We start from the raw sequence: 144,179 nt of genomic DNA, 5'->3' as shown, positions 1-144,179 counted from the left end.
CGTATGTCAGTGTATGGATGTGCCAAGTTTGCCTAAGCATGTTATACACTTCTGTTTAAGAAAGTAATTTCAGGAAGACTCTTAGTTTGACATAGAACCTTGACCATAACGAAGGCTGGAAAGAATGGAAAGTTATACTTCCGTGAGTCCTCATTACATTTTGTACAGATTTCTCTGTTGCTATTATCTCACTGTGTCATCAAAGTTTTTTTTACAAAGCTGTCTTTCTTTCTGGAATAGAATTTCTCAAGAGCAGAACTCATGTTTGCTAAATAAATAAATTGTAACATATTATTTATCCCAGGATGAAGAGATGATGTCTCTGGAGGGTCTTTGAGGACAGAGACCTTAAATTCTCTGTACTCCTGCACATAGTGTTTATCTGAGATTTACTGACTTGACTTGAATGAGGTTGGCAAAAAATTGCCCTCAAGGTATTTTCTTTGCAGATAGACCACTTTACAGTGTCATTCTTTCCCATTTTTAATTAGATCTAAAGAGAAATTCTTTTAATTCAAATTTGTTCTGTAGGGAATATAAGAGGATTTTAAATATGAGAGGATTTTACTGAGATTCAAAAATATCAATATTAGAAATGGATAAAATGCATACGTAAATCACAAAGTTGTATTGCTAAAGTTGCTTTTAAAACTAGGGGTGCTTTGGGAGGTGAGGGGAAGTCTAAGAGGGAAAAGGGGGGATAAATAGTGATGGAAGGAGACAACTTTGGGTGATGAACACACAGTACAATATGCAGATGATGCGTTATAGAATTGTACACCTAAAACATATAATTTATTAATTTATGTCATTCCAATAAATTTAATACAAATAAACAGTTGTAAAAAAATTGTGTGTTTTCACACTCATCTGTTAAAAGAAAAATGAGTAAAAACCAACTGCACAGAAGCATTTTAAGTGTTAAGTGAAGGTATCTATGTAGAGCATCGAGCTGGTGCTTACTCAATTTCATTCTTTCACTTAAGCATATATTCCCTGAGCTTCTACTATGTGCTGGATAGATGGTGTTTTAGGCACTGGTGGGAGACAGTAAACCAAAGAGATTAAATTCTGCCCTCATGAAGCTTACATGGGCGTAGGGGATGGAATGGCAGGCAGGGAGACTGATGAATAATCAAATGAAAAGTGCTGTGAAAAAAAGCAAAGCAGGGACAGGAGACCAGAAGACCAGAAGGTGCTGGTTTAGATAGAACAGTCACTGAGAGCCTTGCTGAGCGGTGATATGTGAGCGAAGAGCCGATGAAGTGAGAGAGTGCACCATGAGGATATGCGGGCAGGAGTGGGGGAAAGAGTCTCAGACAGACAGAACAGACAAAGAGTCTCAGCCAAGTCCCAGGAAAGAGAAGGGCCCCCTACGTGGGAATATGCCTGGCACGATAAATGCCAAGAAGTCCCCTTCCCACCTCTGCTCCCACACCTCAGCCCTTTGGTTTTCCTGATGATGGTTCCCATGGTCCTATTGATTTAAGGTGCATAAATATTGGCCACACCTGTGTAAACAGATGTAGGGACATCACTGACAAAGAGCTGGTCCTTGGAATGTGTCTCAAAGGATATAAAGAAAAGCAGCCAAGATGAAGTTCTCTGTGGCAAGGGCATTCCAGCTTTACAGCTGTTAGATTTACCATGTCGTGAGGCTGCCTGGGCTTCCAGACTAGACCACAGGACCCTGCTTAATATCTAACGTAGATGGAACATGGGGCATTGGTAATGGAATACAGCGGAAAACAGCCCTGTTACCAGTACAGCACAATGTTCTGAATTCTATTTCAGTTCTGACATTTTATAATTCTATGATGTATGAAAGGAGCAAAGGGGAAATTCATTACCTGTACTATGGGTTGAATGGGCCTTTGTGGGTTGACTTGGAGACCCGACAAACACTGGGAACATTCTCTGTACAGGAAAATGAGTTCTGGGCTTCACATGCTGCACTCACAGACGCTCTGAACACAGACCATTCGTGAATTGGAGATTTCCTGTGGTGGATGAGAGCATCCCCTGCGGCCTTGGGAAGGAAGAGATTAAAGACCGAAGCAAGGAACTGCTGTAGCGGGAGCATTACGGGGGGAAACACTAGTCATGACAAAGAGCCCAGACAGCGTCCCTGGAGAGCCACGTTGCAGCACGGCGTGGCTAGCTGCTGAAACAGGAGGCAGGCAAACCGCGGTTTGTAGAGTCCCCTGCAAAGCGTTCTGTGGAAAGCAACTGACGAAGTTCTGTAAAGATGAAGTCTAAAAATGTTAATCTGCTTTTCTCTTTTCATTTGCGGTACACATGCCCTTCTCTCTGTGCAGCCTGAGGCATCATCTGTCTCAAGGATTAGCATTGTTGCAGCAGGAATCGAAGTGGAAAAAAATATTTTGGGTACTAGTTTTAATTATTTGAAACAGGACTTTGTCTCAGAACGCTAAGGTTAAAAACCACGCTTAATTCACAGAGTTGTTCCAAATTCTTTTATTTCCTTCTCTGAAATATGAAAAAGCCATATAGGATGAACAATATTCATACAGGAAATGAAAAAGAGGTGAGAGAAAAGTCTTTCTACACAAGGAAGTTTAGCAAAGAGAAAGGAGAAAGAAGCTGGTTGAGTAGGTTAGAGAGTAAGCTCCTTCATACTCCCTTTGGTATTAAGAAGCTTGCACCATGAATGTGAATCAGCTCACTGCTTTTTCATCAAGAAAATCTTATTAAAAACCTTTAAAAAGCTGCCTAAATTACCACACTGTGCTTAATGATATAATAAAAACTGATGCTCTGGCGGATGTGGCTCAGTGGACTGAGCGCCAGCCTGTGAACCGAAGGGTCACCAGTTCGCGTCCCAGTCAGGGCACATGCCTGGGTTGTGGGCCAGGTCCCTGGTTGGGGGCATGTGAGAGGCAGCCAGCTGATGTTTCTCTCACACATCAATGTTTCTCTCCCTCTCTTTCTCCCTCCCTTCCCCTCTCACTGAAAATAAATAAACATAATCTTAAAAAAAAAAAACAAACAGCTGAATGTCATCAAGGCCAATATGTTCAATTCAAATCATTCTTCCTATTATGTATGTATTAATATGGGTGCTGATCTGTAATAATAGTTGTTTCTTTTTTAACATTTTATTTATTTACTTTTAGAGAGATGGGGAAGGAGGGAAAAAAAGAGGGAGAGAAACATTGATGTGTGAGAGAAACATCGACTGGGTGCCTCTCACATGCCCTCAACCGGGGACTAAACCTGCAACCCAGGCATGTGCGTACTGGGAACCAAACCAGCAATTTTTCAGTTTGCAGGACGATACCCAGCCGACTGAGCCGCACCAGGTGGGGTAGCAGCTGTTTCTTGATGAGGTATAAGCGCTATTGAGGGGAAAAGTTCTACCAAGTCAACAATGTCTGAACTCATAGTGTTTCTGCAAGTTAAGAAACCAGTTTAGTCCCAGCTTTTGTAGATGTGAACTGGACAGCCAGACTTGCTTATTTGTTTGATGTCTTCAATATTTTAAATTATCGTAACGCTTCATATAAGGAAGGAAGGCAGCATGCTCTTCAATGATTGGTAAGATCAAAGGGCAACCACACACACAAAAGTTAGGAGCTTGGAAGCCCAGTTTCCACATGTTGTGGTGACGATAGTGATAGATGAGGTAGCTAATGATCTTCCTGTAGCACACCAGAGAAAAGTGCACAACACACTTGAGCATTTGATAGAAGGTTTTGAATTTTTCTGTTGAGAGAATATTTGCACATAGGAAGTCCATGGATATGAAATCTGTTTCTTTCACTAAAAGGTTATTTAAGCCCTGGCTGATGCGGCTCAGTTGGTTGGAGCGTCACGTCATACACCAAAAGGGTATGGGTTAGATCTCCGGTTGGGGTGCGTACGGGAGGCAACCAATGAATGTTTCTCCCTCTCATTGATGTCTCTCTCTCTCTCCTTTCCTCTCTCTCTAAAATAAATAAACATGTTTTTATTTTTTTTAAAGATTATTTATTCTATTGTAATGGGGGAAGAAGATACTAAAACGTCTACTTTTAAACTAAAGTTTAGTAATATTAATACTCAAGGCATCAGTAGAAGGCTCCATAATGCATAAATAGTATCCATATACTGGGGATTTGAGCTCCAACAGTTTTTGCTGATTGGGATACACAGTAAAGTTTGGAGTCTGCTGGGTTAGGTGATAGAAGTATTCAGATGTCTTAGCCTGCTGCAATTAAACATTTGATTTCTTTACTTCCCCCTTGTACTTATTCCTTATGATAATGTCCTGCCACATCTATATGGCTGTGTGCAAGGTGAATATTGATGATACAGACTTTGAATATTTCCAGGCCTGTAACCACGATTTCTTATGCTAAAGTAATAAAATTATTATTATGATTTAGTTTGCTATGTAGCCTAATTACAAGGAAAATGAATAGTCCAGCCCACTTTTCTCATTGAGAACGTAATTGACATTTTGTTGGTTAGTTCAGTCTCCTGAAGTTAGACTCTATCCCGAGCTGATCTCCCAGGGCCTGAGGAGTCTGAGACCTTCCCTACGGGGATCCTGGAATGAGGTGACTTGTGCGGGAGGCACCCCACAAAGCCCCACCGAGGGCCTTCTTTTTACCAGGGCCAGAGTTTTACCCTTCCATGGTGGTCTCCATCCCATCCTACCCCCTCCTCACAGTTCAGCTTTAATCCCTTTTATATGTTATCATTGGCATCAGGTTTGCTTCTAAGCAAAGCTAGAAAACGACTGCATTACCTGACTGCCACCATTTGTATCTGTTCCCCAGGCTGAGTCCTCTGGGATCACCTAATTTTACCTGTAAATCCATAGACACGTCTCTTCCCAGACGAGCCTTCCTTTACCGGGTCCCAGCTGCCCGTCTCGCTACAGTATGAGGGCTCCCTGCTGTGTGTGACCGTGCAGGACCACTCCCCGCCTCTCAGCTCAGCTCTTCAAGAATTCCCGGACTCCCTCAGGCAGCGCCTTTGTCCACTTCTGCCCGTGGCCTCCTTAAAGCCAGAGGTTCTCTGGTCCTCTGCAGCTTCTGTGGAGCCGAGCCCCTTCTACACAGTAGCTGCTTCATGAAGTTTTGTTGATGTGAATTACTGATGAAGGAACAGAAGAAAGTGTGAGGAAATCAAATTCAAGGAACCAGTAACAAGACTTTAATGGATGAAATAAAGGCTTGTCCCATCATAGCATGTGTTTTATGGTTGCCATAGTAACCAGGTGGCTCTTCTGGCCTCACAATTTGAAGCCCAGATAATTGAGGACAATAGCTGGAGAGAATGTAGTGAAAAGGCCATTCCTGGTAAAGAGCGACCTTGGCCCAATTAGTCAAGTTCCTCATCTATGAGGCCAGGTGTCTCCATCCCAGGGCTGGTATTCAGCTTGTGTGTCCCCAGGAAACCCTGCAGGGGTTAATACATTGATAACAGTTAAAATATTGATAAAGAGTTACTGGCCCACCTCCTCTAAGGCTCCCCCCTCCAACCTCCTCCTCCCTACCCTCGCTGTCCAGACAGCTTCTGCTCCTCCCTGTTCCCATTGGATCTCCCCATGATCTGGCACCTAAAGAGCTAATGCCTGACTCAGCAGGGATTGTCCAGATCCAATCCAACCCTGTGGCCTTAATAAATTACTAATGTTCCCATCCTAATCAGGCTCCTACCAAATGTAGCAATCCAGCATCCCTGAGCCCACAAAACAAAACAAAATAAAATTAGGGAGACCCTCAGGGGACTGGATTTGATCAGGGGGATAAAGGTTTGCTTATACCTGAATGAGCCCGGCTGTCCCAATTACATCTCAGTCTGTATGCATTCTGAGGGTTGCCCAGGAACGGCCTGGAGAGAAGGAAGAGGCACAATCCATACGGACAGCTTTGGGGCCTGCACCTCTGGAGAGGCAAACAGGTCAGTTCCGAACAGCATGCGGCTCAGTGGGACTTCTCCTTCTAAGGGAAGAGTTCAAGAGGATTGCGTGGATTTATTAAGTTGACCCAGGCTGTGGCCAACGCATCACACACCCAAGGCCATTGTTGAAGGTAAAAGAAAGTTTTTATGAAAAATTGAGCTGGAGGAAGGGATTGGAGGCTCACAGCCACAGAAACGCGCCTGAAGACTCAGAGAATTGACTGGATCCACTTTGCGTTCCTTTCACATCTTATCTGATGCTCGTATCAATGGCTGAATCCTGGCTTAATATCTCAATATTGTAAAATGATTTTCAGTCTTCCCAGAAGCTTACCATAAACAATCACAATGCCATGCTGGGAAGTAATTAATTTTACTCCTTTTACAAAGAAACTCAGGGAGGTTCAATAACTTGCCCTTACCCCTTTGGAAGCCAGGCCCTCAGACATGGAGTCTAACATCTATTACATCATGTTGCCACTTAAAGTCCTTTGAATAAAGACAGTGCCCTCTTTTGTATGACTTAGTAGGGAGCAACCCAGTGAAGCTTAGTGATGTGTGTTCATTTCTGAAGCAAGTAGGTGGCAGCATGTTAGGTTAGGCAGAGGCTGAAAAGAAATATATCTTGGGAGCTTACGGCCTTGTCAGTAAAACAACACATATACACAGGAACCTCTTAAAGAAAAATAGGAGAATCCATCTTATTTTTGTCATGGGAATTTAACTGGTTTCTCTACATAGGAAATATCAGATGAGTACTATTCATTGCAGTGTTGCCTTTTCAACAACAAGAGAAATAAATAAAAAACCCAGCAGTGGAAGGTTTACTTTTTGGATGTCCCCATAAGCAAGGAGAAAGAAAAGGATGACAGACTTAGTCAGTGAGGAAGAAGAATTTCCCAGGATTGGGGAGAATGCAGAAGAAAGAAGAGCGACCTACTCTGTAACATCGGGAGAGGCATAAAATCCAGGTCTGCTGAACCCCTGAGGGAAGGAGCATTGAGGGGCAGCCTTTACACATCCTTGTCTTGTCCTCACCTGTCTGGCTTTTCCTGCATGGATTTTCCTTTTGGAGAAAGAGACTAAATAACTTTTCATGACTTTATGATCTTTTTACCTGCCATATGTGTAAGGAGACGAAGACATTTATGAAAGACATTTTTATTGTTTCAGTGCCTGGTAGGTGAATTGCTCTTCACAGGACTCCCATCCTTGTTGGGAAGATACCCAACAGGGCCTCGCAGAGCAGCTTTGCCTCTGGGAAGCGGGGGAGGGGAGTGTCAGGGTGCTGATGCGAAAGCCTTGGGAAGAAGGAAAGGCACACAGTGCGAGGAGATGGGATGGGCTCTCCGCTCCTTGTGGAGGGACATGGGGTGGAGTTAGGAGGTGGGGGAGAGAAGAGAGGGAAGCGAGGGTGCAGGTGGCAGAATGTGGCATCGCATGATCACCCACAGCAACTCTGTGACATTACTAACTTCTAGAAATGCTCAACATGACGAGTTACGGAGACCTCGAAGGACCTGAATTTCCAGGTTGAGGGGAAGGACGACACAGAAGCATGTGTGAAGTCAGGAGCCCGGCCCAGTTCTGGTTCTGTTAGAGGACTTCCTAATCCCCAAAGGGCAGGGAGGCCTTGGCTGAAACCTGGGCTCCATAGTTAATGACTTTAAGACATTTTTAATATCCGAACCAGAACAAGGTGCTTGGCTTCCTAGTTTTTATATTTTGGGGTCATACCAGGTATCTTTTTGGTCTTCTTCAACTCAAGACCCCATGATTCTTTCTATGCTCTAAATTAGTTTCTGAAAATCTGGTTTGAGGCCACTCTCCAGGTGGCCTGTGGTTGCCCAAATGTAAGAAGTGAGTTTTCTTTGAAGGGCATTTTCTGTTAGAGATTTGGAGTCTCCATAAAGGGTACAGAAATAGGTATTTGAAAATTATAGCCAGAAAGATGGTCACGTCCTAGACCAAGTACTTCAAATGGTGTGGTGGGGGGACCGGGGCTGGGGGTGTTGTGCTATGTGGTTGCAGTAGAAGCTTTGAGGTACTAAGTGGCCCAAGGGATTCTCCTTCACTGTGGTTCACAGTCTAAAATCTCATTTGGGATAAAGTTAAACCACTTACATGACACCGAGAAATCAAACTACTTTGAGAATCTTTAAAATCAAGTATTTGTAGCTTATATTTCAACTGACAAGATACCCTGACTCTAAACCTTTGCAATTTCATTTCTGACTATAATGAAAGGTTATCTTGGCCATGTTGCCCTCATACCCAGTTTTGTTTCTAGTAACATAAATCACTACTCAGCTTTGAAATTCAGTGCTGAGTCCTATTTATAGGCGGCGGTTAGGGAAGAGATCGTCTAGGAAATCCATTCCCAGAAACGGTCTTTTGAAAACCTTCGTTAATCGTTATCATTGTAACTATTTTCTAACTTCAATATTTTAAAATGCTGTTCTATTCATTGTTTCAAAACCATGGCAAGAATGCAGATCATTCAGAAAATAAGAATTGGGTGGCACTATAGTTTTATTTAATCTCTCCAAGTCATTAAAAAACAAAACAAAACAAACAAACAGATGTAGCTACTAGGACCTTAAAAGAAAAACACTAAGCGCATCTTTAACAAAACTGTTTGAAAAGGAATTCCCACAACCCCAGAATACAGATCAGTGGGCCAAAACACAATACAGCAGCAGGCATGAGAGAGAAAGGAAAATCCAAAAAGATCTTATGAGCCGGAGAATCAACAAATTACCAGCAAAACTCTGCCCTGAAAGGAGAGGACCATACACGCTGTGAGAACCTCCATGAGCAAACTGAAGGACATCCAGTGAGAAAGGCTCCAATGTGGAGGGCAAGGTGGCCGGATGGACTGTGTCGTGGTCGGGGGCTGTGGTTCAGACTTGCACTCTCTCCGCAACCTCCAGAGGGAGTCCAGCACTGCTCACACTTTGATGTTAGCCAAGAGAAATCCATTCTGGACTTCTGAACTCCAGAACCAGAGGCTAATAAATTTGCTTGTTTTAAGCCTCTGAGACTGTAGTGATTTGTTAACCATAGTAATAGGCAACTAATACATTTCCCAGAATCCCCTTTCCTGTATGTCCAGGTTAGAGGTGACCACAAGGACACGGACAAGGTTTGGGAGGCAGGAGTGAGTGAAGCGGAGCCATTCCTCTTGGAGGGCCGCTGTGATGAGATAAGGTGCCCTGCAGTGTCCTCACCCTCCTCTGCTCCACGTCCAGCTCTTCCAGACTGCAGGCCCCGCACACCTGCCAGATGCTCGGCCGGGGCCCACAGAGGTCACAGCTACACCGAGGCCGGAGGTCCTGGAGACCCCCCGACACGCTCCCCTCATCACCTCTCTCCAGGGCTGGACACTCAGCTTCTCCGAATCCATTGCATCCGTGAACCCATCCTCTGACACCAGAGCCTTGAGAAGGTTAGTTAGGACACGTCAGTGTTTCTCAGAGTGATCATGATGCCACATATTTTGCAATGAGCGGGAGTTTCTCGGGTCCCATGAGCTGAATAGCACTTGATATTGGCTAATTCTTAAATTTTGACCGAACTAAGCTACATGCTGATATCTCCCTGTGGCTTTCATCAGCATTTTCCTGATAACTCATGAGGCTGTGTATTTTAATATTTTTAGTAGTCTACTGGATTTCTTTGTTTGTGAAGTGACTTTTGCCCACATTTTCTAAGTTGCCTACCTTTTTCTTATTGATTCATGGTTCTTTATATACTCTGTATATGTGTCCTTTATCAAGTATATTTATTGTAAATATCTTATCCCAGTATGAGGCCTCCTTTTCACTTTGTTGAAAAAGTTTCTGATTTCGATGTGATCAAGTTTATCAGTCTTTTCTAGTGCTTATTGTGCCTAAACGAAAACCTAGCAATCCTACTCCTAGATATATGCACTAGAAAAACCCATGCAAAACTCCCCATGTACAGGAATGTTCATAGAAGCATTGTTCCTAAGAGGAACAAACAAACCAGCCAACCTAGAAGCTCCCTAAATGTTCCTAAGAGAGGAGATAAATCCACGTAAGCACATCCAGGGTACTGTTCATACGAGGTAATGAACTACAAACAGGTAAGTGCACATGGATTTTTGTCACAAACATACTGTTAACTAAAAAGAAAAAAAAATTTACTAAAAATTCAAAATCAGTTCCAGTCAAATAATACGTTATTGAGGGATAAAAACCAGAGGTGTTAAACGTTAGAGAAAAGGAAGGGGACAGTTCCCACAAACCTCTGGATTGCTGTCCCCTCTCAGGAGGAGAGGACATGAGATGAGAGGGGCACACAAGGGGCTTCTGAAGTGCTGGCCACGTTCTACTCTTTAACCTCAGAGGGATTTGCCTCTCTTCATGGTCCTCTTTGACATGACATGCTTGAACTACTCATTGTTATGTGACGTATTTTCCCAATAAAACGTTTTAACATATGGTTGTCCTCCTAACAATCGTGTCTGTCATCCTGGATTAAGGGAGCTGAGTCAATACTGAATTCTTCTAAATACGTTAGGAGAACAGTTCCCAAAAGCCAGCTCTCAGCACCCTGTGGGCTTGTAGGAAAACAACAGACTGCCAGCCCCACCCAGACCACAGAATCAGAAAGTCCACGGTGGGGCTGAGGAACGGGTGTCATTTTGCCCAGGTAATTTTCTACCCAGATACGTCAGTCCTCTCCACAGCACCCAAGTCCTCCGCAGTGAACCTCCGTAACGGTGTCAGCGGCTCCCTACTGCCCTCTTGTGGTCAGTGTTTCCACACACTCCGCAGAATAAACCAGCAAGATGAGCAAGGGAGCAGCTGCCGTCCCAGCCTAAGTGGTCTGTCTGGTTTGGTGACAGTTCTGAGAGCTTGTCAGCAGAGCTGGGCTAGATGCCAAAACACAGCACCCAGAAACCACTAGTTTGTCTTGTATTCCTAATCCAAGTCCTAAATCCTCTACCGTGGCTAATTTGCCTGAAACTTATCAGCGGTCCTGCGGAAAGGGGTGATTGGGCTCACGGACCCATAGTCCCCATCTCTTTGCTCCAGGCCCTGCTGCTGCTTGGTCCCTGCCTACAGTGATGTTCTGACACTGGATCCTACCTCCTCACCTGGACCCTCCCCACTTCCCCCCACACTCCTCCCGGCAGTACCTGGTCTCCTTTCCTGCCTGAACAAACTGTGGTCAAACTAGGCCACATGACCCTATCCTGCCTGCTAAGAGGACAAGGATCAAAAGCTGTAGAGCAATGCAGCCCTGAGGCAGATGGCTAGTCTAAAGCTGCCTTCACCGTGCTCAGTGCCCGTTGCTTCCTGGCCCCTGTCCTCCTTCTCCTCTTTTTTGATTGGTCAGAGTTTCTGGTTCCTGACATTGAGCTTGGAATGGAAAGTTTCACTCTGAAAAATCAAAGGTGGAGCCTAGACCAGACCCTAAGGGCAGAATTCCAAGTGTATAGAGTCCACACTCTCTTCACCCCGCCTCTGTCCCAGCACAGACCCTGTGAGGGTCCTGAATTTAGCCCCTGTTATTGCATATGGCCACTGACCCCTCTTCAGTGAATAAGTCCCCGCTTCCTCCCCGGGAGGTCATGCCCTTCTCAGTGGAAAGAATAAAAGGTAATGACTAAAAATATAAATTTAGAATAAGAGTTGGATTGGAATCTCTGCTTGCTTATATGCTAAGTGATCTTGGGACATTATCTTAACATCTCTAAACCTCAGTTTCTCCACTTGGAAAATGGGGATAATACTACTCAACTTAAAGTTTGTTGTGATTATCAAAAGAGACAGAGCTTAAAAATGCTTATCACACTTCATATAAATGGAAGTACTTAATTATTATTATTTGCTATTATTTATCGTGAATTCCAGACCTTTTAGGACACGAAGAATTCTATCTCAGGAGTGGACTCACTGCCCAAAGGCTCCTTTGAGAACACCCCGGTCCCCAGAACTCTCCAGGAGTGTCCAACCCCGCCCGTGGCCCATGCGCCACATGCAGCCCAGGGTGGCTATGAATTCAGCCCAAGAAAATTGTAAATTTACTTAAAACCTTTTTTTTGCTCATCAGTTTTCATTAGTGTTTGTATTTAATGTGTGGCCCAAAACAACTCTACTTCCTCCAGTGCTGCCTAGAGACCCCGAAAGGTTGGACACCCCTGCTTGATGATGCTCCAGTTTGACTCCACCCTGACCCTCTCTCCCAAACTCCATCAGGACGCCGGCCCAGCAGCTGGAATCCCACCCTCCGGCCCAGGGCTCACACCGCCCTCCCCGTCATTTGAGGACAGTGAACCTCCTTTCTTGTCCTTTACTCTCCTGCCGGCTCTGTCCCTCTCCTCCCTGGCCTGCCTCTCATTTACACTCTCAGCCTGTCAAGAATGAGATACTGTTCTGCCCACATCTGTCTACTGACACTCAGAGTCTGGGGACTGAGGCTCCCGGTTCAGAGAACACTCTTTTCCAATTAGGTGTCACCTAATTACATGCTCCTAATGTAAGGGTTGAATCCCTCCAAAAATCCTTCAGAGCACCCCAGGAAAACAAAATAAAAGACAAAACCAAACAAACATGATGTGCTTGATACTGCTCTGCTGTGAAGGCTTCCGTGCACACATTCCACACCCTAGCAGGCGTCTGCTCCTGCCCCCCAGCCTGCTTTGTTTACTCGACATATTCTTCCTCCTGCCCTCCCACATCTAGTGTCTTTAGTCAGTAACATATTGGGGATGAAAAGCAGGTTCTATGGAAAGTAACCTCACAGGGTGATCTGATCATAAATTCCTAACGGGGCAGGTCGTGGTGGGTAGGCACTCCTCCGACAGGTAACTTCTTCAGTAAACACTTATCTTGGCCTTAAGTAAACCCTGTTCATTGTTTCTGCTTATTTAGGTTGACACATCTTTGAAATGCCCCTTTCAGACCCCTCCTTCTAATGATGTGACCACCCTTTCGATCCCCTTCTTCTAAAGCTTGACCATCCTCAAGAAGGCACACAACCTTAACCAGCCTGCAGTCCAACCCTGCCTCGCTTTCTCCCACCTTCACGTCATCTTCCTCACATTCCCTCCTCAATCTCAAATGCAGAAAATAAACTGCAAATTGATATTTTCTGGATGATCTGAGATCTTGCTCCCCGGCAATTGTCTTCAGTTTTGGCTCAAATAAACTCATAAACATTCTCTACATGTTTGGCCGTTGTTAGGTTGACACATTTAGTCATGAAATAGACTCTTTGTTCAGAATTAGACATCAGGGAAAATAAAAACTTCACAGTAACCAGAAGACCTGAGTTATGGACCCACTACGCACGCGCTCACTGGCTCTGTGACCTTGTTAAGTTAGTTTTCTCTCTCAGAGTTCCTCATCTGCCACGGGAGAGGCCACCGTCAAGCTTGTCGGTGCCCAGGAAGAGCACATCCGCCCTTTCTGCAGCGCTGTCCTTCTGAGAAGCTCCAGACATCCAGGCAATGTGTCCATTTGCTTTGTCCTTCAATACAGCTTCAAGGCTAGGTCCTCGACTCATCTATGACAAAGACCCTGTAAATTGACTTGCTAGAGGTCACGAAGTAAATCAAATTAGAGCTCAAAACAGCAACCCAGGTCCCCTCCCAGCTTTCCTCCCTCAAGACAGCTGAAAATGACCCCCCCCACACCTTCCCCAGAAAAATTCTTGACAGATTTACATTCATGTAAAACTTTTTAATTTAAATGTGAACTTTCAAAAGGATGTGTGTTTAAACATGCAGACTCCCATTATTCAAAACTCTTCTTTTAACCTGCATGAAACCTTCATGAGAGAACATTTAGAAGTTGCAGTAAGATGGTATCGATGAGCTTTTTCTTGCGCTATGTTTTACAAACAAGGACGTTTCGTTTCTGTATCTTTTTTTTTTTTTTTAACCTACCCTTTGTTGTTGGCTTGGACTTTTTTTTTGAAACTTGAGTTTCTAAACGCGGCCCCCTCGCTGCTCAATGCCTGGTGGTGCTGATTGGACCAGGCATACTTAGTTTTCTTCAGTCCTTCGTTTGAGAGGCTGGATGCTTCATAGGCAAAGCCACTGGCACGGAAACCCACGCTGGCTCAGTCCTGAGTGTGGAATCCCTGAAGAGCAGCCAGGCTCCCTGGAGGGAAAATCACTGAAAGCAAACATTTTTTTTTCCCCCCAAGGCAACATTATCTTATCTCTGACTTTGTCCTTTTATCTAAGAAGAGCGGGTCAAATTCTCCCTGGTTTCCCAGAGCAGCACTTGCATTGTTGGGGGCAGGGCTGATTTCTTATTTTCTTTCCTCTAATGTAATCTCAATTTTCATGCAACTATGTGAAAGGAAATGAAGGATTTCGTAATAGATTATGGTCAAGAAGTCTCTTTTTAGATAGTTGTGCTTAATTGTGTTACATTATTTTTATGAAAAGACCTGTCTGCCTCAGAAAGTTCTGCTACTTCACCCAGGTGGGAAAGCAGGCCAGAGACGGAGAGAGGAGGGAGGGGAAGCAGAAATGCCCAGAGAGCCAGAGACCAGAGAAAGCAGATGGTTGCGCCATAAAAGAAACAACATACTCAACCTTGAAACTAAAGGTCCTGGAAATGACTGCAGTCACCGGCAGCTGAAGCCAGAGGGTGAATCCAAAGGCAGGGGTGGAGGTGGGAGTCGGGGGTCAAGGGAAGAGAGCGGGAACGGAGCGTGACCACACAGGTGGGGTACCAGGGCCACAGGAGCCCCCTCAAGAGCTTAGCTTGCCCTCGGGGCAGAGGAGAGCAGGTGAACTGAGCAGCAGGGGGAAGAGTCCCAGGGTTAAAATCTGGAAGTAACTGACTTACCTTGAATAGGCAATTTTGATTTCCACTGCATTGCTAATCAGGTCTAAAGGTTCAACCACTAAATTCAGTCACAGATTCATAAAAAAGTAACATTTGTGCTTATTTGAATTTTATGACTCAAAGGCTTATCTGCCATACTCGTGATACTTTGTTTTATTGAAGGATGTTTTTATAGTGGATCTTTGTAAGGTATTTTTACCCATCCCCCCAAAAAGTTAAGGCCACTGTCAGCATGCCTGGTGCATCTAATCAAATCTAACGCAGAGGTGTCATAGGTTAATTTAGCTTTGATAATGTTGAGGGGTTTTTTTCTTAGTATCAAATAACAGAATGGACCCATGTTCCTAATATGTAGTGCTTTCGTCAGAGTTTCTCATACTTGAGTAACATATGAATCTGTTTTAAAGAAAAATAAGCAGAATCCCTATGTTGACTTATCTGTTATAATGCTTCCTAAATAGGTACCAACATAAAATAGGTATATAGAATCCTATGTTTGATGTCCCTTTTTAACAATAAAGGAAAGAACATAAATATAAACAATACCCACATAACTCAAGGTAACAATATTAATTTAATGATAATTGATGCTGTTTGACTGAAACTAAATCGCTCCTCAGACACTTCCGTTCGGTGTTCAGCATGCTGATCCTACCACGTGGCCTGGGGCCACTCAACCCTTCTGCTCCGTTTCTTTGTTTGGCTAACACACAAAAAGGTGCATTCAAAGTTCATCATCATGGTAACCCACATGGATTAAGGAACCCCCAGGTTCATGGAGTCTGAAGCCCAGAAGCACTTGCTTTGTATTATAAAACCGGGAGAGGAACCCTATCTTCACTTACGGTTTACCCTAGTGCCACGCAAGGAAATTCACACTGTATCTCCTCCCGCCATCAGATCTCTTATCAGAACTTCCCATTGAGACTTCTCAATGGGAAGTGAATAAAAATGTGTTCTGAGTGCAACTCAGGTTTGGAACCAAGATTTTATAATTTAGTGAAAAACAAAAACAAAAACTTATGCATTTATCCACCTGTGTACACTTACTAACTGAGTTTAACTGAGTGATTTCACTCTAGTGTGAATATATTATTAACCTATTATTTCTCTTGGACATTTACAGTTTAACCCATTTATTTATAAATATAGATTGAAAAGTCTGTGTAAAGGCAGTTCAGGCATCAGTAATTTTTCCTGGAGGCTGTGAGGAAGAAGAGGAAGAAGAAGGGGAGAAAAGTCAAAACTGTGACTCAGAAGGTCTACAAGTAGATCTGACAATGTCCTAGTGGCGTGTCTGGATCTAGAAGTTTATATCAATCAAATCTCTTTCACAGAAGATGGAGCTGGTCTAGTCAAGTGCTGGGCTTCTTCCCAGAAGTCTTTCGAGGCTGAGAGGAACCCATCGATGACTCCTGAGACCTGGAGCCAGCCCCTCCCTCTTGGCAGCAGGAATTCAGCAAGTCTACAGCTTCGGTCCCTCTCCACCCTCTCCCCACCAATATCCTTCCTGTGAAAGTACTTGTGGGGTCCTCTGCTCCATGCACTACGTAATCCCTGTTCTTTACATAAGAATCTCAGGCATGTTCCTGGCCAATTTGACAAATTGTTGGAGCCAGTGTATTACAGTAGAGCAACCCCCTGTATTACTTAGGCCCCTGCTTGTGATGTTGCTGGCAACATAACACGTTGCTGGCACACATTCTCCTTTGTAGTGTAGGCATTACTCCTTAAAGAGCAAAAGCATGGTAGCAAGAGAGCTAGCTCAGGCTCCCGATCTGCCTCCTGTTCCCTGATGTTCCCTAGAGTTACTCTTACGAGAGAGGAACCATCTGGGCCTGAATTATTCTGATTTGGAGTCACAGGACAGATCAGATAAAAGACTTACGCATTTTCCTGGCTATTTAGATATTGTGAACAGACATGTGATTGGTGGGTAGCCTCTGTGCTAAGCTCTGTGACCCGCACCACCTACATTCTCATTCTTTACCTTTTTCTACCTCCTACCGCAACTCTTACTGAATTATTCCCTTGTGTGATTTCCTTCAATGATTTAACCGATGATCAGAAGGTCAGTCTAGTAAGTGCCTAAAACCAGAGTGTTCAGGAAAAACAAATGGTATTGAAAGGCATTTTCCCTTTGAGTTGGAATCTTGAGAATGGTTCCTCAGCAACTTCTATAATGAATGTGGGCCTTCCTTATCTTTCCTGGTTATTGCATAGTTCAAAGCTGCCAAGCTTTATCATTCCTATATTCCTGAGATATACTTCAAGAGACTCTTCTCTTTTTCTGAGAATAGTTGTTATAAATTGAAGCAATACTTTGAAAAGTAAATTTCTAATTCCTCAAGTGTTTTGAATGTGCAAACTTGCCAATTTCCCTTGCCAGTTATTCCAAACTTAACACTTGAAAGTTTAAATGATTGCTCTATTTGGGTACAACTGTGACAGGTTTCCCCCCAAGCTGTGCTAATAAAGGTCGCAAGCACACCCCTTCAACCCCAGCCCACTCCCCCTACCCTAGCCCACCTCATCCCTGCCCCGCACAAGGCCTCTAGCTTTATTCGTAGAACTCTGGAAGTACTCCTTTAGATGCCATCTGAAGGTATTTGTAAATCAGCGTGACTTCCCTAAGGTACTTCTAACTCTAAGTCGATGAACTTACAAACATACTTCCAAACCTTATAGCAAAGGTAGGAATAAACTGCGTTTTGCAGAAAAGCAGTAGAGTTGAAATAATCAGAAGGTAACTTGAAATCAATGCTAGATGAAGATAATGAACATGTTTTATAATTTTTGGAGATGTTTTATAAAAATCTTGGCATCACTATAGGCATCTAGTTTTTTGTTAGTCACTTAATAAGAACAGGCAGTGCCCTGGCCAGGTGGCCTGGTTGGTTGGAGCGTCATCCCATACACCAAAAGGCTGCAGGTTCTGTCCCCGGTAAGGGCACATACCTAAGTTGCGGGTTTGATCCCCAGTCAGGGAGTGTACAGGGAATGTACAAGGAACGATAGATGTTTCTCTTTCACATCTATGTTTCTCTCTCTCCCTCCTTTCCTCTTTCTCTAGAATCAATAAATATATCCTCAGGTGAGGATTTTAAAGAAGGGTAGCATTTTTATTCTTTAATATTTTTAAGTTTTTTCTTCCTACTAAGAATAAATAGTGCACCAAAAAAGAAACTTAAAACAAACTTTTAATTTTGTACATTCAAAACTCATTAGCACTATTTTACTTAAGACTCAGAAAGACAGCAATGCAAGAATTAGGAAAGATCATTAAGAGCTAAGATACGGCAGTAGAGACCAAGGTTAAGATCATCCACACCCTCATATTCCCAATTACTTTGTATAGATAGGTATGAAAGTTGAATAGTAAAGAAGGCTAATACAATAAAAAAAATTGATTCATTTGAGTTATGATGTTGGAGGAGAACTCTCCAGATACCCTGGACCACCAGAAAGATGAATAAGTGGTCATAGAACAAATTAAGCCTGAAACATCACTGGAGGCAAAAATGACAAAACTGAAGCTGCCCTCTTTTGCTTCAGTTTGAAAAGGTTTGTTGTTTTGGTTTTTTTTTTTTTTTTTGAAAAGACAATAGTGCTGGGAAAAAATAGGAGGCAGCAAAAAAAAACAGGAAGCCCAAACGTGAGATGGATCGTCTCCATCAAAGAAGCCACAGACAGGACTCTACAGGAGCTGAGCAGGGCTGCTGAGGACAGGACATGGTGGACACCGCTCACTCACAGGCTGCCAGGAGTCAGTGTGGTCTCAGTGACATGCAACACACACATCCTACCTTTCTCTGCACTCACTGCCTGAGCTTCAGCTCGCTATCCCTGCTCGGGCAACAGGCAGCAGAAACGTGCACTAGCAACTAGTGGATCTAGAACAGCAAGAAGCTCTCAATTGCAAACGAAGCGCACTGAGTTTCTATTTACTGAGTGACCTGGATACATCACACTTTCTCTCTAAGAGGCTGTTTCCTCATCTGCAAAATGGAAATGGAAATACGTGCTCTGCCATCTCAGAGGTTGGGATGACAATCGCACACAAACACATGAAAGTTTTTTGAATACCCCAAAGTGCCCCCTGAATGCAAAGTGTGATGTCTGATAAAGGAGGCAGAAAGCATTCTCAGGCTTCTTTCATCAAATCTTTGGTTGTGTCCACTGGATAGTCACAATCTCAGAATTAACTGGTGGAAGAACAGTAATTTGGCAAGCAGAGACAATTGTGACACAATGGATTAATCTAGATGGTGACAATAAACCTGTTAGCCAACCACTGAAGAGCCGGTGCTGCTCACTGGATGATCACCTCATTTCAGGCCATGAGGCCTTTCTAGAACATGTGGGCTCTGAGAGCTGCCAACCAGGACCCAGAGCAGGGAGTGGCTCTGCTGGAAGAGATTGAAGAAGCAGGCCGTTTCTTCTAATGTTGAGAGAAAGGGAACCATTTTTTTACAGCTCTCTCTTTAGCAGGAGAAATCAGAAGGCGAATCCCTAATGAAGTACCCAGTTTCCAGAAATGGAATTTCGTTTGGTTTTTTGGGCCTGGTTGTTGAACTCCTTTTTACATAAAAGACCAAAAATGAATAAAGAACAGATTCAGCAGTAGTTCTTCTAAAAAAAAGCTTCCTGATCTCATTTTTACTTTAAAAATTCAGCAGTAGATCCTCACCTGCATTGTTACATGCAATGTTTCTCAAAGGGTGGTCCATACGATGTCATTTCAAGATAACATTTTGAAATGCAAATTCCTGGGCCCCATCTCAGAACTAAGAACCTCACAGGTGTGGCGGTCACAGAATCTACGTAATCCGCAAGAAACCTGGCAGATTTATGTGCATGTAAATATCCCCGTCTTTCAGTTTGCTGTCTTAATTACAAATGTTACCTAAAAGATTTAGTGGGCCTTGCAAAGCAGAAACTGGTGACACTAAAACACTTTAACGTATATTTATATTTAGAAAGAATTCCAAAGAGTGGATAGTAAATTCTGATAAGAAAAGTAGCTTGATAAACAGGCTGGCTTGAGGCAAAATTTACATCTCCAACGTGGAGTCAAAGGTTTCCACTGAATTTTGGAAACTTCACTTTTCTATGCCCAGCCTCCCTACATTTAATTCCATGTTTTATGACTTATGGTACTTTATCCCCTATAAACAACTTTTCCTGCATTAGCCAAATTAAATTAAAAAAAATTAAAAAGCAATCACATAGGCATATGTGCAAACTTGCCAAACCATCTAGTTGAAAATGGAAGATTTCAGATATCTGGATATTTTAATTTATCCATCAATTTACTCATTCATTTAAGATATAAATTACTGAATATCAAATACTGAGGATAAAAAAATGAATGAGACATAGCCCATGTTTTTCAGAAAAATTATTCAAAATGTAGGAATTAAAAATTTACAGCATATTCTTTCAATGTCGGAGCATTGCTTAACAAGCCTATTGAAGCATTATTTAATTCTCAGAAAATATACTTGTGTTTGACTTTGAGATTTCCTATTAACTAAGAGCTAGGATTCTACGAAGTTGCATGTTAACTTAAAGATCTCCCAACGACTGGTGGGTAGGGGCCACGGAGGCTGCTGAACACCTATGATGGTGAATTCCCCCTCCCGCAAAAAACTCTCTAGTCCAAAAAGTCGATAGTACTGAGGTTGAGAAACTGTTCTACAGAGATTAAAAGACACTCTTTTGGGACAATGAGGAGACCTTGGTCCTCTCTGGGTAAAGTAGTGTCAGTGCCGTTTTAGTGGTTTCTGTGGTGGAGTAATAGAGAGAGGGAAGTCAGGAAGTGAAGGCTGCAAGGGAAAACTTTTAAAGTTTGTGATAGTGAAGAGTGTGCGATCAGGGGGTAGTAACACGAGAGGGGAGGCAGGGTTACAGGAAGAACGATTGGTGGTACCAAAGTATTTCAAAGTATCCGGGTGAACTGAACTTCGCATTTTCATTTAGACGATGGATGCCTTTGAAGCCATCACCTAAGCTGCAGTATATTATTTTAATGAAAGATCTTTACAGATCCCACATCTTAAAAACATGGGAAAATAATGATACCAAATTATGGTCATAGCTGTGTAATCAAAAATCTTATTGCCTTTCAGTATGTAAATATCTAAATATCATTAATAGTCTGTCATTAATTTAATTACAGGCCCCCGTTCAGACCTCTGTGTGCCATGAGTGGACTGGCCAGTCATTCCGTCCAGAGGAAAAGTCCTTCTTAACACCTTTCTGATTGAGAAATGGGAGGTTTCCATTGCTAAGAGAGAATGAATGTCATTACTGTCAGAAGTGTCTTTTTTAAGGAGCATTGGAAAAGTTGTTTTTCCTCAGATAAAAAAGTCAAAGAGCTCTGTGGCTGAATTGGTAGTTCTTTTACAAACTTCATGTATTTAATAGTTCATGTATTGTAAAAACATTTTGTCTAACTGACAAACATTCGACTTTATTTTTCATCTGCCACAAACCACAAAACTGACCTTGACTTGTGAAGTTGATAGATATATGGTCAAGAATATCCTTGAACATCTCGCACAAGATGAAGAAAGAATGCAGGAGGGAGGGGCAAAGTTACTCTTCGCTCTCAATCTCTGGATTTTCCATTTTAGAGTGTATCCAAGACTGCGCTTTGACCAAGCAAGTTCTGAAGAAACTATTCCTATCCTGAAGCATCACGAAAAAACTGCTTATAATCATTGAGCGAGGTTAGTATCAACTAGGCAAGATATATGCCTTTCTAAAAATGATTGTTTCTTCACTTAACAAAAACTTAATTTTTCCAAAAAGGCAGAAAGTTTCTAATAAGAATTCTGTATTTTAGTGAGGTACTTACATGTTTTTTAAATAAATTGATTCAACATTGCACTGTTAAGTAGCATTATATAAATATTGTCACTAACTTTTCTTTCATGCATAGCTTTTGAAATACTGTTTCTGATTTCTTCGGTACAGGCATATTGGGTCAACTATTTTCTCGTATTTAAATAATTAATAATTTATTGCACTGATCACTTAGTCTTATGGAAATATTTAATAAACTTTTCCTCGTGCCTTTTTCAAAGAAAGTGTTTTTGCCTTGGAAGGTCCAGCATAGTCATAGTTATTTTTCAGAAATTTGCTGGGTGATATTTTTGTTAAAGAAAATTTTTAAAAATGGTTATATTAGCCCTGGCTGGAGTGGCTCAGTGGATTGAGTGCCAGCCTGCAAACCAAAGAGATGCTGGTTCAACACACAGTCAAAGCACATGCCTGGGTTGCAGGCCGGGTTACCAGCTGGGGATGCACAAGAAGCAACCACACATTGATGTTTCTTTCCCTCTCTTTTTCCCTCCCTTCCCCTCTCTCTAAAAATAAATTTAAAAGATCTTAAGAAATGTTTATATTAGACATAGTATTATTTTTCCTCTTTCCCTAGACTGTATTCCTAGCCTAATCTGAATACGATAGACCCCCAATAATTTTAAACCTGTGGCTTAGAGACAATGGTCACTGCCACAAAAAAGCCCTCCACAGGCGAACGCTCCAGTCTGCGGGTTCGGCCCCTCCTGCAAGAGGAGCAGTGAAGGTGAACCGTAAATAACTGAAGTGGGAGACGGAGATGGAACGGGGCCACGTGAGGAGCTGTACCGTGCTTATGAAAGGTGCTATGAAGAGTCCTCTACAAACATGCTGTCACAGACAGTAAAGCCTGGCTCCCAGGGAGTGGTTGAGAGCATTTCTAAAATTGTGTGGCCAGAGACAAGTTTCTTCACCTCTCTAAGCCTCAGTCTCCTCGCCTGTACCTTTCTTTTTTTTTTACCTCAGTGGACTGTTGGGAAGATAAATTAAGATAACTCATGTAAAGAATGAAGCAGGGACTGAATATAAGGCTCAATCATGGTTTTTGCTAAAGCTGCTACTGTTTGCTCTCCCTCCAGTTCACAGGAGACCTTGCAGCTTCAGTCATACCTGGCTGGCTTCCTCCCCCCTGCTCTTTGCCTGTACAGGCACACTTGGATTTCTCCTTTCTCTCCGACTCCTTCTCTTACTGTGTTCTTAATTTTAAAGTAATTTCTTCAGTTATTTAGCAGTAAAATTCTTCTTTAATCCCATTTGAAAAAAAGATATGTTTTGCTGTTTTGAGGTGGGAGTTGGAGATGACCTGGTACTCTTAATTATATTTACAGGTCAGTCCTCAATTTACTAATGACACAGTTCAGGTTGTAAATTAGAAGATGTGATGCAATATAAGCTGTAATATCTGACTATCACCAATTTCTGAACATTAAAGTAAAATTCAGATATAATTTCTAGAATGAAAAGAATGTATCTTCTCAGGAATGAAGGCAAAACTCTTGACTGCCTTCTAAACAGTTCAATTTCTTTTAATGGTCTATTGACAAAGTTGGTAAGTGATAAAAGGATCTGCAAATAATTACACAACAAGGAACTGTAAGAGTAGTTAACCATGGAGTATTTTGGTAATTATTATAGAGCTAAAACTAACTTTGTCATTTAATTGCCTCCTGGAAATAAAACCACTTGGATTATATCCAAGAAACAGAACAAACAAAAAAAAAATCCCAAACCCTTGACATACACTATTACTGTTATATGAAGGACTGCAATTCTTAAGAAGATTTTATTTATTTTTAGAGAGTGGGGGAGGGTGAAAGAGAGGGAGAGAAACATCAATGTGAGAGAGAAACATAGTAAGTACGCACCCTGACTGGGGACTCAACCCACAACCCAGGCACACGCCCTGACCAGGAATTGAACCAGCGACCCTTCTCTTTGCAGTATGACACCCAACCAACTGAGCCACACCGGTCAGGGCAAGGACCGAAAATTTCGTAATGCTCTTCTCTTGAGTGTACATATTACCTTCACAGAAATGTTTTCAAATATTCAATGCAGAGTACGTGCAGTGCCAGACACTGAGGGCACAAAGATAGACTTCCCTGCCTTCAGATGTTCATCACCTCATGGACGCAATGGTCACTGCCTAAGCAGTAGTAGTACAGTGTGCATGACAGAGACGCACTGAAGACAGCAGAGAGGAGTTTAATATTCATTTAAATGTTTTATCTTCCACAAAAATTTTGACTGGACATGGATGAATACTTCTTTTGGGGAGGAGGAACATGTGTAGAGTAGGTTCTCAAGGCAAGCAGTGTAGACTGGATGAAGTGGCAAAGAACAGAGTATTCGGGCAAAGAGAACAACCTGTAAAAGACACAGTGACTAGAAAACAGGTGGTTTATGGAAAGATTTTAGTTTGGCTATGGCTGAAGTATGGGATGATGGCTGGTGGAATGGTAGGGAAAGCTACAATAGGTGGGGACAAATTGCGAAGGGCCTTTAGGCCACTGGTGCCAGATGATTGTAAATGCTGTGCTAGTTGTGATGAATTAAAGTATCTTATTTTGGGCTGCTATAACAAATTACCAACTAGGCAGCTTAAATAACATTTATTTCTCACTATCCTGGATGCTGGAAATCTCAGATCATAGTGACATTACGGCTGGGTTCTGGTGAGGCTCCTCCTCTGGGTTGCAGACAGCTGGCTTATTGTATCCTCACATGGTATCGGAGAGAGCGAGCCCTGGTCCCTTGCTTTTCTTTTAAGGACATGACAGTAATCCCATTCATGCAGGCTCCAACCTCATGACCTAGTCATTTCCCAAAGGCCCCACTTGCAAATAGCATCTCATTGGGGATTAGGCTTAAACATGAATTTTGGGGGAGCACATACATTCAGTTCATGGCAGACAGCCACTTTGAGATTCATAGCGGTTTTTTGGTTTTTTTCCTTCAGAAGTTCTTTTAAGACTACACTCCTATTAAAGGTGCAGGGGAGTCATTTCTTTCTTTTTTTTTTTATGTAATCCTTACAACAGTGCCTGGTAAATGTAACTCCCCTCTTTGCAACTTAGCTTTAACTTCACCAAAGATCAATGGCTACCATTACCTGAGTTTCTCTCAGATAATTTTAGTGATCGGAGAACAGAATCAAAGGTATTGGAGACCAGGGAGAGGAACCAGTGTTGCAGAGGGATACAGGAAGAGTCCAGCTATTTTGTCCTACTTCCTGAACTTGAAGAACAAGTTAGTACCAGCTCACCAGCTACCATCTTCCTCTTGGAGCAGAGAGTAGGCCCTGTTCTCAGCCCACACCCCATATTCATATTGAGGGCTTCTGTGCTGTGTGCTGGGAGGGTGGCAATGAACAGTTCAGTGGGCTCCTTCTGGGAAAGCTTAAATCCGAAGGTGCTTTGAGCTTAAGTATTGGAGAAACAGTGAAGTTCCTTTTGTAACCAAATCCTGTTTTGTTTTGTTTTAAACTAGTATCATTATGCACGACAGGTGTGCATTATATTGTATTCTAATTAAATAAGGCAAATTTTAGCATTACATTGTAGTATCTTGCAAACCATAATACAATAGCATTGAAAGTGGTTCTTAGAAGTTAGTGATTTACTAGTTTCAGATCTTCCAGGTTAAGGTCTGTGTCTTCCAAAACATAGCTTATTTTTAATAAAATGACTGGCTAGGTTTATTTATTCTTGAATGCAGCAGCTCAAAGCTCAAAACCACCTTACAATCTAACAGATCCTACAGCATTCCCACCAGTAAGGAGTTTTTTTATAGATTGTAAAATTAGTCTTACAGTTTTTTATGGAAGAGGTTTTTCTTTTTTTGATAGAGGAGTGTACCCATTTTCAATTCCATTCAGTACATTGCTGAGGAATTTAATAATCAAGACTAAGATCTCTGCAAGCCTATATTTAAAGTTCCAAGTAAGGAATATACAGAAGGGTATGAGTGTGCAAGTTGTCAGAAATTTATTCGGCAGAATTTTATTTTCATTATACAAACCACAAAAAGTGAAGTTTAAATCTCAAGTGTTAAGCATCCGAGAGATGGTGGTTTTCACCTGAAGACAACTGACAATGGTTGGGGGACAAATAGGTTGTGCTCATTAAAAGGGCACATGAGTTAAAATGAAGTCAGGAAAACGTGGCTGTGGCCATTACGAATTAGTTGGAGACATCAGCGTTTGCCCTTGGCCACGCAGAGGTTGTGCCTAGCGAAGGGCACAAAAGGGTAATACTAGAGAAGAGGATGGGTTTGGGGAGCGGCAGCGATCGGAAGGATCGCTCTAGGAGGCGGAAAGCCCGCGCCAAGCCTCCCAAGGGGCCGACCGTGGGTGGCCCTGAGCCAGAGCGCAGGGGGGACGGGCTCCAAGGGAAAGAAGCATCCGGGCTACAAAGTCCAGTACGGCCCGAGGGGCCAGGCAGAGCGCAGTTATCTCCCTCTGTATAAGGTGCGCTGGGCATCCGCCCCAGGTGGGTTAACACCCGGCGCGAAGAGGCGGGACCCGAAGGGCGAGGGGCCGCGGGCTCCTCCCCCGGCGACTCTGCTATCTAGGGCAGGACGCGGCGGCCGTGGCGCCGGACCTCGGGACCTGCGGGCTGCGGGACTGCCGTCCGCTGGCCGCTTCCCTCCCAGCTTCCCCTCCCGCAGGTTCCCGGTCCCCGGTCCCGTCTCCGACCGCAGAGAAAGGGGTGCGACGAACACAGGTACGAGCAGAAGTGGGCAGTGGGCGGCTCATCTGGCGCAGACCGGACGCGGCCGGGGTTGTGCAGAGGGCTGAAGCAGCACTTCCGGTGGCGGGGACTGCACTTCCGGGTCGCGCGAACCTCCTTTGGCTGCTTTGTGTTCGATCTCCCGGTGGCGGTAGGGGTTCCTCGGAAGCTACGGCCCCGCGGGTCGCGGCGTGCGTGGAGAGTGGGCAGTGTGCTGCGTCGGCCCGGCGGATCCCTGCAAACCCCGATGAGTTTCTGCCGGAGACACTTGGCTCACCTCGCGCTCGGCTCCCTGGATGTTACCCTTCAGCCGCCACCAAACGTTTTCCCTTTTTTTGCTCAAAACAAACTTGGATTTTCTACTTTTACACAAAACGAAGGGCGGATTCGGTGCGACAAACATTTGCAAATAAGCCAAATATCAGAGAGTCCTCAATTAAAAGGAAATTATAAAATAAGAAAAATTATGAAAACCTAATGAAATGCGAGTATTGGAATTCACTTGAAAAGTTAAAGTTACCACCTTATCCAGGTCGTTCTGGGGAATCTGATCACTAATTCCAGGTCTCAGAGGCATTCCTTAGGAAATTTAAACCTCAGTCTTGGCTACAACCTATGACGTTCCTTTCTCTTGTCGCAAAGTTTTTCATACATCCCGTCACTTTATCAGTTTCATATTTTATGTATTGCCCCCTAAGAATCTGCTGATGAGTTAAATGAATATATGCTAGATATTGCTGAAAACTTTGATTAACTTAGTAAAGCATAGTTTTTATTAAAAAGTACTTTAGACTATAAAAATTAGTTTTCTGAAGTTAATATTTCAATACTTTCTACAAAGAAATTTTAATGTAGAAATTTCTTTTAACATTTTGATGATTTATTCCCGTAGAATTCTTGACTCTCATCTCTGAATAACCTTTTATTATTATTACACATTCATTTTAGATGCCAAAAATTTTTATTAAAATGTCTGTCATTTTCCATTGTTATTACTAGTATGTTACAAACTGGAACTTGTAACAGGAATAATACTTAACATCTGATTATCTAGTCAATAAATTTTTTTAAAATGACTGTTTTTATACTAAAGTGCAGGTGTGTACTACTAATTTGATAATTAAACATAAAAGTTATATAAATGATGTAATATAACCTTTGAAATTATACTGCAGGCAAGCAAGTGTTCTGATTTATTAATTTTCTGCATTAGTATTTTTGATGTGGCATTTTCAAATTATTTGCTTAGAAGCACATTTATTTTATACTAATACAAAATGTAAACATAGCTTTAGCTATTAGTCTCTAATTGTGGTTACTAAAAACCAGTACCTGCTCCATTGATTCTAGTCTCTTTTCCAGTTGATTATCATAGTTCCAAAGTCATATCTCAGCTCTGAACATCTCTTACGCAGTCAACATTCTCCTTCCTGTCCTTGTGTTCTGAGTCCACATCATGCAGCAGTGCATCCAGTAGTTACCAAGGGTGACAGTTCTCACTTCCTACTCAGATTACCCCTGAGTAAAAGACCTGACATGCCTCAGTTTGCTTATCTGCAAAATAGAGGTAGTTTGGGAATGGCCTGCATAATGCCTAAGGAGGTCAAACAAAATTCGATACTCTTTTCCACCTGTTTAAACCTGCTACAATCTCAGGGATAAGATCTTCCTAGGTATAGTTTGACCCGTTTATTTAGTTATTAAATGAAAGAAATTTAAACTAGACTATGTTATTTAATGTAAAGTTCAAGGAAGGCCCAGCAGGAGTGAGCCAAGAAAGCGATCAGAAAAGGAACTTTTCATAGACCTCAACATCAGCATGTGAACATCCTACATTAGTCTTGTTACTCCCCCCAAAAGAGCCAAGCTAATCAAGCTTGATGCATGATTATTAGATGTATGCCTATGTAAGAAAGGGGCATATAGTGGCTTTTTCTTATACTATTACCTTTTTGCAATAGTCTTTCAACAAAATTTAGTTTTATGATATAATTATTTTGTGGAAATAACATTTAACAACTAATGACAATGACCTGCAACTTTAGCTGAAGTTACAAATTGGTCTGAATCTACTCCTGGCAAGTCTCCTGGATGGGATGGGAATGGAGAAATGATTAGACTTTCAGTTCACAGTTCCACCAATAAGGTAAACATACTTTTTGCTTAAAAAAAATAGTTCTAAGCAAGCTGTACTTGAGGTCAGGCAAGCTAGATTAAACACATGGACTTTCTACTGAAACTCTTGGCTTCAGAAGAGTTTCTTAACTCTCCTGGATATAATATTGACCAATATCTGAGGCAGTTTCTAGAAGGTTATTATTTTAAAATTATCAGTCCTCTTTTACACTTAGACCTGTAATGAAATAGGGTATCCGAATAGAATACTTCCTATGTTCAATGCATATAGTCTGACATATTAGGAATGTAAAGAGAGACATCCTTTTAGGCAGACTTCTTAGAAATAGAGTCTTGCTTCTTACTTTTTCCTAGGGCATCACTGGAAACATCACATTTACAATAGTGCCCATAAGTAGCAATAGTGCTTTGCTTAATTATGGGGGATCATAAGATATAAACCATAAGAAGGCAAATTCAGTATGCAACTGCATTCAGAATTTGCGTCTTTCCAATACTCCTTCCCCCATTCTCTCAGCTGTTTGTTTCCTATTTTATCTGGAACAGTGAAGCAATCAAAGAGAACTTTCATAAGACCCCACTACCATATCTCCCCACCCTCCTGAATCTGCTTACATGGTCTGCCTTTCCTTTAATTACTGTGAATGAATCATTTGTTTCCATCAAAGGTCAACCTCTGTACTTGTGCACTAGAGAACATTCATCACCTTTGCCTTCTCCTGTTTAGTACTTTAGCAATTCTTTAATCTTTCTTTTACTTCATTCGTCTTCCTGTTTTTTAAGAAAAATTGGATCTTTTCCATTAGCCAACAGAACATTGTTATATCTCCATCTTTTGGTACCATTTTCCTACAGCCTTTTTTAAAAATTAATTTTGAGAGAGAGAGAGAAAAAACAGATTTGTCGTTCCACTCATTTATCCATTTGTTGGTTGCTTCTTGTATGTGCCCTGTCTGAGAGTGAACCTACAGCCTTGGCATATGGAACAGTGATCTAACCAGCTGAGCCAGTGGCCAGGGTTCAAGTTTGTTTTCCTTTTCCTTCTCTTTGAAGAATCTCTGTTACCATTTCTTATAGTGCATGTCTGCTGACAATGAATTCTCTTAACTTCTCTTTGTCTGCAAAAGTATTTTGTCCTCATTTTTGAAAGCTATTTCACTAGGCATAGAAATGTAAATTGATAGTTTCTTTCAGTACTGTAAAGATGTCACTCCATTGTTCTTGCTTGAATAGTTTCTGAGGTGACATCTCTGAGACAGTGGCTGCTGTAATCTTACCTTTTTTTTTTTTTTTATCTGTATATAACAAGTCTTTTTTCCCTCCACTGGCTACTTTTAAGATTTCTTCTTTATCACTTGCTTTCAGCATTTTTTTAATGTTGTGCCTTGCTTTGGTTTTTTTTTACTTATTCTGCTTGGATTGTGTCGCTGACCTTCTTGGATCTCTGGGTTTATAGATTTTGTACAATTTGGGAAGTCTTTAGTCATTTTTCCTTCAAACCTCTCCTCTCCCTTCCCTGTGACTTTAACTATATATATTTAAAATTGCTTGATATTGCCCCAAAAGCCTTGCTTGGGTTTTGTTTTGCTTTGCTTTTAATCTGTGTGCTTCATTTTGTATGGTGTCTTAATCTATTCAGGCTGCTATAACAAAATACCATGGACTGGGTGGTTTATAAACAACCGAGATTTATTACTCACAGTTCTGGAGGCTAAGAAATCCAAGAATAAAGCACAGGCAGATTCAGTGTCTTGGGAAGGCCTCCCTCCTGATTCATAAATGGCAGCTGCTATAACCTCACATGGTGGAACAGACAGGGGATCTCTTCCAGTCTCTTCTATAAGGTCCCTAATCCCATTCATGAGAGCTCTGCTTCCTAAAGGCCCTATCTCCTAATTCCGTCACCTTGTAAATTAGGAATTTTGGGGGGGACACAAACATTTAGTCAATAGCAGGTGGTTTCTATTGCTATATCTTTAGGTTCAGTGACTTTTATTTTCCAACAGTGTCATTTTTTTCTGCTATTAACGTCATTCAGTAAAATTTATTTGAAGATATTTTATTTCTTGTCTTTAGAAGTTCTGTTTGGTTCTGTTCAATACTTTCTATCTTCATCATGTTTATGTGTTCTTTTAACATATTTTAAATATTTATATGAAATAGTGAACATATTTTTAACAGTAATTTTAACATTTTTCTGCTTTTTTTACATGTCTAGTAATTTTTGATTGGTGATCAACATTATGACTTTCATGTTGTTGAGTTCTGGATTTTTTCTTATTCTTTTAAATTAAGACTATTGGGCTTTCTCTTTCCCTTGAAGGCAGTTAAATTACTTGTGAATAGGTTTGATCCTTCAGAAGCTCATTTTAAAGCTCTTTCAGGGCAAGACTAAGTAGTCTTAACTCTAGGGTCAATTTAGCCTCATCACCAAGAGTTACCAAGCCATTACCCTTCTGAGTTCTTTACTAAAAGCCTCTTGTATTTCGTAAGCACTGTACATTCTGGCTCCTGGGAATTTGAGCTCCTCTTAATTCTGTGTAATCTTTAGGAATGGTTAAGCTTATAGCTAGCTCCCTGGTGGTTGTTCTTTCCCTGGAAATTGCATGTGCTGACAGGTATTCAGTTAAACATTCAAGGCGTCTCCTTTACGTATTCCGGGACGCTTTCTCTACATACCTCCATCTTCAGTCCTATGCCATACAAATTGTAGGTGCTTCCATTTTTCTGGCTCTGATCTCTGTTCGGCTCAGCGAGACTACCAGGCTCTGTTTGGTTTTCCCCTTCCTGTGCCATGGTCCAAATGTTGCCTCCAATCGTAAACCTGGGGAGATTAAAGAATTCACCTCCTTTGCTTCCTTTTTCTTGGGGATCATAGGTGGTAGCACTGTAATAATCTCCTTGAGAAAGTGTCAGGAAAAACAAACCAAAAATTTCACAAATTTAATTTCCTTTAAAAGACAGTTTACCATTATTTGTACATTTCTTCCAGGTTGCTAACAAAATTTAATACAGGTGTTTACCTTTTTACAGAATAGATGAAATTGATGGGAAAACAATTTCAAAACTTCAAAACCTGTTAAAAAGCTTAATATATTTTACTTTAATAACTTGTTAATCATAGTTCTAAATACTTATTGCCATTTTAAAGTCTCAGAAGGAAAAGGGGCTTTATATTATTTTTTTTTAATGGCTTTCTGTCTTTAAGAACAGAGATAAACAATTAAACTAGTGAGGATGGGATATATTAAAGAAAGATTACGTACATTTAGTCAAAGTAGCTGAGGTTATATGGCGGGCCTTATAAGGTGGGCTAGAGTTTGGACTTTGAATGCAGAAAGGTGAAATTTCAGGAGAACCACAATCAAAGAAATGACTTTATGTCAACTTTTTTTAAAAGTGAAAACTTGAAAGAAAGGAAAACATGAAGACATTAGGCAGAAATAGAAATGTATGGAGCAGAAGAATTCGGGTCATAGGGAGAAAGGAGATGAGGCTGCACATATGTTAGCATTTCTACTTTCCATGTTGAAAAAAACAGAGATGGGGATTGGGTCACAAACTTGCCAAAGCTCTCTAATACATTTTGTTTCTCAAAGCTCTGGGGTATTAAAATGTTTATCACTCTAAATATAAATACCAGTGTGGACTATGTGCAGAGAGAGCTTCATTTTAGCCTTTCTTAAAGATTAGGTAAGACTGAGAAATCAACACACTAGTATACAAATAAAAAGTTCAGACACAGTTAAGCCTTCATAATTTGAATTCTTTTTTTAAAAAAAGATTTTATTTATTTACTTTTAGAGAGAGGGTAAGAGAGAGAGGAAGAGAAACATCAATGTGTGGTTGCCTCTCACATGTCCCCTACTGGGGACCTGGCTCACAACCCTGGCACGTGCCCTGACTGGGAGTTGAACTGCTGACCCTTTGGTTTGCAGGCCAGCACTCAATCCACTGAGCCACACTAGCCAGGGCTGAATTCTTAAATTGTTTTTTCAGAAATTTATAATGATGCTTTTATGTTTGTTTATTATACCTTTAAAAAGATATAGTAAAATGTAAATAAGTCAGTCATGTAGGATACAGACTCTGAATTAAAGTTGATACTTTACAATGATTTAAGTAATATCCTTAAAGTAAATATCCATCTGGCCATATACATTATAAAGATAATATATTTTAGTTTATAATTTATGATTTATCAAGTTGCTCTGTGTGTGTGTGTGTATGCGATGATGTAGACTTGGCTTTCATTGATTGAAAAAGCTCTAATATTTTCATTTTGGGCAAAGACAGAAACAACATTTATTTATATTTATGCTTTTTAATTTTAGAAACAAAAACCAAGAAAACAGAGATAAACAATCTCTGGCATAAACAATGCCTCATTCCACAAACAAAGAACTGATATTTGGCATCATGGTGGGAACTACTGGAATCAGCTTGCTTCTTTTGTGGTACCATAAGGTTCGTAAACCAAGGACAGCAATGAATTTACCTAAATTTCTTTCTCTGGGTAATGCATTTGATTCAGTGACTTTGCAAGATGAAATGCATAATAGCCAAGGAACAGCAGCAATCTTTCAAGGAAGGCAACTTCAGATATTGGAGAAGTTAAATGAATTACTGACAAATATGGAAGAACTCAAAGAGGAAATCAGAATTCTTAAAGAAGCCATTCCAAAGCTGGAGGAATATGTACATGGTGAACTTGGAAGAAAGACAACTGCTCATAGGATTAGTCCTCAGCACAGAGCTAGGAAAAGGCGGCCTGCCACAGCTCAGAGTTCAGGAACAAGTAATAGTTCAGAGGAAGCAGAAAGTGAAGGAGGGTAAGTTTCCTTAAGGTGTGTCCCATGTTGAATTGATTATTTTATTAGTGCTATTATTTAGGTATTTTCATTATGCATTCCCAGTTGTATACAAGGGTGGGCAAAAGCAGGTTAATAATAATAAATGAATAATACAAGGATAAACTCCGTTTCACGTACTCACAGTTGTAAACCTACTTTTGCCCACCCCTGTATTCTGCTACAAACAAGACGTAAAGAAGTGATTATTTTGGCTTATATTACAGTTAAAACCATATTTAATAAGAGGTCAATATTTAAAAAGCTAGTATGGACTGCATTGACAAAAAAGAAGATAAGCAACTTACTAGTGCTAGGTGGCATCATGTGGAGTATTAAAGAAGACAGTACTCATTTGCCAAAATTTGTAGCCTATTTTCATATGTGGCCACTGTGTGACTTGTTCTGTAAGACTGGCCCAATGAGTGCAGTCCAGTAGAACCTTGTGTGATGATGGAAAAGATCTAAAGTTGTGCTGTGCTATGTAGTGTCCCCTGGAAGTATAGCTAGTATAACTGAGGAACTGATTTTTAAATTGTATCAAAGTGTAATTAGGTTTAAATAGCCACAGGGGAGTAGGGGGCTCCTGGATTGGACAGTGTAGACCTAAAAAGATTTGAAAATGTACAAGTGATCCACTGAATCCTAAAACCAAGAACATACATAATATTCTCTTAGAGGAAAAACAAATGATTTATGAATAAAGAAATTGTGTGTGACTAGTGTTTTTGAGGAATAAAATAGGCAAGTAAGTAAAGAAGCACTAGTGAGTATGACAGAGCCTGCAATTCTTTAGGGCAGGGACCCCATGTTGTCATTGTTGTATTCCTGACATCTACTGTTGCTGGAGCACATCTGTACTTGACCTAAAATATGTACATTTTTGTTTCTGTTGTATTTAAAAATGCTTGCAGTTTGTTATTGGGTCAGTTCAAACCCTTGACCATGTACCGTTTATTTATATTTACTAGACTGCATTTAGTAATGGCTCTCTAGTGAATTAATCAATCTTCTTTCTTTCAAAAGGAACTAATAGAAAATAGGGAAAGGCTAGAGATAGCCTATTAAATTGTTTGATGATCCTCAAGAAGTACTCTTTCTACCTTTCAAGTCACACAAGGATAACCATGGTTTCTGAGTAGCAAACTACCAACAGCGACCTATATGGATAGAGCTGAATATTATAGTGAAAAATATAACAAAAACAAGTTAACCTGGCGCTAATTTAGTGATGAACATTGCCGTTACTTTGCATAATTGGGTATATGTGGTAAGCTGTTTATACAAGTAGCTATAATTAAGGCAATAGATTAAATAATTTATATTCACTACACTCAGATCAGTTAAAGACATAAAAATACATTACTCTATAACCAAATTCAGCTCACTAGCTCTGTTTTGGATAATATGGGAAAACTTGAATTTGTCGATCCAAATTAACTCAGTCAATTCTAGTTCAGAACTAGTCTTTTTCGGTTAAAGACTCAGTCGAATTCAGGATTCTCCTCTTTTCCCTCTTCCCCCTCCTCCTCAGGTACAATCTAGGTTCCTTGGGGTCTTATCATCGAGGAACCAAGAGAAGGGATATTCAGTCCTGATATCATTTGTTGTCCTTCCTGGACCCCAGCTCACGTGGGAGTCTTCTGTGACGTATCTGAAAGCCCCTTGTAACTTTTACTCAGAGGTTATTCGTTCCCCAGATGTCCTAGAACAGACCAACTCAAAGAGTGGTTTCTGGAGCAGACTCACCAATATCCCATCTAGTGTGGGAGCTTAATAGAAATGTATATTCTCGGATTCACCCTAGACCTAGTAAATCAAACCTCAGGTAGTAATGCCCAGGAAACTGCATTTTAACATGTTCTTCTGGTGACCCTGATGTGCCTTAAAGTTTGAGAAGCTTTGTTCTGGAAGATTTTCTAAACTTCCACTGATGTATTATGATGGAATTGTAGTTTCATTAGCAGCAGTTATGGTTACAAGTAAACAAGATGTTCATGGGGTATAGTGAGATATATCATGATGGAGTATTGGTCTCAGTGGGAATAGGGTAGCTGAGGTTTGAAGAAAAAGGAGGTTTAGGGGACCATGGGACATGATGAACCCAGAAGGTGCCTAGGATCATGGAAATGAGAATAAGAATTGGGAGTAGATTGAAGGAACAGTTGCAGATGCAGGTCATTATGAGGGGTTAATAATTTGGGGGGAGGGCTAGATCTAATTATGGTTTTATTAAAAATAAGCAATGAGGGGCAATTTGAGGATAGAGATTTAAATAAATACTCTATCCATAAAAATATTAAACAACTTCATATTACACATACTAGTATGTGATTTCCTTTCAAATGTCTAGGCAGATCTGGATGATTCTTCCTCATCCCCCAAATATATACACCCAAACACTTTTTTTAAAAAGTTGATAATCATAGATTTATTTCAGTGGTGCAAGAGTGGAATGATCTGACCTCGTTTATTGCCTCCTTGGGGCAGTAATATTTGTCAGCATTGAGGTCTGCTCATAACTTCCTTTCCTTTGGGGTAGCTCAGTGGGCTGGTGCTTTTCCTAGAGGTGGGTCTGTTCAGCAACAAGCTGGCCTGATAGTGGAAAGAGAAGCTTCTTATAGAAACTTTCTATGCATTATATAATCTGCAAAAGATGTCCTTTTGGAAAAGGTACTTAATATGCAAAAGATGTCCTTTTGGAAAAGGTACTTAATATGCAAAAGATGTCCTTTTGGAAAAGGTACTTATGGATCGTAGTGTAACTTAGGAACCACCAACAACCATCTCATAACACAGGGAAAACAATAAAAGTCGGCCACAGTGAGAGCCGTATTCCCTGGGCTTCTACTCTCTTACACACCTTGCTAGGTGTCCCAAAAAAAGGCCCTGAGCACTTTTTTGTGTGTGATTTTTATAAAAAATTGAGACTTTAGACTGAATTCTCATGAATTCTCCCAGGAGCTTCTGTTCTTCCTCTCGAAAGATGACCTCTGAAAGTGGTTTGCTATTCACTTGACCTAGCAAACCCCACAAAGTCATGCAAATCAAGAGGTTCAAATCTTCACGTTCATTTTGAGAACACTTGTGAAACTTGCCAGGCCATCAAGGGTATGCATATTTGAAAAGCCACCAAGTATCTGAAAGATGTCACTTTAAAGAAGCAATGTGTCCCATTCTATCATTAAAATGGTGGAGCTGGTAGGTGTGGCCTGGCCAGACAGTGGGGCTGGACACAGGGTCGGTGGCCCCAAAAGAGTGCTGAGTTTTTACTGCATGTGCTAAAAAATGAAGGGAGTAGTGCTGGCCTGATGGGTTTAGGTGTGGATTCTCTAGTCATTGAGCACATCCAGGTGAACAAAGCTTCCAAGGTGCAGAGTAGAACTTACCCCACACATGAGCTCTCCCTGATGCACTGAGATGATCCTAAAGAGCAGATTGTCCCTAAACCAGAAGAGAAGGTTGCACAGAAGAAAAAGATATCTCAGAAGAAACTAAAGAAACAAAATCTTATGGGCTCAGAGTAAATTCAGAATAAAATAAATACTAATAAAAGTAAAAAAAAAAAATTGAGGCTTTACTTTTTTAGAGCAGTTTTAGATTCACAGAAAAATTGAAAAGATACAAAGATTTCCCATATAATCCCTAGCCCCACACATGTATCGCTTCCCAATTATCCAGTACCAGAGTAGTGTGTTTGTTACAATTAAGGAACATACATTGAGACATCATAATCATTCAAAGTCCATAGTTCACATTATGATCCACTTTTGGTGTTGTTTATTCTACGGATTTGCACAATTGTTTAATAACACAAGTCCATCATTATGGTATCATTTAGAGCATTTTCACTGCCCAAAAACATCCTCTGTGCATGGCCTAGTCATCCCTCTCTCTTCCCAACCCTGGCAACTGAACTGTTTTCTGTCTCCATAGTTTCACCTTTTTCAGAATATCACATAGTTGGAATCATATAGCACGTAACCTTTTCAGATTGACTTCTTCACTTCATAATATGCATTTAAGTCTCCTCCATATCTTTTTATGGCTTAACAATTCATTTCCTTTTTGCGCTGAGTCATGTTCCATTGTCTGGATGCACCACAGTTTATCCATTCACCTGCTGAAGGACATCATGGTTGCTTCCAAATTTTCGCAAAAATGAAGACAGCTGCTATAAACATTCGTGTGCAGATTTTTGAGTGGACATAAGTTTTCAATTCATTTGGGTAAATACCAAGGAGCATGATTGCTGGACTGATGGTAAGAGTATGTATAGTTTTGTAATAAACCTCTAAAGTGTCTTCCAAAGCAGCTGTCTTCATCTCTGAGGTGAACCATTTTGCATTCCTACCAACAATGAATGAGCGCTCCTGTTGCTCCACATCAAATCATCACCAGCACTTCGATGTTGTCAGTGTTCTGTATTTTGACCATTCTTCTAGATATGTAGTGGTACCTCATTGTTGACATGATGTAGAATATCTTTCATATGCTTATTTGCCATCTGTATATCTTCTCTGGCGAGGTGTCCATTAAAATCTTTGGCCCATTTTTAAATCATGTTGTTCATTTTCTTATTGTTGAGTTTTGAGGGTTCTATGTATATTTTGGATGAGTCCATTTTCAGATATGTGTTTTGCAGATATTTTCCCCCAGTCTGTGGCTTTTCATTCTCTTGACATTGTCTTTCGCAGAACAGAAGCTTATCAATTCTTTCTTTCATGAATCGTGCCTTTGGGACTTTGGTGTTGCTTCTAAAATGTCATTGTCACACCCAGATGGATTTAGGTTTTCTTCAATGTTATCTTCTAGGAGTTTTATAGTTTTGCATTTTATATTTAGGTCTATTTTGAGTTGATCCATTTTGAGTTGATTTTTGTGAAGGATATAAAACCTACATGACCATCCTTTGTCATGGCCATTTCTCAGGGTTGTGATCCATTTTGAGTTGATTTTTGTGAAGGGTATAAAACCTACATGACCATCCTTTGTCATGGCCATTTCTTAGGGTTGTGGCAAGAAACCTTGAGGAATGAGAAAATGTTTTTCTCCAAGACCAACAGCAGATTTAGCAGATTTACTTACTGCTTGCTATAAAAATGGTGGATTCCCCAAGCTCAGTGTTCCTTTCTTTGTAACACAACTCACTGCACGTAAGAGTTTCTGGGCCCTCTGCATTGCTCTGTGGGACTTGGGGTCAAGGAGAACCAACACAACTATGCTTGCGCTCACACTGCTTGATTTGCTGTGAGTAATAAAGTCCTTGGTCTCTGACTCAAGAACAGTATGTCTTCAGCATTCATGCAATAATAACTGATTAATTTACTAGATGTTTATAGGATAAAATCAATTTATATGCCAACAATTGTATGGTGAGAATTAGAGAGCTTTAGATCTCTGAAAAGGAATTTGTTCAAGGGTTTCCCAAAGAAGGTCGTTAGGAATAGAACAAAAACAAGAAGTGGTAGGAGGGTATTTAGGATACTGAGTCCTAAAAAGAAATATACTTGAGAGGGGTTTCATGTATGTAAGTGGCTATACACATACACCCATTATGTGGACAGTGCTTCAAGTTGGTTTGGAAAAGGAGAGGACAGTGGTTTTTTTCCTAATGTGCTGATCTTGCCTTTAAATGTGTATAACTTGTTTCAGGAGGTTATAAACAGTAGCTCAGCAGATCTCCATAGTCTGTGCATGTGGCTCATGCAATCCAATGGGACAATCTACTGCCAAGATAGAGGAGACTTCTTTCATTAGGGGGCAATAACATTTGCCATTTAGGCTTTTTTACCTTCTCAATATATCTTTGCATCAAATTTTTTAACAGTCGCTTTTCCATATTAATGGATGGTATAAACATCTGAGATAAAGCATGTTCAAGTGAAAGAAGAATGAGTTAGTAGACCAGCGGTATTGAGGGCAGCTAGTGAAAGAGACGGTCCCAAGTAAAGGATTGGGCAAATATCATTTATGTCATGGCCTTCGTTTTATAGTTGCTTCCAACTATAGTTTATTGTATAGTTTATAGTATAGTTTTATAGTTCGTTTTATAATCTTTTGCTGTTGTCTCATCCGTTGATTTCTTGGCTGATTCCTTAAACATAATGAGTTAGAACACACATTCTACAGTCACATGAGTGGAGCTTTTCAGAATGGCGAGCCATAGCTCAATTTTATTCTAACTGATGTCATTAGATTCTAGAGTCTTCTGTCATCACATTCTGTGTTATTGCCATGTTAATTCCACATGCCAACTTCATCATTCAGTCTTCTGACCTGTTCCACCCACACAGGGCACTTTATGGCTTGAAGGTGATGGCTTAGAAAGGAAAGGAGAGATTTATTTTTTATTAAAATATGGGAGAATGTTTAAGGTAAGCCTTTAAAAAGAAAAAAAATTATCTGTATGTTTCACGTGCTAAAGGGCATTGATATATTTATAAACCAAGTTTTAATACTTCCTGTAGTTTCCCACAATAACTCAGTATCTAGAATATCTGGATAATGTGAATATTTATCTGAAATACTCTTCAGAGAGGCTCTGTTTCATATGATAAATGTTTTAAAATGCATGAGTCAACAGGGTATAAACTATTCTACTTAACTCCTTCGAATGGTGTAGTTTACTAGCCTCAAAAAGATATTATTAGTTTTAAAACAGCAAGTTTTACCTTTTCCTTCAGGGGCTACTTTAGTCCTGGTGCTCTCTCATGTGTTTCGCCAGATCTTTCTTTCCTCCTGCTTCCCTGAGTCTTTCAGTTTGTCTTCCCAAGGTTTAATGGACTGGGCAGGTATTTAATTAGACTATCTTTTATTTACACTTAGGCATTCTTTTGGGTACCTCTGTTTTTTCATAATGATAAAGTGAATATTATTCCTCAAGAGGCTTGGTAGGTTTTCACCTCTGCTCCCTCATTTGACACTTTCCCCCCCGTCATTTGACACTTTTCTTACTCCAGCTGCTGGAGAGAGGACCAGAGCTTCCAATCAAATTGTCCTGCCGATCAAGTTACTTCAGACTCCCTGCACCATGGAGCCGCTTCTGTAACTCAACCAGCTGTATCTCTTGATCGTGGAACAAGCTGTCCTAACCTACGAAGAGTCAGTTTACCTCGAAGAAGTGAAAATGTGCCTTCTCCATTAAATACATCTATTTATTCATCTGTCTGTGGAAGAAGACCTTCTCTATTGGTTAAGCTTCAGAAAAGCACTGCTTCCCTTCACAGTAAACAGAGTAGAGTTAACTTTGATACTCTAGAAAAAAGGAACCTTGGTGATTCAAAATCTACCTCAGAGCATTTTCATTTTAAATCCCGAAGACTTTCCTCTGCCCCTAAATTAAGTGTAATTTCCTGTTGTGAAAATGCTATTTGTTTTGATCATCATCAAAGTTGTGACAACATATTTAATCCAAGTGAAACTGAAATACTTTATAAAAACTCAAGTATTACTGATACTGAAAAGTATATGCACTGTTGTTCTCCTGACTATAACATTAAACATTTTATGAATTTTGAAACACAAGTTGATTCCTCAGACAGCCAGAACTCTGTTGCTAGAGACAACTATCAACAAAACACAGCAGCAACCTTCCTTTCTCTTCCAACTCTCATTTCCTGTTCTTATCAAGCTGCTGATATTCAAGAAAGAAGCCAATTAAGGAAAGAATCCCTTCATTCTCGTTCTCAAAGTCATAGTACAAATCAGTCTCCAGCTATGATTCAACAGCATCCATTGATTTTATTGATTATGCTATTACTGTTGTCCCAGTGTTTCCCCGCCTTGCTGCCTCCCCTCAGCCCTCCCCACTCCCTCCGGCAATCCCTGTACCATTGTCCATGTCCATGGGTGATGTATATAAGTTGTTTGGCTCCTCTGTTTCCTATGTGTACTTTACATTTGCATGACTATTCTGTCACTACCAGTTTGTACTTCTTAATCTGTTCACCTTTTTTCACACATTCCCCCAATCCCTTTCCCATCTGGTAACCATCAAAACACTCTCTATATCTATGATTCTGTTTTTGTTCTGCTTGCTTGCTTATTTTTTTTTTAGATTCAATTGTTGATAGATATGTGTTTATTGCCATTTTATTGTTCATATTTTTGATAATCTTTTTCTTAAGTAGTTCACTTTAACATTTCATATAATAATAATTTGGTGATGATGAACTCCTTTAGTTTTTTCTTATCTGGGAATCTCTTTATCTGCCCTTCAATTCTAAATGATAGCTTTGCTGGGTAGAATAATATTGGTTGTAGGTCATTGCTTTTCATCACTTTGAATATTTCTTGCCAGTCCCTTCTAGCTTGCAATGTTTCTTTTGAGAAATCAGCTGACAGTCTTATAGGAGCTCCCTTGTACATAACTGCTTTCCTCTTGCTGCTTTTAAGATTCTCTTTGTCTTTAACCTTTGACATTTTAGTTATGATGGATCTTGATGTGGGCCTCTTTGGATTCATCTTGTTTGGGACTCACTATGCTTCCTGGACTTGTTTGACTATTTCTTTCACCAAGTTAGGGGAGTTTTCTGTCATCTTTTTTTTTCAGATAGATTTCCAGTTTCTTTTTGTCTCTCTTCCCCTTCCAGCACCCCCTTGATGCAAATGTTGGAACTCTTAAAGTTGTCCTAGAGGTACCTTCCACTATTCTCATATTTTGGAATCTTTTTTCCCCTTGCTGTTCTGATTGTGCGTTTTGCTTTCTTATATTCCAAATCACTTAGTTGATTGTTGGCTCCATCCACTCTACTGTTGATTCTCTGTAAATTGTTCTTCATTTCAGTTAATGTACCCTTCATTTCTAATTGGTTCTTTTTTATTGTTTCCATGTCCTTTTTTATGCTGTTGAAGTTTTCTCTGAGTTCATCACTCTTCCCCTAAGTTCACTGAGCATCGTTATAACCAGTATTTTGGACTCTGCACCTAGTAGATTGCTTGTTTCCATTTTGTTTAGTTATTTTTCTGAAATTTTGTTCTGTTACTCCATTTGGGCCATGTTTTATTTGTTTTTTTCTTCAAAGATTGTATCTATTTATTTTTAGAGAGAGGGGAAGGGAAGGAGAAAGAGAGGGAGAGAAACAACAATGTGCAAGAGAAATATCAATCAGTTGGCCCTTGCATGCTCCCAACCTGGGGACCTCGCCCTGACTGGGAATCAAACCTGCGACGTTTCTGTTTTCAGGCCAGCACTCAGTCCACTGAGGCACACCTGCCAGGGCTCATTTGGGCTATGTTTTTTGTTTTTGTTTTTAATAGATTTTATTTTATTTTTTAGGGGGAGGGGAAAGGAAGGAGAAAGAGAAGGAGAGAAACATCAGTGTGCAAAAGAAACATCGATTTGGTTGCCACTCACACACTCCCCCACCCAGGGACCTGGCTTACAACCCAGGCATGTGTCCTCACTGGGAATTAAACCAACGATCTTTTCATCCCCAGGCCAGCATTCAGTCCACTGAGCCAGGGTTGCCAGGCTAAAATTTTTATTTTTAAGAGTGAATATTTTTTCACCTTTTTTTCATTATATTATACAAAGTTTATAAGCATACTTATCAGAATAACTAATGAATGGACAGTGTATATAGGCAATTAAAAATACTTAAGTTAAAATATAATTAGTCTTTTTAGAGGAAGGCATTATTTTCAATTAATTGTCATAATTAAATGTCTTCTAAGTTTGTCATTGGGCTAAGATGTTACTTTTGTGTTTTACTATTTTTTTCCTCCCAGCACTATTTGTTGAAGAGACTGTTTTTTTTCCTCCATTGAATAGTCTTGTCAAAAATCACTTGACCATATACCTTAGGATTTACTTCTAGGCTCTCTATTCTATTCCAATGGTGTATATATGTCTGATTTTATGCCAGTACACACTGCTTTCATTACTGTAGTTTTGTAAGAAGTTTTTAAAACAGGAAGTGTGAGACCTCTCACTTTATTCTTCTTTTTCAAGATTGTTTTGGCTACTCAGGATCTTCTATATGAATTTTAGGATGGATTTTTCTGTCTTTACAAAAGACATTGTTGAGATTTTGAGAAAGATTGCACTGAATCTATAGATCACATGGGTAATATTGACATCTTGACAATATTAAGTCTTCAAAACCATGACATGAGATTTCCATTTGTGTCTTCTTTAATTTCATTCATCAATATGTTTTAGTTTTCAGTGTACAAATCTTTCACCTCTTTGGTTAAGTTTATTTCTATATACTTTATTCTTTTGATGGTATTTAAGAGTTGTTTTCTTTATTTCCTTTTCAGGACACTCATTGTTAATATATAAAAACACAACTGAGTTTTGCAAGTTATTTTGTATCCTGCAACTTTGCTGAATTTATTAATCTTGATTTTTTTGTGAAATCTTTAGGGTTTTCTACAAACAAGATCATATCATCTGCTAAGAGATAATTTTACTTCTTCCTTTCCAATTTAGGTGCCTTCTATTTCTTGCTCTGGCTGGACTGTGTTGAAAAGAAGTAGCAATAACAGGCACTCTTGTTCCTGATTTTAGAGGAGAAATTTTCAGTCTTTTGCCATTAAGTATGATGTTAGCTGTGGGGTTTTCTTATATGGTTATTATCGTGTTGAGGTAGTTACTACATTCTATTCCTAGTTTGTCCTACATTTTCATCATCAAAGGGTATTGAATTTTGTCCAAAGTTTTCTTTTTTTATACCAATTGAATTAGTTCCCCCACCCCGATTCTATTATTGTGGTTTATTACATTGATTGATTTTCATGTATTAACTAATCCTTACATTCCCAGAATAAATCCCATTTGGTCATGGCATATAATCATTTTAATGTGCTTTCAAGTCTTTTTTGCTAGTGTTTTATTGGGGATTTTTGCATCAATATTTATCAAGAATATTGTTCTAGTTTTCTTAAAGTGTATTTGTATGGCTTTGGTGTCAGGGTCATGATGGCTTCATATAATGAGTTAGGAAATGTTCTTTCTCTTTAACTTTTTGGAGGAACTTGAGTAATACTCATTTTAATTTTTTAAATGTTTGTGCAATTCACCAGCAAAGACATGGGCCTGGGCTTTTCTTTGTAGTTGAGTGGTTTTTGATTAGTGATTCCATCTCCTTACTCGTTATAAATCTGTCCAGATTTTCTATTTCTTCCTGATTCAGACTTGGTAGGTTGTATATTTTTAGGAACTTGTCCATTTCCTCTAGGTTATCCAGTTTATTTGTATACTATCCTTCATAGCACTCTCATAATCCTTTTTACTTCAGTAAAATTTATAATGATATTCTCTCACTTCTGATTTTAGTTATTTCATTCTTCTTTTTTCTTAGTCTTATTAAAGGTTTGTCAATTTTGTTCATCTTTTGGAAGAGCCAACTTTTGGTTTGTTAATTTTCTCTATTGTTTTTTAATTCTCTATTGTGTTTATATCTGTTTTAATCTTTACTATTCCCTGACTTCTGCCAGCTTTGGGTTTAGTTCGCTTCCCTCCCCACCAGTTCACCTGATGTGAATTTAGGTTGTTGATTTGAGACCTTTATTTTCAATGTATGCATTTATAGCTATAAATTTCCCCCTTTTCACTGCTTTTGCTGCATCTCCTAACTTTTGGTATATAGTATATCTGTCCTCTTTTGATTCAATATATTTTCTAATTTCCCTTGTGATTTCTTCTTTGACCCTTTGGTTGTTTAAAGAGTGTGTTGTTTAAATTTTACATATTTGTAGATTTTCTAGTGTTCCTTCTGTTGTTGATTTCTAATTTTATTTCACTGAAATAAGAAGAGATACTTTGTAAGATTTTAATCTTTTAAAAATCATTAAGATGTGTTGTGACATAACATATATATCCTGGAGAATATTATATGTGCACTTGAGAAGAGTGTGTATTCTACTATTGTTGAGTGGAGTATTCCGGATATGTCTGTTAGGTCAAATTGGTCCATAGTTATATTCAGTTCTTCTATTTTCTGTTGATCTTTTGTCTAGTTGTTTTATCCATTATTGAAAGTGAGGTATTGAAGTCTCCTAGTAGTATTACATAGCTGTCTGTTTCCCCCTTTGGTTGTCAATATTTGCTTCATATATTTAGGAACTTTAATGTTTAGTGAATATATGTTTATTATTGTTACATGTTCTTGGCAAACTGAGTCTTTTATAATTATAAAATGTCCTTATTTGACTCTTTTAAGTTTTTAAGTTAAAGTTCTTTTTCCCTGATGTTAGTATAGCCAGCACGTTTCCTTCTAGTTATTATTTACGTGGAATACCTTAAAAAAGGATAAAAAAAAAATCCTTTTACTTTCAACCCAATCTGTCCTTAGTTCAGGAGTGTCTTATAGACAACATAGAGTTGATCCTGATTTTTTTATACATTCTACCAACCTGCATATTTTGATTGGGGAATTTAATCCATTTACTTTTAAAGTAATTACTAATAGGGAAGGACTTACTATTGCCATTTGTTATTACTTTTCTATGTGTCTTACATAGTTTTTTTGTCCTTCATTCCCTCCCTTATTTTGTGTTTACTTGATTTCTAAATGTATAAATTAGTTAAACTTATTTTTTTTTGCTTTATATAAATGAAACAATATGCTATGTACTCTTCTGTCTAGCTTCTCTCAGTTTACATTATTATGGAATATTCATCCATTTTGTTGTGTATAGTTGTAGATTGTTTGTTCTCATTACTAAGTGTTTCTCTATTGTGTAAATATACCACAATATTGAAGCTTTCTAATAGTCATTTGATAGTTTACAGTTATGGAATATTATGATTGGCTAAACATTTTTATTGGGTATATACCTAGGAGTGAAATTGCTGGATCCATATAGTACACATATCCAGCTTTAGGATGTATTGCCAAATATATTTCCAAAGCTATGGTACCAATTTATACTTCCATCAGCCATATAGGAGAGCCTCGTTTTCCCTATATCCTCACTAACACTTAGGATTTTGTCTTTTTCATTTTAGTCATTCTGGTAAGCTTATAGTTAGACGTATATTTTTTAATTTTTTTAATATTTAGTTTTTCTCCACTACTTTTTAGTGGTGATTTCTAATTCATTTGCATTGTGAACAGAAGATATGGTCTACAGGACAGATTGTTATCTTTTGTGGCTTGCTTTGTGACCTTGTGTACATGGCAATTTTCCTAAATATTCCATATGTGCTAGAGAAGAAAGTGTTCTCTAGATGTCCAGTGTCTAGTTCTGTGTATGTTGGTTAGATTCGAGCTTGTTAATTTTGGTGTGTAAATTGTATCCTTACTATTTTTTTCATATATTTTATCAATTACTTAGACTGTTATGTTAAAAATCTCCCATTCTGATTAGTGGATTTAATTTCTCTTTGTGTATTTTTTGATTTATGCTTTTAATATATTTGAATCTTGTGTTTTTAGATGCATGGAAGTATTGCTTTATGTCTGTCTTTAAGTTCATTGCTTTATTCCCTAAAGAATATTATGTCTGACATTAATATCGTTACTTTGTTTTCTTCTTTTTTAAACATTTTATTTATTTATTTTTAGAGTGAGGGGAAAGAAGGGAGAAAGGGAGGGAGAGACACCAATGTGCGAGAGAAACATCAATTGGTTGCCTCTCTCACGCTCCCAAATGGGGACCTGGCCCACAGCTCAGGCATGTGCCCTGACTGGGAATCGAATTGGCAACCTTTCATTCCTCAGGCCAGCACTCAGTCCACTGAGCCACACCAGCCATGGCTACTTTCTTTTTATTATAATTTTATTATATCACTGGTGCATAGAATTGAATGAAAAATTATCTTTATCTCATGCAGACCCTGATTGTTGCTTCATGCATATGTCACTTTTACTCATTTACTTATTTAGTTTTAAATAATGTAATAAGTGTCCATGAAACCACCTCCTAAAATAAAAAAATGGACCTAAACAATAATCCTCATGAAACCATTTGTCTCCCCTACCCACCCTTAATCATGAATCTATAATCTATATTGTTCATTCCTTGCTTTCCTTTTTATATCATTTTATTACATGTGTGTATTTCTTAAAAAGCACTTAAATTTCATTGTTTTTATAGAAGGGGGTCATACTGTATATAATTTTAGGAGCATATTTTTCTACTTAATATAAGTTTGTTAAGACTCCTGTGTATTTTGCATGTGCACATCACTGCATTTCTTTCATTTTTGACTGTTGTTTAATATTCATCCCCTCTCTTGTTGGGCATTGAGGTTGTTTCCTGGTGTTTGCTGTTGTGAAAATACTGTTGTCTCTATCCTCATACAGATCTCCTTTTGTACATATGTAGGAGACTTGGGTTGCTGGACCCTAGGTATGTGAAAGTTCAATATTGAAAAACAATGCTGAGGTGCTTTCCCAGTTGGTTTTACCAATTTACATGCACACTGGACCCTGTGGATAAACTTCCTCTCCAGCATTTGGTGTTATCAGACTTTTAAAATTTTGTGAACGAAAAGGTGTAAAACAGTGGCTCTTTGTGGTCTTTGTTTGCATTTCCATCACTAGTGAATGTTTGACTTCTTTTCTTGGCTGTATGTATTTCTTGGTTCTGTGAAATATCTCTTTATTGGCTATATGTATTTTCTCACTTGAGAAAGCCTATTTATATTTTTGAACATATTTCTATGGAATTGACTATGTTTTTGTTACTAAATTTGGGAAGTATTTATGTATTCTTAATCCTAATGTTCTCCAGTAAGTTGTGTTACAAAATACCTGTTTCTAGTTTTTAAATTGTTTTTGTATTTTTGAAAGTATCTATTGATTAGCAGCAGTTTCTTAGTACTGATTAATCATTTGTAATTAATAATTCTTATAGTTAATGCTTTTTTATCTAGTTAAAAAAATTTTTTACACAGAAGAACAGATATTCACCTATGTTCTCTACTTAGAGTTTAGAAAATTATTTTAATTCTTTATACCATCTAGAGTTATTTTCAAATAGTATCAGTAGAGATTCAATGTCATCTTTTTTCATAGAGATATCCGCTTCTTTCAGCCCAGTTCATGAGTGGCGTGAGATCTGACACACCAGCTCTGTTACACCAACTCTGTCATGTACCACATTTCCATATACGAGGGGAGACCCCCCCAAAACGGAATTTATTTGTAAAACATTGTGTATTAATTCTTATATGCTTAAACTTAAGTCATCTTCAAAGTACTTTCCATTCGATGCACACACCTACTGAGATGTTTTTTCCACTGCTCAAAATAGTTTTTGAACTTACTGATTTGGACACTGTTAGTGCTTCTGCTCTTTTTTGTTTTACCTCTTCCACATCAGCAGGACATTTCCTTTTGAGGACTTTTTTCATTAGGGGAAACAAAAAAAGAAGTCTCTTGGGGTGAGATAGGTTGAATAGGGAGAGTGGGGCATGGGGGTCAGGGCATTTTTGGTCAAAGATGGCTGAGCACTCAGCGCAGTGTGGACGGCTGCGCTTGTAAATCACCTGTCGTGAAATGGGCAAATGTGTTAAAGGAACCTTCAAAAAATTTCCCTGAAGCTGAACACAGCCTCTCACACACGGCCTCTGACACACTGACACAGATGGGCTCCCAGAGCACTCACCTAGTAGGGGAAGCCTGTCCTACAAGGGGCCTGCCCTCCAGAAGGTAATTCTGGGGTTTTTGGGGTCCCCCCTCATATGTATGGATTTGTTTCTGGGCTCTGTTCTATTCCATCACTCATCCATTTATTCTTGTACCAGTATACACTGTCTTTAATTAATTATTGTAGCTTTATAAATGGTCCTCATTTCTGGTGAGCTCAATCTTTCCCTGTTCTCTTTCTTCAAAAGTCCTCGAACTATTCTAGGCTCTTTACTTTTCCATATTGCTTTTAGAGTCATCTTATTAAATTCCATGAAAATTCCTGTTAGGTTTATAAACTTGGGATTACATTGAATCTGTCGATTAAGCTGGAGATAATTTACATATTTATAATATTTGGTGTTTCTAACCATGAACATGATATATTTTTTCATGCATAATAGATCCTTTTACAAACATCTTTTAATGTATCTTTTATAATGTTCTCCACTGAATTTTCTGCATATTTTTTATTAGATTTGTGTCTAGGTGTTTGATATTCTCAGATCATTGTAAATTAAATATTTTATTTAATTATGATTTTTAGGTTTTTTGTGGCTAATACATAAAAATGAAACTGACTTTTATATCTCAATCTTACACGTAGGCAACTTGCTAAGCTCTCCTCTTGGTCCCATAACTTGCAGATTTTTTAATGTTTTCTATTAAATAATCATATCATCTGTAATAAAAGAGGGTTACATTACATTTGAACAAGTATGTGAAACAGGCAAGCAATTAAAGAGGTGGCTGTACAGGGAAGAACATACCAGGGAGAAGGAACAACAAATACAAAGCTGTAAAAGCAGGAACACGACTGATGAGTTCAGGGACTGAGAAGGAAGCCAGAGTGCCTGGAGGGCAGTGGGCCGGGAGGAGGGTGGTAGGTGGGGTCAGGGGCTCTGGATTAGATTATGTAGGGCCTGGTAGACCACTCCAAGGATTTAGATTTTCATTCTGATTTGGACATCCGTTAGAGGTTTTGAGCAAAGGGCGACATCATTTGCATCAGGTTTTTCAAAGACCAGTCTGGCTACTGTGTAGAGAAGAAACCGTCAGGGTTAAGGACTAAAGGAGGGAGATGCAATTATACTAACCCAGGAGAGATGGTGGTGGTTTAGACCAGGGAAGTACTAGGTGGAGGTGGTGATAAAGTGACTATATTCTGGGTCTATTTTGAAGATGGAACCAAAAGGAATTTCTAACAGACTGGATATTGCCTCGGAGAGAAAAAGATGAGTCAAGGATGAGTCTAAGTGTTTTGATTGGGCAACTGGAAGAATGAAGTTTCCGTTAATAATGTTGTTGAAGAAGTTGAATATCATTTCATATAGTGTCTTCTTTATAAGGGCTTTGAAATGAATTTATTTTGTATTGGAAATAGTTGCACTGCTCTCAAAAACTTGTTTCATTTGTATCTTTGTTAGTATTTGCCAGGGACTGTGACTACATTGGCTGCTGGAAGATACATTTGTGTCTCTTGTAGTAAAGGTATAGATATTTAAAGTATATGTATTTTTTTTTAATTTACCTCACTCGCATTTGGCCTTGTTTTTATCTGTTTTCACCACTTCTAATTAGTTCTCTTATATGTAATACATTCTTACATACCTCCTTAAAATCTTTTTAGAACAGGACAAGTTTTGAATAAATGAAAACATTGTTTTTTGTATGCCACCAAAAAAAAAAAAAGAAAGAAAGAAAAGAAAATGTGGAAGGTAGCACGCATTTTTGAAAACTAAGAACATCATCTGGAACTATAAATATAGATGTATGCATGTGTGTGTGTGTATTTGGGTGCCTGCTGAGCATTCAACAACATTTGGTGCATATCCTCTGTGTGTCAAGTGCTGTTATGGGCACTTGATACATCACTTGATAAAACAAAAACTCCTAAGTGTCAGGGAGCATGCAGTCTGGTGGGGGTGATACTGGGGGAAAAAAAGCACATGTAATAAATTAATAAATTAGATAGTATAGTAGAAGATGATACTTATTACAGGAAAGAGATGCCACGCAGGAGAAGGGAGGTTGGCCGTGAAGGGAATGTGGAGGGTGGAGGGCGCAGTATTCATCTGAGTGGTCTGGGTGGGCCACATGGAGATGACGACACTGGAGCTGAGACTTGAAAGAGGTGAGGATATGAGTCAATGCTTTTCTGAGGGAAGAGTAGGGGTGTGAGTAGCACGTTTAGGGAACAGCCAGGCGGCCAGTGTGGAGTTTGAGTGAGGACAGTGGTAGGAACCGGGGAGGCGGGGCGGGCTGGGAGATGACATCATAGGGCCTTGGGGCCTGTGGTGAGGACTTGAGCTTTTTCTCTCAGTAAAAAAGGCACCATTGCAGAGTTTCAGCGTAAAGGAGGAATGAATTTTAAATGATCACTTTGGCTACTATAGTGTAACTTTCAAGAGAGTTGATGACTATTTCTGCAATTTTAGGTATATTACAGCTAATACTGACACAGAAGAACAGAGTTTCCCAGTCCCTAAAGCACTTAACACACACACTGAGGAATTAAATTTAGATGTCCTTCTGCAGAAGGCAGATGACTTACGTATGGACGAGTCCAGCAAGATGGAGAGTTTTGAACTACTTTGCGACCACAAAGAAAAGGTAAGAGATACATGATAATAATATGTTTGTACAGTTTTAATTTTTGATTTAACCTCTCCAATTGATATTATGACCATAACAATTGTGTCACAGATTACAGAAGCTAAATGACTGATGCCAAATTGTCCTGTAATATGACTAAAAATTTTGTAAAGGATTTATAGGACTTTATTGGGCTCTAAGATTATAAAAATGAGAACTAGAGATATGAGTATTCAGATTTACAATATATTGCCACCTACAATACGTCCTTTTTGCCCAATTTTTTGAGGGAAAAATAAGGATGTGCATTATACATGGGCATAATGATTATATACCGTGGGTATAATAATGCACATAATAATCTAGTATAATGTGCACAAAAACGCGGGAACACATGTATAGCAAAATATAGGGTACTTTGATTTTTATTCACTTGTTATATTTAATAAATATTTTATAACAAATAATAAGACATTGCTATTCTTGGGGAGAAAAAATTATATTTTAAGTTTTCTAACTTAGAGTTATTAATATAACAATTATTAATGTAAATATTTTAATCTACTTCTATCAGTGGTTATTCTTCAGTGTTTAATGTTGGGATGAATTGGGAAAGCCCATTCCTGCCATTGTCACAATCACTACCACTACCAGCAACACCACCTCCACCAACACCAATACCAGCCACCACCACCACCACCACCACCACCACCACCAACACCAATACCAGCCATCGCCACCACCACCACCACCACCACCAACACCAATACCAGCCATCGCCACCACCACCACCACCACCACCACCAACACCAATACCAGCCATCGCCACCACCACCACCAACACCAACACCAATACCAGCCATTGCCACCACCACCACCACCACCACCACCAACACCAATACCAGCCATCGCCACCACCACCACCAACACCAATACCAGCCATCGCCACCACCACCACCACCACCACCAACACCAATACCAGCCATCGCCACCACCACCACCACCACCACCAACACCAATACCAGCCACCGCCACCACCACCACCAACACCACCAACACCAATACCAGCCATCGCCACCACCACCACCACCACCACCACCAACACCAATACCAGCCATCGCCACCACCACCACCACCACCACCAACACCAACACCAGCCACCACCACCACCACCACCAACACCAACACCAACACCAATACCAGCCATCGCCACCACCAACACCAACACCAATACCAGCCATTGCCACCACCACCACCACCACCACCACCAACACCAATACCAGCCATCGCCACCACCACCAACCACCACCACCAACACCAACACCAACACCACCGCCACCACCACCACCACCACCACCACCAACACCAACACCAGCCACCACCACCACCACCAACAACAACAACACCAACACCAATACCAGCCACCACCACCACCACCACCAACACCAACACCAGCCATCGCCACCACCACCACCACCACCACCAACACCAACACCAGCCATCGCCACCACCACCACCACCACCACCAACACCAACACCAGCCATCGCCACCACCACCACCACCAACACCAACACCAACACCAGCCATCGCCACCACCACCACCACCACCACCAACACCAATACCAGCCATCACCACCAACACCAACATCAAAAATAAGGATTTGTGATATCCCGAAGAGCAATAAATCTCTTTCTTTCCTACAAACAACTCTAGCCTTTGAGGATCTAGCAACTCTAAACACATTGTCTCGAAGTTTTTAAATCTCCAGGATTATATTTAGGTAATTTAGGTTAAAAAAATGGCTGCTCTTTTGAGTCTATGTGATCTGTAATAACTTACCAGTTTATTATCTGAAATGCTCTTGCAAGCTTTGTACTGACAGTAGATAAATTATAAAGTAAATAAGAAGAGGGCACTACCACCCAGGAGAATGTATGGATTCTGGCACCTGTCAATTCTGTTTTCTACATAGGTGTGGAGCTAATGTGTGGGTAGTATTAATTGGTTTTAAGTTCCAAATGTAATGCTATAATAAGTCACATTTTGTAGCCATGAATATTTTATTTTAAAATGTTATATGAACAGGAATAGATTCAGTCATCTCTAAATACCATCTTACCTACCTAATTTTTTAAAGTTGCTGTGGAAAACATTTATAGTTTGGTCAAGACACTGAATTAATCTGATGTGCAATTCTACCTTTTCAGTTTAGAGATGAAATAGAGTTCATTTGGAGGTTTGCTCGTGCTTATGGAGACATGTATGAGCTATCTACAAATACACAAGAAAAGAAACATTATGCTAATATTGGTAAGTATTTTATAAAGATTGATTTTCCTCAGGTGGCAATTACCGCCTATAATAAAACACTAATGAATTTTAATTAAAGCTAAATTATCTTAGCTAAAACCAATATGTTTAACCTATTTCTGTATATCCTGGTACTGAAAAATACATATAATCTAAGGACAGAAAGGTTTTTTAGGACTAAGTATATGTTCTTTAAAAATATTTGAGTATATTAGAATAAGCAACTGAAAAACTCAAACTTTAGCTTTTAATGTTTATATAATAAAGCCACAAAAAGATGAGACATGAAGTGCTAATGTTCAAAAAGCAATAATAGGCAGAAGACACTTAACCTCAAAAATAGTCTTTCACCACAATTAAGATAACCCTCCTACTTCCTATAATGTAGAATTCCAAGTACCACAAAGAAGTAACTATTCAGACCTTAATGTTTTTTTCAATGATCTTGATAAACAAGATTAACCTTGAGTTGATTATTGTCCTAGCTGAGTGATGAGAAGGTAATGGTTTACTATACTGTCCTCTATACTCTTTTGCTTATTTTTTAAATTTTCCATAATAACAACAACATAAGAAAAACAGCCAGAATGTCAAGTTGTTTATTCATAGATATCTCACCTTGACTCACTGAATAGCGAAACTTTCGTGCAAAAAGTTCCTTAACTGCCATCTACGTGAGCATCAGGGTAGTGATTTGACTAAAAACTTCTTTAATTCTTCTTTTATTCCAAAGTCCTCTCTTTTCCAAGCTTTCCTTGTCTAAGACAACATGAAGAAGAAATAGCAGGGAGGTAATGATACTTCAGGTCTCCTTCCAGTCTCTTTCTCTGTCCTTTTTATTTCCAAAAATGAAATATTTCCAAACTTCTGTAGTTACATTTCTTCCACCGGTAGATTTCCTTGCCAGTTGATCTCTGCACTATAATTCTCTCTCGGTGGCAGGAGGATGGAATCCTTCTCTTGTTCTTAACATGTTCATCAGTTTGTGGAGCAGTTTTTCCACAGCAAGCCATTTTGCACGCCATAGACAAAATGGAATTCTAAGAAGAGATATATTAACTTAAAGGCAAATAAAAATTTAACCAAAGAGAACAAACTGATTTTTTATATCTACTAAGAAAATCAAAGTATGTCAATGTAAACTGTTCCAAGATTCATCATTTTTTTCTTTTTTTAATAAATACATTTTTTAAAAAAAATTTTATTGTATTTTTTCCATTACCATTTAGCCCCCTTATACCCCACTCCCCTCTGTAGTTACCACACTGTCGTCCATGTCCATGAGTCCTTTTTCCCTTTGCTTGAACCCTCCACCCTACCCACCATAGCTTTCATCCTACTCTCTATGAGTCTGTCTCTATTTTTCTTGTTAATTCGTTTGTTCATTAGATTTGACATATGAGTGAAATCATATGGTATTTGTCTTTCTCTGGCTTTTTTCACTTAGCATAATGTTCTCCAGGTCTATCCATGCTGTTGCAAACGGTAAAAATTTTTTTTTATGGGCCGAATAGTATTCCATTATGTAAACGTCCCATAGTTGTTTTATGTACTCATCTACTGATGGGCACTCGGGCTGCTTGCATATCTTGGCGATTGTAAATAACACTGTGATGAATATGGGGGTGCTTATGTTCTTTCAAATTAGTGTTTTGGATTTCTTCAAATGAATTCTCAGAAGTAGGATCACTGGGTAAAAAGGCAGATCCATTTTGAATTTTTTGAGATATCTCCATACTGCTTTCCACAGTGGCTGCACCAGTCTGCATTCCCACCAATGGTGCAAAAAGGTTACCCTTTCTCCATATCTTTACTAGCACTTGTTTTTTGAGTTAATAATGATAGCCATTCTGACAGGTGTGAGGTGATAATCTCACTGTGATTTTAATTCGCATTTCTCTGATAATTAGTAATGTTGAGCATCTTTTCATATGTCTGTCGGCCATCTGTATGTCCTCTTTGGAGAAGTGTCTATTCAGGTCCTTTGCCCAATTTTTAATTCGATTGTTTGGTTTTTTGGTGTTGAGTTTTGTAAGCTTCTTTATAAATTTTGGGTATTAACTGCTTGTCAAGTGTATCAGTGAATATCTTCTCCCATTCTGTGGGTTGTCTTTTTATTCTGTTGATGGTTTCCTTTGCTGTGAAAAACTTTTAAATTTGATGTAGTCCCACTTGTTTATTTTTTCTTTTGTTTCCCTTGCCTGGGGAGATATATCAGGTAAAATATTGTTACAAGCAGTGTCCAAGATTTTACTGCCTAAGTTTTATTCTAGGATTTTTATGGTTTCAAGTCTAACATTTAAGTCTTTAATTCATTTTTAATTTATTCTTGTGTGTGGTATAAAATGTGGTTTCGTTTCATTTTTCTGCACATATCTGTCCAATTTTCCCAACATAATTTATTGAATTAAACTATCTTTAGTCCATTATAGGTACTTACTTCTTCTGTTGAATATTGGCTATAAAGGTGTGGGTTTATTTCTGGGCTCTCTCTGTTCTGTTCCATTGATGTATGTGTCTGTTTTTATGCCAGTACCATGCTGTTTTGATTACTATGGTCTTATGGTATAGTTTGATATTAGGTAGTGTGATTCCTCCAACTTGGTTCTTCTTTCTCAGGATTGCTGTTGTTATGTGGGTCCTTCTGTGGTTCCATATAAATTTTTGAAATAATTGTTCTAGTTCTGTGAAATATGTCATTGGAATCTCAGTAGGAATTGGGTTGAATCTATAGATTGTTTTGGGTAGCATGGACATTTTAATGATGTTATTTCTTCCTATCCATGAACACTGTATGTGCTTCCACTTATTTGTATCTTCTTATCTTCTTCTATTTCTTTCTTCAGTTCTTAGAGTTTCCCTAGTGTAGGTCTTTTACATCCTTGGTTAAGTTTATTCCTAGGTATTTTATTCTTTTTGAAGCAATTGTGAATGGGATTTTTTTTCTTAATTTCCCTTTCTGTTAGTCCACTATTGACGTATAAAAATGCAACTGATTTGTGGATATTAATTTTTTATCCTGCTATTTTGCTGAATTCATTTGCTGAGTTCTAGTAATTTCTTGGTAGAATCTTTGGGGTTCTCTGTGTACACTGTCATGCCATTTGCAAGTAAAGGCAGTTTTACTTCCTCCTTTCCAATTTGGATGCCTTTTATTTTTCCTTCTTGTCTGATTGCTATGGCTAGGACTTCCAGTACTATGTTGGATAAGAGAGGTGAAAGCAGACATCCCTGCTTTGTTCCCAATCTTAAGGGGAAAGCTTATAGTTTTTGCCCTTTGAGTATTATGCTGGCAGTAGGTTTGTCATATATGGCCTTTATTATGTTTAGATATGTTCCCTCTATTTCCACTTTGCTGAGAGTTTTTATCGTAAATGGGTGCTGGATTTTGTCAAATGCTTTTTCTGCATTTACTGATATGATCATGTGGTTTTTATCCTTCATTTTGTTTATGTGGTAAGTCACATTTATTGATTTGTGAATGCTGTACCAACCTTGCATTCCTGGAATAAATCCTACCCTGGGCATTAGGTCTCCTTCTGTATTTTGAGGTAGAAATACTGTAGCAAAATAGACGTATTCTTTAACTGCAGAGGAGCTTATGGCTTTGTGGGAGAGGCAGTATTATTCAAATAATCATACATATAAAAAACAAACTGAAAAATGTTAATAAAGAAGGAGGCAGGTGTGAAGAGAGTGTATAACAGGAAGATATAATTGTAGGGGGGCATTGGTGCAGGGAAGTCTTTCCTATGGAAGTAATGGTTTCACATAGGTAAAAATATTTAGGATCTAGATTTTTAAATTGAGTGGGAGTTTAAATGAGTTCAGGTATGAGCTGGTAGAAATGGAAAAAGAAATAGGCTGGAGGAAATTTAGGGACAAGAATGGAGTGTAGAATAGACTAGGATATATTCAAAACAAGAAAAAATTCTATTGTATCAAAGAAAAAGGAGTGAAGCCTCAGATGTGTTCATTTAGATATTGAAATAAATTAAAAAGAATTACTTTTCTCATCCATTTAGGAAGTACTTATTTAAAAATTACTGTGTCCAGGAACAATGTTAAAATGAAGGGTGAAGGGAAGGAGAAGAGGGAGAGAAGGAAGGATGTAAATATGACTAAGACAGTGCAACACTAAGGAACTCACTATATAGAACACTATGGAGACAGCCAGTTACAACTTAGTGTACAGGTCTAAGTGCTTGGTAAGGACAGCAAATAGACTAGAACTGAGACCAGCCATTGAAAAGTGCTGAGCGTCACTTCCCATGATAATCTATTGAAATTGTTATCCAAGGGAAGATTTAGTTACTGGAGAATGCAGAATTCTTTCATGAAACTCAAATTGGCATATGCCATTATACAATACATGATTGATCATAACTTGTGTTACATATGAATTGTGAATCTTATATCTAAAGGATGTTATTATAATTTCCAGAATGAAATGATTGAGACAAATGCCTCAAATAGGTCACCATATACAATTCTGTAATGGAAATATCTTTCCTTCCAGCCCTCAACTGTATAAATGAGGCTGTGAAACCAGGCTGTATACTACCCAGATCCCTTTACTATTCTCTCCTGTATTGCAGGCTTGTGGTAGTGTAATAAAAGCTCTTTTTGTTCATTTTAGAACATAGCTACAATGTTGATTTGGTTGTACTGTTTGCACGTTAAAAAGCACTTATGCTTTTCAATCACTTATTTATAAATTACCGACTCTTTTAATATATATGTCCACAATGTAATATCAGTTATTATTAAAATACTTCACTTTTGAATTTTTTTCCAGTTTATGGAGCTTTCTACAGCAAGTACTTCTCTTAGTGGATAGGACTATAAAGTACCACTTTAACAAATTAACAAATAAGAGAATAACTCTTATAAAGATTTATAAAGATGATCTCAACTACTTAGAGGAGCATTTTCTTTCCAAGGCAAAAAAAAAAAAAAGAAAGAAAGAAAGGAACAAAGAAAAAAGAAATGATATAAAATAAAACAGCCACATTTTGAGAAAATTTTAAGAATGTGGTTCATTTTTGTTGCATTTAGATTTCTCAAGCCAATAAACAAATCTCTATTCAAAGTAATTATTGCATGATTAAAAGTTATTCTAAATGAAATAAAATGATTTGGGAGACTAATTTATGTACTTAGCCTGTTCTTTATTGTGAATAATTAGATGAGAACTTCTCTGGGCAACTTTCCCTTACTCTGTTCTCTGCTGTGCTCTCTCTCTCTTATTTTTTTTTACCTTGCTTTTAATTTTTGCATGTAATTTGTTTGTTTATATACCTGCTACCTACTGAACTGTGAGCCCTAGGAATTCAAGAACTGTGTCTTATTTGACTTTTTATTCCAACAAGCACACATAATATGACACTTAGAAAGTGCTCAACAAATGTTAGTTAATTACAAAATAACTTCTATTAGTGTTTTTAAATACTATTTGAATGACTTTTCTTGCACTTGGGGCAACCACTTAGTCCAGTGGGTCTCAGACTTGAGCATACACAATAATCACTAGTGACCTGTTAGAACACATTGCTGAGTCGTAGGGGTTATGATCAAGTAAGTCTCCTATGTGGCCAAAAGTTTGCCTTCTAACAGGTTTCCAAGTGATGTTTTTGGTCTTGGGACCATACTTTAGATATCACCACTTTACTTCAACAACCTACCCTTTACCAACTCACATGGAGGAACTAAGTGTAAGTACATTTATCTTTCAGGAAAGACACTAGGTGAAAAAGCTATCACTAGAGCACCCACGAATGGACATTGTCATCTGTGGTAAGTACATAGGATTTATGCGGTCTTTCAAAATTCTAATATACCTCTATAAATTACAATGATATTTCAACATATTATTGACCATTTAACCTGTCACATTCACTGAAAAATATATTTAGTAGGTAACAGTAACTGTTCTTGTTTTGCTTATTCTCATGTATTTTTTAGTATGTATATTTTAAATATATTTAAGGTAAACTTTCACTGAAGATTTTATAAGTGAATCTACCAAGTTCGGTGGCTTTGAATTTGATGAATTCTAATTAAAACTAATTTAAATAACATTTTATTTGAAAACAAATACTAAAATGATACTGTGTTTTTAACTGAAATGTAGAAAGAATGCTTCACAGAATAAAAGCACATCATCCATTTCTTATACCTTGATAAGCCAAGGTATGCAAATTCTGCAGGTCAAAGAAAAGGCATTTATAAGATAAGAAAGCTCAAACAAAGGATATTTAAATAGGAGGATGGATATGGGTGAATAATATCCTTAGGGCAAAAAAATTTTTTCTTATGTTTTATTTTGAATCCTGCATAAGTATAGAATTATGAAGCACAAATAAGAAGAAATATATTTTTAATCAGTATTCCTTTTACTTGTAGTTGCATTTTTGCAACATTTTTTAATTTCTTAGGGTTTTTTTCCCCCCTCCCTAGTAATACAGGTACTTTAGGTGCTGGGAAGATACAGTAATAAATTAATTTATAAGACTTCTCTCAGATCTAGATTTCCAGAAATCTGTCCTTCTTCGAGGTTATTTTATTCTTCTGGGGCACCCTGAGGCTAAATCTCTCTCAGAATGGTTCCCTTTCCACAGGTGCGCATTTGTCCCCCAGGAAGTTCATTGTTGCCCCACCAACTGTGGAAATGCGCACAGCTTTCCCTCAGCAGACCTGTTTCTTTGCTCTGCCACGAAGCAGCGGGAGCTCCATCCACATACTCTTATCTCAAAACTTCCCTGGACAGGAGTCAACTTTTTTTTATGTTCCCTAAACTCCAAGGGACATGCAAAATAAGAAGAGGTCTTTTGAAGCTGCCCTCACTTAGCTTACTATGAGATGTAAGCCTACCCTCTGCCCTCTCCCATAAGAGGGTGAGGGGGGAGCCCACAGTACCCTAACACTTCTCCTCATAGAAATCTCCCTCCATGTCTCTTTCACACACAGTGAATTCTTTGCCTTTTCTTACGTAGCCTGGAGAGAGATGAAGGGTTGAGCCTGGGAGAACCTGTGAATCATATTCTTAGCATGTCATACATGGATAGTAGAGCGTCTTGCTTTAGGAACCGGAGGACATAATAGATCAAGTATTGTTCTGTGCCCTGGGTATCTCTGCCAATCTCTAGGAGAAAGGTAATTTTGCAGTCAACATCCTGGTACATTTCTTTACCATAATGCCCCCAGTATATGAGGGTCTTGGCTATTATTTCTATAGCCAATTTTACCTTTCTTACCTAATTTGTATAATAATAATATTAATAAATGAACATATATATGCATTAGGTTCTTATGTTCTTCTACTATTAACAGTAATAGTAATGAATTTATACCGAGGCAGCCATACTCTCTCCATCTCCTTCGATGTTGGAGGTGTTTGGAGTTGGTTAGCTAGGTGTAGTTCCAGAAAGAACACCCAGGTTCTGCTCTTAACTAAGTTGTTCCTCCTGTTTCTCCTCTTCCTCTTTCTTTTCCTCCTCTGGGTTGCTTTTCCTTTGCTCTCCTTTTCCTTTGCCCTTACTGCATCTGCATCCAGGAAGAATCTCTTAAAAATGTCCATTGGATGTTAATTCTCAATTTGAGGGCATTAATCAGTGTGAGCTTCCAAACTTCCGTACAGGAAAATGTTGACTTTTCTCTGAGGGCTTCATAAGTACCATGAAATCCATCTTGTGAGGACAGATTATGATTAGCTCTTCCTGAGTGGGTTGCCCAGTCTCTCGTCTACTAATCTGGCTTCTTCTCATTTGTTCATCTTTTTCACATTTTTTCTTGTGAACTAATTGTTATTTTTTTAACCATGGGATTTAACTCCGAAGTTAAATCTTACTAACACACACCTACGGTCATGATCCAATTTGGTTTCACATATTTCTTATTGGTATCAGCTTTTATAATAAAAATACTAAAATCTAATCAGTTGATAAAAATGTAACAAATTCTAATGTCAATTTTGTCTAAATTCTTGGAATGTAGTGTAATGTAGCTACTGAGTCTAAGAGTTCACATTCATATGACTAGCAGAGGTTTACGGTGATGAAAAAAAGGGAAATTGAAACTTGAGAAGCAATGGGTAAAATTTAGGTTTACTGATTCCATTATTAATTAAAGTAAAATATAGTGAAAAGGTCTTATTCTGCTTATCTTTGTTAATATGTTTAGACATTTTCATATTTATTCCGTGTAAATGACAAACTATGGCCTGCAGACCAAATCCATCTCCTTCCTTTTGTAAGTAGAGTTCTGTTGGAGCACAGCCTTGCCCTGCATTTGTGCCTAGCGATGAATTTGAATAGTTTCAGCAGAGACTCTGTGCCCCCAAAGCCTAATATTTCTGCCTGTTGGCCCTGCAGCAAAAGTTTGCCGACCCATGGTTTACAGGGTTGTGTGATGGTTTGTTAGCCTTCATTTTGAAATAAAAGATGCAATCTTTAGCAATAATTGTTTTGAAAGATTAACATCAAGGGAATAATTGAAAAACAGCATTATTTTAAAGACTTGGTTTTCATCTTCATCTTTTCCAGAGTGAAACTGCTTTGTAACTTGAAAGCTACATAAGCTTTCTGTTCTGGAATCAAGAGACTAAAACCACCAATGGATTTGCAGTTTGTTAGCCAAATTGGCCTGACCTTAATTATAAATAATGTCTTACATATTTTGTGCTCTACTGTTCACAAATTATAACCATATGCCTCATAGCATGTGATTCACAGAACAACTTCTTTTCATTTTATAGGTCGGGTAAGCAAGGCTATGTGTGTGTGGTGTGATGTGAAGACTAGTAACCAGTGTTCACACAGTACAAAGGCAGATCTTACATTCTTAAATACCCAATATTCTATTGCATTATCCTTCCTTTGCTTTCTCCCAGTATAAATAGCATTCATGCTTGATCAGAAGTGCTGCAGGAAAACTAATCGAGTTATTTTAATAGTTGTTGAAACAAGAACGTTTGTTGATTATTAAGGACATATTCAATATCACTGCCAGTAAAGTACAGAATTTCTGTCAAAATGCATGTGGTTAGAATGACCTCTAGATGGAGGTAATAGACTATATTGTGAATTAACTTTCTTCAGAGTTCCCATCAATGTAAGAGTTTAGGAAATAAAATTTTAAACTACAGTTTAAAAGATGAACACTGTAAAAAACCAAAGCGCACACCCAGAGACATAGGTGGAATTGCTTGCCAGAAAAGAAGTGGTGATCCTTTGGGAAAGAAGGCTCAGGCGGACTTTGCATTTACGATATGTAGGAAGGTAAATACTATTTTAGACTTTGAAGAAGCAGACTTCAAAAGGATTATGAAAAACATAAGACTCTAGTGACACATTATAAGGGAAAAGTGTACCTATTTCATATAATGATATCCGTAAATCATGGGGGTTTTTTTCTCAGAGTAACTTGGAGAGAATGTAGTGAGAGCACTGTAAAGGCCTAGACACGGGCATCCTTCTCACTTTCAGAAACAGAAGACTGATTGCATCACTTTAGACCAGTGAACGTAGAATCTTTCCCTTTGATTCCAGCATTGATAGTTGGGTGGTTCTGTGAATCTCTAGATAAGGACATTCAAGTAGACCCAACACAGATTTTTCTAAAAATGTCACAGGATTTTTTTTTTTTTTTTTTTTTAAATTTCTTTGCTAGTAGATAGAGTAGGGAACCAGAGCTGGTATATCTGGATTTAAGCAAGGCATTAAGGTGAGCTCACTCTAAAAATTCTTGTGAACAAGCCGTAGAAATGTGGGAAGCTTCTGGGCTATCCATGTAGACAGCAGGGTTTGGGCCTCAGTTATCCAACAGAGTGACCACTCTGTTATCCAACAGGTTGAACATCACTGTCAATCTGGAGACAATGCTAGAGTTCCAGGTCTATGTCTTAGGCATTTTGTCAGTGGGTGAAGATAGAGAAGGTGTGCTTCTAAAAGTTACAAAATAACACAAACTAAAATGAGCAGGGTGTATGATGGATGACAGTAATAACTTAGAAGATTTTCACATATGAAGCAGCCCAAGTGTCCATCATTTAATGAGTGGATGAAGCAACTATGGGACATTTACACAATGAAATACTACTTGGCTCTAAAAAAGAAGAAAATTTTACCTTTTTCAAGAGCATGGCAGACTTGGAGAACATTACGCTAAGTGAAATAAGCCAGTCAGAGAAAGACAAAAACCATATGATTTTACTCACATGTGGAATCTAATTAACGAACTGAACTAACAAGCCAAATGGAGACCAACTCCAAGAGCAGGATGACAGCTCAGGGGGTGGGGAGGTTAGAGGTTAGAGGGGCTGAGCAAAAAAGGAAAAAGGACGCATTGGCATGGACCACAGTGTGGTGATTGCAGGGAGGGGGATAAATGGTATTGAAAAAAATATAATAAAAATAAATTTTAAAAAAGAGATATGAACAAGGGTGTTAATTAATAGGGAGAAATATAAAAGGCAGGATGGAGAAAAAGTGTCAAAATTTAAGAACATTAGATAAAAACAGGTACAAATTTGAATGAAGTAGAGTTTAATTTATTAATATTGATTCATTGTGAAAATGATGTATCAATATTGTATGTCAGTATTGGTGCAGTTGTGATAAATATACTATAGTATAGATAAATATAAATAGAGAAGTAAAATATAAATATACTAGAGAATATACATTCTGAAACTCTTTGAGAGGGATGACAGAACCGAATGGCAGAAAGCATTTCGAAGGAACATGGGGAGCCTGGAGGTGACAATAGTAGTTGTCAGAAGTGAGCTCAAGAGTCTTTTTCCTGTAATCTTTTCTTAAATTCTCTGGGCTGCAGAGATGTACGTGAAGTGCAGTCTGATTTTACAATTTGTGAGTAGTAAGTATCTCCTTATCTAGTTAAGTTCTTGGTCACTTGTAGTAGGTTGATTCACTCTTGCTTCTGTCACAGATTCCATTGATTATGTAGAAACTGAAATTTAAGAGATCAAAAAGTCATACTAGAAAAGTAGCCATCTCATTGGTTGTGCATTAAGTCATATGAATTATGTGATCTTTTGCATCCAGAAATGGTCTTACCATTCCAAAAGAAGAAAATTGTTTACTTCTTATTTATACTTGAGAGTTATGCTTACCCACAGAAACAATAGAGATATATACCACCCCAAGTTACCTTTTCCATTTCAGTTATGACAATGCAAGTAAAAATGAACACCTGCTTTTGAAATACTTGGGTAAATGAATATTTTGCCTAAGACAGAAACACTCTGAAATGAAAAGTAATGCATCCCCAATGTTTAGAGTGAGCAAATTGTTGAACAAATATCACACCCAATTTATAGTCAAATAATTATTTATGTAAATTTTGTATTCTCAGTGGAAAAAAGCAAATAATCCATGGGCTGCTCTATTCTAGTAATGCAGGTTTCCAAGGAAGTGTTGAAGGACATGGGGAATTCCTTGAAAAAGTGTATTCTAAAATTACCTTTGACTCTGTTCAGTTTCAGTTATTATATTTATTTTTATTTTGAAATTACATTAGAAGAGGCCATGAAATTTTTATTTTTATTAAAGAAACAAGGATTTATTGATATATATTTTTCAACTTAATACTATACAATTAGATTATTTCTGAGAGCCTCTTTGTGACTTTATTGATAGTGATCGTAGCAGCTAACATTTCTTGACACTCACTGTGTGCCAGGCAGTATTCTAAGCAATTACATGTTTTATGTATTCACCCTCACTGCATCCATATGAGATAGATGGTGTTAGCATCTCCAGTTATAGATGAGGAAACTGGCCTCACGTTAATGTCAAATATTCATTATTTTCAGGGCTTTTGCATCTTCATGAATACTTTTGTTAAATACTAATGAATGCTTCAGAAACATTTTTAAACTGTTGTATTTGGTGGTATTTGAATAAAGTTCACACAATATCCACCGGTTTTATCTTTTTCAGGTACGCAGTTTTGTGTGGCTATGTATCTGAGTTTGAGGGCTTACAAAACAAAATCAACTATGGATATCGGTTCAAGGTATTTCTTGATATAAAAAATGTTTTAATGTAGCCATATGTTCCATTAATAGGCCTAAATCAAGTTATTCAACAAATTAATCTCTAAGAATTTATCTTTTTTCTTTAAATGAAATGGCATTCTTCAAATAGTACAATGTCAAAAGGAATCAGACTATTTGGGCGATTAAAGATTATTATTATTCTAGATCCTGAAAGAAGTCACATAATTGATGAATGTTATTTTTTCAAAGATAGAGGATTAGCCTATTGGTGATGAGCTCACTAATACTGTAAACATGACTGAGCCTAATTAGTTAACATTTTCTGTGTATTGATTTGCAAGAGGAGTAGAATCCAATCTAGGGCTCTATTTACCATGATGGATGAATGGAATAAGTAATGTAATATGTATCTTTATAATGTGCCTCTAGTTGTAATAGCTCAATAAATAACCCCTCAGAGTCAATAATTATAGTTATGGGCCAATAGGCCTTTGTGTCCCAGCTCCCTGCAACCATTTGATAAGGTCAGTGGGTAGATTCCTCTACCATCTAGTTCTGCTATTTTTTCCTCCATTTTACTAATTATTTGATATTTGTAAGTTCACCTCTGAATTGAGTATTATCTAGGCAGGTCCTAGGCAGACAGTAATGTGACTGGGAGTTTTCTATTTTTATAGTGACCTTTTGGCTTTAAATTATCTGTAGCCTTATTAAATCATAGTTACAGCTCTGATGCTCGTTCTGAGCAATCATTTTTCATAATGAATTAATTGATAATAATTATATTAATTATTAATGATAGGGATTGAGGAGTAGGATGAAACAGTATTGTAAAGCTCCTTTGAGTTTGCTAGGTACAGTTCTATTTAACACTACCTCCAAATCTGCTTCTTTGGGATTTTCTTTCAGAAACATCTAGATAAAGCAATCCAATTTTTACCTGAAGAACCCTTTTTGTATTACCTCAAAGGAAGATACTGTTACACTGTAAGTCAAATGCTTTTAGCTATAAATCTTATTTGAGTATATTCTGATTGTATGATATATTTTCAGTGACTTATTTATTCTTTTATTTTATCTAGTGCTACTTTAGGGAAACAGATAAACAATACATATTTTATGAGTTTATATATTTTATATATTTATATATTATGTTCCATATAATATATGACTTTAGATAAGTATGTGTGTCGTTTCCCTTTACTGCCTCTCCATTTCCCCACGTAGCAGTCACACTGTGTCCCTTTGTGCTCCCTCGGGGGGTCATCTGCCACCTACACACAGGTAGCCTCTCTTGGTGCACTACAGCGTGTTTTGTCGGAGGACTTTTCTCATTCAGAGCTGACGGAGTGTAAATTATGTGCTCACTGGCCAGAAGATAAATAAAACACAGTTTTTTTCTTCAAGAAACAATTTAGAAAGCGGCATACAACTTATAGAAATAAAGGTGCCTGGTAAGTCTAAGACCAAGTGTCTTAAATGACATAAGTTTATGGAAAATTAACAGAATATGAAAATATATCTTAAGCAATACATGAAAAAATTACCATGAAGAGACACGCTACTTCTGAATTACAAAAGTAGAGTAAGCACAAGAGGAAACTTTTAAAATGAGTTTTGAAGAAGATGAGGGATGAAGAGGGAAGCTTGCTTTTATTGAAGACCTACCACACATCAGATATGCATTTTAGACTTTACATTTCTTATCTCAAATACTCCCTATAGCAGCTCTAATAATTATAATTTTCTCAAATAATCTCTTATAAGCAGCATTTATTTTTCCAGTTTTAAGTATTAAGGATCTGAGTCTTCATGAAGGTATGAGACTCCCGTAAGGTTTAGAAACCATTGACCCAACCTCACATGAGTCTGGAACTTCAATGTATATTATTTATCTAGGCTTCAAAACCCAAGAAGGAAATTTTAATGCAAAATGGAACCTGAAATTCATGCCATACACAAGTGGCAGAAGCTAATGTTAGTCCCCCCTGGAGGAATGTAGCTTCACATAGGCCTTATGGAGCTCTCGCAGAGTGGCCCAGCACTATCAAAAGCAATAGGATAGACAAGAAATAAGCCATCAGGAATGACAATCAACAAAAAGAACAAAAGAACAGAAATAGATATAAAAGGACTTTAGATTTTCGAAACATAGAATACAGGACATTAAATAGTTACCTATCTGTTTTTGGTTGTTTGTTTGTTTTTTTTTAAGCGGAACTAGTCGGGGAAATGGAGGAGGAGCATGAGACTATAAAAATTACCAGGTAGAGCTGAAAAAAATGAAACAGTTTTTGATATAAAAAGAGTACTGTTAAGCATTAAAAGAAAACTCAGTGGAAAATTTTAGCAGTAGACAGACATCCCCAGGGAGAGAATTAGCAAACTTTAAGATAAATCTGAAAAAGTTACCTGGAATGCAGCACAGGGGAACAAATGGATGGGAAATATGAAGACAAGATAAAAACACAAGGAAGGTAAGGACAGTACATAGTGGTAAATTTTCGCCCAGCTCTTTGGGTAATGAATGGAACAAGAAGACAAAAGAAAGTATAGTAAGTTTGTAAACATTGAAGCCTCACTTTTAATAACTTTGATTTAATACACATATATGAAAATACATGCCTAACCATTGGAGAATACACATTTTTCAAGCATACATAGAATGTTTACAAAATTGACCATATATGAGGTCATGAAGCAAGTCATAATAAATTTTAAAGAATTGCTACCTTCCAGGTTTTCTGATAACCGTACAATTAAATTAGAACTTAAAAAACAAGACAACTTAAAAAATAACAAATCTTGACATTAGAAATATTTAAAACCACAAAGAGATGCCATTTTTATTTTCTTACTCATTTGATAAAATTTTAAAATGTCAGGGAAATGTTGCAAGGATATGAAGCAACAGGAATTCTTACACTGTTGTAGGAGCATAAATTGGCTCAGTCATCTTAGAAACAATTGGGTATTATCTTTTAAATTTGATTACTTGCCCAAGGACCATAAGACCCACACTGGTGCCTACCCTAGAGAACCTCTTGCAAATGTGCTTCAAAAGGCATGTGGAAGAATGCCTGTAGCGGCCTTGTTCCTCAGAGCAAAACAATGGAAAAGACCCAAATGTCCATTGGCAAAAGAGTGGATGAAAAATTGTTGATGTATGTTTAAATGATGGAATGTTTCACAGTTACTTGGGTGACCAAATGTCAGTTATACTCAACCAGATGAAATTTTAAAACTATAATATTTAACTGAGAAAGTTATACAGCTGAAGCTATCAATAATATAATATTGTATGTCCGCTGTAATTGAAATAGAAAAAGTTATTTTAAAAATACTTAAGTAGAAAAAACCTTATCAAAGGAAATAACAATGTTTTTGTAAAGTGTTTTCTAAAAAAAGCAAAAATAAGCTTAGCAATCAGTCACAATCCTTGTACATACAAAAGCAAGGAAACAACTTTTTTTAAAAATAGAGCTTAATGGCTACGTAGAAACCTAGAAGATGGAACTGGGAAGGAAGGCTCTTGATGGGGTTGGGAACAGCATCAGTACCCTTTTAACTGTTCATTTATGATTTTTTTTCATCTTTTATGATAAACATCTAATATTCATATTTGGGGAAAATGAACACCTTTTTTTAAAAAAACAAGAAAAGCTTTCCTCTTGAATTGTACGTATGTACCTTGGACCCTCACTCCGCATTTCCTCTTGGTTGAGAATCCTTGTTCTGTTTAAATGTCTGAGGTGCTGCCTGCTGGGTCAGGTTGGCAGCATGGGGCCGGCAGGAGAAAGCAAAGGCAGGGTCTGGTAACTAGTACACTCTTGTGCCAAGAAATACTTTGCAGTCATATGAGAATCATGAATCAGATGAGTAGACAAGGTCCACATTATTCCTTACCCTTATCCCTTTTTCCCTGGTTGAACACAAATCTTATGAGTATTTCAAATCAGTTTTGTAACCAATGCTTTCAGAATTCATAGTTTGTTAGAATTATGAAAAAAGGTAAAATATTAATACCATAAGCTGATATCTCTCATATATTTTATTTATGGACATGTATTTATATGCATTATATGCCTATATGTACACAGATACACAAACATCTAACTGAGGAGAGATTATTCATTCAAAAGATGAACGCTTTCTAAAAGCGGTGTTCTATGTTTGCAGGTCTCAAAACTGAGCTGGATTGAGAAAAAAATGGCTGCCGCTCTATTTGGAAAAATACCATCTTCAACTGTACAAGAAGCTTTGCAAAATTTCCTTAAGGTATATTTTGCCTATCCAGTTTTTGAGCGTCAAATTAGCTCGTATCTGCACCAGTCCTTCCTACCCTTGCCAAGGAAATTTTTCTCTTCTCCACATGTAGATCTCTAATAGTTTGAATCCTGGTTCTGTTTTAAGCTTCTCATAACATAAGTTATGCTTTAAATCCAAGGTGCTTCTTAGAGTGGCTAGGTATGCCCTAGGTTTCAGATATAACAGGCCTTACTACCAAATCCAAGAGCAACTCTCTAGGTCATGTGACTGTGTTTAAAAGAATGTGTGCCCTATTAGACTTGGTCCCAAAAATGCCTGATTAGCCTAACATAGGAACAGTTTAATCTTAAAGAACTAAAAGATACCAAATGGAAGAGGTATTTTAAAAGCTGTTCCATAAGTTGCAAGCAGTTCAATGAAACATTTGGGGCAGTAGACCAAATCAGTATTTTCATTTGTGTCTTAAAATGTATAATTGCTATGCTAATAAAACTCTGAGCAGTAATAGGTGTGTGTGCACACATGTAAATGTGCAGTATACCCACCCATATAACCAACTTCCTGTTGTGTTAATCCCTTCGCCTTTGTCTGGAACCAATTATAGACTTTAATAGATACTAAGGTATCTTTTTCCCCACCTACAGCTTCAGATTTGTAACAATATAGATAAAATCAGGCTTCGACCTGTATTGTCCAACTTATTGTACATGCTGGGTTTTTTGTTGTTTTAAATATTGATTTTGTAGAACTGAGAGTGAACTTAGAGATCATATAGCCTTAAATGAGAATTAGGTTTCATTGGATTTTTCATCTCTGAACAGTAGCTCATGGCTTCCTAGAAGGTGTGGGAAAAAGTAAATCTTCTGACACGCTGGCCATGTGGCCCAGTTGGTTGGAGCATCATCCTATATACCAAAAGGTAGCGGGTTTGATTCTAGTCACAGCATAAACCTAGGTTATGGTTTGGATGCCCTGCTGGGATGCATATGGGAGACAACTGATCGATACTTCTCTCTCATGTTGATGTTTCTCTCTCACGCTCTCTCTCCCTCCACCCCCTTCCTCTCTCTAAAATTAATAAACATATCTTCAGGTGAGGATTCAAAAAAAATTTTTCTTCAGTGTTCTGAAATCAAGCATCAACCCAATGGAAAAGAATGCTGGGAATAAAAGTACTAGGGCCACGTGTTTCTTATTTTTTTATTTAGCATGATCTTTTTTTGTTTCATAAAGAGGGAATCAAGATCTCAGGAACTTACTTTTTTCCAGTGGCACACAATGGCAAATCACAGAAGAGTGAGGTCTAAGACTGCCCCATCCCTATTTCATCCCCCTTTTTCCTACCACTCAGAATGAGTTCTCCTGTTTTAAATTTTATAAGACTGTAGATCATGGTATATTTAAGATAAATTATTTTTATAAGTTAATTAGAAAAAATGTCATTGGAACTTGAAACTCATTTTTTTCATAGTATCACATTTATAGCCTATTTTTCCATGTATAATGAGCACCCATGTTTTTGTGCACATTACGTATGGGATTATTATGCCCATTATTAAACCCATGACGTGTAATCATTATACCCATGTATAAGGAGAATCTTTATTTTTCCCTCAAAAATTTGGGCAAAAGAGTACGTATTATACATGGCAAAATATGGTAATGTGAGGTTCCGGTTGTCAGGACACTGTATAAAAGTTCTTAAGGTGCCAATGTACCTTTGATATTACAAAGATAAAAATCAAAAGTGGTAAGAGGCACAATAATGTACAGATAAGGATGCCAACTCTGGAGCCAGGCCACCTGGTTAAATTCCAGTTCCACCACTTACTGCCTGATGAACATTGGGCGAGTGACTTGACCTCTGTCTCATTTTAATCAGTAACATGGAGATAACAGTACCTGACACAGTGTCATTGTAAAGATTAAATAAGTTAATACAAGTAAATTGCTTAGATGGTGTGCAGCACCTATAAAAGCTCACAGAATTTTTATTTCATTACAATGTAAACACCTTGGCAAAGCACCTTGGGAGCCTCACCAGCCATGACTTAGGTTCTGACTGAAAATGTATCCCACAGTGTGTGTGTGTCAAGAGAGTGGCAAGGCATCAGGACTGCTTCTCCCCATGTTTACTGCAACAGTGGAGGGTGCTGAGGAGCCCAGAATGCTGAGGGCTACGGCAGCGGAGGGTGAAGGGCTCTGGGAGGGACAGGACACAACACAGACCTTGGATCCCACACACCTTAGGAGAGTTGCCTTTCCCGGAGGCCATATTGGTGGAACCCAGGTTCAGGACTTCCTGTCCCTCCAACGCCCGTTACTCCATCCCTCCAAAGAACGTTCACGGGGCCAGGAATGTGTCCCCAGAGCCATCCGGTCGGTCCTGTCGAGATCAGCAACACTGGCTTTAGAATCAGCCTGTTTGAGACCTGAGCCTTCCCTTGTCTGTATGACCTAGGCATGTTTCCTTATTTCTCCTCATCTTAAATTCTTCACCTATGCCTACTTTATGTGGTTTTTGTGAAGATTGCATAAAATAATACATGTGATTTTCTTGGCCCAGCGTCTAGCACATTAAGTGCTCTAACCAAAAATAAATGTTAGCTGCTATTCCTTGGCTCTTATAACAGGTGAAATATTGTCCTCCACAGCCTCAAAACACCTAGGGAGGAGGCTTCAGACCAGGAGTCATCTGTGAATCCCCTGTCGTTTCCTTCTAACTATAGCATCCTCCCTGCCTCATCAAAAATTCTGGCACGATTCCCTCAGGCAGTGGTTCTCAACTTTGGTTATATATTAGAATCATCTGGAAAACTTTAAAAAATGTCAGCCCAGGCCATAAATCACATTCATTATTTCAGAATCTCTGATTATATTAATGTATAGTTTATATATAATAACATACACCATTTTAAGTGTGCAGTTCAGTGAAGTTTCAAAATTTTATATACTCATGTAACTAACACTCTTTTAAAACATGAACATTTTCATTACCCTAGAGATTTATCTACCTTTCTGTTGACAAAGGGATCTATGATCTGCTTTCTGTCACTGTAGATTAATTTTGCCTGTTCTAAAATTTTATATAAGTGGATTATAGCACTTGTACTTTTGTGTGTATCTGGCTTCTTTTGCTCAGCATAATACGTTGAGGTTTATTTATTTTATTGAGTATATCTGTAGATCCTTTATGCTGCTGGACAATATTCCGTTATATGGATATACCACAATTTCTTGTATATTTATCTATTGGTGGGCCTTTACATGATTTTTAGTTGGGGGTTTTTATGAATAACGCTCCTGTGAACATGTGGGTGGTGTGTGTAGCAGATGACAGGCACCAGTGGTGGGGGACAGGCCACCCTGATCTCACCCACTGTTTGCAGTGGTGCCGGATTTCCCTCAGTGGTTTCACCAGCTGCAGGACTTTCTTCTGCATGCTGATGTGACGGAGGGCTGCTGCTTGAGGTTATGAGATGTTTTAAAACAAAGCTAATTTATTTGGCGATGTTTATTAAGCATATACCTGGTACTAAGCAGAGTGTCAAATGTAGGGAACACAGAAATGACCAACACAGTCCCCACCTCCAGGGAATCAGACAGCCAAGACCAACTGAGCAATTAAACTAGTCTTTGCCAGGTGTTACAACACAAAATATCCTAAGAGCCTAGCTAGAAACTTCCCCTTAACTAGAACATTCTACCAAGTTGTTGTTCAGCAAAGGCCTGTGTTGTTTAGGGCTTTTTTTTTTTTTAACCATGAGAGAAAAAAAGAGATGTTCTGATTTATAATCACTCTGGTTAATTAAACATAGTGTTAAGGTATATATACAGATACCTTTATATATACCTTAAGGTATATATAAAATGCCAACATTAAAAAAAATAAGAAGCTGCTTATTTACATATTTTGGGGCAAGTTATCCAGATAGAATTTGGGCAGAGCTTGGTACAGTTACTGGACATGGAAGAACAAAGTTCAGTTAGTTCAATAAGTTTCTCTTATTAGAATAGCTCAAGAAGTGCACTTAGTAAATGCAGAGTTGAAATGGAAATAATTGGACAAGACAGAAGAAGCAGGAGAGGCAGAATCCATCAGCACTATGGATGGCTCTGTAGGATGTTCAAGGGTCTGTCTGGGACTGAACTGAACAACTTCCTTCAATCTGTCGGCTGCCTTGCAGGTTCTAAGCCAGATCCACAGTTGATCTGCTTGAACTTAAAGAGTTACCCCCAGTCTGGCTCCCAAGAGATTTTGTCCTTCTCCTTTCAGGACCCCTCCCTTTCAGATTCTCTGGAGAGGAACTGTCCTTTACAAGAGATAGACTCGCTTAAGGTGTCAGCTCCTCAGCACCCTAGGTTTTAGATTCCCCTCCATTTGTGCCCATCTTTAAAACATGTATATCCGTTGACTCAGAGTTCAACCCCTAGGAGTCTCTCCCAGATATAAGCACTTATATACACAAGCATATAGGATTAAGTATGTTCATTCATCATTATTAGTAAGTGAGCAATAAGTCTAAATAAATGTCTAAGAAATGCTTAATTATGTATAGTATGAAATATAGCTCTTAGAAACAATGGAATAGATCTGTGTATGCTAACTTGAAAATATGTCTGTAATATGTTGTGGAAAGAAAAGTTTTGGACCAATATATAGAAAATGATCCCATTTAAAATTTTTTTAAAGCCAATTATCTAGGTGGGGGGAGGCAGGGGAAGGCGGTGATGGGAAAATGGATACAAATGTATTTGAACAATAAAAATAAATAAAGTGAAGCATACAGAAAAAAAAAGTACTGTGGGTGGACAGGAAAACCTGTACTTCTACTATCTAGTCATACCTGTTTGCAGGTAAACACCCTTGCATCTTCAGGGTGAACAGTTACTCATTGCTTGTAAGCAGTGAATTTACTACAAAAAATAAGCACTATTTGTAAAAAGGCTAATAAAATAATTCTAAGTATTAAAAAAATCAATTATCTTTTTTTTTTTTGGTTTGCCTATTCTTGGTAAAATAGTGGTAGGATGCATGTCAAACTGCTGGTAGTGATTACCACTTGGGGAATAAGATTGAAATTCAGAATAAAAGTAGAACAGATAAACTTTTACTTTTTAATTTTGGAAATGTCTGGAATGCTTGTATCTTGTAAGACAAGCATTTTTTTGTGAATTTTTAAAAGTATTCTTTTTCTCCTGGACTCTGCATCCCTCTGGGTGGGGACCTGGGCCAGGCTGGGCGCTTATTCGTGGAGGACTTCATCACCGCAAAAGCTGACTGAGGCAAAGGCTGTCTTAGGTCCTGGGAAGAGCTGTTTAGTAGCTGTACCATATACCTGAAAGAGATCTTATTTACCAGAGATAAAAGGAACTGGTACATAGGAGATTAGTAGATAAGGGGTAAAGTACCTTCATAACCCCCACTTATTAAATTCTGCAAGTAGGACTACTACTTGGACTAGTTGTCTCAAGGATCTGTCTTTTCTTTAAAAGTACTGGACCTAGTGGACTTCAGATAGTCTTCAACTGATGTGGAATATGTTGCAATTAAAGAAATGAAATATGAGTGTAGTGGAAGATGCTTGCCATGGGTGCCAGTCATGCTGTTCTCTGGTTTCCTGCATAAGTTGTGAAATGTACAGGACTTGTCTGGGTGGCCGGCGGGAACCGTATCACCAGTTTGTTTGCTCTCTGAAGGGAAAAAGAGAAAGGATACAGAAGAGAAGTGAGGAGATGGTTATACAAAGGGATCCCCAAACCTTAAAGTACCTCATTGCTTTGTAAGCTTAATGCCCATAGTAATAATTTCATTTTATTGGTTAAACTAAAAAGCTGTGTCTGCACCCAAAGGACACTTTGAAACTGATAAAAGGACTCAGATGTGACACAGCCAACCTAAATTCTTAGGTCAATTTGTTTAATATTTGATTTACTGAAACATGTCCTCTTTATTTGGTTTTCATTGTTTTAATATCACCCTGTTTTTCTCTGTTCTGTTTTCTTTTAAAATCAGGTTGAAGACCTGCACCCTGGTTTTTCTAAGTGCAATTACATGTTCCTTGCCAAGGTAACGAAGATGGTGGTGTTAAGGTCACTTTGAATCCATTACGTGAAATGCGATTACCTTTAACGTTGGTTATTTCCCATTTCTAGTGTTGTATCGATCTTAAGCAAACGGAAGATGCCATGAAGTTCTGTAATCTGGCAATGCTGCTTCCCTGTGTTAGCAGAGAGGTAAGCCCGGATGGTGCCAATGGCACTATTATTTCACCAGTACTACTCCCGCTTCCGACGTCAGCAATGGCCTGCACACATCTGGCGGTCCCTTCTGTACTAAAACCTCTTGACTTGGATTTAATGTGTTCTATGAAGATGTGAAAATTGCTCTTGGTAACACTTCACCAGGAGACCCCTTGTATCTTTAAAAGACTCACACATCATGGGCTAGAAGTTAAAACATCCTGATGCTTATTAGGTGTTAGACAGCAGGTAGTGGGACAAGCCGCCTCAGGAAAGAGGAGGAGCAGCATAATTCTGGGCAGCAAACGAGCTAGACAGGGTGCCCACCTTAGAACAGGAGGGGTGTCCATGGCGTTGCCACCATCAGTCCCCAGCTCACAGCAGGGTGTCGCTATCCAAGGCCATGAAGAAGACTGAAAATGCATATTTATGTTTTCTTGGTCTTTAAACACTTACCGTTAATGAAAAAGAAACTATTGCATTAATTGTCACCTATTTATTCACTAATTCAGGATTCTGGGTATGCCCTGAGTTTTAGGAATTTCACAGTTAACAGTCCATGTTCTTGTGAGTCATTTACTTGTACTGTGGGGACAAGAAAAAATACATCAGTCGCCAAACATCATCATCCCCTGAGTCCCAGTTGAAAAGAAATGCCACAGAAATAAGCGTTCCTCTTCCTCTCTGCTGGAGTGATGCAGGCTCTGACATTTGCTGGGATCTGAGATATAAACATGTTAGACGTGTGTTGCCCTGTAGGAGCTTATAGCCTAGAAGGAAACATGAGGCATGTATCCAAATAACTAAGCTCAGGGTAGAAAGCATGAGTTCCTAGGGAGATACAGATAATTGGTTATGGAAATACTGAAAAGGGAGAAATTACATTTACCTAGAAGACATCAGGTAGCATTAGAGATGGAAAGGTAATGTGAAGGTGTAGGTGAAACACATTGCCCATCATGAACAAAGGCTCCGAGGTGGGAGAGCAAAGTTTTGTTGAAGGAGTGTTGAGGGCACTTGTGGGGAATGAGGCCGAAAGCGGGGAGAGAAGCAAGGCCTGCCCGGGAACTTCAGGGTTCAGGGATGCCTGAGGTTTTAAACGTAGCTAATCGGGCTCCACCGGGCTCTGCAGCAGCCACCTCTGCAAGGTCTTGGACTGCTTCTATGTTTGGGGCTTCCTACGGGGCCGATCGTCCTTCTAGCTAGAATCCCTCTGGTGGTTCCATTGCCTAGTATTGCAAAACAGCATTCTCAGTGGCTACACTCCTTCTCCAGAAGACGAGCTGTATATTTTTGAGCAAAACAAAGAGTTTTGTCCTGCTGATTGCTTGCTCCATGTTGGTGATTGGGGACCCTGCTATCTTCTGAATGATGTCAGTTTGGGTTACATGCAGTCATTTAAAACTGAATGTCTATGAATTCTTGTTGAAATGTGAGATTAGAATACAGAGTGATAATGAGGTACAATACCTGGTTGGCGTGCAAATGTTTATGCGTGAAATGTAGAGTTCTCGCCGGAAGGCTATGGAGGTGCTGATGAGACTCAGGTTTTGATCCCTGGTACCTCCCTTTTCCTCCTCCCTACCCTCCAAACCTGTCTCCATGGCTTCAAATGCTATCCACCTGCCAGGGCCCCTCAGATGTCCGTCTTTAGAAATCTCTTCTGAGCTCTAGGCCTGATCCTCTCATGTCTTGGCATCTTCACGTGAGTGTCTTGTGAATGTCTCCAACTTATCAGGACTTTGCACCTGCTCTTCCTCCATCTCCTCCTCTTACTAAATGGCTCCCCCATCTACTCACCTGGGAAAATTGGGAATCACCTTTGACACCACCTTCCTCCTCACCTGCCCAACCCAGACCGCTACCTAGTCACCACATTCCTGGAATTCCTCCTTTCAAACAGGCCTTGAGCTATCCATCTGCCACTCCCCACTCCCCACAGCGCACCACACACCAGGTCGATCCTCCCAGTGGGTCTGCTCGCAGCTTCTTGCCTCCTGTCCCATCCTTGATTTTCAATAGCAGCCAAAGCAACAGATTAAACTGAAACTTCGACATGTCACTTTCCTGCTTTAAAATCTTTTGTTTTTAGGATGAAGTTCAAAATTTTTAGCAAGCCCTTCAAGGGTCTGCCTAGCTCCTACCAATCTCTCGCGCTTGCCTTGTCCTCTCTTGCCCTGCTTTGCACCTGTCCTTCCCTCAGGACGCACCCTTCCCTTTTCCTGAAACACTCCCTCCCCGCCTGCGCACGCTCCCGTTCTGCTTCCTTTAACCCAATCCCGCAGACCTCGCTGGCAGCATCCTTCCTTCGGGAAAGACTTCTTTGGCCTTCCCAGACAAGCACGCACCTTGTACTTTTCCTTCATTTAGCGCAGTTGTGATATGCCATTATTTGTGTGATTGTGTAGCAACCAGGCATGTTTCATTCACCGCTCTATTTCAAGGGCCAAGCTTAGGGCCTGGGATACAATGAGGACTCAGTATTGTTAGGAAGAATCAGAAAACTAATACCATACAAATGAGTATAATAGTGCTAATAGTAATAATATGTAGGACTAGTAATAAAGGTGACTAAGAAAGCTGGACACTGGAAATATTTATGTAATATGCAATATAGCACTAACAGATAATTCTCACTTTACTTTTCTTTCCCCCAGTGATGTTTCCACTTGTATTCCTGGCAGTTCTTTTTTCCCCCCAAGTAGTAAATGTACCATCAGGAGTATCTCCCTTCCTTACAACTAAAACATAGGATGAAGTGAGTTATCCATTATACCCCTATCTGTAAAGTTTTTCACCCCCGTTAGTGATTTAGCAGACCAAGTTATTCATTTCCAAAATGTTTAGTAGTGGCACGAATTAAAATGAAGGAAACCCAGCCATTTAGTTTTCTCTCCCCCCTGAGTTCGCAGAACATATTTGCTACTTTCCTGCGGCACTTGCAACTCTTTCTGGGATTGCAGTTATTTGCGAACTTGTCTTCTGCCCCTGTCAGGGAGCTCACTGCACTGCCTGTTGGGAGCGTCCGCCCTCGGGTAGTAGAGTGAGATGTGTGTCTGTGAGCAGCTTTCCAGTCTCAGAACTTGAAACTACAGTATTCTGTTATTCATGTGGCGTTTTCCTGACCCTGGGAAGGTAATCTCAAGTCCTGGGAAACATTCCTTTTCTTAAATTAAAAAGGATTCCTGTGTCGAAGGCAATGTGAGCGTGATTGCTGAATGACATCATGATTACCCCCACAGCCTGAAAATTGTTTGCCTGGAGGAAGCAGTCAAGTTATTGACTTGGAGTATACTGAGAAGGCTCATATATCAAAAGCATGGCGTGATGTGGATATATATACCTATATATGTATATACACACACACACACAGGCGCGCAAGCACACACCCTTACAGTGAGGGATGTGCTAACCTGGTCAAGAAAAAACTATTTAAAACTTGTAATATTTTGAAGTGACATTAATTACTTTTATAAGATAAACTCTTAGAGGATAGATAGTAAATGCAATGTTCCAGAAAGAACTACAGGAAGAAGTGGACTCTGAGAATGCTAAAAGTAACGAATACTTGTTCATGTTAGCAAGTGATACAGTTGTCTTTGAAGTTACCTGTTGTTTCAAGTCCCAGACTATGTTTCCAACCTCTTAAATAGACTGAGAATCTTCCTTGTCATTAGGAACTCCTTTATAATAAAATCCTAATCCTGCTTTCGATGTCTGTCTAAACTATCACGTATAGATAAATATAGGGGTGCTCTGCCGGGGGCTTGGGATACAGTGAGAAAGAAACAAATGCTTTCTTTTGGGGAAAGGCAGGCACTGAACACCTAATGGCAATAAAGCGTTATGAGCGTTGTGGAAGTAAAAGCACAGAGATTTATGAGAGATCACCCCTGGGACTGCAGCCTGGACCAGGGGTGAGGAAAGGCCTTCCCAAGGTTTAAATATGGAACCTGAGATTCTAAGGAAATTAGAATTTTAACCCAGAGGTTTAAATCATTAAGATTTGCTTGGGGGTGGAGGACTTGTTAAAAATACAGATTCTTGGCCTTTTGCTGGAAAGAGAAAAAAGCTCTGCAGAGTGTGGTGACACCAACCTCGGTGTCAAAGTGACCTCACCCAAGTTTTCGTCAGTTTGGCTTCTGCTCCACTGGCTTAGTGCTCAGACTGTCGCTGGGTGAGAAAACAGAGGAAGGCAGCTGGTGACTGAGTTCTTGTCAGTGCAGCCACAGGAAATGATGACTTTTGGGGACAGGGCTGTGGACTTGACTCAGGAAGAGCGGGCCTCCTGGACCCGTCTCAGAGGGGCTGTACAGATGTGTGAGGCTGGAGAACATCAGCCAGCTGGCCTCCCTAGGGGTACAAGCTCTGAAAATCAGGTGTGACTTCCTAGTTGGTGCAAGGGGAAGAGCTGTGGGACAAGGAAAAGGATTCCCCAAGGCCAGAGTCCACTCAGGAAAGTCGTAGAAACCAAGACCTCATTTCCACGTAGGAGACATGTAGGCAGGAGCCACCGACTATCGTGGTGAGATCCACGAGGGCGAATCCGTTCCTCCACGTTGGAGCTGGCCTGTGACTGGGACGCGTAAAGCATGACTTCAGTTTGAGGGCAGACAACCTGGGCCGTCTCGGCAGAAAGGTTTTGATCGTTTGAGTCTGGGGAAGAAAGGAGTAACCTGAGCTCAAAACCGTAACTACTGAGTTCTTAAAAGAGGACCTTTGCATAAATATTGTTGCTATGTGAAGTACTTGAAATGTAATGAAGACCTCGTAGTTACTCGGATAGCTTTCCACTTGACATGCGGCAAAGGAGAGCACTTCTGTGCATGCAGGAGAGTAACACACCCCCTGAGTACAACCGCTGTGGCAAAGACCCTCACTAGAGACTATCACTGAAAAATCATCTTAGAATTGATACGTAGAAAAATGAATAGCTACCCAGGCGTGGGGAAACCTTAAACAGCCTCCCATGTTTTCCTTCTCCCTCAGTAGCAGGGATTCCACACTGGAAAGGAGTTCTGTGAGTAGATTGTTCAAGGGGGAATATCCACTCACAGCTCAACAGTGACTCAACACGTGTGAACTCACAGTGCAGAGAAACCCTACAGTGAACAAATGTGGGAAACACTTCAGCCAGAGAGCTACCCTTTGTTTATGTCAGTGATCTCACACAGGAGAGGAGACCTTTGTGATCAGTGTGGAAATGCCTCCAGTAACAATTCATCCTTCAAGTGACATGAGGGAATTCACTCTGCAGAGAAACCCTACAAAGGTCATCTCTGTGGGAAATAGCCTTTAGTCATGTGCTCACTTCAGCCGTCTTGAAACAGTGCCCACTGGAGGGAAACCATGTGAATGTGATGTATGTGGAAGAACTGCAGCCTCAGCTGTAACCGTCGTTCGCACCAGGTTGTTCACACAGGGGAGACACCCTGCAGCCTTCAGCCAAAGCTCACACCTGGGTGTGCACAGAAAACTTAGGGTAAGCCAGGAAGGACAGCAGCAAGTCTTTACCAGGTGGAGGAAGCCATTTGGGAAACACCAGGTAATTCATGTTGGGGAAGCAATTCAGTGAAATAAACATGGGCATCCTTTACTCACAGAGCAACACTCCAGGACATGGGAGGGTTTCCACCACATAAGACACTCTCAGCGTCATGAATGAAGGGAAGTCTTCAGTGATCACACATACCATAGTCAACCCGGAAGTTCTCACATTTGGGAGTTCCTCAGACCTCAAGTCAATGTAAAAATGTCTTCATCTTGGGTTTATACAAGGAAACTCACACTGGAAAAAATGTGCTATCAGGAACCCTTTAGTGCACAATTCAACATGTAATTTAGACTTTTGCGAAATGACGTATTACTGAAAATAGTGTAAAGATACAGAACTGTGATACATTCTTGGAAATGTTGAATCAGAATTGGTAAGACATAATAAACAATGAGATAATCAAGAAGCAATCAAATCTAGTTCATTGTTGATTAAAAATCTAGTACATTGGTATTTCTCTTTAATACCACGACAAAGATCATGAAACATGCCGAGTGGGGCATTTTTCCTTTATCACTATTCATCAGTTGATTAGTTTCTATTTTCATGCAACTTTAAACATATTTACAAAAGCTTTGTTTAATCAGAAAACAGCATTTAATCTAAGTGAAGAAATGTAGGATATATAATGTGTTCTAATTATTATATTTCTTTTGAAATACGTATCTGGAATGGCAAGCGTGTATGGAAACATGGATAAATAAGACACACTTTGTTAAGTTAAGTTCAAATATCCCAGGTAATGCTGTTGTGAGTTAGGGTTAGGGTTAGGGTTAGGGTTAGCCTTTGTTTCCGAGCATTCCTGTGTTCCAGCATCTAACCAATAATTTAGCAGACATTTAGGGCTTCTGGGTGCCAGGCACTGAGTAACCCTAGGGTAACAAAAATAAGCATGAATTATAGCTTTTTATAAGTTCTTTTAAATAATACATTAATACCCTAGATTCATTTGCTGCATTTTATCACAACCTTCAAAAAATATTGATTTTCTAGAAGGTAAGTTTCTAGTTGATTAGACAGTACAAGTGAATCAGTGTATTAATATTTATGATTAAAGCTATTAAAGGACTTCCAGTTCTAAAAAAATCTAGCAGCTATTTCAAGTATCTATTTTGTCTAGTTCTTCTCATCTTTGATAGGCGCTCAGTAAATATTAAATGCTGAAGAGTATCGGAGTATCCTAACACTTGGATTTATTGCCACTCTTTGTAACTTACACACTTGTTTTAAAAAAATAACAATACATGTGGAGTCCTATAAAATATATTATAGGACTCAGTCTTACCTATTAAGCCCCTGATGAATAATTTAAATGTGTATTTGCCTGCCTGGACCTTACAGCGGAATCTCAGATCTCTTCAAATCCTGCTGCTAGCGGCAGTGCCAGGACTTCTGCCACAGCTTGTAGCTGAAGATGAAAACAGTGTTTGCTTTAACACACTCTCCTTCCTGTCTCCTGCCGGTCCACAGCTGGTGAAGGAGAAACCTGGACATAGCTCTCTGCCTTGCTCCTCTTCTCAGAGATTTGAATCATGCCCGCCCTAAGAAAGCCACAGTTCCTTTGTCACAGTCTTTCAGAAAAGTCTCCCCTCACTCAATGAATGTCTACTTCAAAGTACCTGGAGTATCGGGATGAATGTGTGAATTTTCAGTGTCTGTTTGTATTTTCTTTATAGGATAAAGTTGCAGAGGACGAGGTGAAGAAAATAAGCACCACCTTGAAGGTGTAAATAAAAGAGCTTACTCTTCAACATATCAGATGTGGTCTACTAAATTTTAAACTTTATTAAAGCTGTGATTTTTATTGTTTTTTTGCTCTAAGCGTAACGTGCTCCGAGTTGAAGGTAAAACCCCGTTTCTGCGGAGTGCATTCACTGGTGCACTACAAAGCTAATCATGTCATTTGAAGAAGTCTATTCCCTGTAACATCAGTACAGAACGTTCTTTAAACATGGATGCTGTATATTTTTTCCTATTAATAAACTATACTGTTCAGAATATTTCTTTAAATAAAATACTTAAATCAATCCAATAAAATGAACTCTAGTGAGTTTTATTGTTGCTTTGATGGAAACTTTACAAAACAAAATAATCTCATTAATGTGGATGAAAAATGGACAATGGACAAATGGCCATATGAGCCAGTCGTTGGTAAAAGAGGAAAAACAAAAGGGGAAATGGTTTGTAACTAGTAGTCACAGAAGCGCGAATAAAACTGAGAAGATAACTCTTTTACCATCAAATTAGTGAGGACTTTTTGTCTTTTCAGGAACTTTCAATACTGGCAATGATGCCATAAAGTGGGACTTTCTCATATGCTGCTGGTAGGAGGATATTTTGACATATCCGGAGCCTTAAATGTGTATTAACTTTTTAATCTTGTGGTTTAATTTCATAGAGATAATCCTAAAGAGAAAAAGTAGATTTATTCACAAATGTTCATAACAGCACTACTTATTACAGCAAAACACTGTCCCATAATAAGGAAGCAGTTAACCATATTTAATATAACTAATAATAAAATATTATTGTTGTTATTATTTTACCCTCACCCAAAGACATTGTGTCATTGCTTTTATAAAGAGAGGAAGAGAATAAGAGAGAAACATCCATTGGTTCCCTTGTCATGTGCCCTGATCAGGGACCGAACCCACATCCTGGGTATGTGTCCTGACAGGGAATCGAACCCGTGACTCTGGTCTACGGGACTACATTCCAACCAACTTAGCCACACCAGCCAGGGCAACAGAATATTATTTTGACATTAAAAATAATTACAAAAATGATGTATGTCATGCTTATATGCTGTTTTGTCTTGTACTCTCACCTAAGATACTCTGTATTTGCCTGTGTACTCCTCCAGCTTTCTTCTTTGTCCAAGTAGCTTTGTCTGAGTTTCCATATGAATTTTAGAATCAGTTTTGGGTTTTTTTTAAATATCTACCAAAAAAAATTAGCTGGGATTCTGATTGTGTTGATTAATTGGCCTCCTCAACACAAGGAGATTGTGGGACTCCTATGAGGTCCCCCTCTCTGTTCGTGGCCTGGAAACTCGGTCAAGGCAGGAACCTGGGGCAACAGTAGAGCTCACCATGTCTGTTATGCGTCTCAAGATCACTGTCCTTCCTTGATGCCCAGTGAATTGAAACCCATCAATTCATGTATTTTGTCCATGTTTTGGATTTTGAAAGACAGAAATTGTAACTTTGAGGAGTTGTAATCCCACAACACTTTTCAGTCCTTAAATCATTATTTCATATACATTTCTTTTTTAAAGTTTCTGTAATGTTCAAATGTATTAGTTCTATAAAATAAAGCAAGTTGAGCAATTGCACCATAAAATTAATTATTTAATTGGACTTTGGTTGGAACTCAGACAATCTTTGTTTAGCGTTCTTAAGCTTTGGCAAGTAAAGGTTGCATATGAAGAATTAAATTATACCTTTCCACCTTCTTGAATACTTTATATTTGTACATCCCAGCTAATTTATAATTGGGATACCTGATTGGGAAAGTAATCTGCTGGGAATTACAAGTGGAAATGGCATTAGAAATTATTAATGCCACATAACTGATTGTTCAGCAGAGCCCAATTGGACAGACACTTCCAGTCATGCCGACTGGCCCTTCCATGGGGTAGTGTGGCATCCAGAGCCCAACATTGTCCTAATTTTTAAAAGGCCCCATTCACAAAAATAGTGATTTTCCAATCAAGCTACTAATGCAATTATTTATTTTGTTTGTTTGAAATGCATTTTATTTCCTTAGTGTTCTTCAGTCCTAGAAGCTCAGTGTACTTAGCAGTTGTCATTAATTAAATATTTACCGAGCTGATACTATGGAACCATCCAAGGGCTGATCCAAATTTGTGGGGCCTCGAGCTTATGCAATTGGAAGATTCTTAAGAAAAAGAATAGCCCTGACCAGCATGGCTCAGTTGGTTGAGCATCAACCCAAAGAACGAAAGGTCGTTGGTTTGATTCCCAGTCAGGACACGTGCCTAGGTTGCGGACCAGGTCCCTGGTTGGGGGTGTGCGAGAGACAACCTATCAATGTTTCCCTTATATATGGAGGTTTCCCTCCCTCTCTTCCTCCTTACCCTCTCTCTAAAAATAAGTAAATAAAATATTTTTTTAAAAAATTTCAATTACAAAATTAGATATGAAAGGAACTGTTTAGAATGAAAACACAAATTATAAAAGGTAAAAGCTGATGAATGCCACAAATATTACAAAATTTAGAAAAGTAATATATTATTGTTTATTAATTATGTGGCCCACTTCTAGTATGCTTTCCTCCTACATCTTGCCACATACTCTTTGTTCATTTTGTCATATGGCTTTAATTTTTTTTAACATCATTTTCTATAGTGAGCATAGAGGATAGAAAAGCTGGTCTTTCCTCTAGCATGACTGATTCATATTTATTTTTTATTCCTGATGGTTCCTGTTGGTAATGCATGTGGCAGCTGGGCCCTGGGAGAACTCCTGAGCCCTTTGAGCACGCTGAGTGGGCGCCTACGGCCCTGCTGCCGCTGGTCCGCCCCTGCCCAGCTTTGGCACCTGCCCAGTCTTGAAGCCTGGGGCTTGGTGGGCCTTGAGCAGGGAGCCAAGCAATGCCTTGTTCCTATCTTTCTCCTTGGAGTCAGGGTCTGAGGATTGATGCAGGCCCAGAACTGAGCTGCCACTGGGGCCAGTGGAGGTGGAGGTTAGAAGCCACCTGCTGAATCTACCGTCGGGTACATAGGGGACCCTCAAGCTGGGCAGGTTCCCAAACCTTTTTCCTGGGGATAGGAGTGTTCTTGTGTGGAGTGCGGGACAAGGAAGAGCGGGGTGGGCCCAAGCCCATGCAAGCGAAGTTCCCTGAGGAAGACATACCAATATCTCGCCATCTTTTTCTACCTACCTACAGCATAAAGTCCAAAGTCTTCAGCAGGGCCTTCAAGATACCCCACACCCCTGTGCTCCTACCCAGGCTGTCTTTCTGAGTAGTTCCCACTATTTTCCCTTTACACATGCATGCGCGCGCACGCACACACACACGCACACACTGTCTGCATTCCTGACTGACTGACTGGTTGCTCAAGGCCTCCCTGGTGTTCTGCCCTCTGGCTTGGGCTTTTTCATGGCACAGGGACACCTACCCCTTCCTCGGACCTACTTGTGGACATCTCCCTACCCACTCTGGACCTGGCTCAAGTGACAGAAATTCTGCACAAGACCTCCCTGATGCACATAAGAAGACATGCTCTCTCCCTCCGAAAATAGCAGACACCTTCAGACCTTCGGCAAGGTGAGGAGGACAACAGCAACCTATTTTTCACCTTTGTATCCTGTCTATCAGTATATACCCCATCAACATGTTCAACTAAGTAAAGCCACTCAAGAAAGAGATAAACGCTTCACATGTTCCCTAAAAGAGAAAACTGAGAGTCATTTCTACCCTCAGATGTGATGTGACAGGGACAGAGCAGAGGGAAAAGGGGCCAGCTTGAGGGGAGCAGGAAATGGAGAAGCCCTAAACATCAGGGACCAGACAAGAGACAGTAAGTCTGAGGCGATGACAAAACCAGCCCTTAAGGCTTCAAATCCATGATATTCTCTTACACTAAAAACATTACAGACCTGTGCATCCTTTCTTTCTTTCTTTCTTTCTTTCTTTTTCTTTCTTTCTTTCTTTCTTTCTTTTTCTTTCTTTCTTTTTCTTTCTTTCTTTCTCTTTCTTTCTCTTTCTTTCTTTCCTTTCTTTCTTTCTTTCTTTCTTTCTTTCTTTCTTTCTTTCTTTCTTTCCTTTCTTTCCTTTCTTTCCTTTCTTTCTTTCCTGCTACAACCTTCATTAAGTAGAATATAGGCCACATACTAGGCACTGTGGTATCTCTGTGACCCAGTTGCATTGTTTTTCTCTCTTTGAAATTTTAATTTTTACTCCATTTCTAGGCTTCAGTTTTCAATCTATTGTTTTTGCAATGAAGTAACTCCTATAATGCCCCAGTGTGAAACAAAACTATTTGGAGCACTCGGAGCGGACCCTTCCTGACACTCTGGCAAGAGTGAGTGCTGTTCTTAGAGGATGCTTAACCCCTGTGCTCACTGGAAAAGAGAGAGATGACAGAGGGTGTTTATTGCTGTAGAGACCAGGTCTCCAACTACATTATGCTTATAACATCTACAAAGTTTTCTTTTAACTGAAAAATAAACCCTGCTTTATATTGATATTAAACCTCTCATTTTTCAAAGTGTTATCACATCTAATATTTCCATGAAAACCTTTTACATGCTGAGAGAGGTTAAGAAAGTGATGCCATCCTCATTTGCCCATGGAGGAAAACGGACCAAAGGTTAGATTTGCTGGAGGTCAAGGTCATATACCTAGTTAATGAGCGAACCAGAGCGAGGCCCAGCTGCCCTGCCTCCTGGCCGGGGCCTGCGCGGCGAGCAAAGACACGTGGGAGCCACACAAACAGTCTTAAACCATCTACAATTTAATGCCCTTAGGGACTCTGTTTCCTTTGTTGCCATGTACCTAAAAAAGTGCTTAAGGCAGCTAAAAAAGACAGACTTCTAAAAACAAAGAAAGACTTGTTGAAATTTGTGTGATTGTTAACTTAGCCAAGAACATACTAGTATCTCCCACAAAGGGGGAAATGGTTCACCGGAGGGAAAACAGTAATTTAAGATGGACTGTGGATAGGGAGCTTAGTGTCCATATAAGATAAACTCATGGGAACTGCCTGGAAAGGTGCCTTCTTCTGTGGAGGGAACAATTTTCCTCCATCTGGTTGTGGTAATTTCTCCTCAAGATGTTGCTCAGAGTCCTGCTTTGTTTCCCTTTTAATTTCGATATAATTATGTGAATTTTCACTGTTCCATAACTATAATTTCCGTTTCATAACATACTTAGTTGAGATTATGATCTATCTCACAGTTTCAAATGCCCCCAATCAGGACTGTTCCCTTTGGCTCGCTGAGCTGGCCACAGAAACTTGGGGGTGAGGGGAAAGATTGCGTGCATTTTCCCAAACTCAGCTAGTATTACCAACACCCAGCTTCTTTACACAAAGGCCAGCTTGCTGGGGCGGTAGAAGCAAAAGCTGCACATTCTGCCGACCTCCCACATCGGTCTCGGGGCGGGACGAGCTCTCCGGGCAAGCGGCCTCTTCTCAGGAGGCCCGAGGCCTGTGAGGGATGCTCTTCTGAACACAGCTGGCTGGACACTGACTTCAGTTTCTTGTTCGAGAGAGAAGCCAGCGATCTAAAGAATCATCTAACTGGGCGGACTGGGCACAGCGGCTGCCAGCCCGAGACTCGGCCTCAGTCCGTTTTAGCCGATTGGGCACGCGCTGCTCACCTTGCCATCGCCAGCGAGGGGTTCTCTCGGGAGGGACTGTTCTCTCTCACCGGTTTGCTTGACCCCGAAGCCTGCTCATTAGAAGGGGTGCCTCCTTCTTTCGCCGTCAGCTTTATCGAGATATAAGTTGCATTTAATAAAATGCACCCATTTTAAGTGTACAGTGTGGTGAGTTTAGACAAATTCATGCCGCAGTGTAACTTCTACCACAATCAAGATGTAGGTACATCATCCCAGAACGTTCCCTCGTGTCCCTTCCCACTCAGTCTCCCACCTGCCCCCCAGTGTCAGGCAATGACAGATCTGCTTTCTGTCACAGGAGTTGATTGATTGATTGATTGATTTTTTTTTTTTTAGAATACCATATGAATGGTATTCTTTTGCCGAGCACATTCTTTCACTGAGCACATCTTTGAGACTTTTATCTGTTATTTGGTATATCAATAGTTTATTCTATTTTGTTGCTCTGTAACATTGCACAACTTGAATATATAATAAACTATCATTTCACCCATTTTGGGTTGTTTATAGTTTGAAGTTGTTATGAATCAGGCTGATATGAACATCCATGGACAAGTCTTTCGGAGGACATGGAGGAGGGAAATAAGCACCTAGACATGGAGTTGTTGTGCCGCTTGGTAAATGTATGTTACGTTTACAAGAAACTGCCCTACTGCCTTTGAGGTGGTCGTACCATGTTGCATTCCCATCAGAAATGTATGGGAGTCCCAGTTCCACAGCCTCACGAGCACTTGGCATGGTCAGCCTCAGTTTCTAATTTTAGGTTTTAATTGGCATTTCTCTAACTCGTCATTGGAGCATCTTTTCCTGAGCTCATGGGTATGCCTTCTGTGACTCAATGGCTCTGACTAGCTCCATGACAATAAATTCAATAATCCTACAGCTCAAAACATCCTTGTCATTTGCTGGTCGGTTTTTACTCTTTCTTTCTTGCCTTAACACCAGCAGTACATAAAAGAGTTGCCAGAAGCTCTGATTTCTCTCCTGCCCCAGGGCGAGATCATCAAAACAGACCTTCTGAAATCCCCTGCATCAAAACAGACCTTCTGAAATCCCCTGCATCAACAATTGAGCAGGTATCTTGAGCCTACGGCACCGAACATTGCGGGGAGAAGGGAGATATCAACTGTACGTGCCTCTTCTCACAACACAGTTTAGGCTTTCAATTTTGTTATTCAATTTTATATTTCTTTGAGTTGTTTTCTACTCCAATGGCACATGTATTCATTCCCTAATAGATTAAAAGACAACACATCTTGCCCTGGCTGGTGTGGCTCAGTGGATTGAGTGCCAGTCTACGCATGAAAGGGTTGCCTATTCGATTCTCAATCAGGGCACATGCCTGGGTTGCGGGCCAGGTCCCCGGTAGGGGGCGCGCAAGACGCCACACATTGATTTTTAGAGAGGGGAAGGGAGAGAGGGGGAGGAACCACACACTGATGTTTCTCCCCCTCTTTCCCTTCCCTGCTGTAAAAATAAATAAAATCCTAAAAAAAAAAAAAAGACAGCATATCTTATCTTGCTTCAGTGTTCCGGTAATTCTCAAAAAATATTTTCAAAGTTGAAATAATATTTTCAAAAATTTGCAGTTTTACATGCACACACACACAGAGAAAGAGAGAGGCCGAGATCGAATTTTATTCTGGATGTGAATCCAAACTTTTCATCTCCAGGACTTTAGGAGATCTATCTCACCCCCAACACACACACACACACTCCCTACTCTTGTTGAAAATGTAAAAGAAACCACAGTTAGCCTGGAAACTGTCTTCATGGAATAAATCAGCATATTGTTTTGAGTTTTTGCACTGTATGTATTAATTTTAAAAGAACACATGTCTTGGTTCAGTAAAATTTGCAGAAAGCCAGACATCCCATAAAAAGAATTTGTTGGTTGAGATGTTTATCCCTCCAGCTATCTTTCCCCTTTTTATGACAACAAAGAATACTGATGTTTCTTCACTTTTCAGAATCCTCTACTCAGGAAGACTTGTGGCAGCGGCCCACAGGAAGCCCCACTGTGCTGAAGTAAAGGGCCTTTGTGAGTCTGGTTCCTTCCCGCCCTGTGACCTGTCTGCCCAGAGGTGTGCCGGCTGCCCCGCTGCCTCTGCCAGAAAGTTCCTCTTTCGGCCGGGACATTCTACTTGTGCAAGGCATGATCCAGAGTGACTGGGCCCAGCCACACCGGCTCACCCTCTGTCTCTGCCTCTGTCAGGTTGTGGTGCTTAAGTGATAAGGATGAGAGGGGAGGAGCTGGCGGAGGCCAGGGTGTAGCTGCTTCACTGGAACTGGCTCACGCAGAGGAAGGCATTCACAGGGCCACAAAAATCAGCCTTGTTCTGAGGAGAGCTAAGGCCTTCCAATAACTGATCCTGTTAACCCATCTTCCATCAGCTGCTAAGTTACCCAATATCCACAAGGATGATCCTAAAGCATTCAAGATCCTGAGGTTACTTCTACATTAAAAAATGAAAGATTAAAATGTATGTGGTAAATGTTAAGACTTTAATGTAAGTAATTTTACTATAATCTTCTAAACCCATTGGTCTCCAATTTTTCGATAGCGTGCCTGAATCAGTTTTTTGAAATGGGCATCCCCCCAAATAGTTATGTTTATTTATAAATTATACATATCAATACTCTACTAAATTGTTCATAATAAAACATAAACACAAAGAACATTTAAAGGGTAAGATTACCTCCTTTCTTGATTAAAAGAAACTCTTAGCAGAGTAGAATTAAAAGGACACTTTCTTGACATAATCAAAAATACGTATCTGAGCCCATCATGCTTATTAACACAGAATTTAGGAGGATTTGTACTGAAGTCAGGGATGGGACAAGGCTGACATTTTCACTACCCTTATTTACATTGTTCCGGAAACACTAGCTCTAAGTAGAAAAGACAAGTAAATTACAATGTAACATTTGAAAGTGATATATTAATGGGGTATAATAAATATTATTTATTGGGTTGGCCAAAAAGTCTATTTAGTATTTTCCATAAAATAAAACACATTTTTCATTTTCACCAATAACTTTATTGATTTGGATATTTTGAGTATGTCGGCTGTCTCCCACATGCTATGTAACATTGATTGTTCTCAATTAATGTCACGATTTGATCACTGTCAACTTCAGCTGGTCCACCCAACCACTGAGCATCGCCTAGCGAGGAATCTCCAGCATGAAACTTTGCAAACCATTTTTGACACATTCTATCTGTCACACTGTCTTCTCCATATACTGCACAAATCTTTTTTGTGTGTGCTTTTACCTTTCTTGAAGTAATAAAGCATAATGTGCCAAAAATGTTTTATATTTTCCTCCATCTTCAATATTAGATGGCTACACAAAAATTTACCAATTTTGATAAGTCTTTTTTAAATGCACACTGATATGATAGCTGTCACAATACAACTGTGACAGAATTGTTTCAAATGATGTTAAGACAACTAAGTGCTACTAGAGCCATCTTACAGGGAAAAAAACCAAATGAACTTTTTCATCAACCCAATATATAGGTAAATAAACTCATATGCATGAAAAGCCTGAGAGAACTAGCTTCAAAACTATTGTGAACGATGAATTTACCGAAGTAATACAGTAAAAAACTAATGTGTAGAAATTTTTTTTAAATCACCAGTACAAACAACCGCCAGTTAGAAGATGTAATACAAGGTGATACCCCATTTATCATAATTATATAACAAAATCAGATGCCTAGGAATAAACCTAAGAATCATGACTGATAGGTAAACAGAAATCTAAGGACCCAAGGGTTGGAACGGATAGAGAGACATTCTAAATTTTGACAAAGAAGACATCATCCTAAAGTTATCAAAAATCTCTTAATTTATAAATTTAGTGTGATTCCAATTAAAATACCAGTGAAATTCCTTTTGTATTCTAAGATTCAACTAGAAAAACAAAAAGAAAGAGTACTTGTGGAAATTCTGAAAAAGTTGAGTAAGGAAGGGAAACCATCCCTACTAGATATTGAAAAAATATATAAATTTATAATATTTAAAGTAATATTGTGAATGAATAGATGAAAAGATCAGTGAAACCGAATACACATACTAATTTAATATAATGGATAAAGGTGGCAAATGAAATGGATCATTCAGTAAATGAGGCTTCTTCCAAAAATGGAAGAAAAAGAGTGAGAAAGATGGGATATGCAAAATTAAGCAGCAGGTTTAGATCTAGTTTAACCAGCAGGAGGCGTCAGCATCCTGAGATCCACCCGCCCATCGCACCCCAATCGTCAGAGAACCTTGTAAAAGGGCACCATTGGTGTCACATGAATCATTGTCTTCCAAGCATGCACAGCTGCCTCCGGAGCTACACACAGCCCGATAAAGGTCTGCACGCTCTTTAGCCGGGAATGCCACAACAGGGAAGGTACGCCAACTGGGAAGGAAATCAAGACTCAGAATTAAAGAGGACAAGTAGAAAAAGAGGAAAAGAGAAGGAGAAAATAACAGCTGGGCACTCACTCAAGGAACCCTTAGTTGGACCCACACACATATGGGCCCAAGATAGAGATAAAGTGGGGCGCAGAACAGAGATCCATGGAGATCTCATCACAGAGGGATCTGATGTGTCCTCGGGAACACCCATCACCGGCATGCCATCCGTATCAGCAGCCCAGAGGCATGGCTCTGCGTGGTCTGGAGCAAGCCAAGTACCTGTTTTTGGGGACACTTCTTCCTGCAGTGTCCAGCTCATAGGGTTCACATAAGAAGGACGTGATGTGACAAATGTGAGTATATTTTACAAAATCTACAATTTACAGTAATTATTCACTTGAGTTGAGTCTTGCTTGTAATATGCACAGACCTCACTGCCGCCACCTTTTATTACCAAAGGAGCCATGGTGTCTTGTGTTGACTGAGCCAAGCCATGGTGACTGTGTAGAGCCTGCAAGAATCCAGATACCCTCCCCCAAAAGAAGTTAAGGGTGAAAGCCACGAAATCATTAGCATCTTCTTGCTGCCCTGTTTATATGCAGGTCCTGGGAAGGAGCGATTACCCTGCAAGCCTCCTGCTTCGTCAGCCTTCATCCGGCAACTTGCAGAACCTGATGAAAGACTAGAGCCCTGCCAGAGCTCGGCAGCAGGCAGCAGAGGGGGTTTTCCTAGATGCAGGGCTCACATCAAAGCGCTCATCTTCTGTTGACATAGTGTAACTAATTAGCTGGTCTGATAACACAGAGACAGGCTCCCAGCTTCCTGGGGGGGAAATGGAGCTAGAGAAATGCTGAACTGAGCTGGCAGGTACAGTGGTTTTTCTGCAAAAGTCTATGGGAAAGCAACTAGGCCATAAATCCGCTGTGTGTACAACACCACCACAAGGATGATCAAGGCCGCCCCAGGCACCCTGGTGGCCTTGTTATCTATTTCCAGAGAAAGAGGAGGAGGGGTCAAGAGCAAAGATCATGGGAAAATATCCCAGAAACGTTGGCTTCTAGGGAAAGGTAAAGTGATATAAAAGAGAAAAAAACTACTGGATTCCAGATTGGGTTCAAATACAGACCTGTCACTTGCTACATGTATGAACTTGGGCAAATAGCTTACACTCCCCCAGCCTTAGTTTCCTCATCTGTAAAATGGTAATAAAAATTTCTGCTATGAAGAATTTTGTAGAAAGACTGAATAATGTACACAAAATAATTGACACATGGAAATGGAGAATTTCTCATCTTCCCTCCTGAGGGACAGAGTTTCCTGGCTGTTTATATCTTCCCTAAGCAGTTCCACACTGCTTGTTAGCTCCAGACCCCTGCAGTGGCACTAAAGTTGCTCACATAAGAATCTGGTAGCTGCTTGGTGACTGTTCCCCTGGAGTCTGGTGTTTAAATAAATTTCTGCAGAAACGGGCTCTGCAATGAGCACACCGAACAGACCCCTGCAGGGGTCCATGGTGGCATCAAAGGAACTTGGTGAGGATCATGGGAGAGAGGCTGTGTGTTTCCTTCCATCACACGCTGGACTGCACACACGCAGATGGTGACTCGGTGCTGGTTTTCTTGACTTCACTGGGTCCCAAAACATAGGGCAGAACCCTGGCGAGACTTTCCGGCATTCGCATTTTTTGTTGGTGCTTCCAGTTGCCCACTGGCTATGGAGAGCTTGAAAGGAGCGCAAGGAAGGAAACCAACAAACTGCTTGTAGATGAGACATGCTTCACAGCTTTGGGCTCCTTGAATCCTCCCTGCTGGGCCACTGGGCCCATTTTACAGGAGCTGAAAAACAGGCTCCCTTAGTATCAATAAATTCACATAGTGTGATGGAGCTAGTAACCCTGTACTGAGAGTCACCCTCAGTCCTTGCAGAGCAAGATGGCGAGAGGGTGGGGATTTTAAGAAAAGTTAAAATTCCACCCCTTCAGGTGCTTTGTAAGCCTGTAGAAGCCTCTAGGGCCTGGTAGCTGTTGACCTTACTTGTCTGACTCTGGCTGTCCTTGCAAGCCTGGCATCGGAGCTCCTGCTCCCCTCCTTCCTCCTTCTCATCTCTGTTCTTCCTCATCCCCTTCTCTTCTTTGTTCATTTCTTCCACCATTTAGACTATTGAAAGGCACTGCTGGCTCCACTTTAGCCGGCAGAAACTCCCCGAGCCCAGGGGAAGGACTTTGGGGACTTTGCAAGGGAGGACATCTGCCTTGGTCTCCAGACCCCTACGCACAGGCCAGCGCCCTGTCTCCAGGCACAAGGAGCATCAGGCCAGGGAGGACTGACCGCTAACTGTGAGTCTTCCCTTGCATGAAGTGTGCTACCCTTCCTTCCCTTGGGGTGTTTTTGGTTTTTTCCAACAATCAGATTAGCAGTGTTCTCTGTTACTGGTTCAGTTATCTCGGTACAAGAGCCAAGGAGAAAACTGATACCTGGTGTTGTATAAACTGTTTCCTGGGAAATTTGTCTCTTCTATGGTCCAGGGCTGGTTACTGCTGTCTGCATCGCTCACCTGGAAGCAGCTCTGCCTTCTGTGTAAGAGCCTCAGCGTTGGGGGACATGGTCTGTGTCCTCCTTCCATCTGCCTGAGCCCAGGTGCAGCCAAACAGAAACCACACTTCGTCAGTCTTCGTGTCCCAGCATCTGGAATAAAACCTGCCAGACAGCAGGCACCCAGGAAAAGTCGTTTGGAATCAGAACCGAGAGGGCATGGGTTACACAGGCTGCTTCTCACTAGCCCACATGGCTGGTACTGCAGGTGACCTGGGGACAGACAGGCAGAGACCTGAGTCTGGAGTCCTCCTGGTTCCCGTTGAGGTATGCCCCCCTGGAAGCCAAACAGGGCATGGAATTCCTTTGTGCCCAGCTTTGATTTAAATTGTGTAAGTGGTGATGAAAATAATGATATTTTTTAGCAACAGTTAAAAAGCCAGATACTGTTTGACACTCATTTTCATTCATATGGTTATCTTAGAAAGGACGATGTTCATTTTAGGATTGTCCTTTAGGATTTTGGTCAGTGGGGATCGCCCTCACTGTGAGGACACGCAGACCCAGAGGAGAGCCCCAAGACTGGTAAGTCTACCTCCGTAAGAGCAGGGCAGAGACGAGGGAGAAAGAGGCTGCGCACTCCAGTCTGGCAGCTAACAGAGTTTATTAAGAGAAACTTACATAAGAGGCAAGTCTTAGGCAGCGGCAAGACTAAGTGAGTGTGCTCTGAGGCTTGACAGACACCAAGCAACTATATAGGGTGAAATGTTGGCGGGGGAGGGGGGGGCGCAGCAGGGGAATAGGGACTAGTACGTGAATGCTACCAGGTGGGGGAAATTACATGCTTGGCCAGGTCACGGCCACGACCTGTTCCAGCAACCAGCACATAGCGGGGTGAAGGGCAGGGGTGCTCGTGTACGTCACAGGAAAACATCCACTCCGTCAGGCAGCCTCCAGGGCAGCTGTGGGACATAATCCCCCCTCTGGCTCCTGTCCAGCTCACAGGTCTGGGTCACATCATGGAACAGTCTGCTGCATTCATTTTACAGATGAGATAACTGTTACCCAGAGAAGCTAAGTAATTTGCCTAAGGTCACACAACTGGTAAGTCACAGAACTGTGATTCTGACTCAGGCCTGTCTGGTTTCGAAGCCCATTAATTGGCTGCGAGTGGAAGCATTTTTTCTTGGGTCCTCACGCCCTCCGTTTTCTCACTTCTTCCTTGGAAGCCATGACTTTCTTCACTCAAGGGGCCTGGGCCCTCCTACTTTCACCCTCTGCTCCTTCTCTCTAATATATCATTTCTGCTTTGATGAAAACATGCATCCTCCCGTTCACTCCTGTTGTTAACGAAAAGGCCCGGTGTCCACTCAGCGAGGAACTGCTTTTGGGCACAAGGAGAGAAGATCCCTCTCCCTCCCTTGACAGGAAATCATCCAGTGTCTGAGGCTGACCTGTGGGTTCCTGAGGGGTCAGGATGGCAGGGTAAAATGTTGGGGTGGCCCTGCCTTCCCATGGTCCTAACGTCTCCATTTCACCATCTGCCCCAGGATGCCAAGGACCAGGCCTTGCTGTGAAGATTAAACAACACAAGGCACAGAAAGGTGCGCAGCACAATGTCTGAGAAAACACACTGGAATCCTTACTTGCCCCTCCTCCCACTTCTTAGCGTCTCCTCGTCTCCTCCGAGGGTTCTGCTTCCTCCTCAGCGGGGCTACCCTCTTCACTGCAGAACCCTGTCCCAGGCAGGAGAAAGACCTCTGCCCTCCTGCGCCCAGTGGACAAGCAGCAAAAATGAGTTCCCAGATGGGGGAAGGACCTTGTGGGGTGGGAGGACAGAGTGCCAGCTCTGAAGCCCCGTGCTGTTAGAAAGATGGGGAGGGATCGAATTTTTGTCACCATATGTGAATGTGTGTGCACATGCGTGTGCATGGGGGGGCGGGGAAGAAAGAGGGAGGGAGAGAGAGACAGATGGCGAATGCGGGGAGAGAGAGAATAGCTATAATTAATTGTCGCCATTTTTTGAACGCCTATAATCTATATCTGAGCATGAGTTCTGGTCCATTTATAACCATCCATGTGACCCTGAACAACTCATTTAAACTCACTGGGCCACTCTGATCATATGTTTTACTATTCTGAGAAAGGTAGTATTCCCATTTATTTTACTAATGAACAGACTGGTCCAAGTCACATGCCTGGCATAACTCCTGTGATTACATATTATATCCAAAGCTTCATAATAAGCATTTTTATGTACTATCATATTTAATTTTTACAAAAATGCAAGAAACATTTATAGTCTCATTTACAGGTTAAAAAAATAAAAAGACTTGGAGGCAATAAGTAATTTGCCCAAGATCTTATATGAAATGAGAAGATTTAAGGTGAAAACTGGACTAAATATAGTCCTAGTGGTTAATAGCAATAAAATAGTAAGAGTATTCATTGTATGCTATGTGTCCTCAACCTTACACAAAGCCCTTTACATGCATTTTTTTTCACTTTAGTAACTATGAATAAAGTTGCAGTAAACATTTGTGTGCAAGTTTTTACATAGACATGTTTTCAACTCACTTGGGTAAATACCTAGGAGTATAATTGCTAGACTATATGGTAAAAGTAAATTTAGTTTTGTAAGAAACTACCAATCTGTCTTCCAAAGTGGCTGTACCATTTGGCATTCCCAACAGCAATGACTGAGAGTTCCTATTGCTCTACATCCTCATCAGCATTTGGGGTTGTTAGTGTTTTGCATTTTAGCCACTCTAATCAGTGGGTAGTATTTTCTGATTATTTTAATTTGCAATTCCCTATGACATATGATGCTGAACATCTTTTTGTATGCCTACTTGCTATGTGTATATTTTCTTTGGTGAAGTATCTGTTCAGATATTTTATTCTATTTTTTTTTTTTACTGGGTTGTCGGCCTTCTTATTGTTCAGTTTTAAAATTATTTATATAATATGAATAGGAGTCCTTTATCAAATAAGTGTTTTTGCAATTATTTTCTCTTAGTCTGTGGTTTGTCTCTTCAATTTTTCTATAGTGACTTCCACAGAGCAGAATTTTAAATTTCAATCGAGACAAACTTACCAATTTTTTTTTCACTGATTATATTTTGTTGTTGTATCTAAGAAATCTAGAGGTTTTCCTCTAGAGGTTTAAATAATTTTGCATTTTGCATAGGTCCATAATGCATTTTGCATTAATTTTTGTAATACAAGTAAGATCTGTACCTAGATTTCTTTTTCTCTTTGTTTAGCATATGAACCTCCAATTGTTTTAGCACAATGTATTGAAAAGACTGTCTTTTCCTCCATTACCTTTATTTCTGGACTTCCTCTACTGTTCCTTTGAGCTGTGTGTCTATTTTCATCATGGTCATGCTATCATGATAACTTTATACTTAGTCTTGAAATCAGATAGTGTCAGTCATCAGTTTTGTTCTTCTCAATATTGTACTGGCCATTCTGGGTCTCTTGCCTTTCCATATAAACTTTTTTTCTTAATTTTTTAAAAACTATATTTTATTGATTATGTTATTACAGTTGTCCTGATTTTTCTCCCCTTTGAAGCCCCTCCATCTAGCACCCTCCACTCTCACAGGCAGTCCGCCCACCATTGTTCACGTCCATGGGTCATGTGTATACGTGCTTTGGCTACTCCATTTCCTATGCTGGACTTTACATCCCCATGGCTATTCTGTAACTATCTACTTATACTCTTAACTCCCTCACCTCTTCACTCATTCCCCCACACCCCCCTCCCATCTGGCAACCATCAAAATGCTCTCTGTACCCATGATTCTGTCTCTGTTCTTCTTGTTTGCTTAGTTTGTTTTTTAGATTCAATTGCTGATACATTTGTGTGTTTTGCTATTTAATTTTTCATAGTTTTGATCTTCTTTTTCCTAAATAAATTCCTTTAACATTTCATATAAAAATGGTTTGATAATGATGAACTTTAGTTTTTTCTTGTCTGGAAAACTCTTCCTTTATCCTTTGATTCTAAATGATATCTTTGCTGGGCAAGCAATCTTGGCTGTAGGTCTCTGCTTTTCATGACTTTGAATATTTCTTGCCAATGTCTTCTAGCTTGCAAAGCTTCTTTTGAAAAATCAGCTGACAGTCTTATGAGAACTCCCCTGTAGGTAAATAACTTCCTTTCTCTTGCTGTTTTTAAGACTCTCTCTTTAAACTTTGGCATTTTAATTATGATGTGTCTTGGAGTGGGTCTCTGCATCCATCTTCTTTGGGACTCTCTGTGCTTCCTGGTCTTCCATGTCTATTTCCTTCATCAAATTAGGGGAGTTTTTCTTTCATTATTTTTTTCAAATAGATTTCTAATTTCCTGGTCTTTCTCTTATCCTTCTGGCACCCCTGTGATGACTGTTGGACCTCTTGAAGTTGTCCCAGAGGCTGCTTATTGTATCCTCATTTTTCTGGATTCTTTTTTCTTCTCTTGTTCTGATTAGTTGATTTTTGCTCCTTACATTCCATATTATTAATTTGGTTCTCAGCTTCATCCACTCTACTGTTGTTTCCCTGTAAATTGTTCTTTATTTCAATTAGTGTATCCTACATTTCTGACTGGATCTTTTTTATGCTGCTGAGGTCCTCACTAAGTTCCCTGAGCATCCCTATAACCAGTGTTTTGAACTCTGCATCTGATAGATTGTTTATCTCCATTTCGTTTAGCTCTTTTTCTGGAGTTTTGATTTATTCTTTCATTTGGGCCATGTTTCTTTGTCTCCTCATTTTGACCACCTCCCAGTGTCTGTTTCTATGTATTAGGCAGAGTTGCTTTGACTCCATGTCTTGGAAGTGTGGCCTAATGTAGAAGGTGTCCTGTAGGGTCCATTGGCACAGCCTCCCCTATCACCTGAGCTGGGTACTCAAGGTGCATACTTTGTGTGGGCTGAATATACCCTCCTCTTATAGTTGAGCCTTTGTTGCTGTTGGCAGGTCAATGGGAGGGATTTAGTTAGGTCAGTCAGCTGCAAGGACTGGCTGTGACCACTTACGACCAGCCTCTGCCCTCCATGGAGGGTCAGCTGTGCAGGGGCAGCGTGGTGGTGCACCAATGTGGTGTGTAGCTGTCCATTGGGAGTACTGGCCCTGGGGTTTCCCAGGTGGTGCAGGCCGAGGTCAGCCCCCACCTGTGTTTTGCCCAGGGCCACCCTGCCTGAGCTATAAAGCAATCTGAGGTGGTCACTCTTTGTTCTGGGCTTGGAGATTCCCAGGAAAAGCCAAGCTCTGAATCTAGGTTGGCTGCCGGGCCTGGGGCTCACTGAGGCCAGCTCTTGCTTGTTTGAGAGGACTTAGGAAATTGTGAAGCTTGAGCCAAGACCAGCCATTCATATGGAAAAGCAGCTTGGGTGGGTCCATAAGTTGGGTGGAGTAGAGTCTCTGGAGATCTCCAAATTGGGTCAAACAGTGTTAGCCAAGTTGATGGAGACCCAGATATGGCACCAGCCTGCCAGTTCTGTGGGGGGGAAAATTCAGAAAAGGGACAATGGCCTTTGCTCTCCTTGATGCCAGACTCTTCAGTTTCTTCCTGCATACCACTGGTGCCTTTCGAGATACCCCAGTGCTGGAGCTCAGAGGGAGTGAGTCTGTGGCAATGAGTCTGTCTGTGGGTTCTTTAAGAGTAACTGCTTGAGGCTCCAGAAGTTTCATCCACTGACTCAATCCCTGCTGGTTTTTGCAGCCAGAAGTTGTGGGGACTTATCTTCCTGCACTGGAACCCTGGGCTATGGGGCCTGGTATAGGGCTGGGACTCCTTGTTCCTGGGATATCCCTCCCAAATTTTTATCCACTACACATGGGTGAGGGACCAGCCTGTTCTACATCTGAGCCCCGCCTACCAATCTGGGTGGATGTGGTTTCTTTAATTCTGTAGTTGTCAGACTTCCATTGAACTCAATTTCTGATGTTTCTGAGTGATGGTTGCTTTATATTATAGTTGTAATTTTGATGTGGCTGTGTGAAGAGATAAGCCATGTCTGCCTATGCCACCACCTTCACTGGAAGTCCCATATAAACTTTAGAATCAGTTTTTCACATTCTAAAAAATAGCTTGATTTTGGTCAGAACCACACTAAATTGTACAGATTAAGCTGGGAAGAATTGACTTCATTATACATTGAGACTTTGGGCCCATGAACATAGATATCTCACTATCTAGATCTTCTTGATTTCTTTCATCAAAATTTTGTAGTTTTTCATATATAAATTGTGTCCGTATTTTGTTAGATTTATACCTAGATATTTCCTTTTTGCATACTATTATAAATGGTTTTTCATTTTAAATTCTCATTGTTCATAACAGGTAAATATGCAAGTAACTGATTTTTTAAAACTAATTTTGTATCCTGCAATCTTTCTCTAACCATTTAATAATTTAAGGAGTTTTTGTTAATTTGGGGGATTTTCTAAATAAACAATTATGTTATCTATAAACAAAGTTTCATTCATATCTTAATAATTCATATACCTTTGTTTTCTTTTTAAATCTTAATGTATTTTCTAAGACTTCCAGTACAATGTTAAATAGGAGTGTTGAAAAGAGATATGCATGCCTTGTTCCTGATCTTTGGAAGCAAGTGCTCAGTTTCTTACAATTAACTATAATGTTAACTAAGGGTTTTATTTAAGTCTTCTTTATTGAGTTAAGAAAATTTCCCTCTATTTCTACTTTTCTGAGTGTTTTTTAATCATGAATGGGTGTTGGATTTTATCAAATGCTTTTTCTGCAGCAACTGATATGATCATATGATTTTTATCCTTTAGCCTGTTGATGTAGTGGATTACATTAATTTATAGATATAAGACCAGCCTTGTAAACCTGGAATAAACCCACTTGGTCATGGTGCACAATTATTTTTATACATTTATGATTTGACTTGTTAATATTTTAAGAATTTTTGTATCTATGTTCATGAGTGGTATTGGCCTGTACTTTTACTTTCTTATACTCTCTTTATCTGAGTTTGATGTTAGAGTAATTAATGCTGGCTTACAAAATGAGTTAAGAAGTGTCCTTTCTGTTTTCTAAAAGAGATTATTAAAAATTAGTATAATTTCTTCCCTAAATGTTCATAGAATTCATCAGAGAAACCATCTGAGCCTGGTATTTTCTTTTTTGGAAGGTTATTAACTACTTATTCCAATTCTTTAGTGAATACAGGTTTATTCAGATTATTTCTTGTGTGAATTTTGGTAGTTTGCATCTTTCAAGGAATTAGTCCATTTCATTTAAGTTATCAAATTTGTGGTCATTGTTTCTCTTTTTATTTGTATCTTCTCTTGGGAAGGAAATTAGTAAGGGGTTTTCAAGAACTGAGCCAAGTTCTGTATTAGACATTGATACTGTGAAGATGAGAAGGAATGATACCTGTAACACACTTAGTAACAGATTGACAAATAGAACTGACTGCTGTTATGTGTATTATATTCAGTGCTTACTAGATTCACAAATTTTATGCATGTGTGTATGAGCTTGATGTTTTGCTTCTCACTTACCCTGATTTTTAAAAAAGGGAGGGCAACACACTCCCCAGAGGCAAGACTTCTGCAATGGTGGAGCAAGAAGCTTGGAAACTCTCTCCCTCCAAAAGTATGGTAAAACTAGACAAAAATTTTAAAACAACTATTTTGGAAAGCTGGAAATTGATCAAAGGCATATAACAAATTAAGAGCATTAATTGAAGAAAAACTCACTGAACCTTAGCTAAAAATATTGGGAATCTGTAGGCTTTTTGACTGGAATTGTTCTTATTACTCCCTACCCCTAACTCAATTTGTATGGTAATTATACTAGGGTGGGGCATGCAATGAAATCTTATAGCTGTTCTGCCAGGGCTGCTGACTTGACTGGAACAAAGGATGGAAAAACTCGATGCCAGTGGGTGTTGCAATGAACAGTAGCAATCTTGGTGAGAAACAAATAGGGAAGGCCAACATCACAGCTAGCCTGAAGTTGTGATCCTGGTTGAGGCAAGCAATCGGGAGACAGATTAGCCAGAAATTTAACGAATAATCCAGGAAATGAAGTAGAAGTAGTGAGTTCCCACGTATCCTGAGAGTCTGAACGGCCGCACACACACCAATGGCCACATACCCACTCAAAGGGACCAGAGATGGCCCTGATTATTCACATATGCTTGGCTGAACATGAGTCGTTGCACATGTAAATCACAGAAGAGCTTGAAAAAAGTGAACGTCTGGGGTAGACTTGTAAACTGTCTGACCTTTGAGTGCGGTTTCCAACCTACATAAAGATTCATTGGCAAAAGATATAAAACTATCGGATTAAAAGTATTTAAGCACAACTTCTAACCTATCATTCATAGGCTGACCACTCAGCTATACTGTCACAGGGAAAACCCTAAGGGAACCAGGCTTAAGAATAAGAATAATAGTTTTTTTTAAAAACTAAGCAGAAATATCAGCAATATAGAAAGGGACAGAAAAAAATATTTTAAGGAATAATGGCAAAAAAACTTCCACAATTTAATTTAAAAAATATATCTACACCTCTATAAAGCTGAAGGTAAACTAAAAAAGATCTGCACCTAAGTATGTCATGGTCAAAGTGTTAAGATCAAAAACAAAAAGAAAAACCTTGAAAGCAGCAAGAGAAAAGGGTCTCATTATATACAGAGGAAAAATTAATAGCTGGCTTTGCATAAAATAGAAAAAATAGAGGCTAGAAAGAAGTAAGATGGCATAATCAAAGTCTTAGATGGAAAACTTGTCAACCAAGAAATCTGTATCCAACAAAACTATCCTTTGAACATGAAGATGAAATAAAGACTTTCCTAGATAAACAAAGACTGAGAGAATTCATTGTCAATGAGGTTTGTTGCTAGAAATAGTAAAAGAAATCTTCCAAACAGAAAGGGAATGTCGTCAGATGAAAACTTAAGTCCACATGAAACAAAGTGCACTGGAAAAGGTAAATATCTGAGTAAAAATAGACTTATATAAATATGTTCACACAAAGATTTGTGTGTGAATGTTCATAGCAGCAATATCTATAACATCCCAACAGTGGAAACAATCCAGATGTCTATCAACTGGTGAAGGGATAAACAAAATTGGTATATCCACACAATGGAATACTATTTAGCAATAAAAAAGGATGAACTACTGATAAGACACAGAGCTGACTTATAAAAGACTGAAACTGAGCTCCAGCTATGAAAAGAAAGCTGATGATTCAAAATTGGAGTTGAGGCATATAAAAAGAAACACTAACAAATGATAGAACCACCAGGTTGCTATAAATCCTTCTGAGTGAAAGCAGCTTCCTCTGGGGCCAATCTGCAGAAGAAGCAAGTTGTAGAAATGTCTAGACTACACCCTGACCAAGCCATACAGGTGATAGGAAAAGGAGGCTTTATTAGCACCAAAACTATTGCAACTTAAATTCAGGGAGAAATATAAAACTATGAGTTGGCAGGCTTGAGATTCATTTGAAGCTCACCAATAGATTTGATTTTATTTTTTATATTTTGATTGAATATATTATAGTCACATTGGTTAATAAAATTATAGTTTTCAAGTGTACAATTCTATAATACATCATCTGTATATTGTATTGTGTTCACCACCCAAAGGCAAGTCCTGCATCACTGTTTGTCCCCCACCAATCCTCTGCCACTTGCCCGCACCCTCCTTTTCTCCTGGTAACCCCCATACTGTCCCAGCATCCCCATGTGGCATGCATCCTGTCCCCCAGCGGCTTCGCAAGGACTTGACTCCTGCAATAGACTCCTTCCTGCTCCACCTCATCTTTTGCTCTCCCTATTGGACCACTGTGGCCAGCATATGCACATGCCTAAGTATCGCCTACTTTGAAAAATACCTTTCACGACCTTGTATCTCCTTCCATGTATCTCCACATACAGCACCTGTTCCTCTGATTCTCCCCTCCTGTTCCTGGAAAAGCAAGCAATGTGACCATCACATTGTTTTCACATCTCAGGTGTTTTGTGGAAACTTAAGAAGCCGATAGGACCTGTGTCCTGCCTGACAAGATGCAACCCAGCTTTCAGCTGGGCAGAAAAGCGGGCCTGGATATCCTCCTGTGACAGGATAGTAAAATGCCAGGAAAATTCCTGCGCAAGTGGAATGGGGAAACTGAGACAAGAAAATTAAACAAGGCCAAATGGTTTATTGTAAGACCTTATCTCCTCTAACCAAGAACATTCAAAAGCAAGTGAGTTATACCTCTCCTCCTTAACCAAAGAATACATAGTTTAAATCTCCCTGGTCTGGGAAATAGAGAACAAAGACTCAATGTCATTTGTGTCGGCTAAACCCAAGGAGAGATGAAGTCAGGGGAATAAATAACAAAGCCCCATTAAAAGCCTGACAGACCCAAGATAAAAATAAAGCAGTATAGCAGACCAAAGAATATTCCCAAACCCCACTCTGTGTTCATTTTAACACATCAGGATAATAAAAATGCACTTGGAAAGCTAATGAATATTCTGCTGAAACCCTACCTTCAGATTCTTACCCACAGAAAAAAGGTAAAAAGCCGTCAGTACAGAGACTCAGGGCAGGCTCTCCCTAGAGCATGCCCAAGCCCCCTCCCAGACATGAACCTTTTATTTTCTCATAAAGTCTAAGGATCCTCAGGAGCCTTGATGCCAGGGGAGCAGTGGGTAGTGGCAGCTCAACCAGGGCGAACCCCCTGATCCTGTCTCCAAGGCCCCTTTTCTCTGACTTCCTGGGGAGCTAACAGCAGCCCCACCTAGGCTCTCTCCTTTCCTATAACTTTTCTGGGGAGCCAAAGCAGAGCACCACCTAGGTAGGCTCTCTCCTGTTACTTCTACTCTAGGTCCTTCCTTTGTTTCACTGTCCCCAGCTTTAATAAACATACTCTCAAAATCACCTGGACTCACATTGTGAAATCTTTCCTACACAAAGCCAGGCCAGCCTGAGGCAGACTCACTCCAGGCTGTCCCTGTCCGGTAACACTATGTGCCCCAATTCCTAATACAACTCTTAGTCATTTCTTAAGAACTTGGAATTGAGAGAAAACACTATTCTTTGTGAAATCCATGTACATTTCTTAAAGTAAGAACAAAGGGCCATTTCACTATATGGCTCCAAGTGATTACTCTCATATTTCATCTATTGAGTTGGTATAATAATGTATTCTATTAAATTATAATTTATGTTATTATCTATAGAATCTATGTAAACAGTTAGGCAATAAATATAAAAAGACCTTGAAAAGGTAAGCACCCTGTAAAAACAGGATGCTACTTGAAAGACATGAGTTTAAGAAATTTGAATGGGCTCTTAATTTAATTTGGGGTGATTATTCCCATAATTTTTATTTATGGTTTCCTTTCATGCTCCAATGGAAGCGTCACAATTTGAAATTGAATAGTAGTTCTTACCCTGAATCTAGCTTCCTAGCTATAAAAAGCAATTAACTGACATTTAGAGCTCAAGTCTGTCAACTCCTGAATGGTCAATTCCTAAGAGTCAGAAGAAAATGAGACAGAAGAAGCAGCATGCAGAGAAGGCTCATGGGTAATCCTTCGCTTCTGTGAACTATCCACCTGGAAAAATTACCTGGAAACTATCACATTATTTAGGGCGCATTATCTATAAGCGCCAGACTCAGAGTTGTGGAGAGGGAAGAACTAGTTGTAACACGGCCTGGGGAGGCTGGCTGCTCCCGGGGAGTGGGCAGGGAGTCTCTTCAGGAAGGACACCGCCAACTCTGGTGACAGGGATTAGGACTTGCTCTAGGGCCTAGAGCTAATGAAACCTCGTTAGCTCAGGCTTCATTAATCTGGAGTTCATGCGATTAGACAGAGTCTGGTTTGATGTTTATCTTTGATTCACCAATCCTTTCTTTGGGGCTGCGCCCATTCAAAGTGAAAAGAAAATCTTGAGGAGAGTGTTGAATACAGTCGACCCTTCACACTCAATCCAGATATCTTGTCTGGAGACGTTTGTGGATGGTGATGGGACTTTAAACTCCCTCTGTACAGTACAGTGCGGTGGAACCGAAAATGTTGAGTGAACTTCATATACTTAATGATACTTCATAGGACTATTTCTCTTACTTTTTATTGCCATCACCAGCAGTTGCTGTTTTTTTCCTGGGGCTATTTTCTACAAACTTCTTTTTTTAAATCAGTTCCCACAGGGACTCTGAAGTCAAGGAGAAAACAGTCCTGCTACTTTGACAGGAGAGCGTGGGCAGTGGGCTGGGCTTGCCAGCTAATGGATTCGCCCCCACACTCTGGCCTCGCTGTCTGTGGGATTCAGATCTGGGCCTCAGCAAAATCACTGTGAGGGACGGACCCTCAGTGCTGACTGCATGGCTGCCCAATCTACAAATGCCAGGGCTCTGTTGTCATTCAAAGCAGTGATTCTTAATCTCAGTTATATCTTAATTCATTGTGAGACTGAAAGTATTGTGTTCCTAAAAATAAAGTACCAACTAGTGTAAATAATGTCACGTAAAAATAAATAAGAGTGACAGTGGTTGATTTAAGATTATCTCTGTAATAACATAACTTTTTTCCCGTGAGTTGTGATAAGCTTTTTTGAGTGAGAGAAAAAACAGTGCTATCCAAACACAATTGCCAGCCCTGGCTGCATAGCTCAGTTGGTTAGAGCGTTGTCCCGATACACCAAAGTTGCAAGTTCGATGCCTGTTCAAGGCACATACAAGAACTGACCAATGAACATAAAACTAATTTAAACAGCAAATCAATGTTTCTGTCTCTCTTTCTGTCTCTTTTCCTCTCTCTCTCTCAAATCAATAAGTAAAAAAGATTTGTAAACACCACCAAAAAGACAAATATAATTAATTGCCAAAGACCCACAGCTCATCTTACCTAAGACCAAACATTTAATGTCAAGTGGCCATTACTGATTGCTGACATATCAAGAGTGGAGTATCTCAGTATTATTACCTTAAATGTCCTGGAAAGTTTGGGGGGGTTTCATGGGAACATGAAACATGGACATGCTATCTACCATATGTGCTAAAACAAGACAGCTTCATGAATGCTGTTAAAAAATAAAAGAGTACAAACCCTATCCAAGGGCTCCAAGAAGTACTAGTTATTTGTCCACTTGAAATATTAAAAGTCAGTCTCATCTAGTCCCTAATATAGTTCCCAAATAGCACATTACTAAGCGCGTGCGCACACACCACACACACACACACACACCCCCCTCCCATTCCACCTGGGTCATCGCCCATGTTCCCTAGGAGAATGAGGTATTTCCTAATCCTCATTCTCATAGCACTTCATACGTATCTCTATGACACCGTCCATCACCCTGTGTTAGGGGTGTTTGAGGGTGTCTCCTGGAAGAGACAATGAACGCCTCTGTATCGGGAAGTGTGTTTATTTTTATAACAGGTTTATTTTATAACAATATCTAATAGTACTTAATGTTTAGAAATAAACTAGATGCTAAATAAATTCTGGCTTGACTGATCTGACTGTATTATACTTGATTATATTTTATTTTACTGTATTCTGCGTGTAAGAACATAAGAGAATTCAAAAATACATTTCAGACTGTCCCCTGTGACTATATAAGAGGAAGAATTTAGCTTATTTCATTGTTACATTACCTTAGATTACATGCATTAATTGTGAAGCGGTGGTACACTCTCAAATGATATAACATTAAAGAGACCAAATAATTGGGGAAGACAAAAATAACTGAACAAGGACTTCACATCCTGAAACGACAATCGGTTTTTTCAATTTTGTTTTAGTGATGTCATCATGCTGCATGGGTCTGAATTTTGTCTGAATTTACCTGCTGTGTTCTCTAGTCTGTGACAAAACACCTACACTTTCAAACAACTTGGAATATTCTTAAATATTTCCTTTCATGAAAAATGCCTGTGACCAGCTTCTGAGCCCTAGTGACCGCAATTGGGGTGTTGGCCTTGTGAGTTCATGTCTGCCTGTGAAGTAACATCAGTCTGCCAAGGCTCTGGCTCCGTCCAGGGTGATTCAAGGCAGAGACAGAGATGAGGCATGTGGCCGTGCGTTGTTAGCCGTAAAGTGCTTGGGAAGCATGAGGCGGTTACCATAATTATTAGTTGGTGCCTTAAGGAGTTGATGGTATAGACCAGGTTGGTAAACTTACTCTGTAAGGACTAGTCAGTAAATATTTCAGGCTTTGCAGGCCGTGTGACCTCTGTCACAATTACTCAACTCTGCCACGATGGCAGGAAAGCAGTCATAGACAATACGTGAGTGTGGCTGTGTTCTGACATAACTTAACTTATGGATACTGAAATTTGTATCTCATAAAATGTTCATATGTAACAAAATAGTATTCTTCTTTTGATTTCGTGAGCCATTAATGTACAAATCACTCATAGCTCACAAGCTGTACAAAAGCAGGCAGTGGGTCAGATTTGGCCCAAGGCCCCTGGACCTCTGGGGTAAACCATACAAGATTCATCTATCGAAATGGCTGCTGGCCAGTGGAGCTCACTGAGGCTGTCTGAACAGTATTAGAATAAATAATCAGGAAATATTTAACGTGTATTAGTGGTATCAGAGAGCCACACTAGCTCTTGGAATTTTTTTTTCTTTAAAAATAATTGTGTTCCTCAGATGTCTTGTTTTTTTGATCTGGGTTTATTTTCTACTGGGAGTATTGGGTACTTCAGCTGTGGATGAAGGTCAGGGCAATACGAGTCAGCCCCTGTGGGTTCAGGGGAAAAGATAAATGAGCCTGGGGCAAAGAAATAATATCAAAACTCCGAAGCCCTGGGAACCACAAATTTGACTGTCCTTGTTTGGAGTTAACCATCCCACCAGATTATTAATTTATACATATTCTCTCCTTTAGTTGTCAGGTGTTACAGGTTCTCTGCTTCAGTACCAAGGTAATGGGGAGTGTTCTGTTTCAGACCCATCTCCTCCAGGAAGCCTTCCTTGGTTTCCTAACTTGAACTGGTAAAATACAAATCTTCCTTTGAATTTCTCCAGCACTTTATTTACATCTACCTCAAGGCTCTTGGTCCATATCTTCACATTACATTCATCTCCAGACCCACCTGCCGAAAAAGGCAAGGTCTCTGAATCCTCCCCACACAGGTCATAATTCTTATCATGGCACCTTATCCAAAGTAGAGAGTAAATACATAGTCACCAACTGACTAAGAGGAAAATGCAATCAACTGACACAAAAAAATTCAAGAAGCTGACAAATTGATTCATCTATAGCAGAACTGTCCAGTTCAGTAGAATTTTCTACTACGATGGAAGTGGTTTATATCTGTGATGTCTACAACAGTAGCCGCTGGAATATGGCTGGTGTGACTAAAGAACTGTGCTTTTAATTTTATTTAACCTTAATTACTTTAACTTTAAATAGCCATGTGTGACTAATGAGTACCTTATTGGATAGCTCGGGTCTATAAGACAATAATTAATTTCTTTTGTGAGTGAATTGTTTATTTGGGCAGTGAATTCAAACCATGTGAATTGAAAACATAATGTAAACCAGTTGCTGGGTATTGTGTAGAAAACCCAGCAGGATGATTGGATATTCTACTTTCCAAGCAAAAAAAATATACCCACCCCTGTGGCATTTACATTCTGGGGAGCTAGGTCTGGTAGAGACAGACAGTAAACCACAAACAAAATTGAAAGATTGAATTTATGTGAGATTAACAGGAGAAAATGTGCTATGAAAAAGAGGAAAAAAGAAAAACAGAAAAAGGGAAGCAAGACAAGTTGAGCTGAGAGTGCCCGGCAGAGCTGAGCGGACTGAATATTAAACTGAGTAGTGAAGATAGGCTTCATTAGCAAGGTGCAGTCTGAGCTCAGACTAGAGGGAGGTAGGAGAGGAGGTGCAAAGAAAATGAGAAAGATGCTGAGCTTGAAGAAGCAAGTGGCAGGTGTGTATCATGAACCAAACTCATTGACACATCACAAAGAAAATGAGCCTGGTGGGCCACTGAGGAAGGAGGACAATTTTGTTGATTTTGTTAACAAAGTCATGATAGATGTTTCCAGAACCATCTCTTAAAGTCAGAAACTAAAACTAAGTGGTAGGCAGGCTCGCTCTACTTTTTACTGCAGTTAGTTTCTGGAAACCACATTGGAAAACACAACAGTAAAAAAAGAAAAAGTCAACCTTATTCTTCCACCTCTTTGTCTAGCCGTGTTTCGCACTTCTTTCCTCAAGGTCAATGCCAAATGCTAGGAAAGGGGAGCGCCAACTGGATTTGCTTGGCAGCTGTGGAAACTCCAGAAGCAGAGTCTTAAATTAAAATGGTGATTGCTGGAAAGGGCAATTAGAGAGTCCAGGTGCCCTCTGGCCTGAAGCAGGGCAACAATGAAATACTAGGTGGGCGAATAAAGACCAGAGGAGGCGTCAGACTGGCTGGTACAGACCCCTGCCCCCCCTCCCCCCGCCAGGCCAAAGGCAGCAGTAGCAGCTTTCTCCAAGTGAGGGGATGGAATTGCATGGCCTTCTCTAAGCTGAGTGTGACATAAGTCCCAGCATCCCAAGTCCTAGATGAGAGCAAGAGCTGTCATAAATGTGGTAAAACAGTAAAACAAGGCACAACAAGCATTTCTGGATGGGCAGTACAGCACCTGGCATGTCAGGTCCTGGGAACAGTAACTCAAGGCTGTTCAGTAACCCAGCTGAGATTAGGGTGGGAATCCTTTTCAATCAGACATAGTAAAAGGATCATTCAAGGGCCAGAGGCAGAGTCTAAAAAATATTCCAGAAGAAGATCCATTATGTGTTCCAAAGAATCAACTTGAAATCCTTTGGTGAATGCAAAATTAAGAATCAGTAGGCCCTTGTAACCTCTGTCTTTCAAAACATCATTGTGTGTGTATGTTAACTCCAACAGACTTTCAGACAGAGAGAGCCTGCCCTCTCCTAATGCTTCAGGAGTGGTTTTGGTGCTCCCAGGGGGACATGATTCAGAATGAACTTGAGAGTCTAAGGCAGGAAATGATCTGGACCATACCAATGCCATTTGGCAAAACCAAAAGCCAAGACTGATTAAAGGCCTGCCTAGAACATCTATCATTGGGTGTGCTGAGATTATTGTATTTCAGACTGTGGGCTGTGACTCATTAGTGACCAGCTTGTCCTTAATCCCACCCTTTTGTGTCACCTCCTTCATAAAGTCTTCCCCGACTACTCTTCTTAAGAGTCCCTCCAACACACATGCACACACACCCTTCACTCTGTTTCATTGTGTCTACAGCACACTTACAATTAACTAAAATCTTATTTCTTTATTTCCTCTGTCCCTACCCACCCCACTAAAATATCAGCTCTAAGAGTTCAGGACCTGGCTGTCGTGTTCATTTTTATATCCTCAGTGTCCAGAGCAGTGCCTGCCACCCAGTAGGTGCTCAATATATATTTATGGCATTGAATTATAACTGCCCTAAGTGGCAGGTGCCAGCCCATGGCTGTAGTTCCTGTTGTCCACCCACAAAGCTGGTGTTCTGTCCTGAAGACCTGGTACCGCCCTTTCCCTCAGTCTACACGGACTCAACACAGCCGTGACCCTGGTTCACACATCTGGGCTTGACCTTCTTTTTTCAGGGTCTCTACCTATGCCAGCATCTATTTTGCTATCTGCCACCCTCAGTTTGGCTTCAGGTAAGCTCATTTGTACCAACTCTCCTTTATAAAATATTTTTTCAATCTATTTTAATGTACAGTTTTATGAATTTTAACACACGAGATCCATGTAACCACCACCACAATCAGAAACCATCCCCCCCCTCAAAAAAAAAGCTCCATCATGCTCTGGAGTCACACCTTCCCTCCACTCCTAACCCTTGGCAACCAGCGAGCTGCTCTGTATCACTTTAGTTTTGTTTTTTAGAGTCATCCATATAACCAGGCTCATGGAGCGTATAACTGTTTGGGCCTGTCTGCTTTTATTCAACAATGTTCCCTTGAGATTCATGCAAGTTGTTGCATGGATCAATAGTTTATTTATTTATTATTATTGCTGAGTATCATTTCCTTGTATGGATGTACAACACCACAGTTGTTTAGCTAATCTCCTGTTGAAGGACATTTAGGTCATTTCCGCTTCAGAGTGATTATAAATAACACGTACAAGGATGCTCCTAGCAGCATGATTTGGGGACGCATAGTGCTGGAGGCCATCTGGGTGCCCACTCCCAGCAGAGTGGATGGAGAAAATGTGATAGATGAATACCATGGGCCATGAGACAGTAGAGGTATGTACAGCATTTGCGCACATTAAAAACACATGTATGCAAAATAATAATACAAATTTTGTTGGAACACATACAAACAAAAAGTACACATTAAGCGCTATCGAGAGGGACAGAAACAATTGAGAGGGAGAAGGAGAGAAACAAAATAGAATTTGTTTTAATTTTTTAGAAATAAATAAGAAACAATTAAAAATAATAATAATAAGAGGCTGGAAGACTCTTCCGGGTTGTGGAGAGACTCTTAGCCAACCTGAGGGGGTCTCAGTGGCTGTTAGATTTGTGCTAAAGTACTGTATAATTTGTGCAATACTGTGTTGTTTATTTACTATAATATTTAGTTAGTTAATTTGGCCTCTCATCACTGAAAGAGATCGCAAGAGGTCCAAAACCAGTTCCAGGTGCTCCAGGTATGCTGTTTGCCCAGGCAGGCTTCCAGTCAACATCCTCATTTCATTCATGCCTTGGTGCTGTCTCCCTCTGGCCAGTGCTCCCAGCTTTCACCCTGCTCGAGGTCTCTGAGAGCAGGAGAGGCTCTGATTAGTCACAGGAGCCTGTACTCAATGTGGTACAGCCCTCTTGGAGACAGTTCTCCAATCAGGCTGCTGCACAAGCAACTAAACCTTTTGGTTCCCTGGCCCAGTTGGATTATAGGACAAAGGTTCGGGAATTGAAAGATAAAGCATGACCGTTTTTCTTCCTCTTTTTTTTCACAGGGAACAACTTAATGATGCTTTTCTCAGGAGAGAGGAGGGTTGTGAATCTTTCTGGCACTCCACAATGTCAGTTACTCCTTGACTGTGGTATGAAATACACCCTGAACAAAGGAGGTACATTGCTTGTGAAACTCCAAGGATCAAAGGGATTAAAGCATAGACTGACTAGACTATGTACCCAAATCTGGGCAGGTTGGGGAGTGACTGGCTACACAGCAGGAAGACGGCAAACACTGGAGTCAGTTCATCTCTAAGGAAAATCCGGTCACTGCCACTTTTAAATGCATGCTTTAGCAATGTTACATTACTACCCCCTCACAGGATTGTTGTGTCATATTGCATTCACGTGATTAGCATGGTGATGCATACAAAATAAGCGTTTAACGTATTTTAGTTCCATTCCTTCCCCTCATACTTGACACATATTGAGAAGTGTTCATGAAGCTCACGCAGCCTGTATGCGAGGGATTAAAGGAGCTACGAGCATAAGCTGTTGTTTGCCTCTAACTTGCCCATACCTATTTGAACTAGATTATTTTCCTCAGATACTTTACATTAGAAACAATTGCTTCTGAATGTATTGGCATGTATTAATTTCCTTCCTTTCTCTTCCTTTTTGGAAGAATTATAACTCATAGGTCAAAGCTGGAGACCAGAATATGTGAGTCATTGAGTCAAAACAACGGAGAGTTAGCAGCCAAATCTTCTGTAATCTTCGTGCAGGGAAATTTACTGGCTTCGAGGTTATAGACACGACCTTGATGAGTTTGCAGCAACCACGCCTGTCTGTGTCCCAAGCTGCATTCATTTCCTACCCTGTACTCCAGTCTGCTATTCTAGCACATTGATTGGGTAGAATCCAGCTCTCCTTGACAATTCCTTTCCTTGTTTTCACAGTAATGGGAGCTAAAGCCTGGAAGAAATAAGGGCCCTCGGCCACGCACAAGGCTGCCATCTGTGGGGCGGGGGGCGGGGGGTGCAGTGAAGGCCTGAGGAGTCACAGCAGGGGTCCCGTGAAGCCAACACTTTCGCCAGGTAAACAAGTCAGCAGAAAAATATTTACATACTGAGTATTAGAGAATACTCTCATTCATTCTATTTTATTGGACATTAATTGCACTTAAGATACATGTACCTTAAAAAATGAATGGATGAATACATCGACCAAATTAAAAACAAAGGCTTTCCTATTAAAAAAAGAGAAAAAAATGAAATACTCAAGAAAGAAAACTGATGTGCTGTGTGCTGTGGAGGGTGGGGGCGGGCGCGAATATGCCCTGCATTACTTAGATGAAGCAGAAATATAAGTAAGGCCAGAGTCTTAAAAGTCTCAATCTAGTCAAACTTTCAAAATTAAAAATTAACTCCCATTAATTTTGACACTGGTTGTTGTTCTTTGCCATTCAAATTTAACATCTGTGTTGGTTCTCACAAATCCAAAAATATTAAGGTCAGGAATTTGGTATGAAACTGAATGCTGAAAGCCTATTTAAAAAGAAAGAAATAAAGCAAGAAGCCTAAAATTAGAATAGCCACATAAAATGTTTAAAATGCAACATTTTAATTCAAGCACTTAAAATAGTAGTTCAAATGAATAGAAGATGCATTAGACTATTGTGCTACAACATAAAGTAAAACTTCACAACGAGAATATGGAAGTGATTTTTATTATTTTGGTAATGGTGTTCTCTTATAGGTAATTACTGATACAGAATTTTTAATTTGGTATATCAAACAGTAAAAGCTACAAATGAATTCTATGTCCCTAAAATCTATTTCAGGTACAACTATGCATTATAGTCATGTACATATTAAAAGCATACATGATAAAACACAAAAATAAGAAAAGGTTAAATAAGAAGTTATCCTGGAGTTATGAACATCTAATAAAGTATAAGTTTTTATCATACACAAATTATTATACAGGACCTGGCATAAATAATGCCCTTTTTCATTACATAAAAATGTTTTATTACAAAATCATAAGCATGTAACTCTGTAACATAACAACATCACACTCAAGCACAGCATATGACATTTTAGGTGAAATATTCAAATTGCTGTCTATCTCATGTAAGACATTCACGTACCCTATGGCCCACACTCAATGGCATTACTTCTGCTAGGCCCTATATAATGCTATGCAATCATTAGATCTAATATAGATCCAATATGAAAATATTAAGGCTGTAATAATATTTCACAGGTAAAGGCTAAGTTCTGAGACATGAAGGCTTTCAGATAACCCACAAAACAAACCTGAGACATCTTTTTGTTTTGGAAAAAAGTAATTTTCGTACAAATTCAAAGATTTAATATATAAATGAAGAATTTAATAAATGATATACTTTATTGCAATCACCTGGAATAGATGTTCTGACTAGAATGGTAACCAGCAAATAAATGCATTCTTTCTCTGGCAGAAATAAAATAAGGTTTTCTGATTAAGCCAGTAACATGGTTACTGTAGCCCCCAAATTTGGTTATTTTTATTTGTTTTTGGTTTTGCTTTCCTTCCTTTAACTAGGTTATGAACAAATAAGCCAGCTAACCGCCAAGCGTCCACCTTAATTTTTTCTATATATGCACAGCTTCCTCACTGTTGAAAGTGCCAGATTAACACAGCCCGCATACATAAAAACTACATAAAAACATATTATAGCACATCTGGATCTGATTGAGTTAATGAGGCACCCAGATTGGTACATGATTACGTAAATTGCCATGTATAACATGTGCTTTTTGCCCAATTATTTTAGGGAAAAATAAGGATGTGCATTATCCATGGGTATCATGATTACATACCATGGGTAGAATAGTCCTGTGTATACTGGGCACAAAAATATGAGTGTGCATTATACACAGCAAAATACGGTACTTTGCTGCCACAATAAAGAGGCTAAGGCAGCCCCAAGTCACTGTCTCAGCCTCGCTGGAGGGGTGAGGGGAGGGGGTAATAATATTTTGGAATTGCCAGTGCCAAAGAAAATTTAAATGTATTGGTAAGCCTCATTTCTATAGTTCATGTTAGAGTGCCTTTAAAAATACTGGCACAAACAATTTTTCATATTCAAGAGGTACAGCTATGAGATTTTATAATTATGTGAAATTTTTACTAATAAAATATTTCAAATTACAAACTAGATCTAATATGTTGTGGATTTTTTAAAAGTTAACTTAGGTTTTAATATTGGCACACAAAACATCTTTTCTTTAAATATTCATATTTTAAACTAATTAACTTGGAATGAGTGGGGAAATGTTTAACCATCTTTCTTCATTTTCACTTTTCCACTCTTTTCTTTTACGCCCCCCCCCCCCACACACACACATACACACACACAGCCATGGTAAACTCCTTCCTTGATAATTTTGATAGGATTCCAAAAGCTTAATAAAACAAGCTGTAAGCTTTTAGGACACTGAACAACTTCCTTTGGATGTTTACATGCTATGAAAGTTAAACCTTTAAACTTCACTTTGTACTCTTACAATCGTCCATCACTTTCTTTAAGGTGTTCAGGTTATTTACATAAACTAAACATACACATTTTGTTCAAGCTTTACGTTTTCACAGTTACCAAAACGACGGCCCAGTGGATCGGCCATCTTAAAAAGCTCGATCCATCTGATCGGCTTCAGGGATGCACATGCAGTCCTCGAAACAGCCTCCAAGACCTCCTTCTGATTCTGACTTTCCAAAACACTGACATTAATGCTAGTTTCTTTTTTAACTATTTAAAAGAACAAGTAGTTCTGTTATAATGGAAATTTCCCCTCTGCTCTTCTAAATAAAGAGAACATCCAAGTAATTTGTTACATTGTTCACAATTGATAGGAAACGCAGGTGAAATTTCTCTGCTTTCCAATGGCTAATGGTCAGATTTCCAGTATCTTCAGCTGGACTTCAATAATCAGAATGTCTTTATAGTTAAATTAAAATTTAAGCATGCCAAGAGTTTGGAATTTTAACATATGAACTAGATCAATTATATATTTATAGTTTTAATAAATATATTGTACAGACCCAGTTTTTAGATTTTTCAGTTGTCACTTGAGTTTTGGATGAGAAACAAGACTTTGCTTCAACTTAGTCTCCATGTCAAAAATCGGTAGTTGATTTAACCTAACTCATTTCATGTATTTGAGCCAAAACTATTTCAATTGGTTGTACTTTTCAATTTGCTATGACATTATTAAAGATATACATTATTTAACCTTTTCTTGATAAATAATACTATTTAATAATAAAATAATTAATACATATTGATTACAAATAATTATATATGTATACATATTGAATGCTATTTGGTGATTTTTTAAAACCTATACAAAGTATTAAAATTAGTGCATTGCAATCGCATGATTTCAAAGCTTAGCTGGGCTGGTAAATCTTGTTTTTTTTGGGGGGGGTGTTTCTCATAATTGAAATTCTGTACTTTGGCAACCAATACAGCTTGGAATTTTTACAATTTAACAAGTTACATTTTAAAATTCATGATAAATCACTGAAACCCACTATAATCACTAAACCAACTACTATTGATTTCTTTTTCAGCAAATGACATTATGAGTCATCCAAAAAAAAAGTAAAAGAGAGCACATCAGTAGGCAAAAAGATAAGTCCATCCACAGATACCACTGCCAAACTAAGCTACTGTACTGACAAGATGAGAAGAAAATTTCTGGTCTGAATCTCTTCCTTCTCATCCTCTATCACATCTTACACTGAAATTTTTTGCCTTGGTGTATTTAACAATATATTCTGAAACTTTACTTAATACAGTTTTCTATTGATGTTCAGAATGTCAATCTCAGATCTCACCCACGAAGGCGTGGTATTGGAAGTATTGGAAGTAGTTCTGCATGTGTGCCCATGTGTGTTTTATCTCCAAAGAATGCTCCCTGGAGAAATTATTACCAGCATTCGACATGTGTATAAAAATTCTTTAGGCCTTTTAAATCGTTGACTCAAAAAAAAGTAGGGATTCCCTGAGCTCCTGTACAGCCCAGGGCTGATCTGAGAATACTCTGGTGATTCATGCTCACTTTAGAGGCAGAGAGCAGAGAGAAGCTGGAAAACTTTAGTCCCCATCCCCCAAAACTTGAATACTTCTAAAATTCCAGCTCACGTCTGGCTTCTCACTGGCAGTCTTCCTCGGCTTGTAGCATTTGGACAGCCCTGTCCAGGAGCTCCATGGACTCTCTGAGAGTGACGTTGATTTTAAATGACTTGGGTTTAATGCTCAAGCCATAAGAAAAATCCACTTCTGAGGGCTCGTCTGGATTGGCCTTGAAATTGCACTGGTGAGCCAGGAGGGAAATGAAGAGAAACAGCTGCATCTTGGAAAGCTCTTCCCCGATGCAGCGCCGTTTGCCCAATGAAAAAATCATCACGCTGCTGGTCAGGTCCTTGTTGATGAAGCCGTCCTTGTCCAAGAACCGGTCGGGATCGAAGTCCTCCGGGTTATGCCACTTCACTGGGTCATGATTCACGGACCACTGATTAACAAAAACCACCGTGTCCTTGGGAATGTGGTAGCCCAAAACAGAGGTGTTGGCAGTGGTGGCGTGAGGAATAGTGACGGGCACAAAGCTGGAGAAGCGCATGGTTTCGTAAAGAAAGGCCGTGATGTAGGGGAGTTTGGGCTGGTCCTCTAGGCAGGGCAGACGGTCTCGACCCACGACTTGATCCAATTCTGCCTGCACCCGGGCCAGCACTGCAGGGTACCTGTTTAGTTTTTAATGCAGAGGGAGAAAACGAGGGAGGAAAATTCATTCTTTCATTTAGAAAGGACATTACAGTTTGTTTTAATCCCACTTCTTTATCTGAATCGGTGACTGAATTAACATTTCTGTGCCCTCACCCGCAAAATCTAAAACTGTTCCTTTATTTCTCACTAAGTTACAAGATGGGTAAATTAATAGTTACATTTCCTTTCATAAGCCTCCCATGGCTAATGCTCTCTTTCCTAAGTCAAATACTGTTTAAGTTTTATCAGCCTGAAAAACTATGATGATGGATAAGGCCAACCTCTCCATTAGACAAAGCAGGCACAATGCTTAGGACCCACGATACTTTTCAGAGATCCATGAAAATGCTTTCATTTTTTTTTTTTTAATCAGAAGGAAAAAAATGAACTTTTAGATCAAAGAAAATGTTTTAATTATATTATTCCAATATATTTATTTTTACTAATGCAGTCATACAATATAATTTCATTTTTTTCTTTTTTTATGGAGTAAGGCGTCTACAAAGACAGAAGCAGCGAGGGCCCACGGAAGTTAAAATGCAGCTCTGAAAGCAGGTCCTTTTTTCCCCTCATCTCCCTACTGTTCTCATTTATACAAAGATAATTGGTATGCTGACAGATAATGCAATTTATCTTCTAAATGTGAAAGCAAATTCCCAATGTTCATGAGGTTATGATACAAATTGTAGTACTTATTCACTGTTGGCGATATGAACTAGCACAGCCTTTTGAACAACAAAATCTTATGACCAGGCAAGATTCAAAAGGGTAACCTCTCCTCAGTCTTTTTAAACCTGGTAATCCATGCCTAGCAATGTATTTTCAGGAAATAACAGGTACAAAAATACAACAATGGCTGAAAGTTAAAAAATGTAAGCAACATTAAAACTCAAGCAAGGGCTATATATAATGATATCTTATTATGGCAAAATATTGTGTAACCATCAAAAATTACTAAAGTGGACACGTTAGCAATCTATCAATAAAATGAAATCAAGTTTTTAAAAATTACTAAAATAAATTTTTAAGATGGGGGAAAAGTCCATTACAATAAGTAGAAATGTCAGAAGTAAAAAAAAAATGTAAATAAGTAGGCAACCCTGGAAAAAATTTAAGCACATGTGTGATTGAAATCATGGATGATTTAAAAAATTGCTTTGTTAGCACCGTACTCCAGGGATCCGCAAGCTTTTTCATAAAGGGCCAAACAGTAAATATTTAGGCTTTGGAGAACAAACCCTCTCTGCCCCAGTTATTCAGCTCTGCCTTGTGCTGTGGTGTGAAAGCAGCCGTAGACAAAATGTAAATGTATTTTATTTATTTTGGTAAAACTTACATACTCCTACATAAATGGGTAGTATAATGTGCCACTCCATCATATTGTCTTTTCACCAAAAAGAAGAAAAACGACCTATCGGCTATATTGAATTGAAACTGACCCCCAAATTGTATCATTTCCTTTCTCTGCCCAATCTGTTTCTCATGAAAAAGAAAGTCTGTTTCAAAAGGTAACATGTGTATCTAGGGACAGGAAGGACCTACTTGGGATGTCTTCATTCTGACCCATTACTGACTTCTCTTTATTGGCTTTCTGTCCCTCCCCCATAGGTGTTTCTATGGTAATACTGAGAAGTTATTTTAAATATACAAAAAATTCAATTTTTGACAGTAGCCACACAGTAGTATCTAAGGGTTGCAGTCTTGCCGCGGATTCTAAGAAGTTGTCTTTGTCTTTCAATATCTGAGGTGCCAGCAAATTCATCATTCCCCACTGCTAACTTGTGCGCCAGGAAATGTCACAACCGGGATTTCTGGTCTCTCCAGGCAATCAAGATTTGCCACGAGCAACACATTTGCCCCTGGGGTAGGGCTGCCAGACAAATACAGACCTCCAGTTATATCTGAAGTTAAGATAAACTATGGCTAATGTTTTAATAGAAGGATCTCCTATGTGAAATGTATTTAATTGCTAAATCTGGTAACAGGCGATACCGGGAACTTGTTTGACTCCTTCGTTCAGATCTTCATTAAGGTCCGCGACCTTAATCAGGGTGGGCACTGGAAACCACCTAACCAACCACGCAGGTCCCGGGGGCCAGAGAGGTTCGCGGAGGTCTCCTGGATACCCCGTTTGCCTGTCTGGATGCTGTTCTGCTCTCAATAAAAGTGACTCCCTCTCCGGTTCTTTACCCGTAAGACACTTCCACTCCTAGCGCAGCAGTTTCACAGTATCTAGCACAACACTCTGGTTTCCAGCCGCCTTCCTAAAACCTTCACGCACGTTAACCATCCGCGGGGTCAAGTCTGAGGGCCTCCGAGCTCTTCCTTTGCTCGGGAACAGAGCCCGGACCGTCGCTGGCTTTGGCGCCAGGCTAGGAGGCTTCCAATCTGCGCGGATGACTGGCGGGCCGATTAGGCTGTAGTGTTTATTTAACACATTTACTGCGCTACTCTTTCTTTCGGGACCGTTCCAATTATGCTTCTCCTGTGCCAGGGAAGAAGAGATCTGGACTGATCTGCGGGCACCTAAATAATCTTTTTTCCCCCCGGGGGTTTCTCACAAATTTGTCCCCACTCGAAGAGACAATGACAAGATCAGAGATGCCAAAAGGTCCCGCTCCCGCTGGGTGGGGTGTGCCCGCGGCACGTGTCTCTTTCCTCGCCGTGCCTTTCTGAATTGCGGTTTCGGGAAGCGTCTCATAATTGAAAGGTGGGTTCCTGCAGCGAAACCTCCACACCTCCCTGCGCCCTGCTCGCGACCTCAGCCTGCTGTCGTCCCACTCCACCCTTCATAGGAGGAAAGGAAGGCCCGACCCACGACTCCCGCAGGCTTTACCTGGTGAAAAGGATGAGCAGCCACTGCATCGCGACGGAGAGAGTGTCTTGGCTGGCGCCGAAGATGTCAGTGACAGTAGCTGGCACGTAGTTTATGTCCAGCTGCGCGCCCCTGTCGCCCGACTTCGCGGCCGCCTCCTTTTCTACCGAGAGGATGCAGGCGTCCATCATGTCGCGGGGGTCGGCCCCCGGACGAAAGCTTTCTTGGTGTCTCAGGAACTTGTCGAGGATGAAGTTGCTGAAGTTGCGGTTGAGCTGCTCGAATTTTCGGAAGGTGGTGCGTACCGGGTTAGGGAAGCGCTGCAGCCAGGGCAGCAGGTCTACCAGGCTGCCCGCGCCCACCGTGCGCCCGAACTCCTCGTTGTGGCTGAGCAGCTCGCGGAACTCGGCGTCCTCGTGGCCGTAGCGACAGCCGAAGCACACGGCGCTCATGATGTTGGCCACGGCCACCACGGTCAGCGGCCGCGGGTCCAGGAAGGCGCCTCCTTCACTGCCGCGCACCAGCAGCCCCACCAATTCGCGCACCTCACCTAGCACGAAGCCCTCCAGGATGCGGCGGCTGCGCGGCTGGCGCGAACTGAAGGCGCGCATGGTGCTGTGCGCGGCGCGCCGCTGCGCCTTCCAGCGCTCCGAGTACTGGCTGAAAGCCAGGCTGCGGCCGTTCGACACCACGCGGAAAGAGGCGAAGGGTGGTCGGTCCGCGAAGGCTGCGCCTTGATGTACCAAGGCCTGGCGGATGGCGCGCTCGCCGTTCAGCACTACCACGGGGCAGCTGCCCAGGTGGATTTTGAAGACGTCGCCATAGCGCTTCGCTAGGCGTGCGAATGAGAGGTGCGGCACGGGGCCCACCGCAGCTGCGTTTCCGATCAGCGGCCACGCAAAGGGCCCCGGGGGCGCGGACCCTAGGTGCTGCCGCCGCTGCCTAAGCAACCACTGGGCCACGTGCACGGCGGCGAGCACTGAGAAGAGCAGCAGGAGCGTGGTCTGCTGGGTGGACAGCGTGATCGGCAGCAGAGGATCTTCGAGGCTGAGCCTGCTGGCCATGCTGAAGAGAGAAGGGCGAACGCGCGACACTCAGGTGTGCGGAGAAAGGAGCGGGCACCCCACGCCCCTACCTCCGGCCTCGGGCTACTACCATGCGATGCTGGGTAGGGAGGTCGTGGGTAGGTTAGGTCAGGGGTGCCTTACTGGAGAAGACACTGAAAAAGTCCTTTCCCATCCCAAACCCACTCCCAAAAGGAAAATGGAGGGGGCGTGTTTCCACCTCTCTGTGACTCAGCCTCCCTGTCCCTCCGCAGCCGGGTAACGGTTCCTGCAATTCGGGTACAACACTGCGAGCATCGAGGTGGTTGCGCTCAGTTCCCTCTAAGTGCTTATTGCCCCTGACCCTGCACTCCACCCCACCCCCGATCTGCGAGAACCCAACAGAAGAGGCCAAGGGAAGGCGGCTCCGCGGACAGACTGACCTGCAAAGAGGCGCGGTTTCCAGCGGCGAGGAACAGCTGGCTCCGAGAAGAGACAAGGGAGGTTGTGGAAGGCAAGAGGTCAACCTGAGTGCCTCCAAAAAGTCGGATGCCCGCCCCTGACACCTGCTACCAGTTCTGGGGAGCCTTAGCACTCACTCCGGAGTCTGGAGGCGCTGTCAGATATAGGGGCACTTGGGTTGGGATGGGGATGGAAAAAGGTGACTCCTCTGAGGAGCCACGCTGCACGTGAAACCTCAGCAAAGCCGGGGTTTTCTGACAGCGTGGTGATTTAGTTTGGGGATGGATGAGTGGAGTCAATAGCCAGCTCTCACGCCCCCCGCGCGGCACTGACAGCTGGAATCGCAGAGGCGTGGCCCGTTTGCACGCAGCCACTCCGGAGTCAAAACGCGCCATCCCGTTTTTAAGGTCTGTGTAGAGGGAGGGGGCAGCTGGACCTGGAGGGGCGGGGCGCACCAAGGGGCGGGGTGCGCCGAGACGGTCCGCACGACTTGGGCAGCCGCACGCAGGTGGTCACGCGAGGCGGCTCCCGGGAGCCCAGACGGCCTTGGCGAAGTACCTGATGACTTCACTAGTAGGGGCTGTCTGAACTTCTCGTCTACGTGAAAACCGCTCTTAATCACAGTCAACCCCAATTGTGGACACGCGGTTTCCCTGGAAGCGTGCTCTGAACAGGAGCTGCCCATCCCGCTGCGCTCTCTGCGGGAGCGTGCCCCGAAACTCCATTCCCTCCTGGTGCCTTAAGCTTCGGTCACCACGAGAGAACTCTGCTCGGGATCCTTCGGTGCTCTAGCCGGGAAAAGAAACCTGTCCTTTTGGAAATGAGGAAGGTTCGGTTTGTGTGGGGATATGTCCGACAACCTCCCCAGTTATTTTATCTTAACGTTCTCGTAAACAAATGGCCCTCAAATGAGGTCCTTTTGCGCGCAAAATTCTCCTGGTGCAGCAATATCAAGAATCCCTGAAAGACGCCGCTGCCCTGCCCTGGGCCCCGACTTGTCCTTGGCACACAAAGGCCAGCACTGGCGGGGCGCAGCTGGCCCTGAGATTTCCAGCGCACACACTCCTTCAGGTGGCGCCGCCCACTGGAGGGCGCAGGGCCGCGCTGGCCGCATCTGACGCCCTAAGGGGCTCTGGGCCGGGAGCCAAGCTGCGGCACACACTGGGGGCGGGAGGGTGGGTCGCTCTGATTCCCGGAGGGAGATGGGGAAAGGGGAGGGGAGGCAACTCGCCCCGTGACTGAGAACTTCATCGGGTTGAAAAGTTCCTTTGCTGTCGCCTCCCCCTTGCGTGCGGAGCTGTGCCTTGCGTGCATCGCTTCTGCAGAGTCTGTTACAGTCATATCCCTCGGCGCTTCTCACGGCACCTGACACGCCGGGGCGGCGACGGGGGCGGCGGCTGAGGGCTGGGCGCTGGCGGCCACCACCCTCCGCCGCGCACGCACAGCCGCGCTCGCCAGCCCAGCGAGGGTAGACCTTCAGGCCATCACCCTCAGGTCAGACCTAGGGGCGCACTGGCTGGAGATAGGGACGCTTCTTTCAAAGGGGAAGCCAGAGTCGTCCCGGTCAGCGGTGGCCTCCAGCTGGCTGCACCCATTCCTACTGGCTGATACAAAGTATTTTCAAGAGAAAAGGTCTTGACAGCAAGGCTGGGGAAAGGGCAAGCCCTTGGGAAGCGTGGGATGTGTCTTAGTTAACCAGGTAGAAATTGTACTCTGGCCCTCAGAGTTAATTAACTGTAAATAAAAAAAGTTGTACACTTACTATGTGACAACCCTGTGCTTTGAACTTGAGCTGCTAATATCTGTTTCCCATTAACAGAGGAGGAAACTGGGGTTCAGAGAGGTTATGTGACTTACTCAAGATAGCACAGCTATCAATCAAGGGGTGGAGCCAGGATTTGAACCCACGAAGTCTCATTCCAGGGCCATTATACAAGTTTATGCGGAAGAAAATCCTCAGGCAAAAGGCACAAATGCCTTCTTGCCTGTCTGTTCTCATGTCTATGCCTTTTTAAAATATCAGCTGGAAGACTTTTTTAAATTTTATTTTTTAAGCACAGCTGACATACAATATTATATTAGTTTCAAGTGTAAAACATAGTGATTAGATATTTATGTACCATAGAAAATAATCTGTCTGGAAGAATTTTTTTTTATATTTGTTTTTGCTTGCAAAATTGAGGATTCTGAGGCTCGCACGGAAGAAATATTATGCTTGCTGTTTGCAATTCCATTGGTTTTTCATGAGGGAGGCCTATGTGCTGTGCCCTTGCCAGAGGCTGGAATATGGTTAAATTTTAAAGAAAAATAAAGGGGCATCTGTAAGAGTCTGAATTCTTAAGAGGTTGAAACAGTTGATAATATATCTGACCTGATAAGAAAATGCCGTTTTGTAAAAGTCTCCATTTGGTTTTTTTTTTTTTTTTAGACATTCTCTAGAAATAACTTCACACACCACACTATAGCATACTCACATCCATGATGAAGTTAGTTTTTAAGCAACTGGTTAAATTAGCATTCGTTTCCCATAGCTGTGTTCGCCTACAGATTCTTTGAAATGAATTTCCTAACAACCTTACAACGTGCAGCTTTAGCAAGACCCTTCCCTAATCAGTCGAGACTTCTGCATGCATCCTTCTCTCACTAGGCTTTAACTTGGTGGACAGGAGCTATCTGTGGGCTAATGCCAATTCTGAGCTATCAACATTCCTGAAAGCCTTTATCTCAGTATCTCCTCCAGAATCCGAGTGGATGGAGGATGCCTTTAAAACAAGTAAATTCCTATCTTTAAAAGTATAAAGCAAGGCTGTCCTATGGCCTCTGGTTTAATTCCTGAATAATGTCATATAATTTTTAGATAAACTCAGTGCACACCTTCCTGCCACAGCAAATAGTTCTAGCACATCCTCCAAGCTATGGTGGTGCCTTGAGAGCTTAGCTCTTGCCCTTGGATATGACTTAAAAAGGCAAAGGAACCAGTTGAGCCAATGCCATCAAAAAGATAAGCCCTTATCAATTATAACCAACCAAAATGAGCGGCTAAGGTAACAACTTCTCCAGAATCTGCCGGCCTCAGGTTCTTCCAGGCTTTGTGGTTAGATGTCTGTTGCAGGGTCTATCTAGTACCTGAGGAAGATACAGGGTAAGCCCAAAGCAGTCTGCGGGTACCCCTGACTCAGCTCAGCAAGATGGGTCCTCTCCTTCTCGAGCAAATTCACACCAAGCTCTTTAATTATCATCACAACATCTCAACTAAAGTCAGTGTCTAAGGCCCAGGGATCTCCTTTTGGGCAACAGCACAGAATACGGGAATTTCACCCTCCCAAATCTGAAATTGAAATTGCTGCAAGTAACTTTCGAAAGAACAGGTAGGCTGAAGAGAGTGAAAGGTAGAGGTTTAAAATACTTTGTATTGTATTGATTCCAAAGAACTGACGTTCAACTGAAGCTTGTTTAAGCAGGACAGGCGTGCACTGGCTCATGTGGCGGGAACGATAACCGTGGTACCTCACAGGGCTGCTCTCCCTGACCTCTGTCTGTGTTGGGCTCTGCTTGGGCTTTGTTCTGTGAACTCCACATGGTGCGGAAGCTGGCCATGGCGGTATCAAATGTACCACCTCAAGAAAAAGGGAACACCTTTCTTCCAAAGTCATTATCCTGGCCCCTGGAAGGACTCTGACATGCCAGGTTGCAACAGGCCACGCCTGTGGCCAAGGGACTAGGACAATTACCAGACAAAAATGGATGGGACGGGGTAGAACATATTAGGAAACCAAGGCAGCAGCTCCAGCAATCCACATGTATCCCGCTTCTGTTCATCGTTCTTTTGGGTTGGAGTATAGCCCAAACCTATTATTGTTTTTATTAGTTTAAGTCAGTAAGTGAGATAGATGCATTGCTCCTGGAGTCAGCAGCCAAGAAAGCTTAGCCCTTATGTCATCAGGCTAGAAGTTGTTGTTTTTCCTGGGCTTTCTCTCTAAAATAATCTCTGTGTTGACTTTATGGGTAAACACTGCTCCTCTAACTTCCACCAAACACACATGAGCACGTGCACTGAGAAAACAGTATGGAAGCATAATCTCTGGCAAGTTCTTGACGTGTGAAGGGGACAGGAATCGGTAATCAGACACATGCTGGTAGACAGGAAAAACAGGACTAAGAGGGCCACCAAATGCCCAAGGTGACTGAGAGCATGACAGAGAGGAGCCGAAGCATCCTGTACATCACGTGCGGGGAACTGAGAGGATTCCTAACAGCAAGTACCAAAACCCTGTGCCCCACCTGACTTGCTGCTGCTTTCTTCCTGCTGGCAATAGGCTGAGAACCATAGAGCTAAATGTAGATCTGATCTTATCTAAGAAATCATCATTTGTAAGATACACTATTATTTTATGTACTAATTAATATAAAAGCAGGGGGATGCCAACTATAATTATGTTATTGATGGTAAGGCACATTCTGATTTCAAAGATGCTAAGTTGGTTTTTTTTTTAAGTGTGCTTTAGAATGAAGCACTATGCATGCTAGCAAAGATCCTCTACCTTTGTTTTAAGCAGTGGTGGTCCTGGGGTATCATAGATGGAGCAATCGGGGTCAGGAATGTTACCTCCTAAACCACCTCCCCTTCAATTACTATTATTTGATGGGGATGATATTACGTGATGTTTTTCCCATCCTATGTAAAGTATGGGTAGCAGCTGCTTGGGAAGATTTTGCTAATTTTAGCAACCTAAATAAATCTAAGAAAAACACGGTCACTTGCTAAACCAGTGAAACTTCAGACAAGTTTCTCAGAGCTCCTCCTCTTCCATCTGGATTGCCCCACTAAGCTCTTTCTGTGGAGTATGGTATTTTTGAAAGCCACAGAGCGACACTGTATTAGTCCCACCAAATACTTTCACACGTCTTTAGAGGTAAAAAGGCCTCAACGCCTGCAACTTACTCACAAACATTTCAAGGAAAAAAGACAGAGAGGGAGGAAATGACAGAGAGGAAAATGATAAAGCAAACATGATAAAATGTTCCTAACTGGAGAGTTTAGGGAAAAGATATTCTTGCAACCTGTCTGTAAGTTTGAAATCATATCAAAATTGAAAAGTTACTAAAATTAAAAATAAGAGCATACGAGAAATATTTTCGTAACATTATGATCTCGCATTGTCCTCTCAGCTTTTATTGATAGTCTCTTATAAGAAAGGACTGTGAAAAGAATCTGAAATCGATAGAGCATTTAATGTCCTTCATGTGCTTCATTGTTCTCTGAGTTCAGGGCTAAGAAAAAGTGCGTGCTCAACTGCCATATTTTTCCCCAGCACTATCTGATATGACCTTTAACTCCTTGGCTGCTCTTGTTTTCTGAATGATTTGAATGTATCTACTTCTTTTATTGTAAGCTGCCTTCAATTCCTTTTGCAAATAGAAGGAACGTAGAAGGAACGTACTATGAAAAGAGTACCTGCGCTAAGTTTCCCTGTGTTCTTTTAAGGAGATAATCCATTTAAAGTTTCCTGTGCTTCCTAAATGTGGTAAATGGTACAGTTCTCTAATGGCTTTTTTCTGCTTTCTTTCGTCTCCTTCCCTCTCTGTCTTTTTTTTTTGCCCTGGCTCTTCCGTCTTCCTTCTTTCTTCTCTCCCACTCTCTCTCACCTTCCCTGTCCTTGGGTCCCTTCTTATCTCTTCCTCACTCTCAGAGACTGTCAACCTTTTTCCCAGCTGCCGTCATTGCTGCTAGCCTTTCCCTTTCTACACCTTCCTGCTGACCTTCCCTCTCTCACAGGAGAGCAAAGAGTCAGGCACAGGGGGAAAGAGAGGTGGGAATGCAGAAAGTAGGAAAAGGGGTCAGGGAGATAGAACAACTAAGAAAAGAAAAAGGAGCAAAATGTCAAAGACTGCGGCCAAAAGATAACCTTGGTGGACATTTGGTCTAGTCTCGCAGTCAATCCACAAGTGCCTCCTGCTCAATATTTGCAGGGTGAAGGTCTTACTAATTCAGAACAGTGATGATTCCATAGGAAGGGAAGGTCTGTAGTTGCTTCTGCACAGCTGTTCCTGGGTTTCAACTACTGCCCGGTCTGGTTCCTGAAATTCACCTGTCTAACAGTGCAACCAGGAACCTGCTATCCACTTCTTTGGTCAACAGAGAAAAACTTTCCTGTCCTAATTCTTTGATCAAGCACAAAAAAACAAAAAACAAAAACAAAAAAAAAAAACAACTTTAAGCCGATGAAGGATACTGTATTTTATTTTTATTTCCTAAAAATAAATATTTATCAGGTTACCAAGAAAATGTATAAATCAACACGTAAATTTAAAAAAAAAAAGAGAGAGAGAGACAGAATATACATCTGGGTTCAGCTCAAATACAGGATCTAGCCATGGGCATGTTGACTGGTATAGCTTCCAGATTTGGGATGGATTCTTGGTAGAGAATCCAGATTCCAGTCTTTTTTTTTTTTTTTTTTTTCTCCATTAACCTCTTAGTTTTTAGGGTTAAATCTGTATTCCCTCACAGGTTTTTTTTTTTTTTTTTCTCTTTGCAGAAAGGGACAACAATTCAGGTCAAAAAACTTCAGTGACAGTCAGAGCTTGAGACAATAGTTGGTAATGTAATAACTTAAGTGGCTACATATTCCCTAAAGAGAGCACAAGGGCTGGATAATTAGACACTGCCTTTTTGACCATCACCCCCCAACGGGATTTTTCCATTCTGTGATGGAAGCGTCCATGTCTCAGCTGTGGCCTGTCCCCTGGTTGGACTGCTCTGGTTAGAGAGCTCTAGACATTAGGCAGTTCCTCTTAACCTCAAGAAAAAAAAATCTGGAGTGACTGCCCTATGCTGAATTTAGAGCTACTTTGAAGTGGCATAGACCAAGGCCAATTTCCCTTTCATACAACGGTCCCTCTCAAGTTTGAAGACGGCTATTGTGCCATTCACCCATCAACTAAGAAATGCCCCAGTTCCTTCAATCATTCTTTGGATAATGTTTTTTCTAGAACTTTATCCAGGTTGTCTGTGCCTTCCAGACAATGCAGTTTCAAATATGCCTAAGTATGTACCTAAAACTAAACACAATACCCCGAAGGTGACATCTTGTCTAGTCCTGAGGGACGTAGGTACTTCCCATCAGCCACAAAGTGTTTCTTTGAATGCAAACTAAGTTTTTGGACTATTTTAAAATATTGGCATCCCACTCTTGTACCCATACTGAGCTTGTGATCCACTAAAATCTTCATCTTTTATTATAAGACTTGATACCCTCCATTTGAGTCTTTAATTGTACTTTGGCCATTGATTTTGTAAAACTAAATATGAGATTTTACATTTATTCTTTTTTAAATATTTTCAGTTACAGTCGACTACATTTATTCTCATTAAATGCACCCTGGGGCTTTCGGACAGCGTCTCAGCCCATAGAAGCCATGTTGATACTCTTGCCGGTCCTGAGGGCCAGAGGGCAGAACAGGGGCAGGAAAACAATATGGAGAAAACCTGTCTCATAAGGGGTGACCACTGGCCCACTCTGGACTACTTCTAAGCCAAATATCTTTGGATTGTGGTTTTATTACATAGCCACACTCTTCTACATGTTATTTTTCTGTTTTGGTGAGATGTAAATTCTTAAAATACACACATATAGTATATAAATAGACTCTGGTTGCAAAAGATTCAATCAGCATACAATATAAGAAAAATGGGGAAGCCCGTACCTCCAGCCCTTCTCAGAAGTAGCAATAGCACCCACGCGCCTTCTATTTATGTACATGCATGTGTTTGTACATATATATATATATTTTTTAAGAAATGAGATCATATTAGCATTACCGTTCAGTGACTTTTTTTCCCAGTTGTTAATTGTCTTGGTGACCACGACAAAAGGTATAGATCTACCTTGTGCTTTTTAACGATTGTGTGGCATGATCGTAACAATTTATACCATCATTTCTCTTAGATGGTCATTTGTGTCACTTCCCACTTATTAGAGACCACTCGAATGACTTCACTTTTCTGTGCAATTCTATATACATTTGCAAGTGTTTCCCCAGTAGAGATACTTGAACCAAGGAAATCTGCATTTTAAAAGGCGTTGGTACCACCTGATTATCTTCCCAACAGGCGTGCCAGTTTGCATCCTCATGAACCTGGGGTTTTGTGTCACATAGCATGTGTCAAAATACTTTTCCTTCCATAAAGAACTCTTGCTTTAATTTAGCTTTGCAAATGTAAAATGAAAACAAAACAAAAATATTACCTGTCTTCCAGACCTCTTCCATCCTTTAAAGAATAGATGTGTTTGTGTTCAGATCAGCGCCTCTTCTTGACAGGTGAGGGAAACCCCCAGGTTACAGCCTGTTAGGCTCTAGAAGGGGTGCATTCCAGATCTCCACATCCCTGTGGAAGACACCCCAGAAGCTGGCAGAGGGAAGGAGGGAGGAGGGAGAGCGACCTCAGCTTCTCTGGATATCCCCTCTTAGATGATGACAGTCTTTGCAGGCCCCTGGGCGCAGGCCCAAATGCCTCCCAGGTTCGTCTAATCCTCCAAAAGAGATTAAAAGAAATGAAGCCAGCATACCACAATTGTTAGGATTCTGGCTTCTGGAGCCAGGCACTCTTGGCTGCGAGGCCCAGCTCTTATTTAAAAGCAGTGACCTTGGCCATGTTAGTTAACTCTTCTGAGACCAAGTTTTCTTATTCACCCAAGAGGAATATTAATATCCTAACCTCAGAGGTTAGTTGTGAGGATTAAATGAGATATTGTGAGGAAATCAATTAGCATAGCTGATGGGAAAGAGTGAGTCCTTAGTAAAAGTTAGCCATTACTATTACTCCTATTACTACTAAGCTCTTATTCTTGTCCAGTAAAATCACAGCCATGCAAGGACTGGGACCTCACAGGGGTAAGTATTTGGCCTGCTCGGCTCACTGTGATGGCTCTTAGGGCGACATGTGCTTACACAGCTGCAAGTTTCTGAAAGCCTAACGTGGCCTCCTTCTTGTCTTCTCCTGCAGCACTTTGAGCAGTTCACGGACAACTGCAGAGCCAGCCAGCATGTAAATCTGGCTCTACCACTCATAACTGAGTGACTTCAGTTGCTGCAAATTACTTCACTGGGTCCAGCATATACTTAGATAAAGTGGAGATGATACCAGTGAGATAGGATATGTGGCAGAATAGCTGCCATTGATAAAAGCTGTAGGAACTGTCAAGAAGGAAGACCACCCCCTCCCAGATTTATGCCTTAAAACTGACAGAGACCAGCTCGATCCAATATGGAGACTAATTTCACCTAACAGTAACCTGTAGCCTTATTATATGCTCATTGCAATACATTAACATACTAACCAACACACCCCGAACCACCATGATCGGAAACAGAAAACCCATATAAGGACACAAAATGGCCCACAGAGCTCTTCTGAGAAATCTCCACCCCTTTCTGGGAAAGATCCTGACTATTCCTCCCCCTCATTGAATGACTGAGCTCCCGATTAAATAAACCTCAATAAAGAAAACAAATTACACTAATGGGGGCGAGCGGCGGGGACTGTTCTGCCTGTGGAGTAGCCCACTCTCTGTCTCTGTTTCACTAATAAACTCACTTTCATTTTAAACTCTATACTGGCTCATATTTGAATTCTTTCCTGCGTGAAGCCAAGAACCCACAGCGCGTCTCAGACCCTTGGGTCCCTAGACCGCCATAACACCTGCATCATTACTACCTACTTCATAGAGGTGTGGTGAGGACTAAATGAGCTAATACACGTAACGCCTTTAGAACAGTGCCACCTGATAGGGGCTCAGACAGTATCAGCTCTTATCTTTTTTCTGTCAAAGGCCATTTGCTGTTGCCTTTAAAATGCTGACCTCAGAGCCATCAGCTCTTGGCTGAAGGGCTCAGCACCAATAGTCAATCTGTGATTTCCTCCAACTCCCAGAACGTAGTCGGGCGGTACTTCTTCCTCACGTCATTTCACCCCACCGGCATGTGCTCACTCAAGACCCTTAGTGCAGAGGCAGTTCTTTAAGCAGAAAGATGCCATGTTCCCAAAAGATCCTGACGAGGCCATGCTCAGGTTATTTTCTCCAAGCTAGTCTTTGGGCCAGTCCCTCTGTGACTTTCTTGAGCGCTTTCCAGCCCTGCAGTAATGAAGCAGCAAGACAGCCCTCATGCAATGCCTTGCCAAGGGGAGGCAAGAGAACATTGCTCTACACAGTGCAAATGTGAGAAAACATGAGAGGGTGCCATTGTGGGACCTCCCAGCCAGTTGTACACATGAAGCAATGCTGTCCAACTTCCCAGAAGATACCGCCTTCTTTTCTTACAGGACAGGTCTGGGTGAAAGTGCATTGTGGCCTCAGACTTAAGGCACATGGCACATCTAGCAGCTACTCCCAGGAAGCTGAGGCCATCTTGGAGGCCTGTACCCAGAAGATGAGGCAAGGAGGCTCCCAGCTCTCACTTCTTACATGCCAGGAGGAAATTGTCCAGAATACTCCCCTAACCACAATGAAAAATTAAATTTAACAGCCTGTACTTTGGTGATGACTAACCTTCATTTTTCCATATCTCGTGCTGACTCAGTCCCTGGTGGCCCATTCATTTTAATGGTCTGAATACAGAAGGAAGGAGGGGCTTGTTGGTGTTGGAGCTTTGAAAGCCTAGCACCCTGGCCTCCTCAGGTGTGGCTAAGGTCCCTTACCACCCACTGTGCCTTCAGGCACCTTGCTCTCTGCCCACTGTTTCAGGGTCTTCCTGATCAGGATGTGACTGAGCCCTGAGCTCCCAGGTTGCCGGAGCCATGGATGCGATAAAATGGAAGTCTACTTCCCATCTGGAGTAGCAGGTGCTCTCTTTCTGTTCTCTTTTCTGGCAGGGCCCTGAGCACAATACCTGAGGCTCCTTGGAGCACTGGGAGAGATGAGAGTCTAGTTACACATATCATTTAAAAAGGCACATAAACAATTTAGAGTGCCACATGCAGAGCTCTGTGCCCAGCTAAATGGGAGGATGACCCTCCTCTCTGAAGTTATCATCAGAAAGCCGGGGCCCATGGTTCCTGCTCATCCGTTTTCTTAACGTGGTTAATACCATAGAGCAAACAGGATGGAGAGAGGGGAGGGACTAACATTTCCCCATGCGCCAGGAACTCTATTCTATGTTATATATCCAGTGTTTTATTTATTTCTCCCTATCATCCTAAAAGTATGGGTATTTTTAGCCTACATTACATACACGTAAGGGGATGAAGTTCAGAAACTATTTGTCAAAAGTCTTACAAGTTGCAAGAGAAGGGTTGGGATTTGAACTCAGCTCTGTGGACTACGAAGCCCATCCATACCACACCAGTAAACACTCATCAACGTATTGGCTATCGTCATGAATTTTACAGAAGCCCCTCCCTTCTAACTCTCCACTTAAGTATAGGCTTCTCTGGCACTAGTATTTCTGTTCTGGGCGACTCCAGGGCTCTCCCCAGCCAGGAAGCCTGACTCCCTCCAGGGGCCGGGAGCCCACAGGCAAAGTTATCCTGGTTCCAAGCAGGATGTGATTCAAATGCTCTCCTTCCTCTGCCAGTGGAGAATACCCATGACATCTGCCTCGCACAATTCAATCTCTGTAATTTACAGTCCAATCTTGGGAGAGTTTAGAAAATTTTTCTTTAAAACAGTGGCTGCAACATGCAGAGAATTGCAATGAGGGCTCCACATGGGCTTCATGACTAGATCTGCTACACTCAGATCCATTATGTTGAAATGACTATAAAATTCACACTATTCCAAATCCCCAGACATAATCAATTTCTTTTTTCTTCTTAGAAGTGAGCAAAGCGATGATTTCATAGGCTCCAATGCCAAAATCTTAGCTCAATGCTTCTCAGTTGTTTTGTTTTTAGGATCTCTTTATACTCTTAAAATTATTGTAGAACCCAAAGAGCTATTGCTTAATCTAACTATGTCTATCAATATTTATAATTTGAGAAATGATAATGGAACAAATTTAAAATATTTATTCATTAAAAATAACCTAATATATGTTAACATAAAGAACATTTTATGAAAAATAACTGCATTTTCCAAAACCACAAATAGTAAGAGTGGTATTGTTTTACATTTTCAGACATTTCTTTAATTTCTGACTTAACAGAAGACAGCTGAATACTCATATCTGATTCTGCATAATATCAATATCATATAGCCTCTGAGAGACCCCGGTAAACTTGTGAGAAGGAGGGTGAGAAAGGCAAAGGGTAGTTTACGACCCTTGTTTCCGTCTCCTGGATCCCCTAAAAGGGTCTCAGGGATCACCTTCCCAAGAAGTCCCTAAAACACACTTTGAGAACCACTGTCTAAGCTTAAAACTGTGATTTATCTTGTGGAGTGTCTCTCCACTTAAAAATCTAAAGGGCTATGGTCTCGATACAGGAAGCTGGCGAGAGTGGAGGTAGACTTCAGAGGGAGTGACCGCAGGAGGGCAGCCCCCCAGACCCGTGCGGACGCATTCAAAGAGCACTGCCACCCAGGCGTCTGGCTGGGGTGATGCGCCTTCCCCTTCAAACCCGGCCAGGAAGAAGAGACAAACAGATTGGTACCCAACTCTCTGCTACCCGGAGCTCAGGCAGTGTCTGAGTCAGGCACCAGCTGGGAGAACCTGGCTTCGTGGAAAAGGGGAGGGGACTCTGCTCGGGGGCGGGGGGGGGCGGGGGGTGCGGTGCCAGGAGACCACCTGAGCCACAGCTGGAAATTGCAGCGGCAACATGGATGGCTGCTCTGCCAATAGTAACAATGGTAACAATAACAATATACTACTACTAGTGGGACAACTACCATTTATTGAGCACTTTGAGCCAGGCAATGTGCCAAGCACTTGATATACATCATTTTATGAATCCCTCACAACCAACCATTTGAGGTAAAGATTACCATAATTTGCTTTTTATAAATAAAACAAGGCAGAAGCAATTGGAGTTATCGGCCTAAGTCACGCAGCTCCTGTGGCAGCTGAGGCAAAATTTGGATTTGGGTCTATTGCTTTCCATGGGATAAAACATGGGAACAGGATGGACGTGCCTTTCGCTCACCCACCAGTGTTCTGGAGGCCTCGGGGCTGAATTGTATTGGGGTTATTACAGGACTGAGGGAGCTCACAGTCCTCAGGGCACAGCTCCTGGCTTTCGGGTTCCTCCTAGCCAACTCTGCCCTGCGAGCTGTCTTACCCTTGTTGCCCCAAGCTGGGAAATGTGGGAACTGGCCCTGCCACCTCCAGCTCCTCCCTGAAGGTCTGCAATCACCCCCCTTCAAAGCTCTGACCTGGGGTCCTTCGGAGCCCAGCCCCCCTCGAGGACTATCTGGCATAAGGCCACATCCACATCACACCCCTTCTGAGCTCAGCCTCCCAGAGGTGCGAACCTCCCATAAACGGGCTTTATCTTCCATTCCCCTTCCCACCACCAAAAAACAAACAGAGGGATTGTGTGAGAATTCTCTTCCAACGAATCCTCCCTTCTCCCTAACCAGAGGCTCTAAGGACTTCAGCTTTGCACGAGCTTTTAATTTGCGTGCAGACAAGCACGAAGGGCTCAACCGGATATACCTGTTATTTCCCAATGACCTGTGAGCCCCACGGTGTTGTTAAGCCTTGGGTTATGGCTCTGCTTGCACGCAAGGCTCCAGGACTCCTGAAGGTAATTGAGAGGTGGCGGTGGAAAGGACAGAGCAACAACTCTGAAGTGACAGTACATAATTTAACTCCTTCTAAGCTTTCCAAGCATGCAGACTGTTCCCTTTTTGTCAGCATATAACCTAAGTGATTTGTTCTACTCAGGCAAGAAATGTCTAACTTAAACCATATTGCAGCTAAGCCTTTGGTGCAGAGAGCTCCCTGCAGCTTGGTTTGTGCGTGGTTAGGCTGGATGGCAGCTGAGGCAAAAGCAGACTCCTCACAGCCCCTGGATTTCTTACCCACATCATGATCTGAGAAACAGGCATTCTTGCCTTCCATTACCACCCTTTCTCTTCTGTCTCATGCTTCACACCTCGTGAATGGGTTTAATTTTAGTGAGGATGTTTATAGGATACTGTTGGCTCGATGTCCCTAATGTCCTGGGTTTTAGTTCTGTCTCAGCTACTCATGGCTGTGAAACTACAGGCAAACGTCTTAAACTCCAGCCACTGGTTTTTTTCTTCTCTGAAAAATAGCCAAGACAGGTGCAGATTGTCATGTTTTAGTGGAAAGTGATTTGGTTTAGGAAGAAAGAGACCTGTGCTCCAGCCCTGCTGTGCCCCTAACTAGCTGTGGTTTGAGAACCTCCCTACTGGTAAAATGAGTTGAATGAGATGGTTATTCAAGTTCCCTCGGCCCTAAAAGACTATGAATCTCCTAAATCACTTCCAGCTTGACAGCATAATATTAGAGCTACGATTAATAAAACTATTACAATTATTATTTGTAATTCCCTGTTATCATTCCAAAGATTTCACTGGCCAGGCAAATTCTTTTTCAAGAATACTTTAATTTGCTTAACTCACATGAAACAAGGAGAATTCTAGCCACCAGCACCTTCCCCCGACCCTCACCGCCATCAAGCCTGCTCCTATGTGGGCCCCTTTTTATCTTGTTGAATGTATACATCCTAATTTAAAACAAATTCCTTGATTTTTACAAGGCAGAGATTTTGCAGGAAACCTGATTCTCATTTTAAAATGAATGGGAATTTGAAAAGTTAGCCCCAATGAAGAAAAGTTTAGATGAAGTGCTTTTAAACACAGTGGTAGAGAGATAAGAAAGAGCTATGTTCCTGGAAAGGATTTGATATGGAGGTTCTCTGCCCACCTCATTCTTCACTATATTATCAAATTCGCCCCACAGCCACTCCAGACAGCTGAATAGCCTCTCAATGCTGCCTGCGTTTCAAAGCTGTCTTTCAGTCAAAAATCTCCCCTCCCTTTCTGTGCTGTGAAAAATCTCTTCTTTTTCCCTCTCCATCATGAAATGAATTGTTTTCTCCTCTGGATCTTGGGAGCCCTTTGCACTATTTTATTCCATTGACTTCATTCTATCTGGTGTTATTTTTTGTTTCATCCCCAACATGTCTCTGCTCAGCTAGACCCTCAGGACCTGGAAAGTGGGGACCTGGCCATCGGTACAGCCCAGTCCCTCTGCTCTCCTCCTTTCCTCCCTCCCCCAGCACCTGCTGTGCATTCAATGTTCACAGAAGAATTAAACTGTTGACCCCTGTGGATTGCATCACAATGGGATAAGAAAGCTCCCTGGTTTCGAAGTCCACAGCCAGGCCTGCACAGCCCCATCCTCACCCTCCACGGCAGTCTTGTTCGGCTGGTGAGGAGAGCGGGGCTGTGAGCTTTGGGGTGCCGCTATTCTTGGATCCCAGGAGCATACACTGTGGGGCCCCAGGAGAAAGATGTGGTTTTTCAGTGGCAGGCAAAGGTTGATCTAGCCTCACTTGCTAAGAGAGGCCGAACGCTTTCTTCACCTTAGCCAGGCTTAGAACTAGCCAGGTGACCCTCCTGTCACCATCTTCTGTAAATAGCACCCAACTCAAATTAGTTGGGAGGTGTTATGAAACTTTTTAAAAACTGCAACTCACTTTATTTGTCCCAGGTTCTTTCTTCCAGCCTATGGCACCTCCCTTATGAACATGTCCATTTGTCCTATTCTTTCTCCAAGGTGCACCCTTGAATGCATCTAAGATTTTATTGCCTTTGGTATAAAGTCATGCTTGGGGCCATCAAGCCCCATGTGGGCTTGGCTTTTTCTTGCTAAATGGAAATTCTAATTTAAAGCAAATTCCTTCATTTTTACTAGGTAGAAATTTTGCAGTAAACTGATTCTCATTTTAAAATGAGTAAGGATTTGAAAAGACAGCCCAATGAAGAAAAGTTTAGATAAAGTGATTTTAAACATAGTGGGAGAAAAATAAGGAAGAGCTATGTTATTGGAAAGACAATTTTAGATTTGGCAAAGCTTTTACAATGAAAATAAGCAAACAAAAAATTTTGCCATGAAAAGGAGAAAAAAAACACTGGTTGTGAAATTCATCCTTGATTGCTGCCTTCCTGAAGAAGATGCTGCAAATTTTGAACAATTTCTTTAGAAAAGGATCAAGTTAATCAAAAAACTGATCACCTTGGTAAAAATACTGTAACTATTAAAAGAATATTTGTTAAGGTAACTGTGTCTTGAAGGTGCTTTTTTCCTTAAAATATGTGAATTGTCTCACCAAAGATATTTGAGGAAGAAGAATCAGTGTGGTTGTCACATGTAGTTGTCAATAGTAAAAGGAAGGGAATGTTACTACTCCCAGGCTCACTAAGAGCCAGAGGGGGATGAGAGGTCGTTTATGGTGACCAGGAGAGGTTGTGTTGGAAATTCAAAGGCTGGTAGTTAGGCCTCCTTTTTTTTTTTTGTTTTAACAGTTCGGATAAGCATAACAAATGCAACTTTCACAAAACAGTCTCAGAGAGTGAAGAAAAGCTCTAGAGAAGACCGAGACGTGTTAAATAAATGCCTGAGACACAAAGCAGAGAAAACCTGTTTGCTACCAAAAATGCAGATGCGGGAGTAACATTCCTCAGATGGAGGAGAAAAGAATAAAATCTCAGGTCCCAGAGGGGTGGGGCAGCTAAAAGCTGACCTTTCCCCTTCCTAGCCGGGCTGGCAGGGTGGGGAGGGGGCTATTTCTCAAGGACATCTTTGAAATGATAATGAACATGGCAGAGCTGACTTCCAAAGAGAAGAAGGGGAAGGGGAAAGGCCGTGGCACTCCGTAGTTGGGAGAAGCTGAGGGAAGAAAGAACTTTCAGCGGGAGCAGAGCGGTGCTGTGTTCAGGTCAAGAGACCAGAGAGGGAAATAAAAGTGAAACCAGGACAACTTTGGGAAACTAGCAGGGGGACGGGAGCCGGGGGGGGGGGGGGGGGGGGGGGGGGGGTGCGGGGCGGTGGGGGGCGGGGGTATCCTTTCTGAATCTGAAAAGGGACATTTCTTGTGGGGGAAGGAAAGGAAAGCAGCCAGAAATGCCAAGAAAGTATGTGATATCTTACCTTATAATCAATCTGCAATAATTTCTACAATGATTGTGATACTACATGCCTAATGCCCTTCGCCTCTGCTCTACGAGTGCTATTAGATACATGTTTGTTTTATCAGCTCTGTGAGAATCGGCTGGGTTTGCAGAATTCTGCAAAACAACTTGCAGTAACAGTAGGCAGCAGGGGAGGCGGGGGAGTACGGGACGCAGGGGAAGCGCACCCTCCCTGACTCCCCAGGCCCCAAGGCACTTCTTGGAGCGTAAAACCTCCCCATAGAGATGTTGAACATAGTGAAATGGGAGAAAGCCTTTATATTAGAGAAATGATACACCAACACAGCCTCAATGCCCGCTGCTGAATCCACTGGAATAACCAGCCTAGAAAATTCACCAGCCAAGATGTCCACACAAAGGGCCCCAGGAAATCTGAAGGGGAGGAAGGGGTAAAGCCAGAAAACCCATAGATGAAGGGTGCGTAGAGGCAAAACTGTTCATCCCTGTGGTTATTTGGGGGTGGAATAATTTATATAGGTATGAATACATGGTATTTTTCTACATATTTAGTCCAAATGTGTGTTAAGTTTCTGAAAACAGCTCCAGACCCACCCCTGCCCCCACCTCATTTTTATCCTAAAGGCACTGGTTACATGGAGAGCAAATGTTCTGAGAGGAGGATCTTAAACACACAAAGAATTTCCCAGTTTATCGCTGCACACATGATGTGAACAATCACCTACAGTGCTGAGATGAGTAATGCCCTTTTAACTCGGAATCTTAAGTTACCTTATGGTGGGAGTCTTAGATTTCAGACACTATTCATAGCCAAGAGCAGAGGAAAAGCAGGATGGTTATGATTTATGACCTAGAAAGAGCAGCGACAGCTTCTAATTTCCACTCACACTCTTGTGTCATATGATATGTTTCAGAAACTCACAAAATTAAGGAAATAAGCCATTTCTAATTGTATTTAAGTAAGGAAATAGCTCATTTATGAATCTAAGAAGATTAGAGAATCTTTAGTGTGTTTGTTTAGAATCTATGCCAAAAGTTTTTCCAGAGGCACAAACCTGGTTTTCCCTTTTCTTTGAAAAAAAAAAAAAAGCTAATAAAACCAAATGTTTAAGTAAGAAGTAAAAGGCCTTCATACTTCAGAAGTAAAAGGCCTTCAGTTATACCATCAAGGGATCTTGACAAGTAATTTGTCTCTGCTTTGAGTGTCGAATTTTTGCGCTTTATGGTATGTTCCTTTGGAGTGGACCCCCTTTTTTTAATGAATATATCATTGTATTATTGAAGTTTCATTATGACTCAATATGAAAAATACTAATAAGACTATTTTCCAGTTAGTTCGAATTTCCTTAAAATTCAATTTAGGTTAACACAAAAAGATATTTAAAAAAGAAAAAAGAAACTCCAAGCATGTTGTTTTGAACTCTTTAATGTGTTCCCAGTGAATTTACAACAGAACCCCACCCCTTTGCTAAGGCCTACCCCACCTGGATCCTTACTATCATTCTCCGTGCACCGCTACGCAGCTGCACCTGTCTCCTTACAGTGCCTCAAACATCACAGTTTCTGGCCCCGATGCTCTTTTTTGCTTGAAAAGTTCTTCCAGGATCTTTGCGTGCCTGGCTTCACTGTCTGTGTCCTCTTTCGGAGCATCCTGCCCGGGACCTTCCTCGCTGGGGCCGTGCCCCATCCCCGCTCCACTACTGCAGGTCCTATCACCTCTCTCTTGTCCAGCTCATGTCCACTGCACTCTGCTCATTTCTTGGTTATATGTTTCTGTCGCTAGATTTTAAGTGTCTTGAGAAGAGACTCTTGTCTGTCTTTTTCACCTTTATCTTCCATCAGAGCCTGGCACATAG

The 144,179-nt window shown here is 40.6% G+C and overlaps 2 protein-coding genes across 2 annotated transcripts; one reads left to right on the top strand and one right to left on the bottom strand.

Moving 5' to 3' along the window:
- The first annotated feature begins 26,277 nt into the window (after positions 1–26,277).
- RMDN2 (regulator of microtubule dynamics 2) lies at positions 26,278–83,946 on the top strand. The gene is made up of 11 exons (XM_054567699.1): positions 26,278–26,341; positions 32,818–33,315; positions 51,356–51,530; positions 53,722–53,824; positions 59,560–59,620; positions 65,785–65,860; positions 66,753–66,830; positions 70,023–70,121; positions 76,129–76,182; positions 76,269–76,349; positions 83,586–83,946. The coding sequence occupies exons 2-11, from the start codon at positions 32,864–32,866 to the stop codon at positions 83,637–83,639; spliced, it is 1,233 nt and encodes a 410-aa protein (XP_054423674.1). The 5' UTR covers positions 26,278–26,341; positions 32,818–32,863; the 3' UTR covers positions 83,640–83,946.
- Positions 83,947–118,070: 34,124 nt separating this feature from the next.
- LOC129066174 (cytochrome P450 1B1) lies at positions 118,071–125,658 on the bottom strand. Its single transcript, XM_054567689.1, has 3 exons — positions 125,248–125,658; positions 123,783–124,826; positions 118,071–120,924 (listed from the first exon to the last, which is right to left on the bottom strand). Exons 2-3 carry the CDS (start codon positions 124,823–124,825, stop codon positions 120,336–120,338), a joined length of 1,632 nt encoding a protein of 543 aa, XP_054423664.1. The 5' UTR covers position 124,826; positions 125,248–125,658; the 3' UTR covers positions 118,071–120,335.
- Positions 125,659–144,179: the final 18,521 nt, after the last annotated feature.

Source organism: Pteronotus mesoamericanus, unplaced genomic scaffold (genome assembly GCF_021234165.1).
Source record: "Pteronotus mesoamericanus isolate MK-2021 breed Mesoamerican mustached bat unplaced genomic scaffold, CSHL_Meso_final contig_101, whole genome shotgun sequence".
Classification (NCBI taxonomy): domain Eukaryota; kingdom Metazoa; phylum Chordata; class Mammalia; order Chiroptera; family Mormoopidae; genus Pteronotus; species Pteronotus mesoamericanus.
This window is presented reverse-complemented; position numbering and strand designations above follow the sequence as displayed.

Coding starts and splice junctions, on each gene's coding strand:
- RMDN2 (XM_054567699.1), top strand. CDS start 32,864: ATGCCTCATTCCACAAACAAAGAACTGATATTTGGCATCATGGTGGGA. Junction 59,621..65,784: donor AATGGACATTGTCATCTGTG/GTAAGTACATAG, acceptor TATCTTTTTCAG/GTACGCAGTTTTGTGTGGCT. Junction 76,183..76,268: donor ATTACATGTTCCTTGCCAAG/GTAACGAAGATG, acceptor TCCCATTTCTAG/TGTTGTATCGATCTTAAGCA.
- LOC129066174 (XM_054567689.1), bottom strand. CDS start 124,825: ATGGCCAGCAGGCTCAGCCTCGAAGATCCTCTGCTGCCGATCACGCTG. Junction 120,925..123,782: donor CTGCTCATCCTTTTCACCAG/GTAAAGCCTGCG, acceptor AAAACTAAACAG/GTACCCTGCAGTGCTGGCCC.